General features: G+C 41.9%; 3 protein-coding genes across 4 annotated transcripts; 1 reads left to right on the top strand and 2 right to left on the bottom strand.

Annotated features, from left to right (window-relative positions):
- Window positions 1–70,107: 70,107 nt before the first annotated feature.
- Window positions 70,108–72,919, bottom strand: LOC311109159 (transcriptional regulator Myc-like). The gene is made up of 3 exons (XM_084151982.1): window positions 72,688–72,919; window positions 71,634–72,276; window positions 70,108–71,114 (listed from the first exon to the last, which is right to left on the bottom strand). The coding sequence occupies exons 2-3, from the start codon at window positions 72,262–72,264 to the stop codon at window positions 70,549–70,551; spliced, it is 1,197 nt and encodes a 398-aa protein (XP_084008108.1). The 5' UTR covers window positions 72,265–72,276; window positions 72,688–72,919; the 3' UTR covers window positions 70,108–70,548.
- A 6,076-nt stretch (window positions 72,920–78,995) lies between these two features.
- Window positions 78,996–117,924, top strand: LOC311109123 (progressive ankylosis protein homolog B-like; the record flags this gene model as incomplete). The annotated part of the gene is made up of 12 exons (XM_084151934.1): window positions 78,996–79,091; window positions 93,212–93,428; window positions 93,689–93,807; window positions 95,498–95,581; window positions 95,763–95,933; window positions 100,654–100,788; window positions 105,332–105,424; window positions 105,570–105,662; window positions 112,068–112,197; window positions 115,823–115,946; window positions 117,584–117,683; window positions 117,805–117,924. 12 exons carry the CDS (start codon window positions 78,996–78,998, stop codon window positions 117,922–117,924), a joined length of 1,482 nt encoding a protein of 493 aa, XP_084008060.1.
- A 6,078-nt stretch (window positions 117,925–124,002) lies between these two features.
- LOC311109200 (ubiquitin thioesterase otulin-like) lies at window positions 124,003–142,536 on the bottom strand. Of its 2 annotated transcripts, XM_084152048.1 has the most exons (7): window positions 142,386–142,536; window positions 130,376–130,629; window positions 127,770–127,875; window positions 127,515–127,658; window positions 127,074–127,205; window positions 126,076–126,345; window positions 124,003–125,317 (listed from the first exon to the last, which is right to left on the bottom strand). In XM_084152048.1, the coding sequence occupies exons 2-7, from the start codon at window positions 130,540–130,542 to the stop codon at window positions 125,033–125,035; spliced, it is 1,104 nt and encodes a 367-aa protein (XP_084008174.1). In that variant the 5' UTR covers window positions 130,543–130,629; window positions 142,386–142,536; the 3' UTR covers window positions 124,003–125,032. The 2 variants fall into 2 exon arrangements, with proteins under 2 accessions (XP_084008174.1, XP_084008175.1); XM_084152049.1 differs by lacking the exon at window positions 130,376–130,629 and having other exon boundaries at window positions 142,386–142,489.
- Between the last annotated feature and the right edge of the window lie 1,643 nt (window positions 142,537–144,179).

Below are 144,179 nucleotides of genomic sequence, written 5' to 3'. Positions count from 1 at the left end.
TTTCAAACAACAAAAAGGTTAAATTGATACACATCTTTATATGGTTAGGGTAAGTGTTCCCACGCGGCCATATCTCCATGTTACAGGGTGTGTTTACAAAAGATAGACTAGATAATTGGCTATCTAGCATGCTCCGAACACCTGTGTGTAACAGAAGAAGGCCGCCAGAAAGGTGTTGTCACTGAAAAATACTGTTGTCTGCAACTGTGATAAAGCCGGTTAAATGGAGTATTTGGCTGTTTTGGCTACCTCTGAAAATAACATATAACAGTAGGCTCCTTAAGAGTATATCTTGGGCTAGGCTGACCTAGGATGCAACCCCTGTCCACAACAGTACTTCATACCCACAAAGCAGCGTCCATTATCCTACCAAAACCATGATCTTGGTTGGGCTAGGATAACAGAATAATTTGCTAATAACTTGAAAGAAAACAAAAGGCTGATATTGGCAAGAGCAGTGTGTGGGTTTTTCTTTTTCATTAGACAATTAATGAGGCTAACCATGTTGAAGGATACCAGATTTGACTTCGACAGCTACTGTACATGCCGTCATGAAATGGATTAATGCAAGCCCTACCAGAGCATGTGAGCAGAGTTGAGCAGATGGAAATCCCGCTCCAAACGCTCTGCTAAAAAACACTCCCTGCTAACAGGAAAAAACACTGCCGCTCCAAATTCGCTCCATTGATTAAAATGACAATTTAACCAACACCCATCTATTTTTGTGACTACCTGGACCTACCATTTGGTTTTGAAGTACTGAAACCAAACCATATGGATTTGAATGAAAGGTATTTGAATGAACATGAAAAGGTGAACGTAAGAAGCTAACATCATTTGAAATAGGCTACATGTCATATTAAACAGCATATAAACACTCTAAATAGGTCAGGAGCCAGACAGGGAGCCTAAGAAGGAACGAAAAATAATAATAATATTATTTCAATTATTTCAAGGCTATAGCCTACAAAGAAACGTTTTTGCGAGAGCGACACAATAGGCTGGTAGGGACACAAATCACTCAGCATTTAAACAACATTTCGTTGTATTAAATTATTATAGTAAATCGTGCATATACAGTACCAGTCAAAAGTTTGGACACACCTACCCATTCAAAGGTTTTTCTTTATTTTTACTATTTTCTACATTGTAGAATAATAGTGAAGACATCAAAACTATGAAGAACACATATGGAATCATTACATTTACATTTACGTCATTTAGCAGACGCTCTTATCCAGAGCGACTTACAAATAGGTGCATTCACCTTATAGCCAGTGGGATAACCACTTTACAATGTTTTTTTTTTTTAGTTGTTTTTTTATTTTAATATTTTTTTAAATATATATAATAATTTTTTTGGGGGGGGGTAGAAGGATTACTTTATCCTATCCCAGGTATTCCTTAAAAAGGTGGGGTTTCAAATGTCTCCGGAAGGTGGTGAGTGACTCCGCTGTTCTGGTGTCGTGAGGGAGCTTGTTCCACCATTGGGATGCCAGAGCAGCGAACAGTTTTGACTGGGCTGAGCGGGAACTATGCTTCCGCAGAGGTAGGGGAGCCAGCAGGCCAGAGGTGGATGAACGCAGTGCCCTCGTTTGGGTGTAGGGACTGATCAGAGCCTGAAGGTACGGAGGTGCCGTTCCCCTCACAGCTCCGTAGGCAAGCACCATGGTCTTGTAGCAGATGCGAGCTTCAACTGGAAGCCAGTGGAGTGTGCGGAGGAGCGGGGTGACGTGAGAGAACTTCGGAAGGTTGAACACCAGACGGGCTGCGGCATTCTGGATGAGTTGTAGGGGTTAAATGGCACAGGCAGGGAGCCCAGCCAACAGCGAGTTGCAGTAATCCAGACGGGAGATGACAAGTGCCTGGATTAGGACCTGTGCCGCTTCCTGTGTAAGGCAGGGTCGTACTCTCCGAATGTTGTAGAGCATGAACCTACAGGATCGGGTCACCGCCTTGATGTTAACGGAGAACGACAGGGTGTTGTCCAGGGTCACGCCAAGGCTCTTCGCACTCTGGGAGGAGGACACAACGGAGTTGTCAACCGTGATGGCGAGATCATGGAACGGGCAGTCCTTCCCCGGGAGGAAGAGCAGCTCCGTCTTGCCGAGATTCAGCTTGAGGTGGTGATCCGTCATCCATACTGATATGTCTGCCAGACATGCAGAGATGCGATTCGCCACCTGGTTATCAGAAGGGGGAAAGGAGAAGATTAGTTGTGTGTCGTCAGCGTAGCAATGATAGGAGAGGCCATGTGAGGATATGACAGAGCCATGTATCATCCTGGTGTAATTATATGCAGTTCAACATTATCACCACAAGGTGTCAGCGCTAGCATTTGTATTATAGTCTAGCTTTACTACATGTAAACAAACCACTAGCTAAGTCTCGTATCGTGAGGTCGATGATGCATGACTAGCACAAGCGAGTGGGTCATTAATACTACAGTATGTCTCTATTTGCGCTTCACACTGCCCTTTCACACCTGGACAAAAGGAACACCTATGTGAAAATGCTATTCATTGACTACAGCTCAGCATTCAACACCATATTGCCCTCAAAGCTTATCACTAAGCTAAGGACCCTGGGACTAAACACCTCCCTCTGCAACTGGATCCTGGACTTCCTGACGGGCCGCCCCCAGGTGGTAAGTGTAGGTAACAACACATCCGCCACGCTGATCCTCAACACTGGGGCCCCTCAGGGGTGCGTGCTCAGTCCCCTTCTGTACTCCCTGTTCACTCATGACTGCATGGCCAGGCACGACTCCAACACCATCATTAAGTTTGGCGACAACGACGAGACAGCCTATAGGGAGGAGGTCAGACACCAGGCCATGTGGTGCCAGGCCAACAACCTCTCCCTCAAAATGATCAAGACATAGGAGATGATTGTGGACTTCAGGAAAAAGAAGATGACCGAGCATGCCCCCATTCTCATTGACGGGGCTGTAGTGGAGCAGGTTGAGAGCTTCAAGTTCCTTGGTGTCGACATCACCAACAAACTAACATGGTCCAAGCACACCAAGACAGTCGTGAAGAGGGCACGACAAAACCTATTCCCCCTAAGGAGACTGAAAAGATTTGGCATGGGTCCTCAGATCCTCAAAAGGTTCTACAGCTGCACCATCGAGAGCATAGTGACTGGTTGCATCACTGCCTGGTATGGCAACTGCTCGGCCTCTGACCGCAAGGCACTACAGAGGGTAGTGCGTACGGCCCAGTACATCACTGGGGCCAAGCTTCCTGCCATCCAGGACCTCTATACCAGGCTGTGTCAGAGGAAGGTCCTAAAAATAGTCAAAGACTCCAGCCACCCTAGTCATAGACTGTTCTCTCTGCTACCGCACGGCAAGTGGTACCGGAGCGCCAAGTCTAGGTCCAAGAGGCTTCTAAACAGCTTCTACCCCCAAGCCATAGGACTCCTGAACATCTAATCAAATGGCTACCCAGACTATTTGCATTGCCCCTCCCCCCCACCTAGTTTATTATATATGCACAGTCACTTTAATAACTCTACCTACATGTACATATTACCTCAATTACCTCGACTAACCGGTGCCCCCGCACATTGGCTCGGTACCGGTACCCCGTGTATATAGCCTCGCTATTGTTATTTTTACTGCTGCTCTTTAATTACTGGTTACTTTTATTTCATATTATTTTATAATGTATTTTTTTTGTTGTTGATTTTTTTTGTATTCTTTCTTAATACTGCATTGTTGGTTAAGAGCTTGTAAATAAGCATTGCACTGTGAGGTCTATACCTGCTGTCAACGCATGTGACAAATACAATTTGATTTATTCCTTCTTTTTTTCTATTTGTTTTTTTCTAAAGGGGTAGATCAGCTTAATATTGCAGATAGATTGTAACTTCCATCAATGTAATTGTCTGCATCACTTCCAATCCCCCATGTTTTCATACACATACATATATACACACACATACATACACATACATAAACATATACACACACATACATACATACATACATACACATACATATCCTTTTAAAAAATATATATACACTGCTCAAAAAAATAAAGGGAACACTAAAATAACACATCCTAGATCTGAATGAATGAAATAATCTTATTAAATTCTTTTTTCTTTACATAGTTGAATGTGCTGACAACAAAATCACACAAAAATTATCAATGGAAATCAAATGTATCAACCCATGGAGGTCTGGATTTGGGCCAGTCCATAGCATCAATGCCTTCCTCTTGCAGGAACTGCTGACACACTCCAGCCACATGAGGTCTAGCATTGTCTTGCATTAGGAGGAAACCAGGGCCAACCGCACCAGCATATGGTCTCACAAGGGGTCTGAGGATCTCATCTCGGTACCTAATGGCAGTCAGGCTACCTCTGGCGAGCACATGGAGGGCTGTGCGGCCCCCCAAAGAAATGCCACCCCACACCATGACTGACCCACTGCCAAACCGGTCATGCTGGAGGATGTTGCAGGCAGCAGAACGTTCTCCACGGCGTCTCCAGACTCTGTCACGTCTGTCACATGTGCTCAGTGTGAACCTGCTTTCATCTGTGAAGAGCACAGGGCGCCAGTGGCGAATTTGCCAATCTTGGTGTTCTCTGGAAAATGCCAAACGTCCTGCACGGTGTTGGGCTGTAAGCACAACCCCCACCTGTGGATGTCGGGCCCTCATACCACCCTCATTGAGTCTGTTTCTGACCGTTTGAGCAGACACATGCAAATTTGTGGCCTGCTGGAGGTCATTTTGCAGGGCTCTGGCAGTGCTCCTCCTGCTCCTCCTTGCACAAAGGTAGAGGTAGCAGTCCTGCTGCTGGGTTGTTGCCCTCCTACGGCCTCCTCCACGTCTCCTGATGTACTGGCCTGTCTCCTGGTAGCGCCTCCATGCACTGGACACTACACTGACAGACACAGCAAACCTTCTTCCCACAGCTCGCATTGATGTGCCATCCTGGATGAGCTGCACTACCTGAGCCACTTGTGTGGGTTGTAGACTCCGTCTCATGCTACCACTAGAGTGAAAGCACCGCCAGCATTCAAAAATGACCAAAACATCAACCAGGAAGCATAGGAACTGAGAAGTGGTCTGTGGTCACCAACTGCAAAACCAGTCCTTTATTGGGGGTGTCTTGCTAATTGCCTATAATTTCCACCTGTTGTCTATTCCATTTGCACAACAGCATGTGAAATGTATTGTCAATCAGTGTTGCTTCCTAAGTGGACAGTTTGATTTCACAGAAGTGTGATTGACTTGGAGTTACATTGTGTTGTTTAAGTGTTCCCTTTATTTTTTTGAGCAGTGTATATTCCCCTTTATTACTTTCCAACCCCGCCACCCTTTCCCCACTTGGAGTAAACTAGTGAACAACAACGCCTAGGCCTCTACTTCCAGCCCATACCCACTATCTACATTTTATAGACAGAGTCAATTTTACAGTAATTACATTTTGTTTGTTCTTTCTCCTGAACTTCTTCTACTCTCAACCTCTCCGATCATTTTCATGATGTCCATCCGGTTTGCTTCTATATGCCATATCTTTCTAACTGTGCTCCTTCACAAAAGCTCTCAACCTACAACCCATACACTTATTATGGACACAGCGTGCCTACATTATTAGTCATCTTGTTATTGTTAGTTGTTATTAGTCCCATCCTTCAATTCCATTCAACACCTCCCATCTATCTTTTAACACCACCCATATATGATTTCTATTTGCCATATATATTTCAACTGTACTGTGATGTCTTACAAAAGTTCTGAACCTTTCTATTCTCATTGTTTCTACAGATTGTGAATTGAAAATAAACATTTTTGCTAATAGTATTATTATGTTATTGATCGATTGACTATGACTTTTCAGATCACCCAGTAGTGCTATCTGCAGGGTTAGCTCCAGGTAAATATTGCAATCCTTGTGGCAATTCCTGGACCTGTGTCCAAAAACAAGCTACAAATGGACAGTACCAAAACAAATTACAATGGGGAAAAAAGTATTTAGTCAGCCACCAATTGTGCAAGTTCTCCCACTTAAAAAGATGAGAGAGGCCTGTAATTTTCATCATAGGTACACGTCAACTATGACAGACAAATTGAGAAAAAAAAATCTAGAAAATCACATTGTAGGATTTTTAATGAATTTATTTGCAAATTATGGTGGAAAATAAGTAATTGGTCACCTACAAACAAGCAAGATTTCTGGCTCTCACAGACCTGTAACTTCTTCTTTAAGAGGCTCCTCTGTCCTCCACTCGTTACCTGTATTAATGGCACCTGTTTGAACTTGTTATCAGTATAAAAGACACCTGTCCACAACCTCAAACAGTCACACTCCAAACTCCACTATGGCCAAGACCAAAGAGCTGTCAAAGGACACCAGAAACAAAATTATAGACCTGCACCAGGCTGGGAAGACTGAATCTGCAATAGGTAAGCAGCTTGGTTTGAAGAAATCAACTGTGGGAGCAATTATTAGGAAATGGAAGACATACAAGACCACTGATAATCTCCCTCGATCTGGGGCTCTACGCAAGATCTCACCCCGTGGGGTCAAAATGATCACAAGAACGGTGAGCAAAAATCCCAGAACCACACCACCTAGTGAATGACCTGCAGAGAGCTGGGACCAAAGTAACAAAGCCTACCATCAGTAACACACTACGCCGCCAGGGACTCAAATCCTGCAGTGCCAGACGTGTCCCCCTGCTTAAGCCAGTACATGTCCAGGCCCGTCTGAAGTTTGCTAGAGTGCATTTGGATGATCCAGAAGAGGATTGGGAGAATGTCATATGGTCAGATGAAACCAAAATAGAACTTTTTGGTAAAAACTCAACTCGTCGTGTTTGGAGGACAAAGAATGCTGAGTTGCATCCAAAGAACACCATACCTACTGTGAAGCATGGGGGTGGAAACATCATGCTTTGGGGCTGTTTTTCTGCAAAGGGACCAGGACGACTGATCCATGTAAAGGAAAGAATGAATGGGGCCATGTATCGTGAGATTTTGAGTGAAAACATCCTTCCATCAGCAAGGGCATTGAAGATGAAACGTGGCTGGGTCTTTCAGCATGACAATGATCCCAAACACACCGCCCGGGCAACGAAGGAGTGGCTTCGTAAGAAGCATTTCAAGGTCCTGGAGTGGCCTAGCCAGTCTCCAGATCTCAACCCCATAGAAAATCTTTGGAGGGAGTTGAAAGTCCGTGTTGCCCAGCGACAGCCCCAAAACATCACTGCTCTAGAGGAGATCTGCATGGAGGAATGGGCCAAAATACCAGCAACAGTGTGTGAAAACCTTGTGAAGACTTACAGAAAACGTTTGACCTGTGTCATTGCCAACAAAGGGTATATAACAAAGTATTGAGAAACTTTTGTTATTGACCAAATACTTATTTTCCACCATAATATAAATACATTCATAAAAAATCCTACAATGTGATTTTCTGGATTTTTTTCCCTCATTTTGTCTGTCATAGTTGACGTGTACCTATGATGAAAATTACAGGGCTCTCTCATCTTTTTAAGTGGGAGAACTTGCACAATTGGTGGCTGACTAAATACTTTTTTCCCCCACTGTATCTAATGATTCTGTCTCTTCGCAGCAAAATCTGCAGAGCTGGGAAGATTGTGTCTGCATATAAATAACATTATATTGGTAGAATTTTATATAATAATTTAAATTGAAAGATTCTAAGTTTTGAATCCGGTGTCGTTTTGGGTATCAGTTCATAAACACTATGCCATGGGATCGGTACGTCAAAAATCTCTTCCCAACTATTATGCAATCTATATAATAATAATAATAATAATAATAATAAAATGCCATTTAGCAGACGCTTTTATCCAAAGCGATTTACAGACGGCTGTCAATCCTTTGGTCCTTAAATGAAACTGATATACCTTTTTATTTATCTCAGTTTTCCTTAACCAATTATGTTCTTTAATGCAAGGCTGACAGACAAGTTCCTTACTTTCTCCTCCTTCCACTTTCCTCTTCCATTTTTGCGGTAAGGCTGCAATTATTTGGTTGTAATTTTGGGTAGAGCAGACATTTCCATATGTTTTTGTTAGCTGCATGTGCGACATAACTCCACCAGTCCTACCAATGATATCATTTACAAAGATTATAACTTTTTTAAACATTTTGTAGTTTCTGGAGGATTAAATTGAAATTGCAACCAACTTTCTATGGCTTGTTTTAGAAATAGTGATATCTGGGAGATTATTTCCTTTTCAAATAACTGAAAGTGAGTGGTTGTAATCTGAATAAAGGGAAAAAGGCCATTTTTGAACATTGGGTGAGACAATCTTACTAATTTGCTAGAGAACCAGTTCGGATTTAAGTATAACTTTTGTATGACTGAAGCTTTTAGTGATAGGTCTAATGCTTTAATATTTAATAATTTCTGTCCTCCGAATTCATATTCATTATATAAATAGGCCCGTTTAATTTTGTCTGGCTTGCCGTTCCAAATAAAATGGAATCTTTTTTTCTCATATAATTAAAAAAACTGTTCGCTAGGCGTAGGCAAGACCATAAGCAAATAGGTAAACTGGGATAATAATAAAGAGTTAATCAGGGTGATTTTTCCACAAATTGACAGGTATTTACCTTTCCATGGTAGCAAGATCTTATCTATTTTTGCTAACTTTCTATTAAAATGTATTGAAGTGAGATCATTTATTTCCTTTGGGATATGTATTCCGAGTATATCTACATCACCATCAGACCATTTTATTGGTACACTACATGGCAATGTAGAAATTGTATTTTTATTGATCCAATACGTAATATAGTACATTTGTCATAATTTGGTTGTAATCCAGAGAGGTTAGAAAATGTATCTAGATCCTCTATGAGGCTGTGGAGTGATTCTAGTTGTGGATTTAAAAGAAAACATGAATCATCAGTGTACAATGACACCTTTGTTTTTAAGCCCTGGATTTCTAATCCCCTGATATTATTGTTGGATTTGATTTTAATAGCTAACATCTCGATGGCCACAATAAATAGATATGCCGATAGTGGACAACCTTGTCTCACTCCTCTTGACAGTTTAAAACTTTCTGAGAAATAGCCATTATTTACTATTTTACACCTAGGGTTATTATACATGATTTTGACCCATTTTATAAGAGATTCACCAAAATTGAAATGCTCCAGGCATTTATATATAAAGCCCAGTCGTACTTTATCAAATGCCTTTTCGAAGTCTGCTATGAATAGCAGGCCTGGTTTCTCCGATTTTCCATAATGTTCTACTGTTTCCAATTCTTGCCTTAAATTATCTCCAATGTATCGTCCATGTAAAAAACCTGTCTGATTAGAATGAATAATATCCGACAATACCTTTTTAATTCTATGCGCTATACATTTTGCTAGAATTTTTGCAGCACAACACTGAAGTGTAAGGGGCCTACAATTTTTTTAATGGACTGGATCTTTATATTTTCCACTTGTATCCTGTTTCAGTAATAATGAGATCAGACCTTCTTCTTGAGTGTCAGATAATCTACTATTTACATAGGAGTGGTTAAAACATGCTAATAGCGGTCCTCTACGTATATCAAAAAAGGTTTGGTATACTTCGACTGGTATGCCATCCAACCCTGGAGTTTTCCCAGACTTAAAGTTCCTCCTCTGTAATTTCACCTTCACATGAGTCTTTCTGTTTGGCTGTTAATTTTACATTATCAATAGAAAAAATATCTCTACAATTAGCTTCAGTTAGAGGAGATGGAGGCAACTGAAACAAAAACATATGCTTAAAGTACCTTGTTTCCTCCTTCAAAATATAATTTGGTGAATCATGGGTTACTCCGCCAATTGTAACCAGTTTCATAAAATTATTTTTGGTAGCATTCCTATGTTGAAGATTAAAAATGAATTTGGTGCATTTTCCCCCATATTCCATCCAGTTTGCTTTATTTTTATAATATATTACACTTGATCTTTCTTGAATAAGTTTCTCAATTTCTTTTAGTTTTTCCTCTAATTTATTCTGAGCCTCTATGTTACAGTTTTTATTGCCATCTATCTGTTCTGTTAGACTTTCTATTTCCTTTGTTAGTATAAACTCTTTTGACCTAAATTTCTTTTGTTTTCGAGATGAGTACTGAATTGCGTGGCCTCTAAAGGCACATTTAAAGGTGTCCCATACAATAAGGGGATTTGCTGTACCTATGTTATGTCGGAAAAAGTCAGTTATAAATTCCTTTGTCCTAGTTAAAAATAAATTATCATCCAATAGGCTTTGATTATATTTCCAATATCCTCGCCCACGTGGAAATTCAGTAAGAGTCATGTATATGCCAATTATATGATGGTCCGACCGCATTCTGTCCCTTATCAACACTTTTTTAACTTTTGGTGCAACGAGAATGAGATAAGAAAGAAGTCAAGACGACTAGCTTGATTGAGTCTCCGCCATGTATATCTCACTAGATCAGGATATTTAAGCCTCCATATATCTACTAGTTCTAATGTATCCATGACATTCACGATTTCCTTAAGAGCATGTGGGTGATTGTTTGTGGTGTGATTTCCTTTACGGTCCATTGAGCTATTTAAAACAGCATTATAATCCCCCACCATAATAATATTGTCTGAATTGATACCTCATAATGACAAAGCAAAAACAGGTTTTTAGAAATATTATCTGAATTGCTTGCAGGGTTGATAGTTTATTATATATATTGTCAAAGAAGTGTGGATCATCATTATTTGGTCCGTAAATGTTAATGAGCCATATCTGTTTATTGTCCAATAACATATTTAAAATAATCCATCTACCTTGCGTATCAATTTGCACATTCGGATCGAAATTAATATTAATTAATATTATCACCCCTTTTGAATTGCTTTGCACATGGGAGAAGTATATTGCCCCCCCCCCCCCCCCATTCCTTTTTCCACGCAACTTAGAATTAGAATTCCACGCAATCTAGAATTGTTGAATGAGTTTCCTGTAAACAATAGATATTATATTCCTTCTCTTTGAGCCATGTAAATATTGTTATTCTTTTGTTATTATCAGCTAAGCCATTACAATTATAACTGGCTATACTTATTTCACCATACACCATAATGAGATACAAGTTTCAAGTCTTTTTATCATTATATATACAGTGGGGAAAAAAAGTATTTAGTCAGCCACCAATTGTGCAAGTTCTCCCACTTAAAAAGATGAGAGAGGCCTGTAATTTTCATCATAGGTACACGTCAACTATGACAGACAAATTGAGAATTTCTTTTCCAGAAAATCACATTGTAGGATTTTTAATGAATTTATTGGCAAATGATGGTGGAAAATAAGTATTTGGTCAATAACAAAAGTTTCTCAATACTTTGTTATATACACTTTTTTGGCAATGACACAGGTCAAATGTTTTCTGTAAGTCTTCACAAGGTTTTCATACACTGTTTCTGGTATTTTGGCCCATTCCTCCATGCAGATCTCCTCTAGAGCAGTGATGTTTTGAGGCTGTCGCTGGGCAACACGGACTATCAACTCCCTCCAAAGATTTTCTATGGGGTTGAGATCTGGAGACTGGCTAGGCCACTCCAGGACCTTGAAATGCTTCTTACGCCTGGGCGGTGTGTTTGGGATCATTGTCATGCTGAAAGACTCAGCCACGTTTCATCTTCAATGTCCTTGCTGATGGAAGGAGGTTTTCACTCAAAATCTCATGATACAAGGCCCCATTCATTCATTCCTTTACACGGATCAGTCGTCCTGGTCCCTTTGCAGAAAAACAGTGCCAAAGCATGATGTTTCCACCCCCATGCTTCACAGTAGGTATGGTGTTCTTTGGATGCAACTCAGCATTCTTTGTCCTCCAAACATGACGAGTTGAGTTTTTACCAAAAAGTTATATTTTGGTTTCATCTGACCATATGACATTCTCCCAATCCTCTTCTGGATCATCCAAATGCACTTCAGACGGGCCTGGACATGTACTGGCTTAAGCAGGGGGACACGTCTTGCACTGCAGGATTTGAGTCCCTGGCGGCGTAGTGTGTTACTGATGGTAGGCTTTGTTACTTTGGTCCCAGCTCTCTGCAGATCATTCACTAGGTCCCCCCGTGTGGTTCTGGGATTTTTGCTCACCGTTCTTGTGATCATTTTGACCCCACGGGGTGAGATCTTGCGTGGAGCCCCAGATCGAGGGAGATTATCAGTGGTCTTGTATGTCTTCCATTTCCTAATAATTGCTCCCACAGTTGATTTCTTCAAACCAAGCTGCTTACCTATTGCAGATTCACTCTTCCCAGCCTGGTGCAGGTCTACAATTTTGTTTCTGGTGTCCTTTGACAGCTCTTTGGTCTTGGCCATAGTGGAGTTTGGAGTGTGACTGTTTGAGGTTGTGGACAGGTGTCTTTTATACTGATAACAAGTTCAAACAGGTGCCAGTAATACAGGTAACGAGTGGAGGACAGAGGAGCCTCTTAAAGAAGTTGTTACAGGTCTGTGAGAGCCAGAAATCTTGCTTGTTTGTAGGTGACCAAATACTTATTTTCCACCATAATTTGCAAATAAATTCATAAAAAATCCTACGATGTGATTTTTTGGAATTTTTTTCCTCAATTTGTCTGTCATAGTTGACGTGTACCTATGATGATAATTACAGGCATCTCTCATCTTTTTAAGTGGGAGAACTTGCACAATTGGTGGCTGACTAAATACTTTTTTTCCCCACTGTATGTTTGTAAATGTACCATTAAAAAAATCTGTAATGATTGAGTGTCCATATAGCTGTACCATGATATTTGCATTGCTACTAAATATCCCTTCAATTGTTCTCCACTAATTCCCCCGCTAAAGCCCCTCCCCATCCCAAGTTGAGCCGTCATCCCAGTGATCGGCATCCCACCCACATCCCTCCGGATCCCCAGGGCCCCGAGAGGCCAGGACCCATCCATCAAAAACAGCACACAGTGCCACGCACAAAACAGAAGCAGATTAACCGCCAAAAGCATTTCCAATGTTGTCACCTCTATATTTAAAAATATATATCTATTCAAATATCTTGCATATCTTATTTTCCATGATTATCAATTAATATGCGTAATAATGTCGGCAGTTCATACGTAGGATTTTAACATATAACCCGGATTGCCATTGTATTACATGTAATTTATTGACAAGCAATTATTATCCTAGCAAATAATTACCGTGGTCCATCCCATACACTCAAAAACACTCTGGTCCCCCGTTGTAACCATTTTTCCCAAGCATCTCCGTGCAGTCAGACCTTTGATTATTTTGTGCCACCTGGGCCACAATGATAACCCCCCTCTCTGATTGTCAGAGTGTGACCCCCTCCCCATGGGTTACTGCAGCCAGTGTTGCCAGCACTGCCACTACCTGGGTGGGGGTACCCCACCGGAATCCCCACCGGCTAGTTAAAAGGTCGTCAATGTTCTCATTAGCAGCTTTGAGAATTTCCTTGTATATAATGCTCTCCCATCAGGGGGCTCTGGCTTTGTAGGACCAACCCTGCCAGGCAGGCTCAGAATCTTGAGGGGGCGGTGCTGCTCAAGTAGGTCTCTGACCGCATTTATTTATCTGTTTAGGCTGCATACTCACAGCAGGTCCATAAAAGAGATGGGAACTTCTCTTTGGTGCATGGGTCACTCAGGTGGGTGTCCAGGATATAGGGTTGGGGATCTTTCCATCATGATAGGGCAATAAAAAATTAAATTAGATGTATACTATATTTAAAAATGTATATCTACACAAACTTGAAAGCTCTCTCTCACTACCCCTGCTCATAGACACCCGTCGGCTCTAGGATACGCAACCATTTCCCCTCTCACTCAATTAACACTGCACCTTTCCAAACACAAAAATGCACACCACATGTTTGACTGCGGAGGAAATGGGCCGAGCGTGCAAACGCACCCACTTCCCACACCTGCCACAAGGGGGAAAGGACGCCAGGGAGAACACAGGACCAACCCCAACAACCGTCCACCAAAACAACAATTGCCCGCCAAAAAAGCCATGTTCTAATTAGTTGTATTTGAAGATGTATTATTCTGCTTGTTATCTTTTCTTGTTATATCATTTTATCCTTTTTTAAATACTATACTTACTATAAATGTTATTTAATATTACAATCCCTATCATTGCTAGTATTGGGTGTTCCATTATTCAACTCCTCTATTACAACTTTTAGAATAGCCATGGAGTAGTCTTTGTGTCTCTGAACATTTGGTTGTCAATATATAGTTTATCGACCACAAGTGCCACACGTTTCCCTTTTAATCTATTGTCCTTGAAGATTGGATACAGACCTTTGCGCCTTTCAGCAATCTCCCTCGGGAATTGATCATTCATGCCCATTTTCGTGCCAGCAAGTCTTTTTCCTAGGCTTTTAACCATAGCTTTATCCTTAAAAAAATCAAATTTGGCAACGATTGGGCGATCATATTTCTGTCCTTTTTGTCCGAAACGGTGTACACGTTCGAGTTGGATTTTATCGACAGCCTCGAGTGGTATTTGAAGCGCTGTATGCAGGAAATCCTTCATAATATTCTCGGTTATTTCTCCCTCCTTTTCCTGAATACCCGTAAGTACTAGATTTTCTCTCATCGATCTAGTTTGGATGTCTAGTAAGGCTTCTCTCAGAAGGTTGTTCTCCTTTTTAAGTTCCCTAATGTCCGTTTCCTTCTTAGTTACTGTCACTTTTAATTTTTTGGTTTCTGTTTCCATTATCGATGCTTTTTCATCACTCATCTCAAGTCTCGCTTTCAACTCTTTTACGTCCTTACTGACCAATTCTAGAATGCCCAATTTGTCATTTATCGACTTCAACAGGTCGCTTTCCACACTTACCAGACCCAGTGATGAAAAGCATATATCATCTGTATCAGTCGACGAGTCGCGTTTTCTCTTGGGGATTGGTCCTCCTCGTTTATCTTCCGCCATGTTTGGGTGTTGCGTGTTGTTGTAATATTTGTCGATATATTTCTCTAGCCTTATGATTTGTTTTGTGTTATTATCCAGATTTAATTTTATTTACTGCGAATATATGAAATGCTAATATTTAGTGTAACTTACTGATTTCGAATATTATGTTTTTATCTTGAGATAGTTTGTACCGCTTTCTATTCAATACGCCATCTTGTCTACGTGCACGCTCAGTGTGAGATGAATTGTTTCTTAATCTAAACTTAGTGGGCAACACACCTGGGTAAAATGTAATTGCATTTTGGAGGAAGAAGATGAAGAGCTAGGAGAAACAGATTGGTAAAGGGGGGAAAGAGGAGTTGATAGTGGGGTAATTACTGCTGCTAGCTAACTACTGATGTAAACAATGTGGCCGTCAAACATTGGACTCATATGCTAGCTACATTTAGTTTAGCTATATCGTTGGCTGTCGTAAGAGAAATTAATCTATCTAGCTGGCTAACTTTCTCTACCTTCACATCATGCTAGCTCTGTGGTTATTTGCTGTCCTAGCCAAATGTAGCTAACACCACCAGAGCAAATGGATAATAAACGGGAAATAAACATTGTCTGATGATTTTGTTTAGTGGATCTGGTAGCAACACATCAATGTGTATATAACTAGTTTCTTCTGTTTTTTGGTTGGGTCAAGAAATATGAACTTGTCATTTTGTTCTAGCTAGCCAACTAACTAGCTAGTAATTATGGCGTCTGCAGTGCCAGATGTTTACTGGGAACCTCTTGGTTGCGTGTGCATATCAAACATGTTATTATTTTGATAGTTGAAAAGGTCTATAAAGAACCATGATCATAAGGTTCTATAAAGAAACATTAATAAAAGGTTCTATATAGCACCATTTGGAAAGTATTCAGACCCCTTGACTTTTTCCGCATTATGTTACGTTACAGCCTTATTCTAAAATGGATGAAATTATTTTTCCCCTCATCAATCTACACACAATACCTCATAATGACAAAGCAAAAACAGGTTTTTAGAAATGTTTGCAAATGTATATAAAAACACTTTTAAAACTCTTGAAGCACCTTTGGCAGTGATTACAGCCTCAAGTCTTCTTGGGTATGACACTACACCTGTATAGTTGGAGTTTCTCCCATTCTTCTCTGCAGATCCTCTCAAGCTCTGTCAGGTTAGATGAGAAGTGTCGCTGCACAGCTATTTTCAGGTTTCTCCAGAGATGCTCAATCAGGTTCAAGTCCGGGCTCTGGTCGGGCCACTCAAGGACATTTAGAGACTTGTCCCGAAGCCACTCCTGAGTTGTCTTTGCTGTGTGCTTAGGGTCGTTGTCCTGTTGGAAGGTGAACCTTCGCCCCAGTCTGAGGTCCTGAGCTCTCTGGAGCAGGTTTTCATCAATGATCTCTCTGTACTTTGCTCCGTTCATCTTTCCCTCGATCTTGACTTGTCTCCCAGTCCCTGCCGCTGAAAAACATCCCCACAGCATGATGCTGCCACCACCATGCTTAACCGTAGGGATGATGCCAGGTTTCCTCCAGACGAGACGCTTGGCATTCAGGCCAAAGAGTTCAATCTTGGTTCCATCAGACCAGAGAATCTTGTTTCTCTTGGTCTGAGAGTCCTTTTGGTGCCTTTTGGCAAACTCCAAGCGGGCTGCCATGTGCGTTTTACTGAGGAGTGGCTTCCATCTGGCCACTTTACCATAAAGGCCTGATTGGTAGAGTGCTGCAGAACTCTGGAGCTCTGTCAGAGTGACCGTCGGGTTCTTGGTCACCTCCCTGACCAAGGCCCTTCTCCCCACGATTGCTCAATTTGGCTGGGCGGCCAGCTCTAGTAAAAGTCTTGGTGGTTCCAAACTTCTTCCATTTAAGAATGATGGAGTCCATTGTGTTCTTAGGGACTTTCAATGCTGCAGACATTTTTTGGTACCCTTCCCCAGATCTGTGCCTTGACACAATCCTGTGTGTGTTGAGTTCAACAGACAATTCCTTCGACCGCATGGCTTGGTTTGCGCTCTAATATGCACTGTCAACTGTGGGACCTTATATAGACAGGTGTGTGCCTTTCCAAATGTCCAATCAATTGAATTTATCACAGGTGGACTCCAATCAAGCTGTAGAAACATCTCAATGATCATCAATGGAAACAGGATGCACCTGAGCTCAATTTCGAGTCTCATAGCAAAACGTCTTAATACTTATGTAAACAAGGTATTTCAATTTTTTATTTTTAATACATTTGCTAAAATTTCTAAAAACCTGTTTTCACTTATTGTGTGGATTGATTGGGATAAAAAAAAATAATCCACTGTATGGTTCTTTATAGAACCTTTATGGAGAATGGTTCTATAAAGAATCTTCCTTAATCTCAAAGGTTCTTTGTAAATCGTTTTGAAAACCATACAGGGATGTGTATTCTGGTTAACCATATTATATTGTTAAAATACCTTAGGTGTTATTATTATTTAATTTACAAATTAAATTAGGTCTGCTAGCTCTGGAACAGCTGGGGGTCCCTGAGGAGAGAATTGAGAACCATTGATTTAGTCAACTGTTCTCAATTGACACAAGGCCATACATTAGTCTTTCACAAGACACTGTCATTGGCCAAAGTCATGTTTAACATGTAATCGCATAACACAACAGATTAAATAAACTTGAATGACACTCTCACTCCCGGTTGCACAAAAAGAGCTGTAAGCAAATCACGCCCCAAAAGATTAAAATGAGCCACCGCCCCTACATTTTAATTATCACTAAAAGAGCAAATAACCATTTTCTGAACTGCAAAGAACCATTGAAGGGTTATTTGAGTCATTATGGTTCCACATAGAACCATCATCCTTCCCAAAGAACCCTTGATGAACCCTCTTTTCTTAGTGTGTAGCACAGAGGTGAAGTCTCCATTCACATGTTGATGCTGCAATGAAGCACATGCCTCAAGCACACAACAGGGAAGAGACTGTGGACCCAACATACAGTCACACATAATGTAGCAGCATACCACCCTGCATCCCACTGCTGGCTTACCTCTGAAGCTAAGCAGGGTTGGTTCTGGATGGGAGACCAGATGTTGCTGGAAGTGGTGTTGGAGGGCCAGTAACTCAATATTAGGAAGGTGTTCCTAATGTTTGGTATACTCAGTGTACTGTATGTAGAATATTGATCTGTTGGAAACTACAACTCCCTACTAAATCGCGCAGTTCGGGCTTGATCTGATTTATCTCTAGAGAAAATGCGAATTGCTCTCACAGAAAACCCCATAACGAAATGAAATTCTGAAGTTTGAACCGACGTATGTCAATTAGTTGTTTAAACCTTTACACTCGTACCTGTATACAGGTTGAAAATGGCAGATTTGGGCACTGATAAACGTCTAAATTGGAACGTAATGGCTGGACAGTAACATGCTATAGATGACGTCAGAGCTCTGGCTCTGTGCTTCACAGTGCTGTATGGGTTTTGATTGACAGCCGTTCTGAACTTGAGCCCCGTGCGCGACAAGACGTTGCCCCCATCGCTCCCAATAATTGGGCAACTTTTGCAAATGTTTTGTTGTCTGAGTGAGGAAAATGGTTGTAAATGTATTCTGAAAGATGAGACGTTGAGGATTATAATAAATACCGCTTTGATGTCATACAAGCATGCAAAACACCCGTCCAAATGTGCACTTCACATAACCATATCATAAAACTCATGTCATATACAGTATCAGCGTTTATGATCACTCACTATGTTTGACGTACAGTTACAAGATGACATGGCGTCATACCCTGGGTTGTTCTGAACAGAATTGTGAAGCACATTTGTCGCGGCACACGCACCTGAATGCACTCATGACTCCTTTCTATGCGCACCAAAATGATCTGTTTCCCTGAATTGCAAGCGAAAGCATTACACTGTAACATTGTGTTTTATAACTTAGCTAGTTGGCAATAGAACCGGCTTTCAAACGATGCCCACCTGACCCAGATTGAGATTTATAATGGACTGTTTTTGGATTGCGTAAACAACAACAGTAATTGTGTGAGGGTGGGGATGCAGGGTTGTGTCCAAACAAAACAACTACACGTGTGCTTGCTCTAGTTCCTCAATGGCACAGCTAGGAGAGCTCAAAAAAGCGCTTTATACAGTAGTTGAATACTCTTAGGAATTCATTATATAGGAACTGTGCACATTTTGGAGAGGTGTGTGGCCACTTGGAGACACCAGTTAGTCTGCTCACTCATGTTGCATCCACCCCACATTTTCCAGGAATATTCTTATCATGTTACTGAATGTATCCAGAGTATTTTCAGATTTCGTTATCAACAAATGCGGCGAAAAGTACAGTAAATGTAAAATGAGCAAAAAATCTACAGTGTAATGTTTGGATTCATTATTGTGTATGGTGAACTGTTGTGTCCTCGCCTTTTGGTCTAATAATTTCCCCATTATCTCCATACTGTTCCCTTTCAATTGCTACCATGGTTATGCATATGCTTTTCATATTTCTTCTGTAAGAAACATTTCAATTTAGCCCTATCCATATAGGCCAATTCCCACGAGTGTAAAGGCTTAAAAACCAAAAATGTTATAGCCTCCTGTAGCTCAGTTGGTAGAGCATGGTGCTTGCAACGCCAGGGTTGTGGGTTCGATTCCCACGGGGGGCCAGTATGAAAAATGTATGCACTCACTCACTGTAAGTCACTATGGTTAAGAGTGTCTGCTAAATGACTAAAATGAAAATAACCAACATTTTGGTTAATCGCTCAGCACTAGTCATCTGATAACAATGGTGTTAAAAGGACTGCCCTGGTTTACAGTAGGTCACATGAGGAGGAAGGTTTTGGCCGCGGCCCAAACATTCTTTATGGTGAAGAACAAAGGAGCATTCCTGGCTTCACTTACAGAACACACTTATTTTTCACAGGTTTTTCACACCACAACTATTGGGAAATCCTCTTGCTGTACATTCATAAGTGCTAGGCTACTTATGAACTGATTCACTAAAGATAACCATGACATGTAGGCGTACGTAAAGTACAAATATTTTCAGGTCCCACTCTAGTTGGGTTTGTCTCCTCTCAGAGGGTGGGGCAGGACGGGATCCACATTGATCTGCCTCCAACTAGTTCCCTGAAAGCCATGAATGTGTCAAACTCCAGCCAGGTGCTTCATATCTCCACTGAAACATGATACCTATGGAATGTGCCACTGTATCCATGTCAACACCACCAGTCGCCACGCCAACAGGCTGCTCCGTCCAGCAGCGCGTGCACCATCCGTGATCTGGTGCCCGTTAGTCATCGACAACAAGCTCATTACCCATTAGAGCAGATTAACACCCCGGAGATCGAACTCCTCTCCTCCCCTCTGACTCCCCCTCTACAGCGGAAATTATCTTGGAGTTAGGTTAGGTGAAATGTTTGACCTGTGCGATGACTGCTTAGAGTACTTCACTGACTGAGTAACCACTGTGGTCAACCCAGTCAACCACTATACAACAGTGACTGCACAGTTAACATGCAACGCCTAAGTACTTACACAGTAAACAGAATAGACACTAAACCACAAATGAGGTATAATATCAGTCAACATGAGCCAAAGACTGAACAGAACATCCCATGTTGTTTTGGGATCTGATCCGACAGATGTCATATTGACCCCCCTGTACCCTCGGAGCCCCCCAGGAGCCCCTCGGAGGCAGCAGGTGAACCAATTCATTTAACGGGCTCCGTGTGATGTGGCTTTTCCTCTGGAGGGTTCAGGGCCAGGTCTTCCTAAAGAGCTCAGGGTTCATTAGCAGTCTCTGTTCTAGGGATTACCCACTGACGTGCTGGCCAACAGCTGCTCCAGTACAGCCAGAGGAGAGAGAGAGCTGGAAGGGGTGAACAGGGTCATACGACCCCCTTATGAGGACTTCCTAAAACCATAAGATAACCAGCCAGGACTATTTCCTTTCAGATTGCTCGCCAAACGTGTCTTACGACTGGTGGCGGTGTCTTACGACTTGTGGCTGTGACTGTATACAGTATGTGCATTTGCTGCCAATAATACCAGGAATAAATTGGCCCAATGTGTTTAGGCTACTCTGTGTAATGAGTCAGCGTGGCTAATGTTGTCCCTCACAGCTGCTGGCCTCGTAAAAGCTTGAGTCCTTCTTCTGATGCCAAAGCCCACACAGCTACAGAACAGACAGAGGTAGCATGGTAGTCAAAAATAAATACAAATAAGATGTTTTATTGTCACATACACTGGATAAGTGCAGTGAAATGTGTTGTTTTACAGGGTCAGCCATAGTAGGACGCCACCTCTGGAGCATCAACAGATTTTTCACCTTGTCAGCTCGGGTATTTGAACAAGCAACCTTTCGTTTACTGGCCTAACACTCTAACTACTAAGCTAAAACCTCTTAGATCTACACAACAAGTTTATTTTGGCAATGTTTCGACCCTTTGGTCTTCATTGGGTCTCTTAAAGACCCACTCTAGCCTCCTGATCACCTCAGTTATTGATTTAGGCCTACTTGAGACCGGAAACGTATTATGCTAGATACAGGTTCCCTATTACGTGGCACAAGTGAGCGTATACCTGCATGTGGCTTTGTTTATGCTGAAGAACTCAATTGTGTTCCGTCCGTACTGTAGCTTAAACTAGCTTTCGGAGAATGGCGATACAACTACGCCTAGTCTATGATTAGATATATGTATCCACCACCCTGCATCCAACTGCTGGCTTGCCTCTGAAGCTAAACAGGGTCGGTCCTGGTCATCCCTAGATGGGAGACCAGATGCTGCTGGAATTAGTGTTGGAGGACCAGTAGGGGGCACTCTTTCCTCTGGTCTTAAGATCAATTCCCCAGGGCAGTGAAGGGGACATTGCCCTGCATAGAGTGTGGTCTTTAGGATGGGATGTTAAATGGGTGTCCTGACTCTTTGTGGTCATAAAAAATCCCATGGCACTTATCGCAAGAGTAGGGGTGTTAACCCTGGTTTCCTGGCTAAATTCCAAACCTGGCACCATTTCCAGCATGGCCACCTAATCATCCCCCTCATTCCTAATTGGCATATATCACTCCTCACCTCTCCACCATGCTAGCTGAATTGTGGTTGGTGTTCTGTCACATAAATGGTTGCCGTGCATCAGCCAGGTGGGTGTGCCACAAAGTGGTGGTGTATGAGGTGTGTTTCCCCCTTACTATGTAAAGCGCTTTGAGTAGCCTACCTCAGTTGGTAGAAAGGGGCTATATGAATCCAAACCATTATTATTATTGCAGCTTCTCTTCTCTCACAACCAGTTGCCCTAGAAGACTAGAATAAGACACAGACAGTAAAATACAGCAGTCACCAATGGGTGGTAGACTAGAGCTCCACAATAATGAACATCCAAGTAAAATTTACTACGGCTGTGATATGTGGTTGTCTCACCTAGCTATCTTAAGATGAAAGCACTAATTGTAAGTCGCTCTGGTCAATAGCGTCTGCTAAATGACTAAAATCTGAAATGTAAACATCAAATTAGACTGACGTCAACTGTTATGGCCTGAGTTGTTTTCATCAATCTTTTATATGGGGAGCCAGCGAGGACATCCCAGGCAGCTGCTGTGGCCATCCTATAGAAGACAGAGTTTAAGGTCGTCTCTACAGCTGAATGCTATAAATTCAGGACGTAAAACGTGAAGAACGGACAGCCACTCCACTCAACAGGTGCAGATCTAGAATGAATGGTGAAGGGTTTTTCTTCTGAAGAGATTGAGTGTATAGAATCTTTATTATGCTCAATCAGGCTCATTGTTGGTGCAGAATGTATGTCTGTGTATGTTTCATTGACACATTTATGGACCATGATTCCATGGTTAATACGATTTCCAAAGTATCTTTTAGGGCTTACCTCGAGGTGGTAGACAAGGGGAATATTCAAGGATCTGGCAACTCTTTACTGTTATGTGGATTCTTCACGATACTAGAACAAAAAAATACCATGATTCTTCGGATTTTCAGTATGTTCAAATTGTATATTTTAAACATTGTTGATATTTTTCAATATTCATAAATGCATGTAAGAAATGTGTTATTGAAATCAAAATTACACTACACATTACAGAGCAAGCGGTGAAGCTTCAGATGACACCAACTTTTGCTTTGTAGCACCTACAGATTAAACATGGAGTCTTATAGGAGACCTGGGTAAGGAGAAAATGTCACAAATATTCCAACTTCAATTAATTATTTCTCAATTATGTTTTAAGATACAAATGTCAAATATATGTCAACAATCCTTCCTCCAAAGGACCCTTCTATGGATTACATTTCGTGAAAGAAAACAAAAATCATGTTTATTTTTCTGTTCTAGCTCCGTGATGAATCACCCCTATACAAGACCAATTGTTCTGCAGTTCAGCCTAAAGGCTATATACTATATTCTCTGCATCTCTCTCATGCTTCTTACATCTCCACTTCCAGTCATTAAGTATGTGTCCCACGCAAATTAAATAAACGGACAGCCAGCCTTACATTACCGTTCTACAAGAGACTGCTTGCTTCCTGACAAATTAATAACCCTATTGTCATTCTGGAAGAATCGGGTGCAATTCTTTTAAATTTGGGGTCTTTCTGTTTCTCCTTCTAATGTGTACTTCCTCTTGAATGAGATAATGTTAGTTGGAAGCACAACTGTCACTGAGGCACAAGAGATTACAAAATTATCTGCACTTCACTGATATCATCCACTTGAACTCGGTGACATCTGCCGCGTCGACTTTGTGGATAAACTTGAGTTGAACATCTCGGTTTCGTTTTACAACCTCACAGGCTAGGAAAATTCACCTCAGGTGGTTCCACGTTCCAAAGCCCAAGATTTTCCAAGAAGCCTTTTAGGGAATATTTAGGGAATATTTATGTGGGAACCTGCATTGTCTTTGAAGTTGTTTAGATATGCATAGCTGTTCCATGGGTCTTGATAGACAGCTGTGACATTTCCCACAGTTCATTTGTCATGATTAACAGGTGTGTTGTTCATGATCCTTCTGCTGTTGTAAATAATACAGATGCGTTTCTGATTTATCTTTACTCATTTTGTGATTGTAAAACAGATTTGTCAGGCCATGCTACTCCGGTACATCATGATAAATGTTGCATGATATTAATGATATTATTGCAGTAAATAATATCGTCTCAGGGCAGGAGCTGATATTCAGTGTGCAGGCTAGGGAGTGACACAACCCACTGGGCACACACTGGTTGAATCAACGTTGTTTCCACGTAATTTCAATGAAATGACGTGGAACCAACGTGGGATAGATGCGGAATTGACGTCTGTGCCCAGTGGGAAGTCAGTAAAATAGAAGTGGCTTAGCATAAAACAAGTTTGATTGATCTAATGTGATTCATATGCTACTTGGATTTGCATGTGAACATTCAGGTTGTCAAACTAATAAACCATTTGACAAAACATCATAATAATGATTGAAATAGTCCAGACAGGCCTATCCACATCAAATGATCATGATGATTCATTAAGTTATCCTAACCTTTAAACTTGGGATCAGTAGAGCTCTCTAACCCCAACTGATTAACGTCAGGAAGTCCTAAGGTTCAACCGGGGTCATGACTTTTATGACCTGAATGTTCAGCTGGCAGTGGAAACACACCCAGCAGCATCTGAAGGCTATTACTCATGTCTAAATGCCAACTGGAGCAGGACCTCTTGTCACATCAAGGCACATAAGCTGTGTGATGCTTCCTACGGGTGTTTGTGCTTTTAGTCCTTCTCAATTTGGACATCAAAAAACCTATCGCTATTGGACCCGTGATCTGGTAGATTCTAGTTTAAATCTGGGGTTGGTCCTGTGTGTATCCTCTATTCAACATGCAACACAAAAGATATTGTGATGAATTACTGCCTCTACCATAATGAAGCCATCGTCAGTTATGGAGCAAATTACTCCTCCAGTTTACAGAGCCCTGGATTTTGCTTTGTCCTCCTGTTAGCACTCAGATATGGCCATTCGTTTCAGACTCCGTTATCTGAGCTTAGATAAAATGCTGTGTTTACTGGGAAGCCAGAGAATGTGTTTCATTCACTTGTACAGGCCGCCTTTGAACTCGCTCAAACATGGAAGGCTAAATATTTACACGTCGGCCCCTGCTTGTTTAACGTTGCAGACACACTCGCGCTGTAGAGTAAATTAATGAAAAAGGTTTAGACAAAACACCTTCAGGCATGTGATGGCTGCCAGGCCACTTTGTGGTGCTGGCCTCCCCAGGTTCAACCTCCTTTTGAGGGCATGGGGACTCGGGAACCAGGGGGCTAGCAGGGGGCTCGCTGGAGGGCCAGAACACTGCTGATGTTGCTGTCTCTCTCTATCTCTCCATGGAGAAGAGGTCAGTGCATTAAGAGTTGGCTCAGGCTCAAAGAGATTACGCAGAGGTGTAGCGCACTAAGGCTGGGAATCTCCAGGGACCTCACAATATCATAATTATCACGATACATAGGTGCCGATAAGATATATACTGAACACAAATATAAACGCAACATGCAACAATTTCAAAGATTTTACTGCGATGCAGTTCATATGAGGAAATCTCTCAATTGAAATAAATGAATGAGGCCCTAATCTATGTATTTCACATGACCAGGAATACAGATATGCATCTGTTGGTCACAGATACCTTAAAAAAAGGGAGGGGCATGGATCAGAATACCAGTCAATATCTGGTGTGACCACCAATTGCCTCATGCAGTGCGAGACATCTCCTTCGCATAGAGTTGATCAGGCTGTTGATTGTGGATTGTGTCCCACTCCTCTTCAATGACTGTGCGAAGTTGCTGGATATTGGCGGGAACTGGAATATGCTGTCGTACACGTTGATCCAGAGCATCCTAAACATGCTCAATGGGTGACATTCCTGGTGTGTATGTAGGCCATGGAAGAACTTGGACATTTTCAGCTTCCAGGAATTGTGTACAGATCCTTTGCGAAACGGGGCCGTGCATTATCATGCTGAAACATGAGGTGATGGCAGCGGATGAATGGCACGACAATGGGCCTCAGGATCTCATCACGGTATCTCTGTGCATTCAAATTCAGCAAACTTCTTGCCCACATAATGCTATACACGTGGTCTGCGGTTGTGAGGTCGGTTGGACGTACTGTCAAATTCTCTAAAATGACGTTGGAGGCAGCTTATGGTAGAGAAATGAACATAAAATTATCTGGCAACAGCTCTGGTGGACATTCCTGCAGTCAGCATGCCAATTGCACGCTCCCTCAAAACATGAGACATCTGTGGCATTGTGTTGTGTGACAAAACTGGACATTTTAGAGTGGCCTGTTATTGTCCCCAGCACAAGGTAATTTTATTTTAATTACAAGGTGCACCTGTGTAATGATCATGCTGTTTAATTAGCTTCTTGATATGCCACACCTGTCAGGTGGATGGATTATCTTGGCAGAGGAGAATTGACCACTAACAGGGATGTAAACTTGTCATCTCCCGTCTGGATTACTGCAACTCGCTGTTGGCTGGCCTCCCTGCATGTGCCATTAAACCCCTACAACTCATCCAGAATGCCGCAGCCCGTCTGGTGTTCAACCTTCCCAAGTTCTCTCACGTCACCCCCCTCCTCCGCACACTCCACTGGCTTCCAGTTGAAGCTCGCATCCGTTACAAGACCATGGTGCTTGCCTTTGGAGCAGCGAGGAGAACGGCACCTCTGTACCTTCGGGCTCTGATCAGTCCCTACACCCAAACGAGGGCATTGCGTTCATCCACCTCTGGCCTGCTGGCTCCCCTTCCTCTGCGGAAGCATAGTTCCCGCTCAGCCCAGTCAAAACTGTTCGCTGCTCTGGCACCCCAATGGTGGAACAAGCTCCCTCACGACGCCAGGACAGCGGAGTCACTCACCACCTTCCGGAGACATTTGAAACCCCACCTCTTTAAGGAATACCTGGGATAGGATAAAGCAATCCTTCTACCCCCCCCACCACACACACAGCGGAGTCGCTCACCACCTTCCGGAGACATCTGAAACCCCACCTCTTTAAGGAATACCTGGGATAGGATAAAGTAATCCTTCTACCCCCCCCCAAAAAAAAAAATTTGTAATTGTAAAGTGGTTATCCCACTGGCTATAGGGTGAATGCATCAAAATGTGAGTCGCTCTGGACTAGAGCGTCTGCTAAATGACGTAAATGTGCCCTTGAGCAAGGCACTTAACCCTAATTGCTCCTGTAAGTCGCTCTGGATAAGAGCGTCTGCTAAATGACTAAAATGTAAATGTAAATGTAAACAAATTTGCGAATTTGGCAAAAATCTGAGATAAATACACTTTTTCTGCTTATGGAACATTTCTGGGATATTTTATTTCAGCTCATGAAACATGGGACCAACACTTTACATGTTGCGTTTATATTTTTGTTCAGTGTATGTATTGTGATTCTTACGATTCTATGTATTGCAATTCGATACTGTAATTTTATTGCGATTTGATGTTCCAAACATATTTCTCACTATATGTCTGCTGCAGAGAGACAAGAGAGAGCATGAGACAATTTGTTTTGATCAGTCATGTAATTAAATGTTCTGAAATTATGTTGGCTCACTATTTAAAAAGAAGATGGAGAACAAGCTATAGGATGGACAATTCCAGAGTTTTGGCACAGGTACAGACATATTATATATTTTAGCTCAGGTCAAAATATCGATATAATATCATCCAAAATAATATTGCAATTTGTAACTGTATCAATGTTTTTATTTATTTATCGCAGCTGTAGTTGGCTGGTGGTAGGGTATTCATGTCATATCCTATGATTTCATTGCTCCATAAGGTGACTCTCTGTCTCACTTCTTTCTCTGAGTTCATGGTAAAAGTGCTCTCGCTAAGCCTTGCTATCAATACATCATGAGCCAAATGTATTCATAGTCAGCTCATTGTGGAATGGCAACTCTTCACTCATAGTATTCTTAATGGGGTGGAACAGCATTGAATCATGACTTTACTGTTGCCAGCTCGAGAGAGCTCGAGAGAGCTCGAGAGAGCTCGAGAGAGAGAGAGAGAGAGAGAGAGAATGAATTGTGGAATTGATTGATTGATTGAAGCCAGAGCCTTGTACTGACTCTCCCTCTTAATCAGTTTACATGTGTTTGCTCTGGCTTATTCTCTCCCTCCAAGCGTCAGTCTGTCTCTCATTTCCACTTAATACCGATAAGAGTCTGTTTGAGTAGCTTCAGTATATGAGTCAGAAACCAGGTTTCTATCCAACCTTTTAATGCGAGTAAAGTACATATCGGATAAAAAAGTTTGGAGGGGCTTTTTTAGAATTCATGCAGCACAGTTCTAGAATGTGTGTATATTACATATGTGTGCTAGACACATGAAACTCATAAAATGACTATAGATCAGGAGTCTCCAACAGGTAGATCACGTGCTACAAGTAGCTCTCAGTCCACCTATAAGTAGCTCTCAGTCAACCTATGAGTAGCTCTCAGCCCACCAATGAGTAGCTCTCTGTCCACCTATGAGTAGCTCTCAGCCTACCTATGAGTAGCTCTCAGCCTACCTATGAGTAGCTCTCAGCCTACCTATGAGTAGCTCTCAGCCCACCTATGAGTAGCTCGCCAAACTATTCTGAAAGACCATACATTTTCCATGTGTTCCATCACAAACTGTCATAAATATCTCACATATCAGCCACTGCAAGCTCCCTGCTGCTATCAAATTAAAGCCACATTGACACAATCAGTCAAAGGTAACACAATATTAGCCAATTAGTTAGGCCTAACTTACAGCAATATTGTCCCGACTATCTGTGTGGTGCGCATGTTTGTGTATCACTTTGTGTAGACAGTTAGCGACGCTAATGACACCCTTCTTGAGGGTAGACAGCAAAGCTTTCCCCAGAATCTTCTCAATAAAATGTTAACTACAAAGTAGGCCTACCTGACAGAATGATAGCATACATATTTGTATCAGATTAATTCTCATTTGTTTTGCAAACTCTGCCATGATGATGTGCAGTACAGAAACATCGCACTCAAAAATGTAAACGTGTTCGTTTTTTCCCCGGACCTCAACAATGGTCTTCTGATGTGATTTATGCATTGACATGCACTCTGAACATACAATTTTGTTGCTTCTCTATAAATAATAGTACTTTTTAATAAGAAAAAAATGTCTGATCCGCAAGAAATAAAACAGAGAAAACGGAATTTGGGAGGAAATAGAAGACGTTATAGGGCCCCCCTTAGAGTTGTTGTTTAACCATTATTTTACCAGATAATTGACATAGAACACATCTCTTTTACAGCAAAGACCTGGGGAAGAGTTGCAGGGGAGAAAAGAACGTGCCTATTTGAAAGTGAAATGAATTAGTAGCTTGCGACATGTTTCATTCTTTGAAGTAGCTCTCAGAGACCCCTGCTATGTGTTGACTCATTTGTAATTGACTCGCTAATTATGGTCCATATACTAGAAAAACTTAGTGTCAAAGCATTATTTTCTGTGGCATTTCAAATATGAATACAGAGAAACTTTCCTTTGAATATCACAGAGTAATATCTGATTATGAATGTCCTCGGATGAAGCAGTGACCATGGTAGCCCCTTCTTTGTGGCAACTGACCTCAAATCTTGTTCCTTACAAAGCCAATAGAAAGTCGACATCCCCTTTCAAAATGTTCACCTTTTGTTGCCTTATAGCCTGAAATAAAAATTCATTAAATAGTTTTTTTCCCCCATTGATCTACACATCTTACCCCACAACTTCCAACTGAAAAGATTTATTTTTAAACTGAAATCGCTTGGTTGGATAAGCGTCCACCCTCCTTGTAATAGCGATCCTAAATTAGCTCAGGTGTAACCAATCACCTTCAAAATCACACACCAAGTTAATTGGCCTCCAACTGTGTTAAATTGTAGTGATTCATTGATAAATTCAGCAGTTCCTGTAGGTTCCCTCTGCTGGGTTGTGAATTGTAAAGTAAACACAACCATGAGCACCAAGGAGCTTTCAAAAAGAATGGCAGGACAAAGTTGTGGAAAGGCACAGATCAGGGGACGAGTATAAAAAGCGCTCCACAAATCTGGCATGTATGGTAGGGTGGCAAGAAGGAAGCCATTACTCAAGAAAGCCCACCTTGAATCCCGTTTGAAGTATGCAAAAAACACTCAGGAGATTCTGTAGCCATGTGGCAAAAGGTTTTGTGGTCTGACAAAACTAAAACTATAACTTTTTGGCCTAAATGCAAAGCGTTACGTTTGGCGCAAACCCAACACGGCACATCACCCAAAGAACACCATCCCTACTGTGAAGAATGGTGCTGGCAGTATCATGTTATGGGGATGCTTCTCATTGTCAGGGACTATCAGTATAGAAGGGAAAATTAATGGAGCAATGTACAGAAAAGTCCTTGAGGAAAACCTGCTGCCCGCTGCAAGAAAGCTGAAACTGGGACGGAAGTTCAACTTTCAGCATGACAACAATCCAAAGCACACAGCCAAAGCTATAGTGGAGTGGCTAAGGAATAAAAATGTAAATGTCCTTGAGTGGCCCAGTCAGAGCCCCGAACTAAATCCAATCAAAAATGTGTGGCATAACATGAAGATTGCTGTCCATCAACTGATCCCAAACACACCGCCCGGGCAACAAAGGAGTGGCTTCGTAAGAAGCATTTCAAGGTCCTGGAGTAGCCTAGCCAGTCTCCAGATCTCAACCCCATAGAAAATCTTTGGAGGGAGTTGAAAGTCCGTGTTGCCCAGCGACAGCCCCAAAACATCACTGCTCTAGAGGAGATCTGCATGGAGGAATGGGCCAAAATACCAGCAACAGTGTGTGAAAACCTTGTGAAGACTTACAGAAAACGTTTGACCTGTGTCATTGCCAACAAAGGGTATATAACAAAGTATTGAGAAACTTTTGTTATTGACCAAATACTTATTTTCCACCATAGTTTGCAAATAAATTCATAAAAAATCCTACAATGTGATTTTCTGGAGAAAAAAAAAGGGACTTGACAGAGATTGAACAGTTTTGTAAAGAAGGTCAAATATTGCCAAATCTAGGTGTGCACACATCTGTAACATCTGTAATTGCTGCCAAAGGTGCTTCCACCAAGTATTAACTCAGAGGGGTGGAGACTTTTCCAATTCTGATATTTCAATTTTGTATTTTTTATATGTATTTTTTACACACACAAAGAAAATCCCCTTAAGTATGGAGTAAAGTTTTAGAAGCTCGAAGACTGAATTTTAGGAACAATCATTTCTGCCCAGGGTCTAATTGGACACTATGTCCAAGATATGTCCACATTGTGCCCTGTAGAGGGGGTTTGGAATCAGGGTATTAGGGTTCGCTACATGTTATATGGTAGTAGAGCTGAGAGTCTATGGCAGAGCACCTTGAATGATCTATTCAAGGCAGCACATCTAAACATACCCATAGGGTGTCAACACTGCCAGAACAGTCTCACTCCCAGAGCACAATGCAGTGAGTACAATGGAGAAATACAAAGTTGTAACAATGTTTGCCAGAGAATAACTTTTACATTTTTAGTCATTTAGCAGACGCTCTTATCCAGAGCGACTTACAGTTAGTGAATACATCTTTTTTTATACTGGCCCACAGTGGGAATCGAACTAACAACCCTGGCATTGCAAACACCATGCTCTATCAACTGAGCTACATCCCTGCCGGCCATTCCCTCCCCTACACCGGACGACGCTGGGCCAATTGTGCGCCGCCCATGAGTCTCCCGGTCGCGGCCGGCTGCGACAGAGCCTGGATTCGAACCAGGATCTAGTGGCACAGTTAGCACTGCGATGCAGTGCCTTAGACCACTGCGCCACTCAGGAGTACAACAGGCCATCGATTTCAGTATGCCTAGTAACTTGGGGCTGGTAGTTAAGCCACAGAGGTGACCTATGGGACAGGCTGTTCTACAGGGGAACCAGTGGGACTGAGGAAGATTGAGGATGCTCAGCGGCCAAGAGGTGCAAACAAGCCGGGGCCCCAGGGGCCCATCTGTTGTGGGAAAATGAACTGAACCTCAGTCAGTTCGGTCAATGGTTGAAAATAAGGTAATTGGTTGCACCAGATCTTATTTAGGGGCTTCATAGCAAAGGGGGTGAATACATTTGCACGCACCACTTTTCCGTTATATACAGTGGGGAAAAAAAGTATTTAGTCAGCCACCAATTGTGCAAGTTCTCCCACTTAAAAAGATGAGAGAGGCCTGTAATTTTCATCATAGGTACACGTCAACTATGACAGACAAATTGAGAAGAAAAAAAATCCAGAAAATCACATTGTAGGATTTTTTATGAATTTATTTGCAAATTATGATGGAAAATAAGTATTTGGTCACCTACAAACAAGCAAGATTTCTGGCTCTCACAGACCTGTAACTTCTTCTTTAAGAGGCTCCTCTGTCCTCCACTTGTTACCTGTATTAATGGCACCTGTTTGAACTTGTTATCAGTATAAAAGACACCTGTCCACAACCTCAAACAGTCACACTCCAAACTCCACTATGGCCAAGACCAAAGAGCTGTCAAAGGACACCAGAAACAAAATTGTAGACCTGCACCAGGCTGGGAAGACTGAATCTGCAATAGGTAAGCAGCTTGGTTTGAAGAAATCAACTGTGGGAGCAATTATTAGGAAATGGAAGACATACAAGACCACTGATAATCTCCCTCGATCTGGGGCTCCACGCAAGATCTCACCCCGTGGGGTCAAAATGATCACAAGAAAGGTGAGCAAAAATCCCAGAACCACACGGGGGGAACTAGTGAATGACCTGCAGAGAGCTGGGACCAAAGTAACAAAGCCTACCATCAGTAACACACTACGCCGCCAGGGACTCAAATCCTGCAGTGCCAGACGTGTCCCCCTGCTTAAGCCAGTACATGTCCAGGCCCGTCTGAAGTTTGCTAGAGTGCATTTGGATGATCCAGCAGAGGATTGGGAGAATGTCATATGGTCAGATGAAACCAAAATAGAACTTTTTGGTAAAAACTCAACTCGTCGTGTTTGGAGGACAAAGAATGCTGAGTTGCATCCAAAGAACACCATACCTACTGTGAAGCATGGGGGTGGAAACATCATGCTTTGGGGCTGTTTTTCTGTAAAGGGACCAGGACGACTGATCCGTGTAAAGGAAAGAATGAATGGGGCCATGTATCGTGAGATTTTGAGTGAAAACCTCCTTCCATCAGCAAGGGCATTGAAGATGAAACGTGGCTGGGTCTTTCAGCATGACAATGATCCCAAACACACCGCCCGGGCAACAAAGGAGTGGCTTCGTAAGAAGCATTTCAAGGTCCTGGAGTAGCCTAGCCAGTCTCCAGATCTCAACCCCATAGAAAATCTTTGGAGGTAGTTGAAAGTCCGTGTTGCCCAGCGACAGCCCCAAAACATCACTGCTCTAGAGGAGATCTGCATGGAGGAATGGGCCAAAATACCAGCAACAGTGTGTGAAAACCTTGTGAAGACTTACAGAAAACGTTTGACCTGTGTCATTGCCAACAAAGGGTATATAACAAAGTATTGAGAAACTTTTGTTATTGACCAAATACTTATTTTCCACCATAGTTTGCAAATAAATTCATAAAAAATCCTACAATGTGATTTTCTGGAGAAAAAAAATCTCATTTTGTCTGTAATAGTTGACGTGTACCTATAATGAAAATTACAGGCCTCTCTCATCTTTTTAAGTGGGAGAACTTGCACAATTGGTGGCTGACTAAATACTTTTTTTCCCCACTGTATATGTTTAGCATTTTTTGAAACAAGTAATCTTTTTCGTTTCAATTCACCAATTTTACTATTTTGTGTGTATATTTCTCAATCTCACTTTTCATCCTTCAACTAAATATACTTTCCTGCAACCCGCCTCATCCAATGTGGAACGGATTCTATTATTTCTTATACATTTTTATCTAGAACCGGCTGAAACTAGCCAGCTAACTAGCTACTTGCTAGCTACTTGCTATTAGCCACCGTTAGCGGTTTTCACCATTGTCCGTGGCCTGCACTACCTACCAGCCAGCTCTAGCCTGGACAATTATCGGCCAGTCTGCACAGCGCGCTATCGACCCAGAACATATCGGATTTTCTGCCGGAATCAATGAATCATCGCAACTAGCTAGCTGCAACCGAATGGATGTTGTTGTTGGCTAATCACCACTGTCCTGAAGCTAGCACCAGTTAGCTTGAACTAGCCTCGAGCCAAGCCCATCTCCCAGGTATCTACCTCTCTGTCAACCGGACGGGACCTCCTAGTGTTGACACGGAGCCCCGCCGATCCATCACGACTGGTCTGCCGACGTAATCGCCTGATGTGGTTTCAACAGGCTTCCCGTTACGACGACCACGAAGATCCATCTGCTAGCCCCGGCCCGCTAGCACACGCAATCAACCGCCGTGCCTCCTGCTCGCCTGTGCCGTAGCAGCAATCGAACTGCATCCATCGAATTGCTCCCGGACTCACCTATTGCTGTTCACTGGACCTTATGATCACTCAGCTACACAGCTGATGCCTGCTAGACTGTTCCTTTACATGGTACCCCATCCTGTTTATCTGTTTAGCCTCAGCCCAAACTTTCGTTGCCATTACCAGTTGTTGTCTTAGCTTTCTCGAATAACACCTGTGATTGCTTTATGCCTCTCTCCCATGTCAATATGCCTTGCCTATTGCTGTTTTGGTTAGTTCTTATTATACAATTTCACTGTAGAGCCCCCAGTCCCGCTCAACCTGCCTCAGATAGCTCCTTTGTCCCACCCCACACACACGCGGAGACCGGCTCAATCGGTGCCTCCAGTGATGTAATCTCTTTCATCGTTACCCAACGCTTAAGTTTACCTCCACTGTACTCTTATCCTTCCATATTCTTGTCTGTACATAATGCCCTGAATCTATTCTACAACGGCCGGAAATCTGCCCCTTTTATTCTCTGTACCCAACGCACTAGAAGACCAGTTCTTAAAGCCTTTAGCCGTATCCTTATTCTACTCCTCCTCTATTCCTCTGGTGATGTAGAGGTTAACCCAGGCCCTGTAGCCCCCAGTATCACTCCTACTCCCCAGGCGCTATCATTTGTTGACTTCTGTAACCGTAAATGCCTTGGTTTCTTGCATGTTAACATCAGAAGCCTCCTCCCTAAGTTTGAGTTATTCACGGTGTTAGCACACTCCGCCAACCCTGATGTTCTAGCAGTGTCTGAATCCTGGCTTAGAAAGGACACCGAAAACTCTGACATTTCCATCCCCAACTACAAAATGTTCCATCTAGATAGAACTGCCAAAGGGGGCGGAGTTGCAATCTACTGTAGAGCTCTATCGTACTATCCAGGTCTGTGCCCAAACAGTTTGAGCTTCTACTTCTAAAAATCCACCTTTCCAGAAATAAGTCTCTCACTGTTGCCGCTTGCTACAGACCCCCCTCAGCCCCCAGCTGTGCCCTGGACACCATGGGTTGTGGTCCTCTGTAGCTCAGCTGGTAGAGCACGGCGCTTGTAACGCCAAGGTAGTGGGTTCGATCCCCGGGACCACCCATACACAAAAAATGTATGCACGCATGACTGTAAGTCGCTTTGGATAAAAGCGTCTGCTAAATGGCATATTATTATTATTATTATTATATGTGAATTGATTGCCCCCATCTATCCTCAGAGTTCGTACTGCTTGGTGACCTAAACTGGGATATGCTTAACACCCCGGCCATCCTACAATCTAAACTAGATGCCCTCAATCTCACACAAATTATCAAGGAACCTACCAGGTACAACCCTAAATCCGTAAACATAGGCACCCTCATAGATATCATCCTGACTAATTTACCCTCTAAATACACCTCTGCTGTCTTCAACCAGGATCTCAGCGATCAATGCCTCATTGCCTGCGTCTGTAATGGGTCCACGGTCAAACGACCACCCCTCATCACTGTCAAACGCTCCCTAAAACACTTCAGCGAGCAGGCCTTTCTAATTGACCTGACCTGGGTATCCTGGATGGATATTGACATCTTTCCATCAGTAGAGGATGCCTGGTTGTTCTTTAAAAGTGCTTTCCTCTCCATCTTAAATAAGCATGCCCCATTCAAAAAATTCAGAACTAAGAACAGATATAGCCTCTTCAAAGGGGGTGACACTCTAGATCCAAACTGTTACAGACCTATATCCATCCTGCCCTGCCTTTCAAAAGTATTTGAAAGCCAAGTTAACAAACAGAAGACCGACCATTTCGAATCGCACCGTATCTTCTCCGCTATGCAATCTGGTTTCCGAGCTGGTCATGAGTGCACCTCTGCCACGCTCAAGGTCCTAAACGATATTATAACCGCGATCAATAAAAGACAGTACTGTGCAGCCGTCTTCATCGACCTGGCCAAGGCTTTCGACTGTCAATCACTGCATTCTTATTGGCTAAATAGCTTTGGTTTCTCAAATGACTGCCTCGCCTGGTTCACCAACTACACTGCTCAAAAAAATAAAGGGAACACTTAAACAACACAATGTAACTCCAAGTCAATCACACTTCTGTGAAATCAAACTGTCCACTTAGGAAGCAACACTGATTGACAATAAATGTCACATGCTGTTGTGCAAATGGAATAGACAACAGGTGGAAATTATAGGCAATTAGCAAGACACCCCCAATAAAGGACTGGTTTTGCAGGTGGTGACCACAGACCACTTCTCAGTTCCTATGCTTCCTGGCTGATGTTTTGGTCACTTTTGAATGCTGGCGGTGCTTTCACTCTAGTGGTAGCATGAGACGGAGTCTACAACCCACACAAGTGGCTCAGGTAGTGCAGCTCATCCAGGATGGCACATGTCAATGCAAGCTGTGGCAAGAAGGTTTGCTGTGTCTGTCAACGTAGTGTCCAGAGCATGGAGGCGCTACCAGGAGACAGGCCAGTACATCAGGAGACGTGGAGGAGGCCATAGGAGGGCAACAACCCAGCAGCAGGACTTCTACCTCCGCCTTTGTGCAAGGAGGCGGTGGGTCAGTCATGGTGTGGGGTGGCATTTCTTTGGGGGGCCGCACAGCCCTCCATGTGCTCGCCAGAGGTAGCCTGACTGCCATTAGGTACCGAGATGAGATCCTCAAACCCCTTGTGAGACCATATGCTGGTGCGGTTGGCCCTGGGTTCCTCCTAATGCAAGACAATGCTAGACCTCATGTGGCTGGAGTGTGTCAGCAGTTCCTGCAAGAGGAAGGCATTGATGCTATGGACTGGCCCGCCCGTTCCCCAGACCTGAATCCCAATTGAGCACATCTGGGACATCATGTCTCGCTCCATCCACCAACGCCACGTTGCACCACAGACTGTCCAGGAGTTGGCGGATGCTTTAGTCCAGGTCTGGGAGGAGATCCCTCAGGAGACCATCCGCCACCTCATCAGGAGCATGCCCAGGCATTGTAGGGAGGTCATACAGGCACGTGGAGGCCACACACACTACTGAGCCTCATTTTGACTTGTTTTAAGGACATTACATCAAAGTTGGATCAGCCTGTAGTGTGGTTTTCCACTTTAACTTTGAGGGTGACTCCAAATCCAGACCTCCATGTTAAATTTGATTTCCATTGATAATTTTTGTGTGATTTTGTTGTCAGCACATTCAACTATGTAAAGAAAAAAGTATTTCATAAGATTATTTCATTCATTCAGATCTAGGATGTGTTATTTTAGTGTTCCCTTTATTTTTTTGAGCAGTGTACTTCTCAGATAGAGTTCAATGTGTCAAATCGGAGGGCCTGTTGTCTGGACGTCTGGCAGTCTCTATGGGGGTGCCACAGGGTTCAATTCTCGGGCCGACTCTATTCTCTGTGTATATCAATGATGTCGCTCTTGCTGCTGGTGACTCTCAGATCCACCTCTACGCAGACGACACCATTTTGTATACATCTGGCCCTTCATTGGACACTGTGTTAACAAACCTCCAAACGAGCTTCAATGCCATACAACACTCCTTCTGTAGCCTCCAACTGCTCTTAAACGCTAGTAAAACGAAATGTATGCTCTTCAATCGAACGCTGCTTGCACCCGCCCGCCCAACTAGAATCACAACTGCAAATACCTAGGTGTCTGGTTAGACCGTAAACTCTCCTTCCAGACTCACATTAAGCATCTCCAATCCAAAGTTAAATCTAGAATCAGCTTCCTATTTCGCAAAAAAAGCCTCCTTCACTCATGCTGCCAAACATGCCCTCGTAAAACCGACTATCGTACCGATCCTTGACTTCGGCGATGTAATTTACAAAATAGCCTCCAACACTCTACTCAGCAAATTGGATGTAGTCTATCACAGTGCCATCAGTTTTGTCACCAAAGCCCCATATATTACCCACCATTGTGAGCTGTACGCTCTCGTTGGCTGGCCCTCACTACATATTCGTCGCCAATCCCACTGGCTCCAGGTCATCTATAAATCTCTGCTAGGCAAATCCCTGCCTTATTTTAGCTCATTGGTCACCATAGCAACACCCACCCATAGTATGTGCTCCAGCAGGTATATCTCACTGGTCATCCCCAAAGCCAACACCTCCTTTGGCCGCCATTCCTTCCAGTTCTCTACTGCTAATGACTGGAACGAACTGCAAAAATCTCTGAAGCTGGAGACTCTTATCTCCCTCATTAACTTTAAGCATCAGTTGTCAGAGCAGCTTACCGATCACTGCACCTGTACACAGCCCATTCTGTAATTAGCCCACCCAACTACCTCATCCCCATATTGTTATTTATTTTGCTCATTTGCACCCCAGTATCTCTATTTGCACATCATCTTCTGCACATCTATCACTCCAGTGTTACCTCCATAACTTACTACATTTGCACACACTGTATATAGATGTTCTATTGTGTTATTGACTGTATGTTTTGTTTATATCATGTGTAACTCTGTGTTGTTGTTGTTGTTTTTATCGCACTGCTTTGCTTTATCTTGGCCAGGTTGCAGTTGTAAATGAGAACTTGTTCTCAACTGGCCTACCTGGTTAAATAAAGGTAAAAAATAAAAATACATAAAAAATAATCCGCTTCTCTCTCCCTGCCAGGTAAGATCCTTACTTTCTCTTCATAATTCCGTGTGTGACTTTGTGCTGTGTGTCTGTGTACGTGCGTGACTCCCTGGAGGGGCATAAAGCACACGACAACTCCCCACTAACGTTCTTCTCACCCTCTCCCTCCCTCTTCTCCTGGCCATCCCTTTAAACTCCACCCTGCGCTCTATTGACTCACAAACCCCACAAACATTTACATTTACATCATTTAGCAGACACTCTTATCCAGAGCGACTTACAAATTGGGCAACCCCAGCACAAATAAGGCTGTGTGGAATATACATCTACGGCAGAGAGGAAAATCTCAGAGGAGAATGAGTTCTAATCCAGCCAACACGGCATGTTAGGCACCATTGGCGCATTGACACCCAGCACATCCAAATACAAAAAGGTTCTACAGATTCCAGCCATTCAGCAGCTTTTCATCCGCGTTCCATCTGAGCATGGATTGACCGATGGGGCCTGAAAAGTCGCAGTGTGACAAAAGGCTCTTCAGGCAGACTTTCTATGAGATCATTATGGCCCTGTTCTGAATCCAACCACTCTGTTAGCGAGGCGACAAAAAGGTTGGCTGACACCTCTAGGTTTCCATAGGAAGTATTCTGTTTCAACAATATAAATGCTAAGTTATAGCGTCTTAGTAAATCTATAAAGTGAAAGAGACATTTCACTTCCTGTCATAGTTAGGCCTATAAGTATGGTGATTTACTTAGTTGAATGCGCCAACTGTAAGTTTCTCTGGATAATAATGTCTGCTAAATGACTAAAATGTCAACGTAAAATGTGATTTAATCTCTGAGGTTGTGCTGTAGAACACCATTCTGTGTGAAAACAAAAAAGTTGGCCTGTTTATCACATTCATGTTGTATCACTTCTGCATACAGAACCAAACAAGGGAAAGAAAATCCATGAGAGAGACATACAGTATTGTTTTCCAACTTCTCCCTTTTCCCTCCCCTATCCAGTTAAATATTCCTTAAACGTGCCTGAAGCAAGACAGAGATTTCATTCAGCAAAGGGAGTAGCATTACATAACAGACAGACTGTGACTACCCCACAGCGCTGCTCTATGCCTTCAATCATTCCAGGGAACTCTCTGGGGTACTTTACTATGAAAAAATCCTGAATTTGACCTTAAGAAAACACGTGTATGTATAATGATAAGATGATATGGCTGTGATGTTAATCACTTTAGAGATTTGTGAGGTGTGTCTGTTCTTTACCATTACTGATGGAAGACCTGTGATAGCAGCCATTCTTTTTAATGAAACCTCCTCGACGAGTGTGTGTTTTTCATTTGATTTCAAACTGCAAATAGGATTTAATGATATTGTAGATGGACATGATCTGTCATGGTCACATTAGTCAACCTGTGACCTCCTTTATGTTAATAAATCAATAAAATACATAAATACCATCAACAAAAGTCCTGAATGAAACATTCACACATTTTGTGTTAAGAAAGTATGCTGAATAATACTTTCTTAAAATCAATAGGAAGGATGTTAGTTCCTATCAATCACAACATGAATTCCTGATCAGCTGTTTACTGGAGGATGTTTTATCTAAAAAATATAACTTGTTTAATGTTTCAATATTTTTATTTTTATGAAATTCACTGAGGATAGTCCTCCCCTTCCTCCTCTGAGGAGCATCCACTGATATACAGTACCAGTCAAAAGTTTGAACACACCTACTCATTCCAGGGTTTTTCTTTATTTTTACTATTTTCTACATTGTAGAATAATAGTGAAGACATCAAAACTATGAAATAACACATATGGAAACATGTAGTAACCAAATCAAAATATATTTTAGATTTTAGATTCTTCAAAGTAGCCACCCTTTGCCTTGATGACAGCTTGGCATTCTCTCAACCAGCTTCATGGGGAATGCTTTTCCAACAGTCTTGAAGGAGTTCCCACATATCCTGAGCACTTGTGGGATGCTTTTCCTTCACTCTGCGGTCCAACTCATTCCAAACCATCTCAATTGGGTTGAGGTCGGGGGATTGTGGAGGCCAGGTCATCTGATGCAGCATTCCATCACTCTCCTTCTTGGTCAAATAGCCCTTACACAGCCTGGAAGTGTGTTTTGGGTCAATTATTTGTATAATTGTATTATAGGTCGCACTTTTTCTTTTATTCTAGGCTTTATCTAAAAATTCTGCAAACGTAAATACATAATGGACAAAAAAACATTTCAGTTTCTCCTCATCGCTCAGCCACATAATGCCAGGGTATATCTGGTGTGCTTTCTGGAATAAGGACAAGCTTATATCGTGGTATAAACATTTACATTTTAGTCATTTAGCAGACGCTCTTATCCAGAGCGACTTACAGAAGCAATTAGGGTTAAGTGCCTTGCTCAAGGGCACATCGACAGATTTTTCACCTAGTTGGCTCGGGGATTAGAACCAGCGACCTTTCGGTTACTGGCACAACGCTCTTACCCACTAAGCTACCTGCCGCACATAAAGGGCAATAGAGGATACAATTAATTTAATTATATATTTCTTCGAGGTCACAATATATTAGTTATATTCCTTCCCTCTTCTATTTCACCATTATACCGACCTGTTTCAATATCCATGATTTACCTGTGTACATAGCGATCTCTTGCTTTTAGGTAGGTTGCACATACTATATCTCTCACACAGGTTTTCAATTTGGGTTTATGATTAATCTCCTCCACTAATTTTCATATTGCATCATCAGTTGTTTTCTAATTTCGTTTTCGTGCAAATGTTCACAGTCAGACTGTTGGAAAAGGTCAGCCATTTCGGTTGCCTAGGCTCCCCCTATGGAGAGATCCCATTGAAAAAAACTTTATTTTTTTATGTCTCTTTGTTCCTAACTTATTTATTTGGTCCCAGAACTGTTGAGATTGAACGCTAAACAGGGAAACTAGTGTAACTCCCCCGTTTTTATTCCACAACTTTATTTCTGACTGTGCCTCTCATACCCCATCTCTCACACTGAAAACATTGTGAGGGGACCCAGGCACCCACTGCCAAAGAAAACACAGACAGGCTGCCGTCTAATGGACAGAAATAATGAGAGCGCAAGGGAGAGAATGAGAGAGAGAGAGAGAGAGAGAGAGAGAGAGAGAGAGAGACATTGAAAGACAGGGGGAGAGAGAGAGAGAGAGAGAGAGAGGGAGAGGGAGAGGGAGAGAAAGAGAAAGAGAGAAATAGAGAGAGAGGGAGGCCGCCATTGGCAGACCTTGCTCTCAAGAAAAGACAGGCTATGTGCACACTGCTCACAAAAACTGAGGTGGAAACTGAGCTGCACTTCCTAACCTCCTGCCAAATGTATGACCATAATAGAGACACATATTTCCCTCAGATTACACAGACCCACAAAGATTATTGTTTTTCTCCAATTTTGTTAAACTCTCATATCTATTGGGTGAAATATCACAGTGTGTATCACTAACTATTTGCACATCGTTATAACACTGTACATAGCAATAATATGACATTTGAAATGTCTCTATTCCTTTGAAACTTTTGTGAGTGTAATGTTTACTGTTCATTTTTGATTGTTTATTGCACTTTAGTTTATTATCTATTTCACTTGCTTTGGCAATGTAAACATATGTTTCCCATGCCAATAAAGCCCTTTGAATTGGAGAGAGAGAGAGAGAGAGAGAGAGAGAGAGAGAGAGAGAGAGAGAGAGAGAGAGAGAGAGAGAGAGAGAGCTCTTTACATAGTCAGCTCACTGTACCCTTACAGAAAAAACACATGAATTTCACGTGATCACGTGTGATCTCATGTGATCTTATCGGAAGTTAATTTGATAATATGACAACATGTCAAAGCAATGTCATAACATGATCTCATGTGAAATAAATGTGACAACATGAGGTTGCAAAATTTAAACATGTACAGTGGGGAAAAAAAGTATTTAGTCAGCCACCAATTGTGCAAGTTCTCCCACTTAAAAAGATGAGAGGCCTGTAATTTTCATCATAGGTACACGACAACTATGACAGACAAAATGAGGAAAAAAAATCCAGAAAATCACATTGTAGGATTTTTAATGAATTTATTTGCAAATTATGGTGGAAAACAAGTATTTGGTCAATAACAAAAGTTTCTCAATACTTTGTTATATACCCTTTGTTGGCAATGACACAGGTCAAACGTTTTCTGTAAGTCTTCACAAGGTTTTCACACACTGTTGCTGGTATTTTGGCCCATTCCTCCATGCAGATCTCCTCTAGAGCAGTGATGTTTTGGGGCTGTCGCTGGGCAACACGGACTTTCAACTCCCTCCAAAGATTTTCTATGGGGTTGAGATCTGGAGACTGGCTAGGCCACTCCAGGACCTTGAAATGCTTCTTACGAAGCCACTCCTTCGTTGCCCGGGCGGTGTGTTTGGGATCATTGTCATGCTGAAAGACCCAGCCACGTTTCATCTTCAATGCCCTTGCTGATGGAAGGAGGTTTTTACTCAAAATCTCACGATACATGGCCCCATTCATTCTTTCCTTTACACGGATCAGTCGTCCTGGTCCCTTTGCAGAAAAACAGCCCCAAAGCATGATGTTTCCACCCCCATGCTCCACAGTAGGTATGGTGTTCTTTGGATGCAACTCAGCATTCTTTGTCCTCCAAACACGACGAGTTGAGTTTTTACCAAAAAGTTCTATTTTGGTTTCATCTGACCATATGACATTCTCCCAATCCTCTTCTGGATCATCCAAATGCACTCTAGCAAACTTCAGACGGGCCTGGACATGTACTGGCTTAAGCAGGGGGACACGTCTGGCACTGCAGGATTTGAGTCCCTGGCGGCGTAGTGTGTTACTGATGGTAGGCTTTGTTACTTTGGTCCCAGCTCTCTGCAGGTAATTCACTAGGTCCCCCCGTGTGGTTCTGGGATTTTTGCTCACCGTTCTTGTGATCATTTTGACCCCACGGGGTGAGATCTTGCGTGGAGCCCCAGATCGAGGATGATTATCAGTGGTCTTGTATGTCTTCCATTTCCTAATAATTGCTCCCACAGTTGATTTCTTCAAACCAAGCTGCTTACCTATTGCAGATTCAGTCTTCCCAGCCTGGTGCAGATCTACAATTTTGTTTCTGGTGTCCTTTGACAGCTCTTTGGTCTTGGCCATAGTGGAGTTTGGAGTGTGACTGTTTGAGGTTGTGGACAGGTGTCTTTTATACTGATAACAAGTTCAAACAGGTGCCATTAATACAGGTAACGAGTGGAGGACAGAGGAGCCTCTTAAAGAAGAAGTTACAGGTCTGTGAGAGCCAGAAATCTTGCTTGTTTGTAGGTGACCAAATACTTATTTTCCATCAATTTGCAAATAAATTCATTAAAAATCCTACAATGTGATTTTCTGGAAAATTTTTTCTCAATTTGTCTGTCATAGTTGACGTGTACCTATGATGAAAATGACTGGCCTCTCTCATCTTTTTAAGTGGGAGAACTTGCACAATTGGTGGCTGACTAAATACTTTTTTTCCCCCACTGTAATACCATGAGTCTACACATGTCTTCATGTTTTTCATATGTGAAAGTGCGAATTCGATTTTCACATGTGAAAGTCTTTCACATGTGAAAACACAATTCCACGTGTGCGAGCTAGATGATCACATGTGAAACTGCAAATTAAAATCAAAATCAAATGTTATTTGTCACATGTGCCGACAGGTGTAGACCTTACCATGAAATGCTTACTTACAAGCCCTTAACCAACAATGCAGTTTTAAGAAAATAGTCAAGAAAAGATTTACAAAATAAACTACAATAAAAAAATAAACAATAAAAAAGTAACACAAAATAACAATAATGAGGCTATATACAGGGGTTACCGGTACTGAGTCAATGTGTGGGGGTACAGGTTAGTCGAGGTAATTTGTACATGTAGGTAGGGGTAAAGTGACTACACATAGATAATAAACAGCGAGTAGCAGCAGTGTACAAACTGCTGGGGGGAGGTCAATGCAAATAGTCCTAGTGGCCATTGTTCAGCAGTCTTATGGCTTGGGGGTAGAAGCTGTTAAGAAGCCTTTTGGACCTAGACTTGGCGCTCCAGTAATGCTTGCCGTGCGGTAGCAGAGAGAACAGTCTATGACTTGGGTGACTGCCACATGTTAAAATCATGTTTTTCTCCTTGACATGTGAACTATATATTGAATACATGAGGAAGGGGAGGACCATCCTCCGTGAAAATAAAAATAGTGAAACCTTTTGAAAGTTATCCTTTTTAGATAAAACTATACTAAATATATTCACGTCACCAAATAATTCATTAAAACACACTGTTTTGCAATGAAGGTTTACAGTATCCTCAACAGCACTCTGTAGAGTAGCACCATGGTGTAGCCGGAGGACAGCTAGTTTCCGTCCTCCTCTGGGTACATTGACTTCAATACAAAACCTAGGAGGCTCGTGGTTTGCACCCCCTTCCATAGACTTACACATTATGACACATGACAACTTCCGGAAAACGTCCTCCAACATATCAGAGCTCTTGCACCATGAACTGACATGTTGTCCATCCAATCAAAGGATCAGATAATTAATATAGTAATGAAAGATACAGCTAGCTAGCACTGCAGTGCATAAAATGTGGTGAGTAGTTGACTCAAAGATAGAGAAAGACAATAGTTGAACAGTTTTTAACAAATTAATTTCTTCAAAAATGAAGGAGAAGGGGCCTCCCGAGTGGTGCAGTGGTCTAAGGCACTGCATCGCTGTGCCACTAGAGAGCCTGGTTCGAGGCCGTGACCGGGAGACCCATAGGGCGGCGCACAATTGGCCCAGCGCCGTCCAGGGTAGGGGAGGGTTTGGCCGGCAGGGATGTTCTTGTCCCATCGCACACTAGCGACTCCTGTGGCGGGCCGGGCGTAGTGCACGCTGACTCAGTCGCCAGGTGTACGGTGTTTCCTCCAGCACATTGGTGTGGCTGGCTTCCAGGCTAAGCGGGCACTGTGTCAAGAAGCAGTGCGGCTTGGTTGGGTTGTGTTTCGGAGGACGCACAACACTAGACCTTCGCCTCTCCCGTGTCCGTACAGGAGTTGCAGCGATGGGACAATACTGTAACTACCAATTGTGGAGAAAAAGGGGGTAAAAGACCAATAAAATGAAGGAGAAGTGAGAGAGAGCATGCTATATTTCGTATTTTTCTCACTTACTTGGCTAGGGAATGCAGCTAGCTAGTTTAGCCTACTGGAAGCCTCTCAAACATAATCCAGGTAGAATCAGGAATTCCCCAGGGTAGCTGTTTAGGCCCCTTACTTTGTTCCATCTTTACTAACGACATACCACTGGCTTTGAGTAAAGCCAGTGTGTCTATGTATGCAGATGACTCAACTCTATACACGTCAGCTACTACAGAAACTGAAATAACTGCAACACTTAACAAAGAGCTGCAGTTAGTTTCGGAATGGGTAGCAAGGAATAAGTTAGTCCTAAATATTTCCTAAACTAAAAGCATTGTATTTGGGACAAATCATACACTAAACCCTAAACCTCAACTACATCTCGTAATGAATCATGTGGAAATTGAGCAAGTTGAGGTGACTAAACTGCTTGGAGTAACCCTGGATTGTAAACTGTCATGGTCTGTCCATAATAAAGCGCTACTCTGCCTTCTTAACAACACTATCAACAAGGCAGGTCCTACAGGCCCGTTTTGTCACACATGGACTACTGTTCAGTAGTGTGGTCAGGTGCCACAAAGAGGGACTTGGGAAAATTGCAGTTGGCTCAGAACAGGGCAGCACGGCTGGCCCTTAAAAGTACACAGAGAGCTCAAATTAATGACATGCATGTCAATCTCTCAAAGTGGAAGAGAGATTGACTTCATCACTACTTGTTTTTGTAAGAATGTTGACAAGCTGAATTTACCGAGCTTTCTGTTTAAAATACTAGCACACAGCTCGGACACCCATGCATACCCCAGAAGACAGGTCTCTTCACAGTCCCCAAGTCCAGAACAGACTATGGGAGGCACACAGTACTACATAGAGCCATGACTAAATGGAACTCTATTCCACATCAGGTAACTGATGCAAGCAGTAGAATCAGATTTTAAAAACAGGTAAAAATACACCTTATGGAACAACAGGGACTGTGAAGAGACACACACAAAGGTACAGACACATGCATACGCACACATTGTGATATTGTTGTATGGTGGTATTAAACATTTTATATTGTAGATATGTATTGTAGTCCCGTGTAGCTCAGTTGGTAGAGCATGGCGCTTGCAATGCCAGGGTTGTGGGTTCGATTTCCAAGGGGGACCAGTATGAAAAAAATAAAGAATGTATGCACACACTAACTCTAAGTTGCTCTGGATAAAAGCGTCTGCAAAATGACTAAAATGTGTAATAACGTTATACGATGTACTGTTTTATCTTTTGTTTTATATGTAATGTAAGTGCTTTAATATGTTTGGACCCCAGGAAGAGTAGCTGCTGCCTTGGCAGCAGCTAATGGGGATCCCTAATAAATGCAAATACTCAAACACCCAGCTCAAACAGAGAGGGATGCTATATTATCTAGCTGGCTATGGCTATCTAACACTGGAACTCTTCCAAGTCAAGGTAAGCTTTTGGTTGTATAAATGTATTGCCACCGGGGCCCGCTGGTGTAACTGCTAAACTGCTTTCTAACATTACACTGTACTGCATGATTGCAGCAGGTTTACTAACGCGTTAGTTCTAGTAGCTTTGTTGACTTGATGTTAGCTAATATGTTGACGACGATGTAGGCTGTGTGTAGTGGTTAGCGGTTATGATATGAAGGTTTGACTTGGAAAGTTTATTTCGTGCCTGGTCACAGACAGCTGATGTGTTGTGCACTGAAGTCCACAAGCGAAGGGAAAAGGTGAGAGGAGGAGAGAGCGTAGATGCGAGAAGGAATTAGCCAACGATCAAAGGGCTCATGCTGTTTGTATGTGGTTGCTATGAAAGTAGGAGTGTACAAACATGGCCATACTCGTAATCGTATCCGTCAATTCACAGTTGATAGTCGGATCGGATGATACTAGTGATTGGAAAAAACTGAAGTGTTTTAATATGCCTAATTCAGGGGTTCTTAAACATTTTTAGCCTGGGACCCAAATTAGAAATTCTGTGTTTTCCTGGGACCCAAGCTTATGAAAACATGCAACTATATGTAAATATCGGTAAATTTCATTGCCCTTATGCCTAAAACGAATGCAATATAGACAAAAACAAATAACAATGAACTGAAATACCCATATACAGTACATAGCAATTCATGTTCCCCATTAAGAACACTCTAACATACAGTATCTGTCTAGGTTGGAACTGTTGCTATTAAAATACAATAAATCATTTTAATTCTGAACTGTAATAAACTGATTGATCACATCACACAGATGTTTAACAGAAGAACACACACACACACAGGCTCAGTTTTTGATAGTGCAACCATAGGTAACAGTACAGATGAAAAAGGATCAGGCCTAATGTACATCTTACTGTTGAAAGTATTGTTGAAAACAAGTATAGGTTGGAACTGTAAATATTGTTAAAGTACAATATATATTTTTTGTTCTTTACTGGAATAAACCGATTGATCACATCACACTGATGTAGACCAGAAAACACACACACACACAGTCCTAATGAGAGGTGTGAGGCAGGTTGAAGTTTTCAACAAGTATGTCCATTCTGGGCTCAGTTTTTGACAGTGCAACCCTGAGGTCATGTTCAGCATTGTGTCTGTTTCTGTATTTGTTTTTTAAGTATGCCATAGTTGAGAACCCTGACTCACATAGGTATGAGGTGCCAAACTGGATCAGAACATCTACTGCTTTCTCAGTCAGGCAGGAGACAGCTTCCTGATGTAGATGAGCAGAACTGTGTAAGTGTGTTTGCCACAAAAAGCATCTTGCTTCAATCAGTTTATTCCAGTTCAGAATAAAAATTATTACTTGTACTTTAACAGCAACAGTTCCAACCTAAACTTGTTTTCAACAATAATTACTAAAGTAAGATGTACAGTAGGCCTCTACATTTTTCATCTTCATACGAACTGTTACTTAGGGTTGCACTATCAGTAGCTAGCTAGCTTGCTTTGGCAAACGTTAGCTAGCTATTAGCTGTGTACAAGGGGATTGTTTAAAAAAGAAACTCACATCTCCCACTATGATAGATAGTACTCCCTTATTTGTGCTTAAAATCACCTTTTATAAAATGACAAAAATGCCTTGCTAGCGGACTTAATTTTCCACTGTCGAAGCACTGTTTCCTGAAGCATACTGCACTGTTCTTAGGCTGGACAATAGAACGAGTCAAAATTCACCCAAGGCTGAAAAATGGCAATAGAACGTTGGCTAAGCTGGAACACTAGCGCGAGCCCATAGCAAATGAATTGAATCGAACGTTCGCAGATCCTTTTCTAAGTGATGCTTAGAATTCAATTTCGCCTAAATGGCACAAAAAAATGTATCCCTTATTTTACCACTACAATCTGTTCTGGGGGACGAAACTGAAAAAAAAAAAACTTGTGTAGAAAGTAAACATCTGCACCTCGATGGCGTCAACTGTGCTTCTGTCTGCATAATGAGGAAGTAGGGAAAAAATGAAAACGTCGGACTATTTCTGGTCTAGTGATCGATAACAACCGAGCTCGCTGCCCAGGCTTACTAAATTAGAAAGAGGAGATTCTCATGATTAAAATGATGTCCAACCTGAAAAAATCTAAATATACACATTGCGAGATATTTGGCTAAATAGACAGACATACAGTGGGAAAAAAAAGTATTTAGTCAGCCACCAATTGTGCAAGTTCTCCCACTTAAAAAGATGAGAGAGGCCTGTAATTTTCATCATAGGTACACGTCAACTATGACAGACAAAATGAGAAAAATAAATCCAGAAAATCACATTGTAGGATTTTTAATTTATTTATTTGCAAACTATGGTGGAAAATAAGTATTTGGTCAATAACAAAAGTTTCTCAATACTTTGTTATATACCCTTTGTTGACAATGACACAGGTCAAACGTTTTCTGTAAGTCTTCACAAGGTTTTCACACACTGTTGCTGGTATTTTGGCCCATTCCTCCATGCAGATCTCCTCTAGAGCAGTGATGTTTTGGGGCTGTCGCTGGGCAACACGGACTTTCAACTCCCTCCAAAGATTTTCTATGGGGTTGAGATCTGGAGACTGGCTAGGCCACTCCAGGACCTTGAAATGTTTCTTACGAAGCCACTCCTTCGTTGCCCGGGCGGTGTGTTTGGGATCATTGTCATGCTGAAAGACCCAGCCACGTTTCATCTTCAATGCCCTTGCTGATGGAAGGAGGTTTTCACTCAAAATCTCACGATACGTGGCCCCATTCATTCTTTCCTTTACACGGATCAGTCGTCCTGGTCCCTTTGCAGAAAAACAGCCCCAAAGCATAATGTTTCCACCCCCATGCTTCACAGTAGGTATGGTGTTCTTTGGATGCAACTCAGCATTCTTTGTCCTCCAAACACGACGAGTTGAGTTTTTACCAAAAAGTTCTATTTTGGTTTCATCTGACCATATGACATTCTCCCAATCCTCTTCTGGATCATCCAAATGCACTCTAGCAAACTTCAGACGGGCCTGGACATGTACTGGCTTAAGCAGGGGGACACGTCTGGCACTGCAGGATTTGAGTCCCTGGCAGCGTAGTGTGTTACTGATGGTAGGCTTTGTTACTTTGGTCCAAGCTCTCTGCAGGTCATTCACTAGGTCCCCCTGTGTGGTTCTGGGATTTTTGCTCACCGTTCTTGTGATCATTTTGACCCCACGGGGTGAGATCTTGCGTGGAGCCCCAGATCGAGGGAGATTATCAGTGGTCTTGTATGTCTTCCATTTCCTAATAATTGCTCCCACAGTTGATTTCTTCAAACCAAGCTGCTTACCTATTGCAGATTCAGTCTTCCCAGCCTGGTGCAGGTCTACAATTTTGTTTCTGGTGTCCTTTGACAGCTCTTTGGTCTTGGCCATAGTGGAGTTTGGAGTGTGACTGTTTGAGGTTGTGGACAGGTGTCTTTTATACTGATAACAAGTTCAAACAGGTGCCATTAATACAGGTAACGAGTGGAGGACAGAGGAGCCTCTTAAAGAAGAAGTTACAGGTCTGTGAGAGCCAGAAATCTTGCTTGTTTGTAGGTGACCAAATACTTATTTTCCACCATAATTTGCAAATAAATTCATTAAAAATCCTACAATGTGATTTTCTGGAGAAAAAAAATCTCAATTTGTCTGTCATAGTTGACGTGTACCGATGATGAAAATTACAGGCCTCTCTCATCTTTTTAAGTGGGAGAACTTGCACAATTGGTGGCTGACTAAATACTTTTTTCCCCCCACTGTACCTATATTTCCCCTATAGGAAACAATGGGACGACCTCAGAGTTCCATGAGTAATTTTTGGTTGTTGTTGATGTTTTAACTACCAGCAGGGTGAAAAATGCCCTAAAATAAGGCCTGCATTTTCGTGATTACTTCAAAACTACGGCAAGCAGCTGGGGAAAATGGTAATATTATGAAATTGGGCTCCACGGCAGATGCAATGAACTCGTTTTTATCAGAAATAAAACGTTGTTAAAAATGTCCAGTTCTGAAAATAACTCCATAGGTTTACCGTCATGCTGTGGATGTTTGGTCAGGACTTATCATTTTTATTTGTTGGTTTTGAGAGACTCATTACTAAGCACTTCCCCACACAAAACACATTGTGGGCGCTCCTCGTTATTTCTCAAAGTTTGTATGAAACCAAGAGAGAGAAACTCATCGCTGTATTTGCGTTTCATGACGATTGAGCTCAGTCAGAACTTGTGGCTAGCTTGAGTCCGTTGATGACAGCAGTGAGTGATGGCGAGTGGGAACGACAAATCAGTGGCTGACAGCGCATCATCTGCTGCTGAACGACAGCGCTGTAGCGTGTGGGTCACCGAGTGATCTTCAAGAAAACATGAACAAATATCAGGTAAACCGCAATGCACAAGGGCATCTCCCTCCCACTCGTGCGCAGCAACCAAACTGAGCTGAGACACTGCTGCTAAGCAGAGAGCGCAGTTGCACTTGGCCAAATCAATTCCAGTAATTAATGAAATAATTATACATTTACTCTAACATGTTGCGACCCACCATTAACAGGATACTTTTAAAAAGGCTGGCCTAAATAGATGGTGGCAAAATACCTCCCTGCACATTCTCACTGCAAAAAAGCTGCAGATAACGCTTTGAACACAACGACTGCGTTCTTGCGCAAAATAGAATGCAGCATCATCTAGTCCCGTGTAGCTCAGTTGGTAGAGCATGGCATTTGCAACGCCAGGGTTGTGGGTTTGTTTCCCACGGGGGACCAGTATGATAAAAAAAATAAAAAAAATATGTATGCACTAACTAACTGTAAGTCGCTCTGGATAAGAGCGTCTGCTAAATGACTAAAATGTAAATATGTGTGCAACAAAAGTTCAATATTCACCTTCTGCTACCATTTCTGTCAATCCGTTTACACATACAGTTTGTTGGATAAATCCAACGTATACAGAACGCACTGCAACTGCCTCTGCAACACAATGCTGGAAGGCAAACGCAGCGTTCCACTTCTGGTGTACCAAAACGCACTGATGCAGTCGGTGTGTTCGAGGCGTCAGTCAGAATGCGCATTATTTTCATATTCTTTCCCTACCCTTGCCCCACTTGTTAAATTACAAAAAATACTCCGATCATAATCGTATCCAAAAAAGTGCACATATCCGTTACGATACTCGTTTTGTCTGATTACTCGGCCCACCCCTATATGAAAGTGAACTGTGTTTGCGTGTGATCAGGGGTGTATTCATTCCGTCGATTCTGTTGGAAAACGTTTCTTAAACGGAAGCAAACAGAACGAAACGGGGATAAACATACCTGAATTTGTCCAATAGAGACTCTCGTTTGCAACTGTTGGACTAATGATCAGCTAGATGCAGGCAAGATTGTGCAAGGCGGTATTTCATGTGTCAATTTCTGTCACCTTGATTACTCAAATTGCTCTCGACCTGTGCACCTACGTTGTAAACTTTCATTCATAGGCTAGGTTGTAGCAACCTCATGATGGGTATAGGGAACATTTTAGAATAATGTAGTAGCCTAAACCTATCAATTGTTACATTGAGCTGGGTGAATGGAATATGAATGACAGTCATCCAATATGCTGTAATAGAAATAAGGTCATGCTCATTTAAAAAATCCCTCATCTTAAAGGTCACTGACCGCCACATATGAACAACGACCTCATGTGTCTATTTCGTTTTCACATGTGAACATTTCAGCTCAATATGTGAAAACAGTTATTTCGCATGTGAAACTGCACATTTCACGTTTTTTTGTAAGGGAAGTAATGAAATGATATGGGGGTTTTAAGGTAAGTGGTATGCTGTTCAGCTAAAATAGTGTAAAAATCTTTAATCAATGACAATATGACTACATTTGACATGATCACTTAGTACTGACTTTTCAATATGACCCCACCTGTGTTTTGAACTCACAACCTCTGGATTTGGGGTACGCTGATCTTTCTGCTGTGCCACAGCCTGTAGCATTCGCACAAGTCCCCCTTGACACACTCAAACCAGTGCGCCTGGCACCTACTACCATACCGCATTCAAAGGCACTTCAATATTTTGTCTTGCCGATTCACCCTCTGAATGGCACACACACAATCCATGTCTCAATTGTCTCAAGGCTTAAAAATACTTATTTAACCTGTCTACTCCCCTGATTGAAGTGGATTTAACAAGTGACATCAATAAGGGATCATAGCTTTCACCTGGATTCAATAAGGGATTCAGTCTATGTCATGGAAAGAGCAGGTGTTCCTAATATTTTGTACACTCGGTGTAGTTACACAATGTAACCATGTATGTCAAATATGTACATTGAAAACAGTGTGGCTATTTCGTGACGTTCCGGGGACATTCTATTTACAAATTTTTGTTTGCAGGGCATCATGTGAAAATGTTCATCCACATGTAAAAATTTGATCACGTAAAAATCCACATGTGAAATATCATTACAAGTGTTCCAAAACCACATGGTTTCTGTGAAAGGTTATGAGATTTTCCAAATGTGCAAAACATAAATGATGTAGTGCATTCGGAAAGTAATCAGACCCCTTGACTTTTTCCACATTTTATTACGTTACAGCTTTATTCTAAAATTGATTAAATGTTTTTTCCCCCCTCATCAATCTACACACAATGACCCAAAATGACAAAGCAAAAATATTACATTTACATAAGTATTCAGACCCTTTACTCAGTAACTGAGGCAGCAGACTTTGGCAGCAACTACAGTTGTGGTCAAACGTTTTGAGAATGACACAAATACTAATTTTCACAAAGTCTGCTGCCTCAGTTTTGATGATGGCAATTTGCATATATTCCAGAATGTCATGAAGAGTGATCAGATGAATTGCAATTAATTGCAAAGTCCCTCTTTGCCATGAAAATGAACTTATTCCCCAAAAAACATTTCCACTTCATTTCAGCCCTGCCACAAAAGGACCAGCTGCCATTATGTCAGTGATTCTCTCGTTAACACAGGTGAGAGTGTTGACGGGGACAAGGCTGGAGATCACTCTGTCATGCTGATTGAGTTAGACTGGAAGCTTTGAAAGGAGGGTGGTGCTTGAAATCATTGTTCTTCCTCTGTTAACTATGGTTACCTGCAAGGGAACACGTGCCGTCATCATTGTTTTGCACAAAAAGGGCTTCACAGGCAAGGATATTGCTGCTAGTAAGATTGCACCTAAATCAACCATTTATCGGATCATCAAGAACTTCAAGGAGAGAGGTTCAATTGTTGTGAAGAAGGCATCAGGGCGCCCAAGAAGGTCCAGCAAGCGCTAGGACCGTCTCCTAAAGTTCATTCAGCTGCGGGATTGGGCACCACCAGTGCAGAGCTTGCTCAGGAATGGCAGCAGGCAGGTGTGAGTGCATCTGCATGCACTGTGAGGCGAAGACTTTTGGAGGATGGCCTGGTGTCAAGAAGGGCAGCAAAGAAGCCACTTCTCTCCAGGAAAAACATCAGGGACAGACTGATATTCTGCAAAAGGTACAGGGATTGGACTGCTGAGAACTGGGGTAAAGTCATTTTCTCTGATGAATCCCCTTTCCGATTGTTTGGGGCATCCGGAAAACACCTTGTCCGGAGAAGACAAGGTGAGAGCTACCATCCGTCCTGTGTCATGCCAACAGTAAAGCATCCTGAGACCATTCATGTGTGGGGTTGCTTCTCAGCCAAGGGAGTGGGCTCACTCACAATTTTGCCTAAGAACACAGCCATGAATAAAGAATGGTACCAACACATCCTCAGAGAGCAACTTCTCCCAACCATCCAAGAACAGTTTGGTGACGACCAATGCCTTTTCCAGCATGATGGAGCACCTTGCCATAAGGCAAAAGTGATAACTAAGTGGCTCGGGGAACAAAACATCGACATTTTGGGTCCGTGGCCAGGAAACTCCCCAGACCTTAATCCCATTGAGAGCTTGTGGTCGATCCTTAAGAGGCGGGTGGACAAACAAAATCCCACAAATTCTGACAAACTCCAAGCATTGATTATGCAAGAATGGGCTGCCATCAGTCAGGATGTGGCCCAGAAGTTAATTGACAGCATGCCAGGGCGGATTGCAGAGGTCTTGAAAAAGAAGGGTCAACACACTGCAAATATTGACTCTTTGCATAAACTTCATGTAATTGTCAATAAAAGCCTTTGACACTTATGGAATGCTTGTAATTATACTTCAGTATACCATAGTAACATCTGACAAAAATATCTCATAACACTGAAGCAGCGAACTTTGTGAAGACCAATACTTGTGTCATTCTCAAAACTTTTGACCACGACTGTACAGCCTCAAATATTTTGGGTATGACACTACAAGCTTTTCACACCTGTATTTGGGGAGTTTCTCCCATTCTTCTCAGCAGATCCTCTCAAGCTCTGTCAGGTTGGATGGGGAGCATCGCTGCACAGCTATTTTCAGGTCTCACCAGAGATGTTAGATCGGGTTCAAGTCCGGGCTCTGGCTGGGCCACTCAAGGACATTCAGAGACTTGTCCTGCGTTGTCTTGGCTGTGAGCTTAGGGTCTTTGTCCTGTTGGAAGGTGAACCTTCGCCCCAATCTGAGGTCCTGGTGCCAGGTTTCCTCCAGATGTGAAGCTTGGCATTCAGGCCAAAGAGTTCAATCTTGGTTTCATCAGACCAGAGAATCTTGTTTCTAATGGTTTGAGAGTCCTTTAGGTGCCTTTTGGCAAACTTCAAGCGGGCTGTCGTGCCTTTTACTGAGAGGAGTGGCTTCCGTCTGGCCACTACCATAAAGACCTGATTGGTGGAGTGCTGCAGAGATTGTTGTCTCCACAGAGGAACTCTGGGGCTCTATCAGAGTGACCATCTGGTTCTTGGTCACCTCCCTGACCAAGGGTCCTTCTCCCCCGATTGCTCAGTTTGGCCGGGCGGCCAGCTCTAGGAAGAGTCTTGATACCCACTGTGTTCTTGGGGACCTTCAATGCTGCAGAAATGTTTTGGTACCCTTCCCCAGATCTATGCCTCGACACAATCTTGTCTAGGAGCTCTACAGACAATTCCTTCGACCTCATGGCTTGCATGCTCTGACATGCACTGTCAACTGTGGGACCTTATATAGACAGGTGTGTGCCTTTCCAAATCATGTCCAATCAATTTAATTTACCACATGTGGACTCCAATCAAGTTGTAGAAACATCTCAAGGATGATCAATGGAAACAGGATGCACCCGAGCTCAATTTCGAGTCTCATAGCAATACTTATGTAAATAAGGTATTTCAGTTTTTAATTTTTTATACATTTGCTAACATTTCTTAAAACCTGTTTTAGCTTTTGATTTAAAATAAGGCTGTAATGTAACAAAGGGTCTGAATACGTTCCAAATGCACTGTATGTGCTTAATCTACATCAGCTCCTCACTCTGTTGCAAAAACACACATTCTAACAGACTGTATTACATAATGTCAGACGGTCCCCCATGTAGTCCTGCCTCCCAAAGTGCTGCTTTCACACAGTGAGGTTGTGCACTAGTTTAATCCCAGACTATTACATAACAACTCATCCTGTGCTGTGCACTCTTACCTATATCTTTACCCATCGTATTCTAAAACAAAATATAATGCACTGATAACATGTACGAGCTGTTTGATTGGCTCAGAGGGTTTAAAGGGGACCAAGGCTTTTTCCCTTTCATCCCCTATAAGCTTGTGTATCAGGGTGAAGTTGCCCCTAGATGCTGATATTGGGTCAGTTTCGAATTTTCCCCACTAATGATTAAGGTTAGGATTGGGGGAGGAAAAACTGATCCTAGATCTGTATCTACGGGAAACTATACCCAGGAGCGTATCGGTAGTGAACCTGCTGAGCTGTGAGCATGAGACAGAAGTAACAGGGAAAAGGAAATGGCAACAGCAAGATCCATACTCCTCAGTGTGTGAGTTTATAGCTCAGTATGCCTACTCATTCCCAGAGAAAGTGACCAGGCTTATCTATCTTCAGTCATGTTACTGGGAGGCAAGGCCGTCATCATACTGTAAGTGAAAGAGCATCACAGACTGAAGGCCAAATGAACACGGTTGTCTGGCTGTTTCTGGATCTGTTTTCCGTAAAGTGACTCTGTGTAATCTTGCTATGGTGCATACAAGCACAAACGTCCCACAAAGTGACAATAAATGTACTCATCATGTCTGCCAATGTCACAGATTCATTGTATGACACATGACTCTGCAGTTCTTTGCACCTATGAAAACCAATGACCTTGTGTTCTTTATACACACACACACACACACACACACACACACACAAACACACAAACACCGAGCCATGTGTGCATATCCTGAAGGGCTAAGATGAAGGTAGGTGCATCTGAAACATTGACGATCGTATTGACTTCCTTGTAAATCTGCTGCGAGGGCTGGATTTGTAGCAGAAAATAATATGCTCTGAAAAATGTGATATGGTGTACAATCAATTCTAGCCTAAACGCTGCACATGCCATACTGTATAATATGGCTTCCTATAATAAGACTCATGTATAATAAGACTCAACCATTTCATCTAACCCTTGACATCTTTAACTAAATAATTATGTGCTGACTATAGTATATAATTGCTATAATAAGACATAGTCCCCCTTTGTTTATTCCTCTGAGTTGATATCAGACAGACAATGGATCGCTCATGGCTGATTGCTCATGGCTGATTGCTCATGACTGATTGCTCATGGCTGATTGCTCATGGCTGATTGCTCATGGCTGATTGCTCATGGCTGATTGCTCATGGCTGATTGCTCATGGCTGCCTACCCTCTGAAATCTGTCGTTTAGCAACATAAAAAGGAAGTGAAACAATGCAACTGAGTGCATCATCATTCACAAATATGAAAAACATGCAGCAGCAACCATATGATATGTGGCGTATATCAAAACAAAATGAGAAAAATAAATCCATGTATTAGCAAATGTTGGAGTGGTGGAGGTGTTTGATTTAAGGAAGTGATCATATAACTAATATAATATAATACCAATTAAACCTAATAACATTATCATCAACAACAACAACATTGCATACAATGAAGTGTATATCCTACAATGAATGTTACAGTATTTGAAAGAGAAGCTTTCAACAATATAATAATATCTTTACATATGGGATCAAATTAGATGAAACAGTTATGTGGGCAACAATAATACATAAATGAGCCATTTGATATAAGGTAAATAAACATTCAACCTATGATAAGTGACACACACATTTGGCACCATGTTAAATAACCCATAAAATTATATCTGGAAGTTCACTGAATAACAAAATAAGTTTTAACATTAAGATTTATATTCCAGATTTCATTTCATATGCAAAATAACTGTAGTTGGATAAGGTGGGCCGAATGCAATGCACAGAAAGGATTTTGATTGAAAATAAACCATAGATAGATAGTATAGAGAGCTCTTACCCGTTCCATGACTCTATTTTGCGCATTATTATTTATATTCCATTTCGATGAATAGGTGCGTGTCTTTCAAACACAAATCTCGACCTCCTTTCCATGTGCTTGCAGCCACGCGCTCCGCTGGAGCGCTGCTTACAGTCAGATACAATGGGTGACGTCACGATAGAGTCCTCATGATGATGATAATATCACCTCCACATAGGCAAATCTACATGAAAGCGCACAAGATTGATTGGGCTCGTGCTATAAATAAGGCATCTGCTGTAGGTGCAATTCTTATTTCTGCAAATGCATGAAATAATAAATAGCCACTATCCAGTAAGCAAAAATACGTATTTTCAAGACCTTGCAGTTAGGTTCATTTTAGGTTCTGAATGAAAGGTCAAAAGACACATTTTCCGGACGTTTAAAATACCAGTTTTCCGGACGTTGAAAATACATATTTTTGGGTTATTTATTATATGGCCAAATTTCAACTACACATACATTATCAATGAAGTAAGCATTATATTGCAATAATTATTTTTAAATCAATTTAGTATGAAAAAAGTATGAAAAATGTATGCACTCACTAACTGTAAATCGCTCTGGATAAGAGCGTCTGCTAAACGACTAAAATGTAAAATGTAAATGCAATATCGGAAAGAGGAGCCAATTGAAGGTTACAAGTACAATACTTATTTTTGCTACCATCTGCCACATGCACTTACGTTGCTTTTTCAAAAGCTTTGAAACTTGCGTCGAAGACGTTCAAAATAGTCCACCCGTCAGAAAAGATTAAATCAAATAACAACACACCACTTCTACTACAATAACATTCTCAGTAATGGTTACAGAAATATTTGTTTCTTGCTATGACTGTGATATGTTGTTGTTTATCTACCTTAATTGAATGCATTGACTAAGTCGCTCTGGATAAGAACATCATGTAAATGTAGAAAACAAACACTTGCAAGGCATACTAGCTATTATTCTAATGAGCTCCGCCCCCAAACAAGTACACGTTTGGTTGGTCCAGACCAGACCAAATCTGAACTAATCATAGACGTCATTGAACAGCTCAGTACAGTTCGACACAGTTCAGTACAGTAGAGTAAATGACGGTACAGTAGAGTTTTATTCAGTAGAGTACAGTATGGTATACAGTACAGTAGAGTTTAATTCATAGAGTACAGCACAGTTTAATTCAGTAGAATACAGTACAGTACAGTTTAGTTCAGTAGAGTAGCGTACATTAAAGTAAAGTAGGGTACAATACAGTACATTATACTGTACTATACTCTACTGAACTGTACTGTACTGTAGTGTACTGTACTCTGCTGTGCTCTACTGTACTGTACTGTCCAAACTTGTAAAACATACAGTACCAGTCAAAAGTTTGGACACACCTACTCATTCAAGGGTTGTTCTTTATTTTTACTATTTTCTACATTGTAGAATAATAGTGAAGACATCAAAACTATGAAATAACACATATGGAATCATGTAGTAAACAAAAAAGTGTTAAACAAATCAAAATATTTCTTCAAATAGCCACCCTTTGCCTTGATGACAGCTTTGCACACTCTTGGCATTCTCTCAACCAGCTTCACCTGGAATGCTTTTCCAACAGTCTTGAAGGAGTTCCCACATACGCTGAGCACTTGTTGGCTGCTTTTCCTTCACTCTGCAGTCCGACTCATCCCAAACCATCTCAATTGGGTTGAGGTCAGGGGATTGTGGAGGCCAGGTAATCTGATGCAGCACTCTATCACTCTCCTTCTTGGTAAAATAGCCCTTACACAATATGTAGGTGTGTTGGGTCATTGTCCTGTTGAAAAACAAATTATAGTCCCACTAAGCCCAAACCAGATGGGATGGCGTATCGCTGCAGAATGCTGTGGTAGCCATGCTGGTTAACTGTGCCTTTAATTCTAAATAAATCACAGACAGTGTCACTAGCAAAGCACCCCCACACCTCCTCCTTCATGCTTCACGGTGGGAACCACACATGCTGAGATCATCCGTTCACCTACTCCGCGTCTCACAAAGACACGGCGGTTGGAACCAAAAATCTCCAATTTAGACTCCAGACCAACGGACAAATTTCCACCGGTCTAATGTCTGTTGCTTGTGTTTCTTGGCCCAAGCAGGTCTCTTCTTATTGGTGTCCTTTTGTAGTGGTTTCTTTGCAGCAATTCGATCATGAAGGCCTGATTCACACAGTCCCCTCTGAACAGTTGATGTTGAGATCTGTCTGTGACTTGAACTATGTGAAGCATTTATTTGGGCTGCAATTTCTGAGGCTGGTAACTCTAAGACATGTGAAGGTCAGTCAATCCGGAAAATGTCAAGAACTTTGAAAGTTTCTTCAAGTGCTGTCGCAAAAACCATCAAGCGCTATGATGAAACTGGCTCTCATGAGGACCACCACATGAATGGAAGACCCAGAGTTACCTCTGCTGCAGAGGATAATTTCATTAAAGTTATGATGGACTGTCATTTCTCTTTGCTTATTTGAGCTGTTCTTGCCATAATATGGACTTGGTCTTTTACCAAATAGGGCTATCTTCTGTATACCCCCCTACCTTGTCACAACACAACTGATTGGCTCAAACACATTAAGAAGGAAATTCCACAAATTAACTTTTAAGAAGGCACACCTGTTAATTGAAATGCTTTCTAGGTGACTACCTCATGAAGCTGGTTGAGAGAATGCCAAGAGTGTGCAACGCTGTCAAGGCAAATGGTGGCTATTTGAATAATCTCAAATATAAAATATATTTTGATTTGTTTAACACTTTTTTGGTTACTACATGATTCCATATGTGTTATTTCATAGTTTTTTTTGTCTTCACTATCATTCTACAATGTAGAAAATAGTAAAAATAAAGAAAAACCCTGGAATGAGTAGGTGTGTCCAAACTTTTGACAGGTAGTTTATACACAGTACTGTATTCAATTCATGGCTCGTCCTCTATAACTACTGTCTCTACACACCATTACATATACATAGTAGAAGGATACGGAGTAGTCCGCCACCGAACGGTCTCCCTGCCGACAAGCCGTGACCCGCCTCCTGGCCTCTTGCCCCGACACCACCCGAGAGGTGTTGAACACCTTGTGTACTAATTGGTAGGAGTCGGAGCACGCCAGAGTTTGGCTCTCCCACTCCGCGGTAGCCCGACCTGTCAACAGAGGGATAATGTAGGCCACCCGGCCCTGCTCCGTCGGGAAGGAGGAGGGTTGCAGGCTGAACATCAGTGAACACTGGGTGAAGAATTCCCTGCAGCCCTCTGGACATCCGTTGTACCTCTCCGGAGGTGGTAGGCTGTGGTCGTGCTGATCCAGCATGGCTCCCTGCGTTGCCAATGCGCTATGATACTGTGCTGCCTCCACTGGGTCCATATTGGCTCAGTTTTCTGTAAGGGTTGGTGTGAGGTGTGACGCAGGTGCGGTGCCAGATAGACAGTAGGCAGTAGGCAAGGATGGTGAAACAAGGATCTTTACTGGTGGTCCAAAAGCCAGGATACAAAACAACGGACTATACACGAAAACAAATGAGGAGCACATAGGTCTCCAAAAAACAGGCTGACAGCAAACAATACGAAATACTAACTCTGACTGGAAAAACACAATGACACAGGGAGAACGCTTCTTGAGTATCTGTAACTCCGTCACGTGATCCGACACTGATTCGTACTGCTTGACATCAAAGAACTAGCAGAGAAAACTGAGCAAGGGAACACAGGGAAGTGAGGGCATAAATACACAGGCGAATCAGATAGCCACAGGTGACACCAATAGGCAGATAATTAGTCCCGACTGTGAGTGAGGAGGTGCCTATGGTTGTCGGAGGATGACACCTAGTGGGTTGCTCCGGAACTGCGACCCACTCCTGTAACAAATTCTTGTATGACGTGTTTGTTGAATGTTAAGTCCCCCTTTGACTGAGGGCAATGAAGCTACAGCACAAAGGTGATAATGGCTGGAGTCAATTCTGGTTATTTTCGCTCTTCTCCAAATTGTCCCCCCCGATTGGCAGTGACAGGTGAGATACTCTGTTACAACCTCATGATTAGGCTACACATTTGTATGCAACAGTCTGCACTGCAGTGTAGGGCACTCAACCCAGGGAAGATATGGGTTATGATATATGGTTGGCAGCATCACTGTGAAATGAAACAGTCCCCTTGCAAATAGCTACACAATTTGGGACAATTTGGAATTTGCAAAATTGACTCCAGCCATTTTCACCTTTTTGCTGTAGCGTCATTCCCTTCAGTCAATAGGGGACTTAACATTCAACAAACACGTCATACAATGTCACTACAGACAGATAAAGGACATGAATGTGTCCTGTCAAGGTCTCATGTATAAGTGTGTGTCCCTATGTTACACAAGGACAGTGGAATGGACATAGGAATGACAACTCACATTATAATAATAATAATAATAATATGCCATTTAGCAGACGCTTTTATCCAAAGCGACTTACAGTCATGCATGCATACATTTTTGTGTATGGGTGGTCATTGCAGTGACATGCGGTGAGCTCGGTGGCTGGGTAGACAATGGCTATTATCAGATTTACTCACAAATAAACCTTGATAAAGGCCAAGTTCACCATACAACAGATAGCTCCAACAACCAGAGTGACATAGGCTATTAACAGAAATGGACAAACAATTTTCATCAAATGTAAATACCAATGTAGCCAAGATACACAAGCGATATCCTCCGATGGCGACATGTTTCATATCATCTGACAAAATGACACACTGCTCATCTCAGCTCAGCCATAGACCGATGTAGCAGCCACAGTTACATTTCAAACCTGGCTTTCATTTGAACACTAATATTGTCCAAAATGTTGTAAAACATTCCTCTCATCTATGATCGGCTGTCTGCTCCAGGTTGCTGTGTCTGTCAGGCCGAGTGTGGTGCATTCGATCGGATGATTTTCGGTCCCTTCCTCTGATGAAGGTCAAGAAGCGCAGGTGTTGGTCTCCCTCTGAATTATACCAAGTTTTCCTTGGAAATCCAACTTGGACAATTGTTTGAGGTGCAGTGAAGTAGGTCCATTTGTCAGGTTGTTTTTGCTAGCTAGCTAGCTTCGTTCAGTTAAAGGGATGCGGGCTCCAAATTACGTAGACACGCCCAAATGTACAGAGCTTAACACGCAACATGTTTAGGCAATACACACGGGCAAAATATGAAATCGGCTCAATGGAACAAATGAAGCTAGGCAAAGCAGGAAGGCCTATGCTGACCCTGTCCATTAACATTTACCGGAGTCAGGAATGGATTTTTGTCAACGATTTGAATGGATTGGAATGGGTGAATACTTTGGAGGTTTTGATGCAGTTTTAGCAAATGTTTAGATTTTGAGCATAAAACCCACCAGAATCATTGAGCTGTAGCTCAGTTGGTAGAACATGGCGTTTGCAACGCAAGGGTTGTGGGTTCGATTCCCACAGGGGGCCAGTATGAAAATGTATGCACTCACTAACTATAAGTCGCTCTGGATAAGAGCATCTGCTAAATGTAAAAAATAATGACCGTTTTTTTATATACTCTTTTTTATTTTGCTTTTCATAACATATTTTTAAATTAGATTATCACAGGGCAAAGCACTGCCTACCCAGCCTGCACGTCACTGGGTCATTGGTGATAAAATAACTGAGGATAGAAAATATGGAGGACTAAAAGTGCCACAATTAAATAAATAAATACACCATTAAATAATTACTTAAATGTGTCATTAATTAATTCAAATTAGAATTAAATACATAAATGTGTAATTAAATGTATCATTAATTAATTCAAATACCGATTCATTTTATGTAAAATACATATATAATTATTTCACTATTTACATTTACATTTCATGATCCTGCATTGCAGTGATTCATGAATTACTTAAAACTGTCAAACTGACCCATCAAAGTCAGTGGGCGGGGCTAACGCGAATCTAGTCTGATCCATTGCTTTGGTCTGAAGTAGAGTAGGCCAACCTGGATAGAGACAATGGAGGATCTCCGTGAACTTTCCAGGGAGTTGGTTAGAGACATTTTAAACTTAGCAGAGGATGTAGAAGCAGGACCTGCTGACATTATCCGGAATTGATTTGTCTTGGCTTGATGCAGAGGGTAACCAATCAGGCGTTAGGTTCCGCCTACCAACTTTTGATGGGTCAGTTTGACAGTTTTAAGTAATTCAGGAAGCACTCCAACGCAGGACCATGAAATGTAAATGTAAATAGTGAAATTATTATATATGTATTTTACATAAAATGAATCGGTATTTGAATTAATTAATGACACATTTAATAACACATTTATGTATTTAATTCTAATTTTAATTAATTAATGACACATTTAAGTAATTATTTAATGGTGTATTTATTTATTTAATTGTGGCACTTTTAGTCCTCCATAAGAAAATAGCAGTTCCTGCAAGAATGAAAAGAATGCTGTGGATGTCTGGAATCTTATCCAGAGGTTACACTTTCAGTTTCAACAGACAGCTATGACGCTTCATAATTTAATCAGTTATAGCAAATGTCTGTCATCTGCAATCAACTGCATCTTGTGATTAGTAGTGTACTTAATTGTTCAAAAATGAATTGTGATGAAAGTGGCTATTTCTGAAGATACAACTATGACCAGTTAGTGAGTGACTGCAAGAAAAAGGGTATGTGTGGAATATAATATTAGCAACCCATAATAACAATGTAATGTTTTCGTCTGTTCTGTCTTGTGATAAACTTCAGAGGTCAGCAGTAGCGACCCGTCATTCAGGGCAGGTGGAGCCTCATACAAACATGGTCTCTCTTTTGTTTTCTTGAGTCAAGGAGCTCCAAAATACAGGTGTTTCAGCCTAGCTCAGTGCTTTCTGTGGTGGTGGGGCAAGCCATCAGAAAATACGGAGTGTTGCGGCGTAATTGGCTCAGTGTTCTGTCTCTCATGGGGACACTACTTCACCGCCAAGTCTAACGGTGGACTTCGAAAACTCTAGCCCCTTGGGTGCTGCCATAGAGTTACATTAGAAGTGCCCATCCAAGAAGGCTCAAGGTCATTGGCCACAGATAAAATGACGTCAAATCACGTTATATCAACAGTAGCTTTGATTGGACTGATCATGTCAACATCATACTTTCAAAATCTTTGCTAGCAGTCGTCATCATGAATCATGTCGACAATCTACTGGCAAATCCTTGTCATATGAAGATAAATAATGAAGAGAATTTATAGATAAAACGTATCGGTGCTCATCGGCCATTGGACATAAACATTACACAACAAGTTAGAAATCGCAAATTCAACAATGAGTGGTGAGTCCAAAAGTATATTGTATGCTGCTGCATAAATGATGTAATATGCCAGGGAGATATGTATACTGTAGCTAAGAAAGTAATACTAAGTGTACGTTGTGTAGCTCAGTTGGTAGAGCATGGCGCTTGCAACGCCAGGGTTGTGGGTTCGTTTCCCACGGGGGGCCAGTATAAAAATATAAATGTATGTACTCACTCTGGCGCTCTGGATAAGAGTGTCTGTTAAATGACTAAAATTTAAATGTAGTAAGCTGTTAGTAGCCCTTGTGCCTCACCCTAATAATTTGGTCTATTTTAACCTCTTAATTTCACCTACTGTTCTGACTTGGTGGTGCACATGTAGCCTATAACCTGTTTTTTAGAAATGTAATCATAGAATATTGTAAGAGCTTTCATTGTCTGCTTATATGCCCCCTTTATTTATCCTACAGTTCTGACTTGGTGTACAGGGAGAACACTGTAGTTAAATTGACTAACGTTACGTTGGTCCTAGCTCGCTCAATAATGTCTTAATCGAAATTACAGATTGCATCTTATTTACATTTTAGCAGACGCTCTTATCCAGAGCGACTTACAGTTAGTGAGTGCATACATATATTTTTTTTCTCATACTGGTCCCCCGTGGGAAACAAACCCACAACCCTGGCGTTGCAAATGCCATGCTCTACCAACTGAGCTACATCCCTGCCGGCCATTCCCTCCCCTACCCTGGGACAATTGTGCGCCGCCCCATGGGTCTCCCGGTCGTAGCCGGCTACGACAGAGCCTGGAATCGAACCAGGATCTCTAGTGGCACAGCTAGCACTGCGATGCAGTGCCTTAGACCACTGCGCCACTCACTCTTATCTGCTTGTCGTCCCCTTATGCCATAATTTGTACATCTCAATTGTCAGTAGAAACCACATTTGTTTAAGCAAGTCAGCCATTTCAGCTATGTTTTTTTTAAAGGCAGTAAATGAGGCTGAATGAACTGTTTCACTGCCAGACAAGGCTCCGCTGATAGCCAGGTGTAGCAGTGGTAAGGTTTTGGGACTGCTGTTGGGACTCTGCTGTTGGGACAGCTTTATGTAGGCCCTAACAGTTTGTGGGCACCGTTTGTCACTATTATACTGCAATTAATGTATTGTTTAGTATTGTGTTGTGGCTTTGCTGGCATGCATCCCACAATTATTTGTTTTGCCCCACCAAGATTTACATGCTAAAATCGCCACTGGATGTCAGTAGGTTCAAGGCTTTAGTCAATGGATGAAGAGGGCTGCATCCTGATTCTCCATCCTTGCAGGGATTTAACAATAGTACCACAATATGAGTCATATTACCCATAAAACCTAGCGGTAAAACCCGGTAATGGTTCAAAAAATGTATTTTCACCATTCATTTTTACTTCTGGGATTTTAGAACTACTTCATATAAGGTCTGTGTTTCGTGTAGGCTTACCCTGGTGTGACGTTTTGATACCCGTGTAATTCTCTCTCAGACAAGGTGAGTTTTATCAATTTACACTACATGTCGAACGTCTCATTCCAAAATCATGGGCATTACTATTAACAGGTGAATATATTGATAAAAGTTACCTTGTCCGAGAGAGACTTTGTACCCAAACACAGACCTTATATGAAGTAGTTCTGAAATCCCCGACGCAAAAATGAATGGTGAAAAAACGATTGGAACCATTTCCGGGTTTTACCGCTAGGTTTTATGGGTATTATGACTCATATTGTGGTACTCAATGGTGGAAACTCCCTCCAGCCAATGCTTCTTCTTCTTCTTTGGGTTTTATGGCAAACTACATTCAAAAGGTTTATTGTCGCCACCAACTGGACGGGGGTGAAAACATTTACAAAAGTGAAGGAAATTCCATACTGGAAGGGAAAATTAACATGAATCCACACAACAACAACAAAAAAGTATTAACACAAAATATATACATTTCCACTCCTTCAGTCATTGGGGGCCTGAGAGGGTGAGACCGCACGAGACAGTACTCCCAAGTAGCTCCTCAGATATCAAATATTTTAATCCCAGAAAGAGTTTAGCTGCATAAACAATGATGTTGATCTTTCTTGACTTCTTTTCAATTTATGCACTTCCATTTATCACCATTGCTATAAATGACACAAAGTCCACTTTTTTCACATTAAGAATATCTGGGTCCTGCTGGTAATACTCAGGATGCGGTGTAGGCTCCAGTCTAGGCCTACTGCCACTGGACCTTCAGAGATACTGTACCTTTTGAAAGCCTCCGCATAGGAGACTCTCACAACTGCCCTGATTTTGGCAACCTCAGTCTCATTAACCCTAATCGGGCAATCCAAGTATTGCGCTTCATGTTCTCCACCTCAGGTTGCTCCTTGTCCATTATCTTCTACTAAACATGCAACATCTCCTTCATAGTGATCTGGGGCGGCAGGTAGCTTAGTGGTTAAGAGTGTTGTGCCAGTAACCGAAAGGTCGCTGGTTCTAATCCCTGAGCCGACTAGGTGAAAAATCTGTCGATGTGGCCTTGAGCAAGGCACTTAAGCCTAATTGCTCCTGTAAGTCGCTCTGGATAAGAGCGTCTGCTAAAATGTAAATGATCTTTCCCACACTTCTCCCTTCTGCAGACACTTCTTACATGTCCGAACATTGTAAAGGCCGGTTTACAAAAGCTGACAGGATAGTACACATTTCCCAGCTGCACTCGAGTAGGGAGAGACTCCACATCAAAAAACACTAGAACAGACAAACTCTTCTCCTTCCTGCCATTACCATATGATTCATCCTACGTACATAGACCACTCCTGGAATTTTCTTTGATAGAGCAATGTCAACATCCTAAGACCCACCAGAAATTACTACTTTGACAGGTGCCCTGCTCTGTAGCTCAAAGCATGATATTAGTGATATCCAACACACTTTTTTTTCGGATCCGCAGAAACACAAGAAATCAGAACAAACCCACTTCTCATGCTCTTCACTGATTTGACTGTACCAAAAGCTTTATCCATCCCACAAGTCCGGCATAGCCTTCTTTTCCAAAAAGAATACAATATGGTATTATCAGAACTATACATTACTTCCCACAATTGTACTTACTTTCCCATTCTTTTAGACAAATGTCCATTCATCCTTATTCCCACCGCCATGAGATTCAAGCTCCATATACACTTCCACCATAGTCAGCCTACCCTTGGTAGTCTCTCCTAGCCAATGCTTACAACATTCTTGTGCTTTTGAATCCATAAACTGGATTCAAAAGCACAAGTGCACACTTCTAAAAGGGTAGAGAACGGGACACAGCCCAGGTCCTTTTCAATCTACCTTGGTTTTCTTCCATCTGGACCATGTAAATTAGGACATCAAATCTCTAGTGCTTGCTAGGTTCACTCATCTAATATAAAAATAAGGTGTAAAAGGTGCCTTCAATTATAAGTTGGTTCCCCTGAAATGTATTTGACCCCTGACCCTCAACTGTCCATACTAACTTGTGGTATGGTCACCTCTGCATAGAACTACTGTTTATATTCTGTTTACTGTTGCACCATGTCACCAGTTCAAATTCCTGAACAAAGGTGATTCTGATTCTACTGGTCTTTTATCAATTGTTAAGACTTCAAAATAGTAGTGCAATACACAGTAGTGCAAATCTGTCCATTTTAACAGTCAGTCTTTGGACCCCCTTTCCCCACAAGTGGCATTAGACAAGTATTAACTGTTATCTACACCTTATCATAGGTTCATTATTTTATAGGAGTGTATTCATGCTGTCATCAACTGTTAATGCAAACAGCTCGTGAGAGCGCATTCAAGTGTCTCCAAGAGAAAAACAGACAGGCGTGTGTTATAAAAGAAATGCATTTATATTTCAAATGTATGCACTCATTAACTGTAAGTCGCTCTGGATAAGAGCGTCTGCTAAATGACTAAAATGTAAAATGAATCTAGGAACATAATATGGAAAACCATATACTGCCTGAACTTCCAGACAATTGAGATCAAAAAATACATTTCTTAGGAAATATTCAGTAATTATATACAAAACATCATTCATATTTTAGGTCGGGCATGCAACACATGTAGCCCTATTTAATATTTTATTAATAAAAATAAACGTTAAATATTTTACTGCCGATAAAATTCAATTAAGGCAGTTAAACATTGAAATCAGACAGATCCCCCAAAAACATATTTTTGCATTTGCATGCAATATCAACTATACACACCATGTCTTAACTTGCATTAAAAACATGAAGGCCAAAAAGTCTATGCTGCTTTGAGCTCAAACATGAGAGTTCTGCAACTGGGCCAGCTTCTGTTTCAAATGTTCACTTTTCCTCCTTAGCTGCTCTTTGAGGTTGACTAGTCTCTGTTCGTCTGTCTGCATGCTGTAAATACACTCTATAGCCTTCTTCAGGATGACCACTTTGGCTGCCTTTTCGTTGTTAGCCACCTCCGGTATCTTGTCCCGTAGAGCGAAAAAGCTCAGCTTGAGCTCGTTCCTCCGCTGGCGCTCCAGTACATTATGAGTCCTTCTTTTGTCGTAATCCTCAGTGTCTGATGTCCGGGGACTTGAGCATTTGCGGTTGTTGCTGATCTGCTTGAGGACCCGGCTGCTGCCACCGTTACTGCTCTCCAGCCTCAGCCTCTTGACGGCTGGCTGCTCGTGCTGTGTGGAGGGGTGGGCGGCGTAGTTGTGCTGGTGGGTGGAGACATGGCACCTCTTCAGCACAAGGGGACTGTGATGTCTGGTCTCAGACGTGCTGGGGTAGCGCCGCTTCACAGCGTGCCTCTTCTCCACAGTCACGACATCTATCTCTTCCTCATCCACATCTCCTTCCTCATCTTCTGCAATGAGATTCAATAAAACGCTTCAGCATTCACATTATTTTGAGGAGAATCACTGTAACCACAATTCAGCCCCATACAACACAGCATGCCTTCATGTCAGAAAAATATTTCCTTTCCACTCTCCTCCCCCCTTTTCCACATCAGCTGATTTTTCAACATTCCAGCCTGAAACCCTTCCCCTCAACACAAGACTGTCTACAGACTAATTTACCTACAGCAGTCTTGACTACAGCACGGGTGGGGGAGGTTATGCAACTGCCTCTAGCCTGGCTAACCCATCCATGTCAAAATTCCAGTTCACACCCTTGATGTCAAGGACATGAGTGAGGTCCATCCATTTACCCCAATTTATTAATAAGCATAACATTTTTTATATTCGACAGCACCATGATCAGAGTTGACATCCGCAATATGAGGGAATGAATGCATGTTGCTAGAAAACACCGATATTATTCTGACTCGACCATTTGTGTAATCATAAATAGCAAAAAATTATAACACTGCTATTCAGCTTACCTGAGTCACTACCACTGCTGCTGTTGGGTGGGGTGTCCAATGCCAAATCCGTGGGTGGTGCCACCTTGCTTGATTTGGAAGTATGAGTTATTGGGTAGGGAAAGACCACGGAGGGATCAATGCATTCTGACGCGGATGTGTTCAGATCCTGCAAGTAGTTTGCGTTCACCTGAGTACTAGTACACTCCGCGTTGTCGCCAAAAGCTGATTCTTTCCTAGCAGCCTGGAGACAGGCGAGTCTTTCAGACACCACTTTTTCCAACTTGGCTGCAGCCGAGAAGCCGCTCCACATACAGTCCTGAATGATGATAGACTTGAGGAAGGGTTGAGAGTAGTCGGCATCGCAGATGAAACTCTGGTTTACAACGTCGTCCCCGAGAAACTCTGTCACCATTTCGAGTTGGTCAGAAGTTGAAGGGAAAAGACTAGACAGTGATGGTCGTCGGCTCGGGGAGAGAGGAGGCGTGGGCAGCAACTCAAATTTCTTCCACATGTCCTCACTTGGAGCCGGTGGCTGAAGCTGTCCTTGTTGCTGGTGATAGAAATCCTCATCTTCGTTGTCAACATAAAAATATGGCTGGATAGAATCGTAGTCGTAGTTTTTACTTGCCAAACTTGAATTCAGCGGCATGGTGGCTCTTTTCTGAGTGAAACATGTGAATTAGTTGGTTAAAAAACTATAAATAGGCTACATCAACTTGCATACAAACGGATATTGGTGCATTCACCTAAAATGTCACATTTCATAAAAGCCCTGTCAGACAAATCTAACATGCAAAACCAATCTGCCGCTGACAGTAGCTAGTCCGTCTTGTGCTGTACAGGACATTTAACCCAGCAAACTGCAAAAATACAGTGGCTAGCCAGTTAACTGTAAAGTGTATCGGACTATAGGACGTTAAAAATACATCTACAAGTATGTAACACATCTGTTAAAATGCACCACATCTTTAACAGATAAATAGCAATATCAAATACATAGCAAGCAAACAAGTCTCCTTAGCGAACCGCCGTCTACACGGAACATGCAATTTCATCTCAACACTCCCCTTACCTTATGTTTGAAAAAAAAAAGTGGAGAGCAATTCACGAGATATCGAAGTCAAAAATGTAGATTGTGAGAAGTAGTCCAACAAGGTAGTAAAGTTGATCCCTGCCAGCGTGTGTGGTAATGAAATGTTGTTTTCCTATTAAAGTGGCTGGCAGAGAAGCATGCATTAAGCACACAGCTCTTGGTCCGCGATGTAGGATGATGCGCAGGCTGTCATTTGCTGCATGAGAATCACAGCTGAGTATTCAGCGGGGTTCAATAAAAAGGTTGTTCTGCTCTACAATCGATGTATCCCTCCGCTACATTTTTCCCGCCAAACATCCACTGCATTTTTATGTCAATATAATGAATATTCCCGTGTTGCCTCTATCGATGGCTATTATCGTTACAATCTTCAATATATTTTTAAAGTTTCATATAATTCATTCATTGCAATTTCATTTTGGAAATCCTTATTCGACTAGAACTATATGTTGCGGAAGGAGACTTAAGTGGGAGGAGTTTGGTTTAAAAAATGCAGTATTCCATTGACAAGTGGAATACTTTCTATACATTTCAGCAGCAGCTGAGAAGTAAAAAATAACTAACATGGAAATTGCATGCATCCATTAAAGTAGATTGTACTGTCCACTGACATTGCATTCATGGAATACAATTATTTAGCCTACCTACCTACCTTTCCAAAATTGAGAAAAATCTGATGTGAGAATGAGAAGATGAATGCTCAGTTAACGTGCACAACACATCAAAGCCTGTCATGTTCTGTATCTGAAATTAGTTAATGTGATGATAAATCAGAGGGAGGGAGCATAATCAGACATTCCCATCAAAAATGTTACATAAAAAAAAAAATATTTAACTGTTTTTTCTGTACATGTTTTTCCCTGTAAACTCACCAAAAGTAGGGGAGATAGAGGAGACCAGAGCGTGTTTAAATATATGGCTCTGGGAGACTAGGGAAGGTAATATTAAAGTGTGGTTCTGCAGGGACTGGATCGTCTGAACTTTGCCTTTGGCCACACCAAGGTCTGGACCATCAATGGTGACGAGATAAGATGTTGGCTTCTAACATGCCAGATATAACTGCACTGGTAAAGTTTCGTTTTTAAAATGAGCACCTACACATATTGGCCAATAAGAGCATTGAACGTGAAGAAAGACATTGGAATGTCCTTAATAAAAAGATTACATTTACATTTTAGTCATTTAGCAGCCGCTCGTATCCAGAGCGACTTACAGTTAGTGCATACATTCTTTTTTATTTTTCATACTGGCCCCCCGTGGGAATCGAACCCACATGCTCTACCAACTGAGCTACATCCCTGCCGGCCATTCCCTCCCCTCCCCTACCCTGGACGACGCTGGGCCAATTGTGCGCCGCCCCAGACGGTTAATCGATTGAGTTGGCACTGTAGACTAGCCTACCTCCTCTGCATGCAGCTTCGCTACTATTACTGCCATGCTGCGGTCAAACAGACATGTGACGGTGGTGCTATAAATATGTCAAGATGGTGCTGCGATAAATATGAGCGTGGTCCCGTAAAATTGATAGTGCGTACAGTGATAAAGAAATTGTATGGTTATAGAACACCCCCTAGCGTCTAAAATGCGACAGTGCAGTGGAGACAAATATTCTTAAAAACACGATTTAAAAAAGGTGTTTCTGAAGAAAATCAATACACAATGCATGGAAGATAGCCACTTCCATAGAATAACATGTTTATAAATGCAGGTGGAGTCAGGGCCAGTTGATGCTACTGGGTTTGGATTATCTTTTAAATTCAGATTTAATCAAATGCGTATACAGACAATGCATACAATTAGTCATACCCATAGATAGTACAGGTGATACAGAATATAATATTAAACAGTAAAAGCAGCCTCAATGTCATATTATTCCATTATTCTCATTGATTCTCTTGAACATGGTCATCTGTAATTGATTGTCTAATTAGCTCTTTCCTAATTTATTTCAGAAATAAATCCATGAATTTTGCAGAGACAAATATTCAAGTGTACTAAAACGTAGGCTATATTTTCACTTCTGTTGTTTTGCATAACCATAATGTAGTGGTGAAATATTTGCTATCTATTTTGTGGCATGAAACCCTATCAAGCCATACCATATTAAAGTTCATGGGTTTTATGGTGTAGTGTAGAATCACCTAAACTTCCCAAGGACTGGAATTGATATTTAACATTTTAGTCATTTAGCAGACGCTCTTATCCAGAGCAACTTACAGGAGCAATTAGGGTTAAGTGCCTTGCTCAAGGGCACATCAACAGATTTTTCACCTAGTCAGCTTGGGGATTTGAACCAGCGACCTTTCGGTTACTGGCACAACACTCTTAACCACTAAGCTACCTGCTGCCCCATATGATGTTTTACAGTAGTATAAAGCCATAACCTTAATGAACTAGAGGGTCAAACTATTTTTGGCACAGAGTTTTTCCTGGACAGGTAATATGGTCAAGAAAAACTCCTGGCCCTACACAGACTCCAGACATTGGTAGTATTATCAGAGATAATCCATATATTCTACGACTGTATATGGACCTATCCACATAAAATGTGAAGCACAACATGAGAACAAAAGGGATATGTAAAGCCTATCCTTGCTTCCATATATCATTCATATATTATGTTGCTTTGAGACCTAGTCCATAGCTAGTTTCAGAGGTTTCAAATTAAACAGGTCCAAAGTACCCAGGGGGCCCGGGCCCAAACTGACAATTGTTTACGTACTGCCAAAGATTCAACAGTTTTATAGGGCCTACATTTCGCAACTCAGTGGCGTTGTGGCTAGAGTATCGCCCTGAGATTGCAACGTTGTGGGTTAGATCCCTGGTCGAGTCGTACAGAGTTCTTGTCATTGGGTTACAATGTTGTAAGTTTACCAGTATATTATTGCACCCATTTCCTATATATGTTCCAGAATGTTTTATTATTACAAAAGGCATCCATTTTACTGCACAACCCATAAAAATATATGGTGGAGGATCTTGAGGATACTGTAAAAATATTCCATGTAGGCTAGTAGTTTGTGTGTATTTTAAAGTTTAATCAGCTGCTACCTTTATAGTTTGCTTCTTCAGCAACCCTCATAGGCCTACAAACTCTGCATTCAACTGTGGTGAAGGTAGGCAACAACACCTTCACCACGCTGATCCTCAACACTGGAGTCCCACAAGGGTGCGTGCTCAGCCCCTTCCTGTACTCCCTGTTCACCCATGACTGCGTGGCCACGCACATCTCCAACTCAATCATCAAGTTTGCTGATGACACAACAGTGGTAGGCCTGATTACCAACAAAGACGAGACAGCCTACCGGGAGGAGGTGACGGCCCTAGCAGAGAAGTGCCAGGAAAATACCCTCTCCCTCAACCTCAACAAAACAAAGGAGTTCATATTGGACTTCAGGAGACAGCAGAGAGAGCACACCCCCATCCAGATTGACAGGGCGGCAATAGAGAGGGTGAAAAGCTTCAAGTTCCTCAAATGGTCCATCCACACAGACAGTGTGATGAACAGGGGCGGTGTGTTCAATAGGGCGATATGGGCGACGCACTGCCAAACGGGAAAAGGAAGGGATTTTTTTTCTAATCAATTATATCACGGCAACAGTAGTTATCAGTGTTGTAATCTAGACGTCTGATCTGCCACTAAATGTCCAATCAGGCTAAAGTCGTGCTTCAAATGGCCCCCCCCCCCCCCCTTTTGGGGCGATTTCAGTCAGGTTGAAAATCGCCCAGAAGTCTCTCATAGACTCCCATGTAAAATCTATTTTTTCAAATATCAGAGCTTTCAATACAATCTCTATGGGTTTCTGAGGGCTTGCACTTACACGCTTTCGTCATACGTAACGTAACCATGAACGTAACTAAGAAAAGAGCGGGTAGCAGCGTCAATCAATTCACGTACTACTGGTAAGATTGCTATAGCGTTCAGTGCAACTCGATTGTCTCTTTGAAATAAGTTACTTTTTGTCGGCGAACAAATCAAGATAAATTGGCAACGAAACAATTAGGACCTCCCAGACCAAATTTAATAATTCAACAGGTTTCTACTAAAGGCGGAAAGTCCTACACCCGAGGATTTTCCAAAAATTAGTACGAACGAAAAACCTGGCTAGCAGGCTGCGATGTAGCTAATGCAGTCTTCTGCTACCCCCTGCTTACTCTTTCACCCTGAAGGCGGCACGGCAGACAGCACCGCTTGGACAGCGACTGGTGTGTAACGGACATGCACCATCTTTCAGGAAAGATTAAGAAACATGAGCTGTCAAAGACCCACATGGATAGCTGTTTGAGATTGTCTGCTTTGGGGAGTGAACATTGCCACTCAACTGGATGAGGGATACAGGCTAGCTGTCCGCCGCCACAACGATGAGGTTAGTGTTGATAATCACAAGTTTACTGGAGAACTGAGACCAAGTAGAGACTTTGGACAGGGTGGATATGGTATAATAAAGGCAGTTAATTCAGAGGTAAAGATATCTGGAATCGCGTGCACGGACCCGTTCGTTATCTGAAGACAATGTTTCATTGTGTGCAGACATTTTATGCAATAAATGAAGTAGGTTGAATCTAGTAGTTCTGATCTTCTGATTGGTCCTGATGAGTTGGGCGAGGTCACCTCCAGGCTAGTGTCACTGTTGCATTGGCTCTGAGTCGGGTTCTCTGTCTTCAAATGTTCAGCCTAAGAGAGGGGATTTGTGTGTGTGTGTGTGTGTGTGTGTGTGTGTTTAACAGTGATGATGTGTGTGTGTGTGTGTGTGTGTGTTTAACAGTGATGATGTGTGTGTGTGTGTGTGTGTGTGTGTGTCCTCAGAGCAAGAACTCGTGAGTTGGAAGAACTGAGAGGCCTATGGCGTGGGTGTTGTCCTTGGCCACCTGCTGACAAGGCTGACAAGATAGGACCCTTTTGTCCATTGTTATTGGATAGGAACAGAACTTATAACCAGCTCCTGACCTAAATAGATCTTAGCACAACATTTTACTCAACATATCATATTCCATATTCACTATAACAAATATATTTACTACGACATTAGCAAGAACCGCCACATCCTCAGCCGGCTAATCCAGTGTGTGAAGTTTTGCGGAGTGTTTGAGTTAGCTTTGCGAGGCAAAGATGAAACTGAGGGCTCCACCAACCCTGGTAAGCCAACACTTTTGAGATCAGTCAATAAATGCTTCTGGTATTGACTTATATGCTGCCCCTGTCTTCATGTTGTTGCTGGACATATCTTTTTTAAAATGTGTGTAGGTCACCTAAATCATCAGAAAAATTGCCCCCCCTGAGAATTTTTTCAGGAGCCGCCACTGGTGATGAAGAAGGCACAACAGCAACTCTTCAACCTCAGGAGGCTGAAGAAATTCAGCTTGGCCCCTTAAACACTCACAAACTTCGACAGATGCACCATTGAGAGCATCCTATTGGGATGCTCTACCCACTTGGGTGATTGAAAGATGAACTGTCTATGCACCAGTCCAGTTGGTTGTGGTAATGCACCATAAAGTTAGTTGCCACCCGCCATATAAAGTCCAAATAAGAAGAAACCTGAAGGAGGATGGATTACTAGAAAACAAACTTTTACCGTTTTATCTCTGGATTAATTGTTTAAGAGTTTATTTTGATATTTCAACCTGTGTGTCCTGATCGCGTCTTGTGTGGGGGGACACAATCAACTTGGGCGTGCGGTCTGGGTAGCATGTCAGTATACTGCACTGTTGGAGCTAGAAACATAAGCATTTCGCTGCACCTGCGATAACATCTGCTAAATATGTGTACACGACCAATACAATTTCAATTGTAGACCTATAATTAATGACGTCAAGAGTAGGTGAAGGGAGCTTAAGTTTGGTGCTGACCCACGTGTGTGGTTTGGTTTCAGGCAAGGCGGGGATGGCTGGCTGGCTAGCTGTCGAATGCACAGATTCACATGCTACAAGAGCAAAGCTGTCTGGAATTCCCTCATTGTTTTCATGCAAGCCGAGACTTTATCGCTGGATTTTCTCAGTCTAATTGTTATGCAGCTAGCTGTCATTTTCTCCTTCACAATTGTCGAGCAATGGAGAAACGCCCATCTGCAATAATTGCTGATGACCTTCGCCTCCTCTGCACACCGAAGCATATTTATTGGATCCAGCGATGTGGGAGCGTTGTGACTTTTATCGTCAGTTGAATTGACATTTATTTCACGATAAGTGAAGTGCCTACCTACAATCAATTCTACCGGTTTAACGTAATCTTTTAAATAATCAAGACTGATTATAATCAAGACTGGTTCGGTCACCCCGGCTATACTATGTTGGAATTTACATCTCTCATTCCTTATTTGCCTCTCATCCGCTTTCTGGTGCCTTTGGCTATTACCAATGTAGCCATCGACCTCGGTGAACAGGTAGGTCAGCGGCATCAAATTGACATGAGAGCGATATTTGCATAGGATATGTGTTAGTCGGTTGCCAACATTGGGGTTTGAGGCAAGCGTGACGGATGAACGTCAACAATTAGCTAGCTGTCAGGCTCTGTCAAAGCACGGTCCGGCTAACTTCTAGCGCTTGTTTGATTTGACTTGAACTAAGCATTCAACATGGTACAGAATGTTTTATCTATCCATCAGACTATCACTAGTAGTGGCCTACAATTCCAGAATTTGATAAATTCAGAACAGGCGCGTACATAACACAAAGGCCGGCAGATGGCGATATTGAGACTGGTCATTTTACCGTCCAAATACATTGAGTCAGCAATACATTCGTAGCCCTTCTGGACCTCGGACCTAACATAGTCTCCATTTAGGCTGCATAGGCTTCGATTTCCTCTTTAACTTTATTTAATGCCAAGAAGGTGTGAAAAAACTGGCAAAATATATGTACTTTCTTTATGAATCACCATTTCCACCACCATGCTAGTAGCTAAATGCGAATCCCGGATGTATCGCGTTCATCCAATCAGGTTGCAACAGTCAGTTTTTTCACCCCTAACGCAGCGCAGTATCACATTAGTGGAAACCAAGCTGTGTTCGAATACCCATACTAACATACTGTATACTATATACTATTAGTTCATTTTAGTATAGTGTAAACGAACGGTATCGTTTCAGTTGAACATACTTGAGCTTCGCCTGTCTACTGGAAGTTGATGCTGTTGCTATGCAACATCTTGCTAGCTTGTTAGCATAACAAATTACTAGTTAATGTCACTTGGCAGGGGCACAGCCATGGCTGGACCTGGGAGGGCATAGGCCCACCCACTTGGGAGCCAGGCCCACCCACTGGGAAGCCAGGCCCAGCCAATCAGAATTTCAAAATCAGTTTTTCCCCTCAAAAGGGCTTTATTACAGACAGAAATGCTCCTCAGTTTCATCAGCTGTCCGGGTGACTTGTCTCAGACGATCCCACAGGTGAAGAAGCCGGATGTGGAGGTCCTAGGCTGGCATGGTTACACATGGTCTGCATTGTGAGGCCGTTTGGACGTAATGCCAAATTCTCTAAAACAATGTTGGAGGCGGCTTATGGTTGAGAAATGAACACGAAATTCTCTGGCAACAATTCTGGTTTACATTCCTGCAGTCAGCATGCCAATTGCACGCTCCCTCAAAACTTGCAACATCTGTGGCATTATGTTTTGTGACAAAAATGCACATTTTAGAGTGGCCTTTTATTGTCACCAGCACAAGGTGCACCTGTGTAATGATCATGCTGTTTAATCAGCTTCTTGATATGCCACACCTGTCAGGTGGATGGATTATCTTGGCAAAGGAGAAATGTTCACTAACAGGGCTGTAAACACATTTCTGCACACTATTTTAGAGAAATAAGCAATTTGTTATTTAAACATTTTGGGATCTTTTATTTCAGCTCATGAAACATGGGACCAACACTTTACATGTTGCGTTTATATTTTTGTTCAGCATAGTTAGAAAGTTCAAACATTTATTTTATTGAAAAGACATGTATGTTTCTGGACGATGCACCATGCTGCCTTCTTGACAAAATGACAGAGCAGCGCAAATTACTGTTCGATTTGAGAAGGGCACGCCTCCCTTCCCCGCTTTCGCCCAGTGACGGGCTGGTGCCCTGCGGCTCAGCATTATCGAATCCACCCATTGCTTTTAAAATAGTGTTTTCAACTTACATATTTGACACACTTTGACAAATGATTACATTGTGCATGTTCATTTGTACAGTAATTATTATTCAGTATGTCCTCAACTGGGATTTGAACTCGCCTCTTGGTTCATGGCATACCGATCTTTCTGCTACGCCACCATGTCTGTCAGTTAACAGTTAATCTGACTATTCTCTCATTGATTTTATTTACTTATTTCACCAATTTTAGGGCTTTTTGTATAGTGGTCTAATATTGGTGGGGCATTTCACCCTGTTTTTAATTTTACTCCTGAATCACTATGATCAATTAAATAGTTTCTTGAGTGTACTTTATTGTATTTTATACACCTTTTTCTCCCCAATTGGTTGGTAGTTAGTCAGTCTTGTCCCATCACTGCAACTCCCGTACGGACTTGGGAGAGGCGACAGTCGAGAGCCATGCGTCCTCCGAAACACGACCCTGCCAAGCCGCACTGATTCTTCTTGACACACTGCTCACTTAACCCGGAAGCCAGCCGAACCAATGTGTCAGAAGAAACACTGTACAACTGACGACCAAAGTCAGCGTGCATGCACCCGGCCCACCACAAGGAGTCGCTAGAGCGCGATGGTACAAGGACATCCCGGCCGGCCAAACCCTCCCCTAACCCAGACGACGCGGGGCCAATTTTGCGCCACTTCATGGGTCTCCCGGTCACGGCCGGCTGCGACATAGCCTGGGATCGAACCTGGGTCTGTAGTAACGCCTCAAGCACTGCGATGCAATTTATATAGGGTGAATGCAAATCTCAGCTCTGTTAAAAATACACAAGAAAAACTATTTTATTGACCATAGTGATTCAGGAGTAATATTAAAACAGGGTTATATGCCCCTCCAACATTAGACAACTATACAAAAAGCCCTACAATTTATAAAATAAGTAGATCAAATAAATGATGAGAGAATAGTCAGATTAACTGACACAGACATGGTGGCGTAGCAGGAAGATAGGTGGCGTGTCCATAACGGCCTCAGCATGCTTCAGTTCGGCTGGTGCCTAGACGAGTTCTGATCGAGTGTGCTTGCATACTCCCTTAAAAGACCTTTGCTCAGAAAACAAGAAAAAAGCGGCAATAGTACTGTTTGTCCATTTTGAGACACGGTAACCTTCCTCAGAAAAGTCAGAATTCATCTAAGATAACTCAAGAAATCGGTCATTAATTTAGACGTTTTTTGCAGAGGAGATTTTAGTTAGATGTAAAATTGCTTGACTAAGATGTAGACTTAGGCTATCGACTTCGGCTAACGACTTCGGCTTGCCTCTAGAAATAAATTTCCCCCCTGAACAGCCGGAAAAAAAACCTTACTGAAGTCACAAAACAAACAAAAACGTCACAAAATGTCATCATAATACAGTACCAGTCAAAAGTTTGGACACATCTACTCATTCCAGGGTTTTTCTTTATTTGTACTATTTTCTACATTGTAGAATAATAGTGAAGACATCAAAACTATTAAATAACATATGGAATCATGTAGTAACCAAAAAAGTGTTAAACAAATCAAAATATATTTTATATTCTTCAAAGTAGCCACCCTTTGCTTTGATGACAGCTTTGCAGACTCTTGGCATTCTCTCAACCAGCTTCATGAGGTAGTCACCAGGAATGCATTTCAAATAACAGGTGTGCCTTGTTAAAAGTTAATTTGTGGAATTTCTTTCCTCCTTAATGCATTTGAGCCAATCAGTTGGGTTGTGACAAGGTAGGGTTGGTATACAGAAGATGGCCCTATCTGGTAAAAGACCATAAGCAAAGAGAAATGACAGTCCATCATTACTTTAAGACATGAAGGTCAATCAATCCGGAAAATTTCAAGAGCTTTGAAAGTTTCTTCAAGTGCAGTCGCAAAAACCATCAAGCGCTATGATGAAACTGGCTCTCATGAGGACCGCCACAGGAAAGGAAGACCCAGAGTTACCTCTGCTGCAGAGGATAAGTTCATTAAAATTAACAGCCTCAGAAATCGGCAATTAACTGCACTTCAGATTGCATCCCAAATAAATGCATCGCAGAGTTCAAGTAACAGACACATCTCAACATCAACTGTTCAGAGGAGACTGCGTGAATCAGGCCTTCATGGTTGAATTGCTGCAAAGAAACCACTACTAAAGGACACCAATAAGAAGAAGAGTCTTGCTTGGACCAAGAAACACAAGCAATGGACATTAGACCGGTGGAAATCTGTCCTTTGGTCTGATGAGTCCAAATTTGAGATTTTTGGTTCCAACCGCTGTGTCTTTGTGACGCAGAGTAGATAAACGGATCTCCGCATGTGTGGTTCCCACCGTGAAGCATGGAGGAGGAGGTGTGATGGTGTGGTGTTGCTTTGCTGGTGATACTGTCAGTTATTTATTTAGAATTCAAGGCACACTTAACCAGCATGGCTAACACAGCCTTCTCCATCTGTTTCGCGCTTAGTGGGACTATCATTTGTTTTTTAACAAGACAATGACCCAAAACACACCTCCAGGCTGTGTAAGGGCTATTTGACCAAGAAGGAGAGTGATGGAGTTCTGCACCAGATGACCTGGCCTCCACAATCACCAATTGAGATGGTTTGGGATGAGTTGGACCGCAGAGTGAAGGAAAAGCAGCCAACAAGTGCTCAGCATATGTGGGAACTCCTTCAAGACAGTTGGAAAAGCATTCCAGGTGACTACCTCATGAAGCTGGTTGAGAGAATGCCAAGAGTGTGCAAAGCTGCCAAGGCAAAGGGTGGCTACTTTGAATAATATAACATATATTTTGATTTGTTTAACACTTTTTTGGATACTACATGATTCCATGTTATTTCATAGTTTTGATGTCTTCACTATTATTCTACAATGTAGAAAATAGTAAAAATAAAGAAAATCCCTTGAATGAGTAGGTGTGTCCAAACATTTGACTGGTACTATATATGCACAAACTCTTCTGAACTGTTTCGGCTGGGAAGCATTTGGACGCCTTTAGGCTAGGGGAATTTACCTGCAAAAAAGCAGAGAACCATTCACACAGGAATCGTGGCTAGGAAAATGCAGGAATCATGGCTAGGTCTTTAGTTGGCTTTTAATTTGCTATGTTTTTTACCCCTACCCCTTTCAGATATATGAAAAAGCAGGTAAAAAGTAGCAGGTGTGGTAAATTAGTGGGATCTTTGTCTGTGTATGAAAGGGGTAAAAGCCCAATTAAATTGCCAAAATGATATTCCTGTCTATACAGAAATAAATACAATCATAAAAAATGGGCTACTACACCAGAAAGCATGATTTTGGCCACATATGATTAAAAAAAAGAGGCTGTGGATTGTTATAGATCGCATTGCCTACAGTCGGAAGGGCCCGCAGTTTTGCACGGCAAACAAGGCTCTATGCTGACCTTTTTTATAAGGAGCATGTGTTGAAAAATGCACACAAAGAAATGTAGGAACTGAATGAATGAATCAATTAAAAATACACTACATGGTACAAAAGTATGTGGACAACCCCTTCAAATTAGTGGATTCGGCTATTTTAGCCACATCCGTTGCTGACGGGTGTATAAAATGAAGCACACAGCCATTCAATCTCCATAGACAAACATTGGCAGTAGAACGGCCCGTACTGAAGAGCTCAGTGACTTCCAACGTGGCACCGTCATAGGATGCCACCTTTCCAAAAAGTCAGTTCGCCAAATGTCTGCCCTGCCAGAGCTGCCCTGGTCAACTGTAAGTGCTGCTATTGTGAAGTGGAAATGTCTAGGCGCAACAACATCTCAGCCGCGAAGTGGTAGGCTACACAAGCTCACAGAACAGGACCGCCGAGTGCTGAAGCGCGTAGCCCATAAAAATCGTCTGTCCACGGTTGCAACACTCACTACCGAGTTCCAAACTGCCTCTTTAAGCAACGCCAGCACAAGAACTGTACGTCGGGAGCTTCATGAAATGGGTTTCCATGGCTGAGCAGCCGCACACAATTTTAAGATCACCACCATGCACAATGCCAAGTGTCGGCTGGAGTAGTGTAAAGCTCGCCGCCATTGAACTCTGGAGTAGTGGAAACGCGTTCTCTGGATTGATGAATCACACTTCACCATCTGGCAGTCCTGACAGACGAATCTGGGTTTGGCAGATATCAAGAGAACGCTACCTGCACGAATGCATAGTGCGAACTGTAAAGTTTGGTGGGGGAGGAATAATGGTCTGGGGCTGTTTTTCATGGTGTGGGCTAGGCCCCTTAGTTCCAGTGAAGGGAAATCTTAATGCTACAGCATACAATGACATTCTAGACGATTCTGTTCTTCCAACTTTGTGGCAACAGTGATGGAAGGCCCTTTCCTGTTTCAGCATAACAATGCCCCTGTGTACAAAGCGAGGTCCATACAGAAATGGTTTGTAGAGATCGGTGTGGAAGAACTTGACTAGCCTGCCCAGAGCCCTGACCCAGAGCCCTGCCCAGAACACCTTTGGGATGAATTGGAATGCCGACTGTGAGCCAGGCCTAATTGCCCAACATCAGTGCCCAACCTCACTAATGCTCTGGTGGCTGAATGGAAGCAAGTCCCCGCAGCAATGTTCCAACATCTAGTGGAAAGCCTTCCCAGAAGAGTGGAGGCTGTAATAGCAGCAAAGGGGGGACCAACTCCATATTAATGCCCATGACTTTGGCCATGTAGTGTATGAAGGAATAAAGCTAGAATCGTACATTTTTCTAGGTGCACTGGGTATCCAAAATAAAAATTCCAGGTCGCACAGCAAAATATTTAGGTGCATATGCAAAAAAAATGGTCGCACTGTATAGCCCTGGCGACAAATACGAAATAGCCAATGATTGTTGAGTTGCGACTGTCAGTGAAAAGTAGAGGCACAGCCAGGCATTAGGGCTGGGAATTGCCAGGGACCTCACAATACGATGTTATCATGATACTTAGGTTCCGTTGCGATATGTATTGCGATTCTAAGTATTCTGTTGAGAATCGATATTGTGCTTTTTATTGCGATTCGATTTGCTAAACATATTGCTCACCATATGTCTGCTGCAGAGGGACGAGCCATGAGAAAACAAGTTCGAAATCTAATTGGCTCATTATTTAAAAAGAAAATGGAGACCAAGCTATGGAGTTTTGGTGCCGGGTACAGCAAACTATCGCAAAAATTATATTTAAATATTGTCAAAACGATACGATAGTTAAAAATAATATCCCGATATGTAACTATTGATTCCCCCCCATCACTACCAGGCATATCGCAATATTTCAAACACAATCGCAGGAAAACAGTTTGGAAAGCAAATATTGCTATGGTCCTCTGTAGCTCAGCTGGTAGAGCACGGCGCTTGGTAGTGGGTTCGATCCCCGGGACCACCCATACACAAAAAAAAAAAAAATATGCACACATGACTAAGTCGCTTTGGATAAAAGCGTCTGCTAAATGGCATATTATTATTATTATTATTATTATTATTATTATTATTATTATTATTATTATTATTATAAATAGCTATTGCTGTAAAGAGAAGACAATGAAAAGAGTAATCTGTCTTTTAGTTATCATAATCCCCCCCCCCATCAATCTACACACAATACCCCATAATGACAAAGCAAAAACAGGTTTTTAGATTTTTTTTAGCAAATTTATAATAATGATATCACATTTACATAAGTATGCAGACCCTTTACTCAGTACTTTGTTGAAGCACCTTTGGCAGTGATTACAGCCTCAAGTCTTCTTGGGTATGACGCTACAAGCTTGGCACACCTGTATTTGGGGAGTTTCTCCCATTCTTCTCTGCAGATCCTCTCAAGCTCTATCAGGTTGGATGGGGAACGTCGCTGCACAGCTATTTTCAGGTCTCCAGAGATGTTTGATCGGGTTCAAGTCCGGGCTCTGGCTGGGCCACTCAAGGACATTCAGAGACTTGTCCCGAAGCCACTCCTGCATTGTCTTGGCTGTGTGCTTAGGGTCATTGTCCTGTTGGAAGGTGAACCTTCGCCCCAGTCTGAGGTCCTGAGCGCTCTAGAGCAGGTTTTCATCAAGGATCTTTCCCTCAATCCTGACTAGTCTCCATGTCTCTGCTGCTGAAAAACATCCCCACAGCATGATGCTGCCACCACCATGCTTCACCATAGGGATGGTGCCAGGTTTCCTCCAGTTATGACGCTTGGCGTTAGGCCAAAGACTTCAATATTGGTTTCATCAGACCAAATAATCTTGTTTCTCATGGTCTGAGAGTCCTTTAGGTGCCTTTTGGCAAACTCCAAGCGGGCTGTCATGTGCCTTTTACTGAGGAGTGGCTTTTGTCTGGCCACTACCATAAAGGCCTTATTGGTGGAGTGCTGCAGAGATGGTTGTCCTTCTGGAAGGTTCTTCCATCTCCACAAAGGAATTCTGGAGCTCTGTCAGAGTGACCATTGGGTTCTTGGTCACCTCCCTGACCAAGGCCCTTCTCCCCCGATTGTTCAGTTTGGCCGGGCGGTCAGCTCTAGGAAGAGTCTTATATAGACCGGTGTGTGCCTTTCCAAATCATGTTCAATCAATTGAATTTACCCCAGGTGGACTCCAAGTTGTAGAAACATCTGAATGATGATCAATGGAAACCGGATGCCCCTGAGTTCAATTTCGAGTCTCATAGCAAAGGGTCTGAATACTTATGTAAATATGTTTTTTCTGTTTTAATTTTTAATAAATGTGCAAGAAAATCTAAACCTGTTTTCGCTTTGTCATTATTGGGTATTGTGTGTAGATTGATGAGGAAAAAAACTAATTTAATCAATTTTAGAATACGGCTGTAACGTAAGAAAGTGGAAAAAGTCAAGGGGTGTGAATACTTTCCGAAGGCACTGTATATGCATAGAGATAGTAATGGTGTCTTTTTGTAGGCACTAACACCACCATGGTTCATTGGACAAAGCTTATGGGGAAATTAATTGATTTTTTGGGGGGGTTTTGGATAAACGTAGAAAATAAGGTGTGTGGTAAACATGCTTAGGAGATATTATATGTTTTGTTCTAGGAGGTAATCGGCTAACGTCACTTTTTGTGAATTGAAACGTTTATGTAATTTTAAAGCATAAATGTTTCATAATTAATAAAGATCATGTTAACGGACTGATATTATCTCTTGGAACAAAAAGTATAAGATATCCTAAGCGTTTGTTAACCTCTGACCTTATTTTTGGCGTTTATCCAAAAAACCCTATTCTTTCCTCGTTCTTTTTCCCCATAGGGATGGCTTAACAAACCAGAGGTAACTCATTTCCAGCTTTTAGGACTTCAAACTGGCGAGCTCCATTGTGATATCTAGAGCAGTGAATGTAAACTAAAAAGCCCTTGAATTGTAGTAGGGATCTAGGACGGTGAGCAATAGAGGTCCACTATAACTGGGAAAGAAGAGTAGCTTTTCGTTGAATAAGTGGTGACTGATTTAATCATTAGTAGATGTATTGATCTACTTGTGCATATCTGTGGCTTCTGAAAAGGCCATAATGCACACAGAACTTAAGCCCAGTTCAGTGGAGATCTTATGAATATCATTCCTATGCCACAGCCCCACACCAGTGACCCACAGCACCCATTCAGTCCCAGTCATATGACAGATGACACTCCTACTCATACTAGCTGGTATTCTTGCCTAGTCCTAGTGGGCAGTAGGAGTCCAAGCTTGGGTCTCAGAAGAGGTTAGGATGCGTACGTAATGGCCGTGTGAGCGGATACAAATGGTACCCAGCTCCCTTCTATGGAAAGAGGCAGCTGTGGATGCTCTCTGGAGGCAAAGCTAAATGGAAATAATGTCTAATTCAGTTGTTAAGGATCACGACAGGGTATAAAGGAGAACTGTTTTTAGCATAGAAATATAATGAATAGATTGGGCTTGGAGTTTGGAACCTGGCAATTTGACTGGTAAACTCATGGGTACACTCGCAATGACTGCCTGGTAATGTAGAATGTTAATTCAAATTATGCTAACTGATGTTGCTCATGCAATGGAATGTATTTTTCGTATTGTCAGTTATTAAACTAATCACAGCACAGATTGATCGGTACACTTCCTGCTTTTACTTCCTGCTTTTACTTCCTGCTTTTCTCCTATGGGTACACTGGCAATTGCCGCAAGTCCACCCATTATGCCATCATTAACTTGAATGGGGACGCCCGTTCTATTCATTCTATTTATATGGGTTTTTACATCCTGGCTGATCATATTTCCACACACATGCAGATTTTGTTACAATATTTTAGAAAAATTCAACTGGTAAAGGTTAATTTTGAGAGTATGAATGTATGTATGAATGAATATATGATTAAAAACAATAACCTATTAGGGTGTGGTGCTTGGCTGTGTAGGCTACCTGTAATAATGCAATTATAAGGTACTATGACTTCTGCTGGCATTTTAAAACCATTCCAAATTACAACAAATGTGTTATGATATGTTTTGATCAAGACCTCTTTAAGACTTGAATGTCAATTTCAGACTCTGTAACATCCATAATGGAGGGTGAAAGGTCCGTGTATGTTTTGGCCAAGTGTTTTCCCCCCCAAAAAACAAAAGAAAAACCGCTAACGTCAAAACGGACCGTTTTAAACAAAAAACATTAATAACAGAAAAACTGTTTTAGTTATTTAGTTTTTTTGCATACAGTGAGGGAAAAAAGTATTTGATCCCCTGCTGATTTTGTACATTTGCCCACTGACAAAGAACTGATCAGTCTATAATTTTAATGGTAGGTTTATTTGAACAGTGAGAGACAGAATAACAACAAAAATATCCAGAATAACAACAATAATATCCAGAAAAACGCATGTCAAAAATGTGATAAATTGATTTGCATTTTAATGAGGGAAATAAGTATTTGACCCCTCTGCAAAACATGACTTAGTACTTGGTGGCAAAACCCTTGTTGGCAATCACAGAGGTCAGACGTTTCTTGTAGTTGGCCACCAGGTTTGCACACATCTCAGGAAGGATTTTGTCCCACGCCTCTTTGCAGATCTTCTCCAAGTCATTAAGGTTTCGAGCCTGATGTTTGGCAACTCGAACCTTCAGCTCCCTCCACAGATTTTCTATGGGATTAAGGTCTGGAGACTGGCTAGGCCACTCCAGGACCTTAATGTGCTTCTTCTTGAGCCACTCCTTTATTGCCTTGGCCGTGTGTTTTGGGTCCTTGTCATGCTGGAATACCCATCCACGACCCATTTTCAATGCCCTGGCTGAGGGAAGGAGGTTCACACCCAAGATTTGACGGTACATGGTCCCGTCCATCGTCCCTTTGATGCGGTGAAGTTGTCCTGTCCCCTTAGCAGAAAAACACCCCCAATGCATAATGTTTCCACCTCCATGTTTGACGGTGGGGATGGTGTTCTTGGGGTCATAGGCAGCATTCCTTCTCCTCCAAACACGGCGAGTTGAGTTGATGCCAAAAAGCTCAATTTTGGTCTAATCTGACCACAACACTTTCACCCAGTTCTCCTCTGAATCATTCAGATGTTCATTGGCAAACTTCAGACGGACATGTATATGTGCTTTCTTGAGCAGGGGGACCTTGCGGGCGCTGCAGGATTTCAGTCCTTCACGGCGTAGTGTGTTACCAATTGTTTTCTTGGTGACTATGGTCCCAGCTGCCTTGAGATCATTGACAAGATCCACCCGTGTAGTTCTGGGCTGATTCCTCACCGTTCTCATGATCATTGCAACTCCACGAGGTGAGATCTGGCATGGAGCCCCAGGCCGAGGGAGATTGACAGGTCTTTTGTGTTTCTTCCATTTGCAAATAATCGCACCAACTGTTCTCGCCTTCTCACCAAGCTGCTTGGCAGTGGTCTTGTAGCCCATTCCAGCCTTGTGTAGGTCCACAATCTTGTCCCTGACATCCTCGGAGAGCTCTTTGGTCTTGGCCATGGTGGAGAGTTTGGAATCTGATTGCTTCTGTGTGCTCCTAATCTCAGCTCATTACCTGTATAAAAGACACCTGGGAGCCAGAAATCTTTCTGATTGAGAGGGGGTCAAATACTTATTTCCCTCATTAAAATGCAAATCAATTTATAACATTTTTGACATGCGTTTTTCTGGATTTTGTTGTTGTTATTCTGTCTCTCACTGTTCAAATAAACCTACCATAAAAATTATAGACTGATCATTTCTTTGTCAGTGGGCAAACGTACAAAATCAGCAGGGGATCAAATACTTTTTTCCCTCACTGTATGGCCAATATACCACGGCTAAGGGCTGTTCTTACGCTAGACGCAATGCGGAGTGCCTGGCTACAGCCCTTAGCCGTGGTACAGCATATTGGCCATATACCACAAACCCCCAAGGTGCCTTATTGCTTTTATAAACTGCTTACCAATGTAAATAGAGCAGTAAAAATACATGTTTTGTCATACCCGCTCTATACGGTCTGATATTCCACAGATGTCAGCCAATCAGCATTCAGGGCTTGAACCACCCAGTTTATAATTGTAAATAAATCCTGTTTGCGCATGTGCGTAACTGATAAATCCGACAGGAGAGTTTGAGTGATAAAAGTTGGACAGAGGATCTCAATCTCTGTGCAAGAAACACTTGGACGAACTTCAAAAAACAAATGTTTGGCTATTTTCTGGCAATTGTACTGTTATTATGCGCCAGATGTTAAGACTACAAACCGTTATAAATGGCTCATTTGCTAGATTGACTTATTATTTCAATAGGCATAGGTTACTGACTAAAATCTGGGTTTATAATTGCAATTCAACTTTGCCATGGTTTGCTGAGCTAGATGCGGGTAGCCTATAGCCCCTTTCTAGGCCAACATCTCATTTCAGGGAAAAGTCCACAATGAAACTGACCATGATCACAATTGGTAACATCTAATTAATTAACTAAACATGGCCATTAATAATTGCATAATAATACTAGGCTACAACAACAAACTGAAGTTATAGGCTATATATTAAATCCGTTTGGCAGCTCCAGGTAGGCTACACAAGTGGCACAAATTGATTTGCAATGACTCCAGTGATATCTTAATGTAAACACATTTATTGTATCAAATGGTAGGCTACAGTAGCCTACAATGGCATAGAAATGAATAGCCTACTTGATGGCCAACAGATGCAAATGTGTCATTCTCCACATTTAACGTCAGTTTATTGTGGACTTCTTCCCCATAACAGAAGCACACGAGGGAGTTCCATAACTTCCATTTCAAATTTCCGCTCGCGCAACGCTCGAGACCCAAGAATTGAGCATGCTTAAAACCCTTCGTTTCATAAGGTTTTCCATAAGAAAAGTCGACATTCGAATACAGTTTACTTTAAACCACCTCAGAGTGAATTTATCTAAAGCGCTCTAGTGCACCTAAAGTTGTTTTCCAGTGCTTTGTCGCCATTACAGTGCTGAAATAGCAGCTGAATCTTCTGATTACATGGACAAGGTGGACCTGATCAGTAATCCTAGATCAGCAATACTACTCTAAGACCCTTTGTGAATACAGGCCTAGATCTTCCCTAAATGTTAGGCATGTGAGTGAGTACGTGGCAGCCAGGGGAAGAGGGCCGGGCAGGGAGAGGAGTGTACTGCAGGTGTGTGTGTGTGTGTGTGTGTGTGGTGGCCAGTCATTTGTTGCTCGTCTCTGTAGCCTCAGGCCATTGGCTCTTAATCTGAATCTCTCAATAGCAACACCAGCAGAGCTACAGTATTCTGAAATGACACCTCTTTAGAAATGATCATCTGCGATGCTCAGATTACCAGATTAACTAGGGAGCTAGGATATGTCAGGTAGCTAACCATTTACAGTAACAGGAGTTCATTAATAGGTCAAAAAACACTAACATTGTTGTGACTATATTCAATCTAAAATAGAAATGGAGAAATATCACTTTTGGCATTAATAGATTAATTAATAGCTATTAATAAATGCATTAATAGATAGTAGATTAATATAATTAAGTTAGAAGGATGATATTTCTATTTTGAAGGGACAGGAAGTGTTGGCTGTGCATTCGGCCATTGACAGGCATTCCACAATTAACACCATCCACTTGTGAAAATCGAAATATGAAGTTGTTTTGTTTATATGCAAAATAGGAGAACCAAAAATCGAGCAAGACTTACAAACTCAGACTTTTGCTAATATGTTCAGTCTCCCAAAAAACGTTGTCCATCCATAACGCTTCTTATTTGCTTTATTTCTCCAACAACTGATCTACTGCTTTTATAAAGCTAGCCAGTTGGCTTCACATTCACAGTTCTCCTGATTTGAACTCAATTGACCAAAGTTACCTCGCTAACTCCTCAAACCTGATTCGGGGTATACCCCTCAAGCTAGTGCGTACTGGTATGAATGATGGTTGTATGATGATGAGCCTTGGGGCTAATACGTTCTCACTCTTTCCCATCCATTCCCTTGGCCTTTTGGTCCTTGGCAGGCTCTAAACCGGGGTTTAGCAGGCTTTAAAGAGGATGCGGTTGAGATGCTGGCCAGCTACGGGCTGGCCTATTCGCTAATGAAGTTCTTCACTGGGCCCATGAGTGACTTCAAGAACGTGGGTCTGGTGTTTGTCAACAGCAAGAGGGACCGGGGCAAGGCTGTGCTTTGCATGGCGGTAGCAGGCACTATAGCGTTAATCCTTCATGTTGTCATAGGTGAGGCTTAAACATGGTTGTTTTGTCCCAATCCATGACATTTAATAGTAACTAACTACTAGTATTTATTCTTATTCATTCCAAGTGATTATTTTAAATCCAGTGATATGTCAGTTGTAAACTGCTTTAAGTTGAGCTTTTACATTTTTAAAATTAAGAGGCCAACCTACTAGTGTTTTTGTATTATTTCAAAAGATTCAAATGGAGTTAGCGGTGTCATCTCCTCAGTCCTTATATTCTGCTTCTCTCCCCCCCTCTAGCTCAGTCAGACCTAGGCTACTACATTATCAATAAGCTCCACCATGTGGATGACTCCGTGGGCAACAAGACCAGGAGGGCTTTCCTCTACCTGGCAGCTTTCCCACTGCTGGACGCCATGGTGAGTACTGAGTAGAGTATCCGGCTTGATTCAAGTCTCTGTCCCAAATGGCACCCTATTCACAATATACAGTGCATTCGGAAAGTATTCAGACCTCTTCCCTTTTTCCACATTTTTTGTTACGTTACAGCCTTATTCTAAAATGGATTAAATAAATAAAAATCCTCATCAATCTACACACAATACCCCATAATGACAAAGCGAAAACAGGTTTTTAGAAATGTTTGCAAATTTAGTCAAACTAAAAAACAAATACCTTATTTACAGAACTATTCAGACCCTTTGCTATGAGACTCAAAATTGAGCTCAGGTGCATCCTGTTTCCATTGATCATCCTGTGTTAAATTCAATTGATTGGACATGATTTGGAAAGGCACACACCTGTCTATATAAGTTCCCACAGTTGACAGTGCATGCCGGAGCAAAAACCAAGCCATGAGGTCGAAGGAATTGTCCGTAAAGCTCTGAGACAGGATTGTGTCGAGGCACAGATTTGGGGAAGGGTACCAGCATTGAAGGTCCCCAAGAACACAGTGGCCTCCATCATTCTTAAATGGAAGAAGTTTGGAACCATCAAGACTCTTCCTAGAGCTGGCCACCCGGGAGAAGGACCTTGGTCAGGGAGGTGACCAAGAACCCGATGGTCACTCTGACAGAGCTCCAGAGTTCCTCTGTGGAGATGGGAGAACCTTCCAGAAGGACAACCATCTCTGCAGCACTCCACCGATCAGGTCTTTATGGTAGTGGCCAGACGGATGCCACTCTTCAGTAAAAGGCACATGAGAGCCCACTTGGAGTTTGCCAAAAGGCACCTAAAGGACTCTGACCAGGAGAAACAAGATTCTCTGAACTGATGAAACCAGGATTTAACTCTTTGGCCTGAATGCCAAGTGTCACGTCTGGAGGAAACCTGGCACCATCCCTACGGTGAAGCATGGTGGTGGCAGCATCATGCTGTGGGGATGTTTTTCAGCGGCAGGGACTGGGAGACTAGTAAGGACCAACCTGACAGCGCTTGAGAGGATCTGCAGATTAGAATGGGAGAAACTCCCCAAATGCAGGTATGCCAAGCTTGTAGCGTCATACCCAAGAAGTCTCTAGGCTGTAATTGCTGCCAAAAGTGCTTCAACAAAGAGTAAAGTGTCTGAATACTTATGTAAATGTGATATTTGGAAACATTTCTAAAAACCTGTTTTTACTTTGTCATTATGGGCTATTGTGTGTAGATTGAGGGAATAAAGCAATTTAATCAATTTTAGAATAAGGCTGTAACGTAACAAAAAATGTGGTGAAAGTCAAGGGGTCTGAATACTTTACGAATGCACTGTAGTGCACTAATTTGAACCAGATCCCTATGGGCCATGGTCAAAAGTAGTGCATTATGTAGGGAAAAGGGTGCCATTTGGGAAGTAGACCAGCTCTTTCATGACCCAAAGCATGGCTAGCCAGAGAGCCATAATCATGGCAGATAGAACCTTAAAAACACCTCAAAAAATGATGTATCATCCTCTGCACATCATGCTGGTCTTAAAACGGACGCATGCCTGTCCTTGTATTTCAATGACCGCATGTCGACACATTTCAATGTGAGCCTTTGGCTTTTTTTTTACAAACCAGACAAGAACTTGGTGTGCTACAATTCTTGGGAGGAGAAGCAACAATTGTCTCGTTGTTAATTTTTGTATTTTAGGCTTGGATCCATGCTGGAATCCTCCTCAAGCACAAATACAGCGTCATCGTAGGCTCTGCCTCCATCTCTGATGTCATCACCCAGGTACTCAACAGATTGCTTCCTTGTTGTTCACTAATCCCCATTACAGTGAAGATGGGTCCTTGTAGCCAAAACAATCATGCAATTCACCTCAAAAGTGGACTTGGCAGTATGCTCTGCTCCGATAGGTTGTGAGAGTGACGTGGTCCTCGGAGTGTTTCTGACTGTGGCCCCTCTGTGGCAGATTGTGTTTGTGTCCATCCTGCTGCACAGTAACCTGCCGTGTATGGAGCCCCTTCTCATCCCCATCCTCTCCCTGTACATGGGAGCTCTGGTGCGCTTCACCATCGTGGGCCTGGGCTACTACTACAACATCCACAACAACATCCCAGACTCCAGTGGAGTTGACGTGGGGGTACGCTGTTTCCTTCGTCACCTAACTGGGACCTTTTTAAGAGTTCAACATGTCGTTTATTTAACGCTAGAACCGCTGGGGCTTTCAGTCGATAAGTATCCGCTAAAGTAGTGGTTCCCAAACTGTGTTGCAGCCGAGACATTTGTGGTGCATTGCATGATAATACATTTGAGGGAATGGGGGAAAAAATGCTTTCAGTGTAAACTTAACGACTAAAACCAAATGGAACGTTTTTTTTAAAATTATGGACCTTTTATATTTTTTAATAATAGCCTATAATCTTTTAGAACCTATAATGAACAAAATAAAAGCTAGACAATCAGGCCCCCATTTCATTTTGCTATGTTTGAGCATAAGAACACCACATTTCCCATGTCAAAATGCGTAGAAATGCAGGAAATTAGCTTAGAAACTGCTAAATTGGTGGGTGTGGCTCGGTCTTCGTCAGAAAATCTTAGACCTTTCTCTTGGCCGCAGAGACACAATTTTGTAGTTTTAAAGCTTAATTTCCTGCAATTGTACATATTTTGCCATGGGGCGGAGAGACATTTTTACAATTTTAAAGCTAGTTTCCTATAATTCTACACATTGTCATGGGACTTAGAGAAAGAATTGCAGTTTAAAAGCTAATTTCCTGCAATTCTACACATTTTACCATGTGGTTGAGAGTGTGCAGTTTAAAGCAAATTTCCTGTAGTTCTACAAACTTTGCCATGGTTTATGGCGTGTTCTTATGCTATCTGAGTGACTCAAACATTATGCCAAAGTCATTATAGAATTTTTGTCTAGTTTTTATTTTATTTACAGCTCCATTATCTTTTCTACAGAATGTTTTCAGAATCTCCATGATCTTTTCTACGTTTTTATTTTTTATTTTTTTTACCGTAAACGTTTTACCATCCTGAAAACGAATAATATTTTACTAACTCAAATAAGTCTCTTATTTTTTTGGGAGTGGCGGCAACGATTTAGGCCAGGGGTGTCAAACTCATTCCATGGAGGGCCTAGTGTCTGCAGGTTTTTCCTTTCAATTAAGCCATAGACAACCAGGTGTAGGGAGTTCCTTACTAATTAGTGAGCTTAGTTCATCCAAGGGAGGAGAGAACCCGCAGCCTTTAGGTCCTCTGTGGAATGAGTTTGACACCTGTGATTCAGGGGAAAGACTACGTCAATATTCTAACAGTCGAATAAATACATTCCATATATGCTATCGGAAGAATAATCATTTGGTTGTGTTTTATGAAGGCCTTAGGTAACAGAATAAGATAACTTATTTGAAAGAAAATGTATTTCAAACGAACAGAATAGCATATTTTAAGTTGTATTATGTTAGTACTTTGCTTAGTAGCCTAAGCAATGCTCCCACAGTGTGGTTATTCTTGGAAAAAGGGATATTTTGAAATAGAGCTCACCTCTTGAATTTTGAGTTATTTGACAAAGGTCAGTGTCTTTAGAAAGTGCAGAATCTGCTGTTTCTGATATTATATAGAAATCAAAATGTCTTACCTGCGTGTGACTGGAGGAGGATTTGAAAAAGTGATGCTCCTTTCCCTACTTCTGTTAGTGCTGAGCTGCACCATCTCTTCATGTACAATTTGACAATGAAGTGGTAATGCCCTCGAAGCCGGTGTTTGGAGGATATATTGGCACGGGTGTTTTTCGTGCCAATATATCCTCCAAACACCAGCTTCGAGGGCATTATTACTTTTATACAACGGATTACCAACATATTCAAATAATGATTGACATATTTTCATTCAGTGTTATTTTTAGGAATTTATTCATACTATTTCATCCTTCCACGAGATATTGTCCCGACACAAATTTAGGGTTGCTACCCAAGTCGGCTGGTCGTTCGTTCTATCGGTTCGGTTGCCAGAGACGCGACCCAGTTAAGTATTGTTAAGTTGCGTCAATTCAAATCTGGTATTAGGAACAAAAGAGGTCAACACGACTTCTAAGATATACTAGTATTTTAATTAATGCAAAACCTTCAATGGTAAATATGATGTTCGTATATACGGGTCCACTGAAATACCACGCAGGGCACTCAGAGAACTAATCCATTGTTACAGGTTCTTCTTCAAATACTCTGACAGAGATATTTCCCACTCCCTGCTGGCCAATCAGAGTAGAGACTGAGCGTGGTTTAGACTTACTCAGCCTATCCGTTGGCGCACCGGCTGGTCCCAGTCCCTTGGCGCTCCACCGTTGCACACTGTTGCCAGGCATAAGTTTTTATCATAACAACCTGTAGAGTCAGCACTTTTTTGCAGTACCCATGTCCTTGGACGGTTCACAGATCACAAAGAAGCAGTGTAGTCTAGTATTTTGAGACACAAGTTCTTATCTCATCCTACCCCCTAACGTTCCTCACATGAATCACAGCCTGTTATGTGAAACAATTTATATCAGTATAGTACAAACCTATGCTTATCATTAATGCATTCCTTCTAAGCTATTCATCACATACAGATCCAATTATGAGAAAATAGAACCCCACAGTATTTTTGTTCTAACTCTATGGACGCGACCCAGTCATTTGTTGGAAATGTTCCGTTGCCATGATGGCAGGCAACGTTCTTATCCCTTGCTTGCTAGTTAGCCAACTTTGGCTAATACAGTCACGTCAAACAGTGCAGCCAGAATAACAGCAAAGTAGCTGCATTTGCGTTTGTTTAAGCTGTTTGAGTGATTTCATTTGGGGGGGGAGATACATCAATAACAATGAGCTAATGATGTGTGATTTTGCCTGGCATAGAACATTTGCTCTCGCGCCAGGCCACTGTTCAGAAGAGCTAGCCATCTACCCAGCTAACACACTCACTTCAAACTGAAGCTGGAATGACCGCAAACTAGCTGCATTTCGTCTTTTTCTATTGACATTTCTTTGTATAAATCCATACAAATTATGCTGATTCATGATTTCAACTGGCTGAGAAAAGCTGCCAGCCTGTCTGTCTCGTCCCGACTCCCGTCACGTTCATTACCATAGGACAGGTGGATATCGAATTTCAATATTGAAACAATGTTGCAAATGGTGGCGAGACAGACAGCAAGGTTATTACAAATCTCCGATGTTGAAAACCAAATGCTAGTCTTAACGAAATGGGAGATGATGTCTAGATGCTTTTTAAAGTGTATATCTAGTATATAAATTGCCTGGCTGGGCTGATGAGACAGTGGATTGTGCAGTCAGATGGAACAGAGTAAATAGGCATTTCAACGTCATAGATTTAGCCCGTGGCAACTTGTGGAATAGACACCGTCTGAATGCAGTTTTAACCAATCAGCATCAAGGATTAGACCCACCTGTTGTATAATTGATAATATTGTCACCCATCATACTTGTCATTGTAATCTTGTTGTTAGGCTAACTTAGTTTAGGTGTAGTTTCAATGGACCATCAGCTGCGCAGGCTGACTAGCATCGTTCACTTCCCCTTGCTCATCAACTCACCCATTCTCTAAACAATTGTAAAGGATGAATTGCATCAACAAATATTTGTGGGAATATAGCCATGAACAGATATACAGTAGCCTAAAAACAAGGATATGTTTTGTATTATTCTTAAGGCCTACTGCAACACATGGCATATTTTCTTTAGCCTTACAATAAAAACATCACAATGTAATACATTTTATTAAATTGTTTTTGTAGTTTTGAGTAGTAATAGAGTTATCGTAAGTAATACAGTCCCGTAACAGCTTCTTTTTACAAAGTAAAACATAGAATATCAACCCACAAGGGGCGCGGTCAAATTATTTGCCATAAACATGAGTGCCAATGCTTAATAAATGGTGCATAATACAAATGTAAAGAATTAATTGCATAAGGAAATAGTCATGAAAATATATGAAAACAAGAGTAATATATTTACTGCATCTCAGTGCTAGAGGCGTCACTACAGACCCTGGTTTGATTCCAGGCTGTATCACAATCCGGCCGTGATTGGGAGTCCCATAGGGGACAATTGGCCCAGCGTCGTCCGGGTTTGGCCTGGGTAGGCCGTCATTGTAAATAAAATATCGGACCCTGTATTGTCGGATTTGAATCTTGCCGATGGGAGATTACATACCATTTCCAGCCTTTCGTAATAAAATAATTAGACTGGCCACAATTTTTCATTTCACTATTGTTTTAAATGAATTCACACTCCCTCCTTATCATTCAGGTAATTCAAATTAAATTGTGAAGTAACGTGCACAATTTCAGTTTCTATTACCCATCCATCCATTTACGTCATTCATTGAGTGAGGAGACGCATTAGCGCCTGGCTGGGTACCAATGTCCTACAGCGCATTTGTCTTTGCCCGTTAAGGTAGGAATAGGTGTGAAAAAACAGGTAAACAGGCTTTAAAAAACGTTTCTGTTTGTGATTGTTTTTAAATCGGACAACTGACCAATGTAAAACACATATGTAGGAAAAGTAAGGGAAGGAGCAGGATGTAGCTTTTTTTTTGGTGGGCAGATTATAATTTTTTAACATTTACAAAATCGAACGTCAGTGGCCGTTGGCCTATGGCGGTTCTATTGTTAATCTTGGTCTTCTAAAACTGTCTTTGATGCAGTTGCAGGACAATTAGGTCAATGGCCCCTATTTTATCTAGTAATCAGTACCACTGCTCTCATGTATGGGAAGGAGCTAGAGCTAGAAATCCAAAGGCACCCAGATTGAACATATCCTTGTTTTCCCCTCTCATTTTGCTTTTCTTTGCAGGGAGATGTCACCATCAGGAAGATGTTGAGTTTCTGGTGGCCTCTGGCCCTCATCCTGGCTACCCAGCGGATCAGCAGGCCCATCGTCAACCTCTTTGTGTCCCGGGACCTCAATGGGAGCAGCGCAGCCACTGAGGTTAGTTTGAAGCCTACTCAGTCCACTCATCGATAATACCCCCATTTAGCTCAGTCCCACTCACTGTAATTGGGCAGCTGCCAACCGCCTTTACCAGAGGGGTATACTACGAATAAAGCTAGATCTACTCAGGGTTTTCTAAAGCTAACCAGCTTCAATTAGCTTCACATTCCAGCTCAGGCTTCATCCGTACTATGACGGTGGACATTGCTTGTCTGCCTGACGCTAACTCTAGCAGGCCTGTAACTGTGCGTGCATGTCGCACGTGGCTAGTCGAACACTGAACTCTTCATTGAGACAATGCTGAAATATCAATCCATGGGCAAGTCAGTGCCACTTTTTGTGCCGAAATCGAAATGAAGGAAAAGTTATCTTTCAAATTGTAGCCCAAGGCACTTGTCCAGGACCTCCATACCAGGCGGTGTCAGAGGAAGGCCCCAAAAATTGTCCGACTCCAGCCACCCAAGCCATACTGTTCAAATAAAATAAAAAAGGTCAAATGCTTCGTAAACAACAGGTGTAGACTAACAGTGAAATGCTTACTTACGGGGCCTTCCCAACAATGCAGAGAAAGACAATTTAGAAATAATAGAAAAAGTTAAACACGTAATAATAAATACACAATGAGTAACGATAACTTGGCTATATACACGGGTACCGAGTCGATGTGCAGGGGTACCAGGTAATTAAGGTAGACACACTATATAGACAAAATAATTTGTGGACACCCCTTCAAATGAGTGTATTCCGCTATATCAGCCACACCCGTTGCTGACAGGTGTGTAAAATTGAGCACACACCCATGCAATCTCCATAGACAAACATTGGCAGTAGAAGGGCCTTACAGAAGAGCTCAGTGACTTTCAACGTGGCACCGTTATAGGATGCCACCTTTCCATCAAGTCAGTTCGTCAAATGTCTACCCTGCTAGAGCTGCCCCGGTCAACTGTAAGTGCTGTTATTGTGAAGTGGAAACGTCTAGGAGCAAGAACGGCTCAGCCGCGAAATGGTAGGCCAAACAAGCTCACAGAACGGGACTGCCAGTTGCTGAAGCGCATAGCACGTAAAAATCGTTTGTCCTCATTTGCAACACTCACTACTGCGTTCCAAACTGCCTCTGGAAGCAACGTCAGCACAGTAATTGTTAGTCGGGAGCTTCATGAAATGGGTTTCCACGGCCGAGCAGCCGCACACAAGTCTAAGATCACCATGCGCAATGCCAAGCGTCGGCTGGAGTGGTGTAAAGCTCGCCGCCATTGGACTCTGGAGCAGTGGAGACGTGTTCTCTGGGGTGATGAATCATAAAGTTTGGTGGAGGAGGAATAATGGTCTGGGGCTGTTATTCATGGTTCGTGCTAGTCCCCTTCGTTCCAGTGAAGGGAAATCTTAACGCTACAGCATACAATGGCGTTCTAGACGATTCTGTGCTTCCAACTTTGTGGCAACAGTTTGGGGAAGGCCCTTTCCTGTTTCAGCATGACAATGCCCCTGTACACAAAGCGAGGTCCATACAGATATTGTTTGTCGAGATCGGTGTGGAAGAACTTGACTGGCCTGCACAGAGCCCTGACCTTAACCCCATCGAACACCTTTGGGATGAATTGGAACGCCAACTGCGAGCCAGGTCTAAACGCCCAACATCAGTGCCCGACCTCACTAATGCTCTTGTGGCTGAATGAAAGCAAGTCCCCGCAGTAATGTTCCAACATCTAGTGGAAAGCCTTTCCAGAAGAGTGGATCTGTTATAGCAGCAAAGGGGGGACCAACTCCATATTAATACCCATGATTTTGGAATGAGCACATACTTTTGGTCATGTAGTGTATGTACATAACTAGGAATAAAGTGATTGATTAATAAACAGTAGCAGCAGCGTATGTGATGAGTCAAAAGGGTGAATACAGATCGTCTGGGTAGCTATTTGGTTAACTATTTAACTAACTATGTAGCAGTCTTATGGCTTAGGGGTAGAAGCTGGTTCCAGACTTGGCACATCGGTCTATGACTTGGGTGGCTGGAGTCTTTGACAATTTTTAAGGCCTTCCTCTGACACTGTCTGGTACAGAGGTCCTGGATGGCAGGTAGCTCGGGCCCCAGTGATTTACTGGGCCTGGGCCGTACGCACTACCCTCTGTCGAACCTTGCGGTCGGATGCCAAGCAGTTGCCATACCAAGCGGTGATGCAGCCAGTCAAGATGCTCGCAACTGTGGAGCTGTAGAACTTTTGGGGGGTCTGAGGGCCCATGCCAAATCTTTTCAGCCTCCTGAGGGGGAAGAGGGGTTCATGTGCCCTCTTCACGATTGCATTGGTGTGTGTGGACCATGATAGATCCTTAGTGATGTGGACACCGAGGAACTTGAAGCTCTCGACCCGCTTCACTACAGCCCCGTTGATGTGAATGGGGGCATGCTCGGCCCTCCGTTTCCTGTAGTCCACGATCAGCTCATTTGTCTTGCTGGCGTTGAAGGAGAGATTGTTCTCTCTGCTACCGCACGGCAAGCGGTACCAGTGCACCAAATATGGATACAATAGGACCCTGAACAGCTTTTACCCTCAAGCAATAAGACTGCTAAACAAGACTGATAAATAGTAATTAATGGCTACCTGGACTACCTGCATTGACCCTTTTTATATATACATGTATCTTTTTTTTCTCTCTCTTGCACTGACTCTACCCACACACTCGCACATACTTACATTAACACCCCAACACACGCGTAAATACTGATGACACACACTTTCACACTCACAGCATACTCTGCTCTACTGCTCACATACGCTGCTGCTACAGCTGTCTATTATCTATCCTGTTGCCTAGTCACTTTACCCCTACCCTTGACTTATTCCACATTTTGTTGTTACAGCCTGATTGATTAAATATTATTTATTTTTTCACCCATCTACACACGATACCCTATAATGATAAAGTGAAATGTTTTTAGAAATGTGTGCCAATTTATTGAAAATTAAATATTGAAATATCTAATTTACAAGTATTCACACCCCTGAGTCAATACATGTTAGAATCCCCTTTGGCAGCGATTATAGCTGAGAGTCTTTCTGGGTAAGTCTTTAAGAGCTTTGCACATTATTATTTTAAAAAGTTGGTTGTTGATCATTGCTAGACAGACATTTTTCAAGTCTTGCCTTAGATTTAAGCCGATTTAAGTGAACTGTAACTAGGCCACTCAGGAACATTCAATGTCGTCTTGGTAAGCAACTTGTGTTTTAGGTTATTGTCCTGATGAAAGGTACATTTGTCTCCCAGTGTCTGTTGGAAAGCAGACTGAACCAGGTTTTCCTCTAGGGTTTTGCCTGTTTCTTTTTATCGTAGAAAAACTCCCTAGTCCTTGTTGATGACAAGCATAGCAATAACATGATGCAGCCACCACCATGCTTGAAAATATGAAGAGTTGTACTTAGTGATTGGTTGTTGGTATTTAGGACATAAAGTTCATTTCTTTGCCACATTTTTTGCAGTTTTACTTGAGGGCCTTATTGCAAACAGGATGCATGTTTTGGAATATTTTTTACTCTGTACAGGCTTCCTTCTTTTCACTCTGTTGTTTAGGTTAGTATTGTGGAGTAACTACAATGTTGTTGATCTATCCTCCGTTTTCTCCTATCAGAACCATTCAACTTTGTAACTACTTTAATGTCACCATTGGCCTCATGGTGAAATCCCTGAGCGGTTTCCTTCCTCTCCGGCAACTGAGTTAGGAAGGACGCCTGTAATTTTGTAGTGACTGGGTGTATTGACACACCATCCAAAGTGTAATTAATAACTTCCCCATGTTCAAAGGGATATTCAATCCTTTGGTAAAAAATAAAATCTACCAATATGTGCCCTTCTTTGCATTGGAAAACCTTGCTGGTCTTTGTGGTTTAATATTTTTGAAATTCACTACTCGACTGAGGGACGTTACAGATAATTGTATGTGTGGGGTACAGAGATGAGGTATTTGCAAAAATTTCTAAAAACCAGTTTTTGCGTTGTCATGATGGGGTATTGTGTGTAGACTGATTTAGGAAAAAAATACATTTTAATCAATTTTAGAATGAGGCTGTAACGTAACAAAATGTGGAAAAAGTCAAGGGGTCTGAATACTTTCCGAAGGCACTGTACATAGCTACCTCAATTACCTCGTACCCCTGCCCATCGACTCGGTACTGGTACTCCCTGTATATAGCCATGTTATTTTTACTCGTAATTGTTATACTATGTGTATTTATTCCTCGTCACTTTCATTATTTTTATTTGATCTTTAACTCTGCATAGTTGGAAAAGGACCCGTAAGTAAGCATTTCACTGTTAGTCTACACCTGTTGTTTACAAAGCATGTGACAAATATAATTTGATTCGATAGATATGGGAAAATCCACATGCGATTACCAACTTAGCACATATTCAGAATTGTCTTTGCTGACAGGCTTTGGCTCATCAGTCGTGTTTTAACATCTTGGCTACATTACTGTAAGCTGTCCAAAAAGAAAATGAAATGGCATATGAGTCCTAATGTCTGTCTCTATCTTTGCTTGACCAGGCTGTGGCTGTCCTCACTGCCACCTACCCTGTGGGTCACTTGCCGTACGGCTGGCTGACCGAACTGAGGGCCATCTATCCTGCTTTCGACAAGGTTAACCAAGACCTCATCCACAGTCTCACAATAGCCTCTTGTTGGAGATCACAACGTAGTAGATATCATCAGTTTAAATGAATACAGGTGACTTGTATTGGCGTCCTTTATTCCCCACTAATGATACTGTTCTCTTCTCCAACAGGCCAATCCCAGCAATAAGCCTATCTCTGGCACTCTGGTTACAAAGACTCATATCAAAAAGTTTACAGCCTGTTGTTTGGCACTATCACTCACGGTAAGAAGGATCTATAGAAGGAAGGATCTGTATGGATCTGTTTTTATTCCAATACTGTATTTTGATAAGTCATATAATCAAAGTATATTGGGAAGTATACCAACTCTACATAAAAAATGAGAATTCAGAGTGTAGAATTCAGAGCCAAAATGGGTTGAGACTCACGCTAGCAGAGCAAATCATCCCTTAAGTGTCCTGCACTGACAAATTATTGGCATTTCTACCTCTGTTAATGCTTCTTACTTAACGTCCGGTGTCGTACTTATTCATTTCCTGAACTATAGCCTACTTTTTTGGTCCTAGCTGAAAATGATTATGAGAAAAGGAGGAAGGCAAAGAAGACACGTCTGATAGATAAGCACAGTGCCATAGATATACACTACCGTTCAAAAATGTGGGGTCAATGTCCTTGTTTTCGAAAGAAAAGCAATTTTTTTGTCCATTAAAATATCATCAAATTGATCAGAAATACAGTGTCGACATTGTTAATGTTGTAAATGGCTATTGTAGCTGGAAACGGCAAATTTTTTTATGGAATATCTACATAGGTGTACAGAGGCCCATTATCAGCAACCATCAGTCCTGTGTTCCAATGGCACTTTGTGTTTGCTAATCCAAGTTTATCATTTTAAAAGCTGAAAACTGTTGTGCTGATTAAAGAATCAATAAAACTGGCCTTCTTGAGACTAGTTGAGTATCTGGAGCATCAGCAATTGTGGGTTCGATTACAGGCTCAAAATGTCCAGAAACAAATAACTTTCTTCTGAAACTCGTCAGTCTATTCTTGTTCTGAGAAATTAAGGCTATTCCATGCGAGAAATTGCCAAGAAACTGAAGATCTCGTACAACGCTGTGTACTACTCCCTTCACAGAACAGCGCAAACTGGCTCTAACCAGAATAGAAAGAGGAGTGGGAGGCCCCGGTGCACAACTGAGCAAGAGGACAAATACATTAGTGTCTAGTTTGAGAAACCGACGCCTCACAGGTCCTCAACTGGCAGCTTCATTAAATAGTACCCGCAAAACACCAGTCTTAATGTCAACAGTGAAGAGGCGACTCCGGGATGCTGACCTCCTAGGCAGAGTTGTAAAGAAAAAGCCATATCTCAGACTGGCCAATAAATATAAAATATTAAAATGGGCAGTCTGAGATATGGCTTTTTCTTTGCAACTCTGCCTAGACGGTCAGCATCCCGCAGCATTGAAAACTACTGCTTTTATTTTTCAAATTAGTCCATTGTATACTCAGCGCGTTAACTTTTCAACTATGCTCCAAATCCTTTTGAAATTGCAGCATCTGCGCCTGCAATTTAACATCATGAGCGGTCTTGTCTTGCCACAGCACTGTGAACCGCGGCACATTGACGCATATGATTGGTATAGTTATGTAAGGGACCAAGGGGATTGGATGCATGTTTTAAAGAGAGCGAGAACGTTCTCCGCTGAGTTTATACAACTGTAAAAAGAGCAGCACGGTAGCACTGTTTCATGTACAATGTTGTCAACAAAATTAGGTTGCTGTTATACCTGTCCCTATTGCAGAATGTAGCCTTTTGACTGCATGTACTAAAGTCGATTTAATCCCCACTTGCATTAGTCCCCTCGTTTGGTGATTGGCATTTAGGCTGTGACAACGAAAAGGCAGCAGCAGACAGACCTACAGTATGTTTTAGCAGGGAAGTTTGGTAGGGTGACCTGATTTGTAACTATGAAAATAATTTTGTCAAACAGATTGTGAACCCAAAAGTGTAAGTTTGATTCTAGAGTGGGGACAATACATAGAAAAATAATTTGGTTGGGGTGTAGGGGCATATTTATGTAATCTTGTCTTCAACATATTTTATTATCTATTTACTTTATTTAGTCTGATCAGTGGAACAATTGTCATTCTTAACAATGGCCTAAAATATAGGGTAATTACTGTGCTTGTCAGCAAGAACACTACAGTTATTCTCCACCCTTATTGTATTATTCCACTTCTTCCCAATGTTGCCACTGTAATCACATATTTGAAATCTGATATGCCTACTTGTGTCTTGAAAATGAGTTATATGAGGTGGTAGGGGGACTCTCAACTCAAACGCATCCTATTGTGTAAGATGATGGCAAGGATCTTCAACTAGTAGTCATAAACCCACTGAATATTGGTATTCATTAGATTTGTCTTGAAGGTTGGGCGATTTTCAGAATTTAGCCCTGTTTTAAAGAGTTCAACTCAATTACAAAATGTTTGTATCCTTACCTTGAAAGCAGTCTATGGACAAGGAGACTGCAATACAGTGGGGAAAAAAAGTATTTAGTCAGCCACCAATTGTGCAAGTTCTCCCACTTAAAAAGATGAGAGAGGCCTGTAATTTTCATCATAGGTACACGGTAACTATGACAGACAAATTGAGGAAAAAAAATCCAGAAAATCACATTGTAGGATTTTTAATGAATTTATTTGCAAATTATGGTGGAAAATAATTATTTGGTCACCTACAAACAAGCAAGATTTCTGGCTCTCACAGACCTGTAACTTCTTCTTTAAGAGGCTCCTCTGTCCTCCACTCGTTACCTGTATTAATGGCACCTGTTTGAACTTGTTATCAGTATAAAAGACACCTGTCCACAACCTCAAACAGTCACACTCCAAAATCCACTATGGCCAAGACCAAAGAGCTGTCAAAGGACACCAGAAACAAAATTATAGACCTGCACCAGGCTGGGAAGACTGAATCTGCAATAGGTAAGCAGCTTGGTTTGAAGAAATCAACTGTGGGAGCAATTATTAGGAAATGGAAGACATACAAGACCACTGATAATCTCCCTCGATCTGGGGCTCCACGCAAGATCTCACCCCGTGGGGTCAAAATGATCACAAGAACGGTGAGCAAAAATCCCAGAACCACACGGGGGGACCTAGTGAATGACCTGCAGAGAGCTGGGACCAAAGTAACAAAGCCTACCATCAGTAACACACTACGCCGCCAGGGACTCAAATCCTGCAGTGCCAGACGTGTCCCCCTGCTTAAGCCAGTACATGTCCAGGCCCGTCTGAAGTTTGCATTTGGATGATCCAGAAGAGGATTGGGAGAATGTCAGATGAAACCAAAATATAACTTTTTGGTAAAAACTCAACTCGTCGTGTTTGGAGGACAAAGAATGCTGAGTTGCATCCAAAGAACACCATACCTACTGTGAAGCATGGGGGTGGAAACATCATGCTTTGGGGCTGTTTTTCTGCAAAGGGACCAGGACGACTGATCCGTGTAAAGGAAAGAATGAATGGGGCCATGTATCGTGAGATTTTGAGTGAAAACCTCCTTCCATCAGCAAGGGCATTGAAGATGAAACGTGGCTGGGTCTTTCAGCATGACAATGATCCCAAACACTCCACCCGGGCAACGAAGGAGTGGCTTCGTAAGAAGCATTTCAAGGTCCTGGAGTGGCCTAGCCAGTCTCCAGATCTCAACCCCATAGAAAATCTTTGGAGGGAGTTGAAAGTCCGTGTTGCCCAGCGACAGCCCCAAAACATCACTGCTCTAGAGGAGATCTGCATGGAGGAATGGGCCAAAATACCAGCAACAGTGTGTGAAAACCTTAGACTTACAGAAAACGTTTGACCTGTGTCATTGCCAACAAAGGGTATATAACAAAGTATTGAGAAAATGTTGTTATTGACCAAATACTTATTTTCCACCATAATTTGCAAATAAATTCATAAAAAATCCTACAATGTGATTTTCTGGAAAAAAAATTCTCATTTTGTCTGTCATAGTTGACGTGTACCTATGATGAAAATTACAGGGCTCATCTATTTAAGTGGGAGAACTTGCACAATTGGTGGCTGACTAAATACTTTTTTTCCCCCACTGTATATGATTTGGTTAGCCACTGCCATCAACCATTAATATAAAAATCTCCTGTGCAGAGAGACTGGTGTCGCATACAACTTTCCACTTGAGAACAGGGATCAATCCCTACTTCCAACCTTCTCACTGTGTCTAGCATTTACCTATCTAATTTCATTACTGTCTGAATAAAGTATCAATTTTGTTTAAAAATATTAGGATACTTTAAATGTAATCTCCCAAAATTCTGACAGTAACAAAGTTGTCGAATTTTGAGTGTTCATTTAATGTTCAAAGCGTCCTGAATACACCTGATCTGGGTTTTTATTAAAAAAAAATCTAAATCATGTCAAAATACGTAGAAATTAGCTTTAAAACAGTAAAATGTTCCTTGGGGAGGACCCCCAGTCCCCCGTCTAGGGATTGTGCCAGAGGGCAATGAAATTCACATAGCAAATCTCACTCCAAGTTTTTATCAAAAGTTGCCAGCCCTGAAAGCACACAACAATACAAGTAATTAAGAAAAACAACATCACAACATCCTGTGTTGGACAGTCATGAGAAGGTTTATGGCTTGAGTGGTCATCTGAGGGAGGTGGTCAAGCAGGGAGAGAAAGTTCGGAGGCAGGCAGGAAGCTCATCAAGGTGTCTCGCTGTTTCTGTCTTTTCCGTAGTAAACCTCAGTCAAATTCAGTTTGAGCTAAGCCACTGCAGCCTCTGCTAGCTAGTTAGCTACTCCTTCACTGCTACCAAAATGAAGCAGCCACTTGGATGATGCTACAGCAGTTACGTGGCACCAGAAAGCACACCACATTTCAATAATAATTCAAGAGCAGCCTTGTAACTTTGTCCTTCCTACGATCCTCATCACTGCACACCTCTGCCGTCTTGCTTTCGGCTTCTCTCCATCCTCAACCGCCGGACATTGGCTGGAATTCGAATCAAAACAGCTAGCCAGTTAATGTTAGCTAGCTAGCCAAACAAACAAAGGACTTGCCAGCTTCAGTCTTAATGCTGTGGTGGATTCTGATTTATATGAATTAGCTATATTAATTGTTCATTCTTTTTTTTAAAATATATATTGTTGGTAAACAAATGCCATAAATGAATTAATTACAAAAATATTTACAAAATGTACAGGAGCTCTCTGCTTAGGCTGCTGCTAGGGCGCCATGGAAACTGTAGAACTATGTACAAAATGATCCTCTTTCCCTAAAAGCATGGTGGTCAGTACTTTTTTACTTTAAAGGGGAGGATAACTGGGCCGCACAGACAATCGATCTGAAATCAGTCATGGTATTTTGTTTTGCTTTAACCCCAGTATGTGGTAAATGCAGGGTGGAAATGGAAATAGTAAGAAAAACTGGTTTGATTAGAGGAAATGGAAAAACAGGAAGTTTGTGGCCAAGGTTAGGTCTTGGAGCCAGAGAGCGAAGTGGCGGTGGCATTCCAGCCAGATGTGGAATTCCAGTTTTAAACAAGTGGGTGTGGGCTCATGCCTGCCAGCACACAGCACGTTGGGCCAGATGGGCATGGCCTATAGGCTTGATGAAAACTCTGGCAAAGCCAGTCTGGCAGACTACAGGCCAAGACTTTCTCTGATTTGCATCTGACTCCAAGGGATAGACAACAGAGAACAGCACAGAGCGGACAAGGTGGATAACGGTGTACAAGAAACACCACAAAAAGGATCAGTGTAAAGTTTACACTGTAAACAAAGCAAATGGGTTTTAGATGATTTCCCTTTGACTTTAGTTGGCGTTTAAAGTGAGGAAGTCTGGCGAAAAAATGGAGGAAAAACACTGATTCATTGACTCAAAATGACCTCTCTAGTTGTGTACAGTATGACAGGTGACTGACTAACCGTAGACATCTAGAAAAACATCTGATAGTAATCAGCACGACTACACTGCTACATTTTCTTTGACAATCCAATGTTTTTTAACCAGAACCTGATGAGCACTACAGATAGTTTATACATTGACTTGCTTGATTTGCAATATTGTTATATACTGTATCTACAGTACATTGCTACCACAATTAGAATGAATGAATTCGGTCACACGTCTGGCCTGTGTTAACTTCTAAGGGACCACAGTGAACCGGAAACCACTCGCCTTAAAGGGGCAACAGTTGCTACATACATTTTTGGATTGATAAATGTATGATATGTACCCATTGATAACTTTTATAAATGCCTCATGAGCTTAGTTCAACTGTTGTACCCCATCAGAACCCAAAATAGAAGCTTGTTTTATTCCAATGTTTGTAAACAAATAAATGTAATCAAACGCTATATAACCTTTAAAACAGGGTTAAAACTGTAATTTCTATATCGTGGATGGTCTCCAGCCCCATCCTTCAGCTTTTTACCAAATAATGGGTGGGAAGGACTCTTTGTTATTGTTATAGCTGCTGATTGCTGCTTTAATGATCGTGTAAATTCTAACGAGGCATGGTTTTGGCAAGGTTGCCCAACTTTGTGGTGTGTGCTTAACACCGAGTTAAATTACTCTGTTTGCCCAGCTATGTGTGACGTAATGAACACCTCTGTTTGTTAACCTTTGGACAGCTCTGCTTCGTGGTGTTCTGGACCCCTCACATCTCGGAGAAGATCCTGGTGGATGTGATCGGGGTGGACTTGGCCTTCGCTGAGATCTGTGTACTTCCACTAAGGATCTTCTCCTTCTTCCCTTTGCCAGGTAAGAAGAACCGCTCTTCTTATTTCAGCATTAAAACACTCCCTATGCCTGTTGCCCAGTTGACTGGAGCATGGTGGTTGCAACACTAGAGTTGTGGGTTTGAGTCCCGACGGGCCACAGGTTAAATACAGTATATATTAACAGGAAGTTGCTTTAACAGGAAATATCTGCTGGAAATGTCTGACCATTATGATCAGTCCCAAAATGCAGTGTCTTGTTCCTCTTGCACAAAATTCTTTTTTAATCTTCAACATAGGAATGCTACCAAAAAGAACTTAATGAAACTGGTTACAATTGACGGAGTCACCCATAATTCACCAAATGATATTTTGAAGGAAGAAACAAAGTACTTTAAGCATATGTTTTCTTTTCAGTCGCCTCCATCTCCTCTAACTGAAGCTAATTGTAGGGATTTTTTTCTATTGATAATGTCAAATTAACAGCCACACAGAAAGACTAATGTGAAGGTGAAATTACAGAGGAGGAACTTCTGGATGCAATTAAAGACTTTAAGTCCGGGAAAACTCCAGGGTTGGATGGCATACCAGTCGAGGTATACCAAACCTTTTTTGATATACTAAGCGGACCGTTATTAGCATGTTTTAACCACTCCTATGTAAATGGTAGATTATCTGACACTCAAGAAGAAGGTCTGATCTCATTATTATTGAAACAGGATACAAGTGGAAAATATAAAGATCCAGTCCATTTACAAAATTGGAGGCCCCTTACACTTCAGTGTTGTGATGCAAAAATCCTAGCAAAATGTATAGCGCATAGAATTAAAAAGGTATTGTCGGATATTATTCATTCTAATCAGACAGGTTTTTTACATGGAAGATACATTGGAGATAATATAAGGCAAGTATTGGAAACAATAGAACACTATGGAAAATATGGGAAACCAGGCCTGCTATTCATAGCCGACTTCGAAAAGGCATTTGATAAAGTTCGACTGGGGTTTATATATAAATGCCTGGAGCATTTCAATTTTGGAGAATCTCTTATAAAATGGGTCAAAATCATGTATAGTAACCCTAGGTGTAAAATAGTAAATAATGGCTATTTCTCAGAAAGTTTTAAACTGTCAAGAGGAGTGAAACAAGGATGTCCACTATCAGCATATCTATTTATTGTGGCCATCGAGATGTTAGCTATTAAAATCAGATCCAATAATAATATCAGAGGATTAGAAATACAGGGCTTAAAAACAAAGGTGTCATTGTACGCTGATGATTCATGTTTTCTTTTAAATCCACAACTAGAATCCCTCCACAGCCTCATAGAGGATCTAGATACATTTTCTAACCTCTCTGGATTACAACCAAATTATGACAAATGTACTATATTACGTATTGGATCACTAAAAAATACAATTTTTACATTACCATGTAGTTTACCAATACAATGGTCTGATGGTGATGTGGATATACTCGGAATACATATCCCAAAGGAAATAAATGATCTCACTTCAATAAATTTTAATAGAAAGTTAGCAAAAATAGATAAGATCTTACTACCATGTAAAGGAAAATACCTGTCAATTTGTGGAAAAATCACCCTGATTAACTCTTTAGTATTATCCCAGTTTACCTATTTGCTTATGGTCTTGCCTACGCCTAGCGAACAGTTTTTTAAATTATATGAGAAAAAAATATTCAATTTTATTTGGAACGGCAAGCCAGACAAAATTAAGAGCATATTTATATAATGAATATGAATTCGGAGGACATAAATTATTAAATATTAAAGCATTAGACCTATCACTAAAAGCTTCAGTCATACAAAAGTTATACTTAAATCCGAACTGGTTCTCAAGCAAATTAGTAAGATTGTCTCACCCAATGTTCAAGAAAGGCCTTTTTCCCTTTATTCAGATTACAACCTCTCACTTTCAGTTATTTGAAAAGGAAATAATCTCCCAAATGTCACTATTTCTAAAACAAGCCATAGAAAGTTGGTTGCAATTTCAATTTAATCCTCCAGAAACGACAGAACAAATAATGCAACAAATATTGTGGTTAAATTCAAATATACTAATTGACAAAAAACCTTTATTTTTTGACAGAATGTTTAAAAAAGGTATAATCTTCGTAAATGATATCATCGGTAGGACTGGTAGGACTCGCACATGCAGCTAACAAAAACATATGGAAATGTCTGCTCTACCCAAAATTACAACCAAATAATTGCAGCCTTACCGCAAAAGTGGAAGAGGAAAGTGGAAGGGGGAGAAAGTAAGGAACTTGTCTGTCGGCCTTGCATTAAAGAACATAATTGGTTAAGGAAAACTGTGATAAATAAAAAAGTATATCAGTTTCACTTAAGGACCAAAGGATTGACAGCCGTCCCATATAGATTGCAAAATAGTTGGGAAGAGATCTTTGACGTACCGATCCCATGGCATAGTGTTTATGAACTGACACGCAAAACGACACCGGATTCAAAAATTTGAATCTTTCAATTTAAATTATTATATACAATTCTTGCTACCAATAGAATGTTATTTATATGGGGGATACAATCTTCCCAGCTCTGCAGGTTTTACTGTGAAGAGACAGAATCATTAGATCATTTGTTTTGGTTCTGTCCATTTGTAGCTTGTTTTTGGACACAGGTCCAGGAATGGCTAAAGGATTGCAATATTTACCTGGAACTAACCTTGCAGATAGCATTACTGGGTGATCTGAAAAGTCATAGTCAATCAATCAATAATATAATAATACTTTTAGCAAAAATGTTTATTTTTTATTCACAATCTGTAGAAGCAATGAGAATAGAAAGGTTCAGAATTTTTGTAAAACATCACAGTACGGTCGAAATATATATGGCAAATAGAAATCCTATATGGATGGTGTTAAGAGATAGATGGGAGGTATTGAATAGAGTTGAAGGATGGGACTAATAACAAATAACAACAAATAATAACAAAGATAGCTAATAATGTAAGCATACTGTGTCCATAATAAGTATATAGGTTGTATGTTGGGAGCTTTTGGGAAGGAGCACAGTTAGAAAGATATGGCATATAGAAGCAAACTGGATGGACACCATGAAAATGATCGGAGAGGTTGAGAGTAGAAGAAGTTCAGGAGCAAAAAAAATATATATATATATATATATATATATATATATATATATATATATAATAGAATTATTGTAAAATTAACTCTGTCCATAAGGTGTAGATAGTAAGTATAGACCGGAAGTAGACGCCTGGGCATTGTTGTTCACTAATTTACTCCAAGTAGGGAAAGGATGGTGGGGTTGAAAAGTAATAAAGGGGAGTATATATATAAAAAATAAAAAAAACATGGGGGATTGGAAGTGATGCAGACAATTACATTGATATAAGATAATCTATCTGCAATATTAAGCTGATCCATTCCCCCCCCCCCCCAAAAAAAAAAAAAAAACAGGAAGTTGCTTTAACAGGAAATATCTGCTGGAAATGTCTGACCATTATGATCAGTCCCAAAATGCAGTGTCTTGTTCCTCTTGTCTGAGTATGAGGGTTTTGTGTGTGAACAGCTATGAGCCATGGTTTAGCTGAGAGAGCAGTCTGTCTGTGATGTAATGTTTCCACTGACTTTCCGTGTGTGTGTGTGTGTGTGTGTGTGTATAGTGATAGTCCGGTCCCACCTGACCGGTTGGTTCATGACCTTGAAGAAGACCTTTGTGCTGGCCCCCAGCTCTGTACTCCGCATCATCGTCCTCATCACCAGCCTGGTCGTGTTGCCTTCTATTGGGTAGGTGGACACCTCACTGGACACCTACCAGTCTCTGTGTCCCAAATGACACCCTATTCCCTTTATAGTCAATTACTTTTGACTAATATGAAAAATGGTTACATTTACATTTTAGTCATTTAGCAGACGCTCTTATCCAGAGCGACTTACAGTTAGAGTGCATACATTTTTATTTTTTATACTGGAATCGAACCCACAACCCTGGCGTTGCAAATGCCATGCTCTACCAACTGAGCTATATTCTAAAACTGGATCAAGATGGTTCATTTGAATCCAGCAAACTTTGCTCAGTGTGACATTTTGATTAGACTTCAATTTGACAGAGTTGAGGAGCTGCTACCTGTTTCATGATGAGCAAATATGAATAGAAATGTATTCAGAGAGGAGAGTTTAAATCAGGAATATGTAAATGATCACCATTCACTGCATCACCTACCATCAAATGCAGACTGTGCACATTCATTGTGAGGATAGGCGTTAATGGGTTCTCTGCAGTTTTGTATTGAGCTAATATACACATTAAATCTGTAGACCGGTTCCTTGTGCATGGTTTTGAATTAAACATAAGGTATCATAATATAAAACTAATGAGGAAGCAAAACATGCTTTTTGCTGCACCAGAATTTGACCCATCTACAATATTAGCTGTCCTTATTTTACTCTACCTTATCTGTAAATAAGATACATTTGTGGTCCTCTGTAGCTCAATTGGTAGAGCATGGCGCTTGTAACGCCAGGGTAGTGGGTTCGATCCCCGGGACCACCCATACGTAAAAATGTATGCGCACGTGACTGTAAGTCGCTTTGGATAAAAGCGTCTGCTAAATGGTGTATTAAATGTAAGTGAATATGTTACTGCCGTTTCTCGCAAAGCCATTTTTCTATCTGAAACGTATGCGTAAAAAAAATGTAACTTCAAGATGGTAATTTCACTGTGGGCAAACTGCATCTGCACTTATTCTGCAGAAATATTAGTGCGTTATAAATAAAATGTATTATTATATATCACTAGGGTTGCAAAATTCCAGGAACTTTCAATAAATTCCATGGATTTCCAGAAATCCTGGTAGGAGGATTCTGGATTTCCTGCTTATTCCCTCCTGATTCCTGGAATCCGCCAACGAGGATTTCAAGAAAACCAGGGAATTTATTGAAAATTCACAGCATTTTCCAACCTTATATATCACCATAAAGACTGGCCATAAAGAGAGGACCTTTCTTCCATCGCTTAGCAACACCTTTCATCCGGACTGACAAGTCCAAGCAAGTAGACCAGACCTGCTGCTATAGCAAAGACTCACAGGAGTGGAAAATCCTTTTCATCTTTACCCAATCAAAAATATCCATCTGTGCCAGATGCCAGGCTATTTCACAACAAGACATCTCGGATGACTCATGTTCTTCCAGAACCCGCTCGTACATTTTTAGCTCACCACACACTATAATAGGCCTACAACTAAATGGTTGCTTTTGTTTTTGAGGAAGGGTTAAATATGTCTTATTTTAGTCTATATAGATCCTCAAAATGTATTCCAATTTGGTAAGCCTGTACCACATAGGCCTACTGTATATCCTGTATTCTGATCTCTACTGGTCAGTGGTTCCAAAGTTGATGAATGCTGTGGTTTGTGTTTCAGTGTCCACGGGGCCACTCTGGGGGTTGGGTCCCTGTTGGCTGGTTTCGTAGGGGAGTCTACCATGGTGACCATAGCTGCCTGCTATGTCTATCAAAAACAGGTGAAGTCCCATCCCTAAAGGCAAAAGGAGAGTAAGAAACTGTATAGTCATACAGTGAAGTACAAAATCACTCTAAATTGCTCTTAATTCCTTTTCATGTCTCACTCCTTCTCTTTCACAGAAAAACTATGAGATGGCCAGCAAGCTGCTGGTGGAGGGAGAGGACTCCGTTCCTCCGAGTGAGGTGCGTTCCAGAACTCAGAAGGACTCCATCGAGGAGCTCCAGGAGGAAGAGGAGTAGAGGCACTTGGAGGGAAAGGGACAGGAGAAAATGGAGCTAAGCGCAACAGAGAAAGATAATTCCAGTGGGTAGACCCTAATACCAGACCTGAGAGAACAACTGAGGAATCAGAGTCCTTAACCCTTTGCACTCGTACTTGTATACCGGTTGAAAATGTTAGATTTGGGCACTGATAAACGCCTAAATTGGAACGTAGTGGCTGTACATTAACATGCTATAGATGAGGTCAGAGCTCTGGCTCTGCGCTTCACGGGTTTTGACTGACAGCCGTTCTGAACTTGAGCACTGTGTGCGACAAGAATTTGCCCCCATCGCTCCTGATAATTGGGCAACTCTTGCAAATCTTTTGTCTGACAGAAATGTTGTAAATTAAAAAGGTGACTATGTATTTTGAAAGATGTGAGGATTATAATAAATACCGCTTTGATGTCAAACAAGCAAGCCGAACACCTGTGTCCAAATTTGCACTTCACATTTCCAAATCATAAAACTAATGTCATATACAGTGTCAACGTTTATGATCACTATGTTTTATATACAGTTACAAGATGACATGGCGTCATACTCTGGGTTGTCCTGAACAGAATGAGCCTATGTTTGTTTATTGTGAAGAAAATTTGCTGCGGCACATGAACCTGAATGCACTCAGGACTCCTTTCTATGCCACCAAAATTACAATCTGTTCCTCTGAATTGCCATGTGAAAGCCCAACACTGTAAGATCGGATTTTCTAACATAGCTAGTCATATTGGCAAAAGAACAAGCTTTCAAATCATGCCCACCTCACCCAGATTGCGATCTATAATGGACCGTTTTTTGATTGCGTTAACAGTAATTGTTTGATTGCAGGGTTGTGTTCCAAACGAAACGACTACAAGTGTGCTTGCTCTAGTTCCTCAACGGCACAGCTAGGAGAGCTAAAAGTACCTTATTGTTGAAGACTGTCTGCGTTTACACAGGCATCCCAATTCTGATTATTTTTTTCCACTAATCAGTCTTTTGACCAATCAGCTGTGAAAAATAAAATAACTGATGTGATTGGTCAAAAGACCAATTAGTGGAAACATTTCAGAATTGAGCTGCCTGTGTAAATGCAGCCTTAGTCCATAAAAGGGCATTGAAATTGCTTAGGAACTGTGCACACTTTGGAGAGGTGTGGCCACTTGAGCCTCGTTTATACCTGTCGCCAACATGTCCTTGTCTGTTTACACTTATCACAGTGCGTATTTTAATCATCTACATCTCTCTAAAAATGTGGGCACAATCAGAATGTGGACAAGATCAGGACAAAGTACAACGTTAGCACCAGGTATAAACGGGGCTATGGAGTCAACAGTTAGTTCTCACTCATACCCTTGTAATTGTTTTCTTATGGTCCACCTACCCCACATTTTCCAGGAATAGTCTTATGTTACTGAATGTATTCAGTTATAATTTTTTCCATTAACAAATGTGGCAAAAGTACAGTAAATGTGAAATGCACAAAATCAAATGTACTGTTTTGATTCAGTCGTGTCAGGTGAACTGTTGTGTACTCACCTTTTGGCCTAATAATTTACCCATTATTTCCAAACTGTTCCCTTTCAATTGCTACAATGGTTATGCATTACAGATTTATTCTGTAAGAAACGTTTCAATTAAGCCAGATACAGTTGAAGTCGGAAGTTTACATACACTTAGGTTGGAGTCATTAAAACTTGTTTTTCAACCACTCCACACATTTCTTGTTAACAAACTATAGTTTTGGCAAGTCGGTTAGGACATCTACTTTGTGCATGACACAAGTAATTTTTCCAACAATTGTTTACAGACAGATTATTTCACTTATTCACTGTATCACAATTCCAGTGGGTCAGAGGTTTACATACACTAAGTTGACTGTGCCTTTAAACAGTTTGGAAAATTCCAGAAAATGATGTCATGGCTTTAGAAGCTTCTGATAGGCTAATTGAAATCATTTGAGTCAATTGGAGGTGTACCTGTGGATGTACGCTGCTCAAAAAAATTAACGGAACACTTAAACAACACAATGTAACTCCAAGTCAATCACACTTCTGTGAAATCAAACTGTCCACTTAGGAAGCAACACTGATTGACAATACATTTCACATGCTGTTGTGCAAATGGAATAGACAACAGGTGGAAATTATAGGCAATTATCAAGACACCCCCAATAAAGGACTGGTTTTGCAGGTGGTGACCACAGACCACTTCTCAGTTCCTATGCTTCCTGGCTGATGTTTTGGTCACTTTTGAATGCTGGCGGTGCTTTCACTCTAGTGGTAGCATGAGACGGAGTCTACAACCCACACAAGTGGCTCAGGTAGTGCAGCTCATCCAGGATGGCACATCAATGCGAGCTGTGGCAAGAAGGTTTGCTGTGTCTGTCAGCGTAGTCCAGAGCATGGAGGCGCTACCAGGAGACAGGCCAGTACATCAGGAGACGTGGAGGAGGCCGTAGGAGGGCAACAACCCAGCAGCAGGACTGCTACCTCTACCTTTGTGCAAGGAGGAGCAGGAGGAGCACTGCCAGAGCCCTGCAAAATGACCTCCAGCAGGCCACAAATGTGCATGTGTCTGCTCAAACGGTCAGAAACAGACTCCATGAGGGTGGTATGAGGGCCCGACGTCCACAGGTGGGGGTTGTGCTTACAGCCCAACACCGTGCAGGACGTTTGGCATTTGCCAGAGAACACCAAGATTGGCAAATTCGCCACTGGCGCCCTGTGCTCTTCACAGATGAAAGCAGGTTCACACTGAGCACTTGACAGACGTGACAGAGTCTGGAGACGCCGTGGAGAACGTTCTGCTGCCTGCAACATCCTCCAGCATGACCGGTTTGGCGGTGGGTCAGTCATGGTGTGGGGTGGCATTTCTTTGGGGGCCTCCATGTGCTCGCCAGAGGTAGCCTGACTGCCATTAGGTACCGAGATGAGATCCTCAGACCCCTTGTGAGACCATATGCTGGTGCGGTTGGCCCTGGGTTCCTCCTAATGCAAGACAATGCTAGACCTCATGTGGCTGGAGTGTGTCAGCAGTTCCTGCAAGAGGAAGGCATTGATGCTATGGACTGGCCCGCCCGTTCCCCAGACCTGAATCCAATTGAGCACATCTGGGACATCATGTCTCGCTCCATCCACCAACGCCACGTTGCACCACAGACTGTCCAGGAGTTGGCGGATGCTTTAGTCCAGGTCTGGGAGGAGATCCCTCAGGAGACCATCCGCCACCTCATCAGGAGCGTGCCCAGGCGTTGTAGGGAGGTCATACAGGCACGTGGAGGCCACACACACTACTGAGCCTCATTTTGACTTGTTTTAAGGACATTACATCAAAGTTGGATCAGCCTGTAGTGTGGTTTTCCACTTTAATTTTGAGGGTGACTCCAAATCCAGACCTCCATGGGTTGATACATTTGATTTCCATTGATAATTTTTGTGTGATTTTTGTTGTCAGCACATCCAACTATGTAAAGAAATAAGTATTTAATAAGATTATTTCATTCATTCAGATCTAGGATGTGTTATTTTAGTCTTACCTTTATTTTTTTTAGCAGTGTATTTCAATGCCTACCTTCAAACTCAGTGCCTCTTTGCTTGACATCAATGGAAAATAAAAAGAAATCAGCCAAGACCTCAGAAAAAGAATTGTAGACCTCCACAAGTCTGGTTCATCCTTGGGAGTAATTTCCAAATGCCTGAAGGTACCACGTTCATCTGTACAAACAATAGTATGCAAGTATAAACACCATGAGACCACACAGCTGTCATACCACTCAGGAAGGAGACGCGTTCTGTCTCCTAGAGATGAACGTACTTTGGTGCGAAAAAGTGCAAATCAATCCCAGAACATCAGCAAAGGACCTTGTGAAGTTGCTGGAGGAAACAGGTACAAAAGTATCTATATCCACATTAAAACGAGTCCTATATCGACATAACCTGAAAGGCCGCTCAGCAAGGAAGAAGCCACTGCTCCAAAAACGCCATTAAAAAGCCAGACTACGGTTTGCAACTGCACATGGGGACAAAGATCGTACTTTTTGGAGAAATGTCCTCTGGTCTGATGAAACAAAAAAAGAACTGTTTGGCCATAATGACCATCGCTATGTTTGGTGGAAAAAGGGGGCTGTTTGCAAGCCGAAGAACACCATCCCAACCGTGAAGCACGGGGGTGGCAGCATCATGCTGTTGGGGTGCTTTGCTGCTGGCCATCACAAAGCCCTGACCTCAATCCTATAGAAAATTTGTGGGCAGAACTGAAAAAGCGTGTGCGAGCAAGGAGGCCTACAAACCTGACTCAGTTACACCAGCTCTGTCAGGAGGAATGGGCCAAAATGCACTCAACTTATTGTGGGAAGCTTGTGGAAGGCTACTCGAAACATTTGACCCAAGTTAAACAATTTAAAGGCAATGCTACCAAATACTAATTGAGTGTATGTAAACTTCTGACCCACTGGGAATGTGATGAAAGAATGAAAAGCTGAAATAAATCTACTATTATTCTGACATTTCACATTCTTACAATAAAGTGGGGATCCTAACTGACCTAAGACAGGGAATTTTTACTAGGATTAAATGTCAGGAATTGTGAAAAACTGAGTTTAAATGTATTTGGCTAAGGTGTACAAACTTCCGACTTCAACTGTACATATAGGACAATTCCCAGGAATGTAAAGGGCTAATAGGCTCCTTGAGTGTGGACAATCAGCCAATAAGGAGTGGAGATCTGCCATGATGAGGAACACACTGCACAGACAAGCCATGCACTGAAGTGTTCATCCATGTAAATAACTTAAGGTCTTCCAATCCTCCAGACAATTAGTGTATTCATTAACTAAAGAAAGAGGATACGTATTAATCACTTCCATCATCGTGTTACTGCTAATTGAACATGGGAAACAACGGACACAGGAGAACCTGTCCACAGCAATGAAAGGGAAACTATTTTTTACTTGATTTTAAGGCCAGGCAAGTGCATTTTACATTGTACACTATTAAAAGACTATAGTGCTATTCTATACTGCCGACGGGTATTGCAAAGTGTATATTAACAGTGAGGGGTCGGGAATCCCTCAATCTTACTATGTGTGACTTTTGCCCCGATTCAATCAGATCCACTTTAGCCGAAATCCGCATAGCTGATGTTTTGACGTGTATGAGTTGGAACTGCGAGCTGTTAAATCCAAAAGCGCACATGATCCTAAAGCAAACATTGCAGACAGAGTCGCATAGAGAAAAATCCCATGCAGCTTTGTTTAAAAGTTAGAACACTGAAATGTGAGAGAGGCTAATCTAAGCCTCGATTAAGATGATAGAAAACCTAATTACGTTGAATGATTTTTTATTTGAGCGTCATTATTTCTATATAGCCTAACACCTTCTCATTCTGAACTTGTAATGCGTGTGTGGGCGAATGTTGCTTGTGTCAATGATTACAAGAGCAGCTTCTCACCGATATGATGCTCCAACTGCAGTTCCACTGACATCGCCAGTTAACTCTTGATCTGATTGAATCTAGGCCTTAAGTACAATTAAAAGTTAAGTACAAAGTAGCCTATGCCTACCTGGCAGAATGATTATTTGCTTCAATCCAGTGGACATTTGTTTTGGGAACTTCATCACGTGCGTTACAGAAAACACTGCTACTAAAAAAAAACAGTGCTAGGTGGATATGCACTTGAACTACAGGGTATTACACTACTCAAATCTACATTTCTTAGATTTTTCCCAGACCTAAAAAGTGGTCTCCTGGTGTGGTTCAGAACATCATTTTTGTTTTTCAAAACAAAAAAACGGGTTAAAATCAGTCCTCCCTGCTTTTTGTGTGGTATAGAAGTCAAAATTCTGGTATTGTGACTATTTACAATTACATAATTATGCTTGTCCACTTTTAATGCAGTCTGGGAATCTGTACTGTCATTTTATTTTGACAAGTATAAGTATTTTCTAAGCATTGTTTGATGTACATATTGTAAAGGCATCTTATCTGGCAAATACATTCCTATTATTTTTATCTGACTATTGAAACATTGACACGTAGTGAGAATTGTAGAAAATATAGATCTCTGCACAAATTGAGCACTGTAGAAAAGCATTTACCCAAGTGGTATAATCAGTGTTACCTTTATATTTTCTTGCTAAATGGTCTCTAGGCAGCAATTGCCAATATTCAACCCTATTGTGCAAAAAAGACTTAAGGCCAGGCTTCATATCTAGAACCCAACTGAGGCTGGTGGTTTGACAATGGGTTGCCAGTATCTTGATGTTGCAACAACATTTTTCTCCAAGAGCACCTTGGTTAAAGGCAACATGTTACATAACGAAAAAAGATCACACCTGCAGTCAAGAGTATAATGAGAAAAGCAGAGACCAAGCATGCCTTTGACACAGGGACAATAAATTATCAAACAAACAATCTCCTCCCGACTGTACTCTAGTTTAAGCACATCTTCAAATACATTATTGCTAGTGCTATCCTTACGATTGTCTCAAAATGCAATAATTGTGTATATCACGTTTTACATCAAATATATTGTCACATAGCAAATAAATGTTTGGGAGTCCCAAATAGTGGTATCAAAATGGTTTGTATCAAACAATGTCAAACACAACATGAAGTAGTAGTCATCTGTTCTATTTTAAATGATGTGCTGTGAGGAATCACCCTCTGCTTACTGTAGTTTGCTCTGCTGTCACCTTTTGCAGGATGTTTTAGTGTCCATCTCTCATGCAAGTGGACATCTGACAGACACAATTTACACCTGATGTTAAAATGCATCGTGATGGTATTGTGCAAAGCCTGTGATCTGATATATATTCACTCATCAGTTCTGGGCCGGAATTCAACGCAAGCAAGCCACATTATAGAGTGGCATTTATCATTAAAGCGATCTCTGCTAACGTCCCAGCCCTTTAAAAGCGACATTGTCAGCTGTATAGTGACCTACACTATAGCGTGACAGGTTGATTAGGGCAGGGATTCATACTCCAAAAGCTATTTTTAACCAAGTGTAAACGGGGCCATACTGTCAATAGGCAGGAGTTGACTGGGTGAACAGACTCTTGCCTACTGACATTATGGCCCTGTGTGCATGCCATGAGCTTTTTCTTCAGTGGCAATCAGCCTGCAGTGAGGTCTTCTGGGACTTGGAGTCCAAACAGTCTGCAGGGAGGTCCTCTGGGATAGCAGTGTGGTCTTCTGTGACCTGGAGTCCATTGGGCTGGCCCACTGGGACGTTGTAGTGGCGGTCATCCTCTGTGACCAGACACACACAGGGCCAGTCTTCCTTATGGTCATCAGGATAATAGGTGATAAACTCCTCTGTGTCTGCCATGTACAGCCTGTAGACCTGGATGGTGCACTGCAAGGCATATCCCAGCAGAAACATCTCCACCTGAAGGAACCAATGAGATAGGGAGTTGATGCTTTAAAACATCATTATTACACACTGTTCCATTTACTGTATTTAAAAACTGGGTATTAAGAGTTAAATGTGAGTGTTTGCGTTGATCAGTATCCATTGTTCGAGGACTTTGAAAATGAGCTTTTATCAGTAGAAACCTCTTAAAAGTACTGCTGTGTAATACACCACTGTCATTAATGCTAATAACCTTCAAACTCAAATTAATGTTGTGCTCTGGCTTAAGACCTTCCCAAGAAGGTCACTGAACAATTCAGACAGACCCAGAGGCTTAGACTGAACTGCTTGCTGTTGAGGGCCAGAAGAACAGATGGTGCAGTGTAACTGTATGCATGTTAGGCTTTGGTTTGTGGGAAAGCTGCACACCCATCCTACCGTATCCTCTTGTGTTTGTGGTTTACCACCATTTAATTAACTAAAGGCTCTGAGCATGCCAGGAAAGTGTTACTAATGAAATTGAGACATTTAATTGATGCCTATAAAAGCCATATTAGAAAGAGTGCTTTGGTGTGTATACAGTATACACACACAGAAATATGAACGCATGTTCATTTGAACAGGGAACCATGATTGTGTATTCTATATTCATACGTTCACAGCTCTGGGGTGAAGGCTCACCTAGGAAAAGATCCAGGATTATCTTCCCCTCTCCCAATCCTAACCTTAACCATTAGTGGGGAAAATGCTAAACTGACCCAAAATTAGCATCTAGGGGCAACTTCAGTTCTCACCTGCTCTAGACCCCCGCTGAAACCCACTTGACTCAGGTGGTTGGAGAGGAATGTGCGTGGGCAGTCGGAAGAGTCGCGTGCATAGAGCAGCCAGCAAAAGACCGGCACGTCCCCTCCCGCTTGCATGGTGGTATGGAGCTCCGAGGCCCGGCCCAGCATGAGGAGCTTCAGGGCCTCCAGCAGGCCCAGCTCTTCCTCCCCTCCCTGGAACACAAGCTCACACAGCCGCTGTCTCTGCTCCGCGCTGGAGCAGCCCACCGCCGCCTGCCACTGGGCAAAACACACACAGACATGCCACATACCACACATTACCATGGGTGGAAATAATACACAGCACGTATATTGAATTATTGCTATTTTCTTGACAGAAATTCACACACACGCACGCACTTACTGTCATCATTAGTAGGAGTGTAAAACATATTGGATATTCGACGTTTGCTCTTTTCGCAACTGCAATTCATGACTGCATGTCCCTCCTATAGCTCAGTTGGTAGAGCATGGCGCTTGCAACGCCAGAGTTGTGGGTTCGATTCCCACGGGGGGCCAGTATGAAAAAAGTATGCACTCACTAACTGTAAGTCGCTCTGGATAAGAGCGTCTGCTAAATGACTAAAATGTAAATGACTTCAGTGTCTGTCAGTTTTCTCCACAATACAAAAGGTGACAGTGTGCACCATTTTCCCCAAGTCTACGTCACACAGATGTATTAAACTTTTTCCTGAAGACTGAGGGTCCATCTATCCTATCTCCTGTTTCAAATCAGACTGGTTCAATAAGACACAGCAATCCACAAGGGAAGGTACAGTTGTTACAGTATACCACAAACTATCCTGAAACTGCCATTAAAACCCTCTTCTATATGGCCATAATTACTGCCATAAGGATTGGGAATCAGCAACGTCTCCATTGACCATCTGAGAAAAGACATTGGTGTTTGAGTGTTTAAACTAGAGCGTACAGTACATATGGCTGGGGAAGGAAGACATGGGCGGTACCCTGTTCTGGAGGAGTTCCATGTAGCGTTTGAGCTGTTGGACGGCGTCTTCACTCCTGTCCCCCTGTCTGCACTCCGAGGGGAACATCCAGTGGCCAATCAGCCCCTCCCGTGCCTCCAGCTCCTCTGGCCACTGGAGAAGAAACAGGGTCATATTCATTATGCAACAAACAGAAGAAAACTGACTGAAAGAGGGAGAGAAAAACCTAAACTTGTCCACACATTTTTTTGCCCATTTTAGTTTTCGGTTGCAAAATGTTTTGCTACGGTGTGCACTAATGAATAAGACCAAGCTTTAATACAATAAGGCTAAAGGCATGCCACACTGACCATCAGCTAATGTCCACTCGACTGTATACTTGGACTTCCACTGAATATACAGACAGTACAAGGGCTAATGGCTTATATATGTGTCAGGTTTAGTTACGCAAGCATGGTGTACCATGGAGATGTGTTTGACCTGCAGCCAGACAGGCAGTTGGGTGCTGGTGGAGAGCACCTGGAACAGAGTGGCTCGGAGGGCACAATAGTTATCTCCTCTCACCCGTCTCAGCCTCCCAAACCTCTGAGACAGCTCAGTGTAACCCTGGGACCAGACCACACAGGAAGAGGGATCTAGGTGAATCATGAATGATGTATAAGTTTGTCCTAAATATTTATTTTAAAATATAAGATCATAACTGGCTAATCAACTGACCTTTCTAATAAGGGTACTTTTGGTAGTGTTTCCCTTCCACTCTCTCCCACTGTAGGACAGAATATCCATCGTCGGCTCCAGACTGCATCTGTCCTCAACCTTTGGACTGAGATATGGAGAAGAAAGTGAGAAGGTGCAAACTAGTATTGTATCAAAATATTTTGTGGTATACCATTTAAAAAGGCCAATCTGCAGTTGAAACAATAAGATGGCACCCTGCCTCTTTTTTGGTAAAAAACAGAGGGATGGGCCTGGAGACATGTATGAAAAAGAAAAAGGAGAGCCGCACACTCTAGGAGCTCAGATGTAATAATTGTATAACCAACGTTTAGACAGCCAAGCAGTCTTCATCAGGGTATAATGACAAACACTGCGGGTCACTAGATTACAGCGCATTCGGAAAGTATTCAGACCTTGACCTTTTCCACATTTTGTTAGGTTACAGCCTTATTCTAAAATTGAGTTCCTGAGAGCTCTGGAGCAGGTTTTCATCAAGGATATCTCTGTACTTTGCTCCGTTCATATTTGCCTCAATCCTGACTATTCTCCCAGTCCCTGCCACTGAAAAACATCCCCACAGCATGATGCTGCCACCACCCTGCTTCACCGTAGGGATGGTGCCAAGTTTCCTCCAGACGTGACGCTTGGCATTCAGGCCAAAGAGTTCAATCTTGGTTTCATCAGACCAGAGAATCTTGTTTCTCATGGTCAGAGTCTTTAGGTGCCTTTTGGCAAACTCCAAGTGGGCTGTCATATGCCTTTTACTGAGTGGCTTCCGTCTGGCCACTCTACCCTAAAGGTCTGATTGGTGGAGTGCTGTAGAGATCTCCACAGAGGAACTCTAGAGCTCTGACCATCAGGTTCTTGGTCACCTCCCTGACCAAGGCCCTTCTCCCCCGATTGCTCAGTTTGGCCGGGCGGCCAGCTCTAGGAAGAGTCTTGGTGGTTCCAAACTTCTTCCATTTAAGAATGATGGGAGGCCACTGTGTTCTTGGGGACCTTCAATGCTGCAGACATTTTTTGTTACCCTTCCCCAGATCTGTGCCTTGACACAATCCTGTTTCGGAGCTCTACGGACAATTCCTTCGACCTCATAGCTTGGTTTTTGCTCTGACATGCACTGTCAACTGTGGGGCCTTATATAGACAGGTGTGTGCCTTTCCAAATCATGTCCAATGAATTGAACTTACCACAGGTGGACTCCAAACAAGTTGTAGAAACATCTCAAGGATGATCAATGGAAACAGGATGCACCGGAGCTCAATTACTTATACATTTGCAAAAATTTCTAAAAACCTGTCTTGCTTTGTCATTATGGGGTATTGTGTGTAGATTGCTGAGGATTTTTATTTATTTTATCCATTTTAGAATAAGGCTGTAATGTAACAAAATGTGGAAAAAGTCTAGGGGTGTGAATACTCTCCGAAGGGACACACCGGTATCTGTAATCATGGCCGGCTGTGGCTTGATTTACAGCTTTAAATAGAACATATAAAAAAGCATGAATGGATAACATACGATCATAGATACAATTTGGCTACATAGGCCTACACACATTATTTACAATGGATAGCTAAAACACAACCACAAGAATGGCTTCAGATCAAACTCTACATTGAGACCGAAGGGAGCAAGGGTCTTTATATTAAAGATCCAGGCGGCCTCTTGTTTTAACAATAAATTGTCAAGGTCATCTGGAGAAATTTACATTTACATTTTCGTCATTTAGCAGACGCTCTTATCCAGAGCGACTTACAAATTGGTGCATTCACCTTATGATAGCCAGTGGGACAACCATATATTTTTATTTTTATTTTTTTGGGGGGGTGGGGTAAGGGGGGGTAGAAGGATTACTTTATCCTAACCCCCCTTACCCCACCCCAAAATTGTTTAATGTAAATGCATAGACAGAGCTATGGATGCAAGGACTGATCATCAATGATATCGTTTTAACCATGTTGAGGCTATACTTGTTTTATTTGTGGGTTTATTTACATTTACAATGTTTACAAATATTGGATTTAAACAAGTTTATATTTCCTGGCTTCTGATGGGGTGTGATCGTTATATTATTCAAAAATCTATGGGTTGATATCATTCATTTATAAGTAAAACAATTGATCTAACAACTGCAGATTGCCCGCTTTAAGGAGACACTTCTGGAAAAAATTACATTATCTGAAAGTGACTTAAGTGTGATTTCAAACAGTGCCTCCGGTCCTGCATGTTTACCTGGCCCCTTGGGGAGCTCTTATAATAATAATAATAATAATAATAATAATAATAATAATAAGCCATTTAAGCAGATGCTTTTATCCAAAGCGACTTACAGTCATGCGTGCATACATTTTTGTGTATGGGTGGTCCCGGGGATCGAACCCACTACACTGGCGTTACAAGCGCCGTGCTCTACCAGCTGAGCTACAGAGGACCACAGCTCTTCAGCTCCTCGATACAGGTCTTCCTCACTAAGTGGAAGATAGTTAACGATAATGTAATTACTAACATGTACAATAAAAAAATATACCAATTTTGGCACTATTATGTGACATCGACACAGATCTGCGGTCAGTTGTAAGGTAATACAAAGAGGGACTTTAACAAACCCATCTCCCAGATCCTCCAAAGTTGGACCATCTTCCTCCCTCACTGGTAACACCTTCACATCAGCTAAGGCGCTGGACCCCTGGTGAGCCTCTTCTTTGGGGTCCTCCTCCCGTCTCATGGCCTCTGTCACAGCAGCATTCTTCCTTCTCCTTTTCCTTCTCCTCATCCCTCTGTTTCTGGCAGTTCTTCCAAAGATGGGACTTCAGTCAATCCACATTGGATATCTCCCTTCTCGTCCTCATAGGAGTTCTGACTGGAGAAAAAAAGAGTGGATAAAGAGCATGCGTTTGGGCGTCACCGTATACAGGCAGGCATCACACCGTAAACTTCACCAGGAGATTTTTTTCATGAGAAGAACCTCTTCTGTCATGGTCTTCGTTACACACCACATTCCTCTTGTACGGTCTGGCCTCAGGCAAGCCATAATGTAAGTAGTGTTCGAATGTTCAACTCCAGAAGACTACCTCTTTTGAGGAATCATGTATGTTCACAGCAGCAAACATTATGGAACACAGATCAAATTACACTCGAGATAATGGTGAGAAGCAAAAGGCATAGAGATTTCAAAGGCTTTTCCAGGAGAACAGTAATGTGAGAATGTAAACATGTTCTATGCTGCATTGCTATTCCTCGAGACCACATCATTCCTTTCACTCAAACGCAGTTCACTATTAAATCAATGTCATTGATGTACATGATTACACACTTATACATGGTCATATAGGAAACCTCAGTTGGAGGAGGACTGTATTTCTTTTTTGCTCAACTTTTAAGAAATGTAGGACAGCGTCCTTTTCATATTACATCATAGCATCTCTGTTGAAATTAGTCATTTTTTTTAAACGCCTCAGATATTACTTATGGTCTTTGGATGCCCCCCAGTGGTGACAAAAGAGATTGAAAAACCCCAGCTTTGTTGTAGTAAACTGTACTTGTTAGCATTGACAAGGACTATGATATACGGACCACTAACAATGGAAGCCAATGTGAAGGCAGATGCGTGTTTGAACAACAGGCCATATAGATAAAGGGCTCATCTTTGCATCTGTACCATTATAGCGTCTGTGACAGCATGGGCAGCGCCATTGACTACTTTAAAATGCAGATCACCTCAATGTTCCTTCTTCATTGGCTGATTGCTCCTAACTCATAGGCATCCCCACCCAGTTGACTACTTTAAAATGGTGGAAGCCTTCAATGGCAATGTCCATGTTAAAACGGGTTATATCCATGATTAGTCCTCTCTCTATGACAACATGCACAACTCCGATATAAAGTATATTATTTCAAAGTTGCCAAAATGCCACGAGCGTCCACTTATAATCAGTGTATTTGTAACAACCTAACCATTATGGGAACTTCTATTAGATAAAATAAGCCTCACAGTAGCACATTAGAAATTACATTTTTTGTTGACCAAATTCAACACTCATTGACCTCATACAAAAATTCCTCACTTCGTGGGCTTACTTTTTGGATGGAGTAAACCTCTTGCGTAGCCTCTTCCTTTCTGGTATTGAGCTATATGGCAAAGACGCATGTCTCTCCCCACGAATGGGCACCGACTCCCGACAATTCGAGCATTCATTAACTACGTTTCTATCCAGCAGTTTATGTGAGTAAAGTCAAATAACAGCTGTGATGGAAACGGGACGCTTCGGTACAATTTTATAAATGCAGACAGATAATTTGTTCTTCCGATATGGTGGGACCTCTGTGTTGGTAAAATTAATTGTGTGAGAAATGGCAGTGGAAACGCCTTTATGAGCAAATATTGATATAATAACCATCATATCGAATTAAAGTGGACGATGAAATCGTGTGTTGTCCCCCCCCCCCTACGACTCGGGAAACCATGCAGTTTATTAGGCTACAGATGAAAAACGTTGTGAACTTCACAGGGTGGTGAAAGGGCATTGTGATCAGCTTGATGCTCCTTTCCAATAAATATCGAGGGTTTTATTCTGGTGACATGATGATCGATGCTTGACTGCCATTTGACAAATATTATATTTTATCCATAATCTCATCATGTAGACTAGCCTACCCGCACCGTATCTGCAAGCTGTTGGTTAGAGTGCACATACCAAGACCAGAGTAGGCACATTTGCTATTTAACGCAACAGTTTGTGTGACAAAACTATTGGTAGAGTTGAAAATGCGATGGAAACACATTGAACTTTAGATTTTTATTTAGGACATGAAAACTTACGCGAAAAAGTATTGTGCATTACGTCATCACGCACCGATTTTTATTCTCAACAAACACCACTGATTGGAAAATGTGCATCTTTTCTTTATGCGGAATTTAGAATATTCGCATGAAAATCTGTCACCAATTGGATGGAAACCTAGCCATTGTGTCAATTGTTTGCCCTTTGTCAATGTTAAAATGTATAGGCCTACTCAGTATTAAAGTTACATTTTAGTCATTTAGCAGACGCTCTTATCCAGAGCGACTTACAGGAGCAATTAGGGTTAAGTGCCTTGCTCAAGGACACAGACAGATTTTTTTTCACCTAGTCGTCTCGGGGATTAGAACCAGCGAACTTTCGGTTACTGGGACAACGCTCTTAACCACTAAGCTACTTGCCCCCGTTAATACCCGCACTTCCCCAGTAATTTTAGAATGTTAATGTTAAGGCAGGTTGCCTATTTTAGAATGCACTAGGTGAGGTAGAACGTGATACAAGCTGTAGGTGTTCTGGTAAGAGGACAAGGATAGGAGAGAGACTTGAGGATCTGGTTTAAAGAGGTTTAGCGCCCATTTGTTTTCCCCAAACAATTCCATATGGGCACAATTTATTTTATAAAATCAGAAAAAAACATTTGCATCGGCATATTTCATATTGTATATCATATAAACATAATACCAATATTCCTTGTCATTAACATTTCAACAATCTCAGAGCCAGTAGCCAAACCATAATTATAATAAAACCCATTATTTCCATGACATAATTATCATTCTTAACCCATAATTCCCAAATACATTTACAAAATAGATTAATCATAAATGTATAAATTAGATAATTTCAATACATATCCGACATTACTATCCATACATCAACACATTCTAACGCAATTTACAACAGTGCATCTTTAAATGCACATTGATTGACACAAATGAAAGGAAAATGTAAACAATATTGCAGGTTACTCACAATGGATATTGGACACACAGATAAAGAAAATAAAAGAGATACATTCTGGAGAGTTTCTTCAAGAGCATGGATTGTTTGGCACTGTCTTTTAGTTCAAAGGTACTCAGGTACTTACTTAAAGGGTAGCTGCTTTTAGCAACGCGGGTGTATTTACATACACTAGTGTTGTTTTCAATTGAATTGGGTTGCACAAAAAAAGTCTGATTGGCACGTTTTTCTGATGCTTATTAGAAACACGAGATTTCAGTCTTGGACGTGTGTTTCCTGACCGATTCTGCGTTTGGTTAATGATGTTTGTCCCCCATGAGACACTTTCCTCAAAATCCCAGGAATTCATCCAAGATAATTAATTACAGATTTCTTGAGTCGACGTTTTTGCAGAGGATGTTTTAGATCTAACTAAGGTGTTTGGTGCAGTATTTCTCAAGTTACAAAAATGTGCAACGTGTTGTCTTATGTAAACAAAGTTGGAGCTGCTGGGCAGGTCTGTCTCAGTGTCTACACTATTGGATAGAGAGCAATTACCGCAGTTGTTCACCCCATGTTAGTGGGCATATGGACATCTTCAAATCAAAACCCAACCTTCATTTACCTGTTGTGACGCACGGATGTTCCAAACTACATTTTAGGTGAGACTGACTTTACCAAAATTATCCTATTTACACTTTGTAGTCTGTTTAAAAATACTGTTTTTGTCAAACCAAATACAATTGAAAGCAACGCTAGTGTATGTAAATACACCCATGTTGATAAAAACAGCTAGGTAACGGGTTGGCGGTGCGCTCATTGGTGCCTGCAGTTAAAGGGACAGATCCCTAAAGCCTGTAGATAAAAAGTATAAGAAAATGAGAGCCTTTGCTACAGTTTGTTTACATTAATTTCTGTTAATTCATTGAATATAATATTACATAAATGTACCATTCTCATAGTGGAAACGTACATTGTTTAGATAGCTCACAAACTGCGTTACACTTGTGATGAAGCTTTGGTTTATTCAATTCTATTTACCAGTTCTGTCCATTTCTTCATCGTCTTAGTTTGGAGCACATGCAGGGCTGGCGCAAGAACGAATCAGTTGGTTTTTATAGGCGGACACTTTTGTTCTTTAAGGGACCTCCTGTATGCTCACATGGAGCACTCCAAATAAAACTTGTAAATGATGGTTATGAAATAAACCAAATGACTGGGATTAACAGTACATTTACAGTGCATTCGGAAAGTAGTTCAGACCCCTTGACTTTTTCCACATTTTGTTACAGCGTTATTCTAAAATGGATTAAATCGTTTCCCCCCCCCCCCATCAATCTACACACAATACACCACAATGACAAAGCAAAAACTAGTTTTTGAAATGTTTGCAAATGTATATAAAAAACGGAAATATCACATTTACATAAGTATTCAGACCCTTTACTCAGTACTTTGTTGAAGCACCTTTGGTGGCGATTACAGCCTCGAGTTCTCTTGTGTATGACGCTACAAGCTTGGCACACCTGTATTTGGAGAGTCTCTCCCATTCTTCTCTGCAGATCCTCTCAAGCTCTGTCAGGTTGGATGGACAGCGTCGCTGCACTGCTATTTTCAGGTCTCTCCAGAGATGTTCAAATCGGGTTCAAGTCCGGGCTCTGGCTGGGCAACTCAAGGACATTCAGAAACTTGTCTCGAAGCCACTCTTGCGTTGTCTTGGCTTTGTGCTTAGGGTCGTTGTCCTGTTGAAAGATGAACCTTCACCCCAATCTGAGGTCCTAAACAGGTTTTCATCAAGGATCTCTGTACTTTGCTCCATTCATCTTTCCCTCGATCCTGACTAGTCTCCCAGTCCCTGCCGCTGAAAAACATCCCCACAGCATGATGCGGCCACCACCCTGCTTCACCGTAGGGATGGTGCCAGGTTTCCTCCAGACATGATGCTTGGTATTCAGGCCAAAGAGTTCAATCTTGGTTTCATCAGACCAGAGAATCTTGTTTCTCATGGTCTGAGTCCTTTAGGTGCCTTTTGGCAAACTCCAAGGGCTGTCATGTGCCTTTTACTGAGGAATGGCTTCCGTCTGGCCACTCTACCATAAAAGCCTGATTGGTGGAGTCCTGCAGAGATGGTTGTCCTTCTGGAAGGTTCTCCCATGTCCACAGAGAAACTCTGGAGCTCTGTCAAAGTGACCATCGGGTTCTTGGTCACCTCCCTGACCAAGGCCCTTCTCCCGTGCGGCCAGCTCTAGGAAGAGTCTTGGTGGTTCCAACATTCTTCCATTTGGAGGCAAATGTGTTCTTGGGGACCTTCAATGCTGCAGAAAGTTTTTGGTACCCTTCCCCAGATCTGTGCTTCGCCACAATCCTGTCTCGGAGCTCTACAGACAATTCCTTCGACCTCATGGCTTGGTTTTTGCTCTGACATGCACTATATAGACAGGTGTGTGCCTTTCCAAATCATGTCCAATTTTTTTTTTTGAATTTACCACAGGTGGACTCCAATCAAGTTGTAGAAATATCAAGGACGCACCTGAGCTAAATTTCGAGTCTCATAGGAAAGGGTCTGAATACTTATGTAAATAAGGCATCTGTATTTTATTTGTTATAAATTTGCGCACATTTCTAAAAACCTGTTTTCACTTTGTCATTATGGGGTAGTGTGTAGCTTGAGGAGGGGAAAAAACTAATTTAATCAATTTTAGAATAAGGCTGTAACATAACAAAATGTGGAAAAAGTAAAGCGGTCTGAACACTTTCTGAATGCACTGTACTAGACCTACTGGTGACATACGTAATGGAGAATTAATAGAAATAAACAAAGGGCAAACAATTCACACAATGAATGCGCAAGAATTGGCGGGAGACAGCTGAGCTCATTATTGATAGCTGAGTGCATGCATTCTAGAGTGCATGCATCTTCTCCACACAGCCCTCCCCTTCTTGTGTCAACATTTTCTACTGAACAAAAATAAACGCAACATGGAACAATTTGAAAGATTTTACTAAGTTATTTCAATTGACTGATTTCCTTTATATGAACTAAATTCATTAGATCCTAATCTATGGATTTCACATGACTGGGCAGGGGTGCAGCCAAGGTGGGCCTTGGAGGGCATAGGTCCACCCACTGGCTTATTTCTCTAAAATTGTGCACAAATTTGTTTACATCCCTGTTAGTGAGCATTTTTCCTTTGCCAAGATAATCCACCTACCTGACAGGTGTGGCATATCAAGAAACGGATTAAACAGCATGATCATTACACAGGTGCACCTTGTGTTGGGGACAATAAAAGGCCACTAAAATGTGCAGTCTTGTCACAACACAATGCCACAGATATTTCAAGTTGAGGGAGCGTGCAATTCGCATGCTGACTGCAAGAATGTCCACCAGAGCTGTTTCCAGAGAATCCATTGTTCATTTCTCTACCATAAGCCCCCTCCGTCGTTTTAGAGAATTTGCCAGTATGTCCAACAAGCCTCACAACCGCAGACCACGTGTAACCACCCCAGCCCAGGACCTCCACATCTGGCTTCGTCACCTGCGGGATCATCCGAGACCAGACACCCGGACAGCTGATGAACCTGTGGGTTTGCACAACCGAAGGATTCCTGCCCAGACTGTCAGAAACGGTCTCAGGGAAGGCTCATCTGCGTGGTCATCATCCTCAGCAGGGTCTTGACCTGACTGCCGTTTGGCGTCGTAACTGATTTCAGTGGGCAAATGCTCGCCGTCGATGGCCACTGGCACTCTGGAGAAGTGTGCTCTTCACGGATGAATCCCGGTTTCAACTGTACCGGGCAGATGGCAGACAGCGTGTATGGCTTCGTGTGAGTGAGCAGGTTTGCTGATGTCAACGTTGTGAACAGAGTGCCCCATGGTGGCATTGGGGTTATGGTATGGGCAGGCATAAGCTATGGACAACGAACACAATTGCATTTTATTGGATGGCAATTTGAATTCACAGAGATACCGTGACGAGATCCTGAGGCCCACTGTCGTGCTATTCATCCACTGCCATCACCTCATGTTTCAGCATGATAATGCATGGCCCCATGTCGCAAGGATCTGTAAACAATTACGGGAAGCTGAAAAATATCCCAGGTCTTCCATGGCCTGCATACTCACCAGACATGTCACCACCCATTGAGCATGTTTGGGATGCTCTGGATCGATGTGTATGACGGCGCGTTCCAGTTCCCGCCAATATCCAGCAACTTCGCACAGCCATTGAAGAGTGGGACAACGTTCCACAGGCCACAATAAACAGCCTGATCAACTCTATTGGAAGGAGATGTGTAGCACTGCATGAGGCAAATGGTCACACCAGATACTGACTGGTTTTCTGACCCACACCTCTACCTTTTTTATGTTATCTGTGACCGACAGATGTATATCTGTATTCCCAGTCATGTGAAAGCCATAGATTAGGGCCTAATTAACTTATTTCAATTGACTGATATCCTTATATGAAGTGTAACTTAGTAAAAATGTTGCGTTTATATTTTTGTTCAGTGTATATGTTGCTTATGTATCCGATGCTGTCTGGCCAGAAATAGTATGACATGCCGTACTCTTTGTCCAGACAGCATCCGATACATGGTCATACTGAGACAGGGGGCGCTGTTTCGCTCGCTCGGATGCTCTATCTGAGATTGATGAGTCTTTGTCGGCACGCGTCTCTGTCAAATAAATGATTCATATTTTATCTGGACGGTCAAGGAGGTACGGTAGGGCAGACCAGGCCCCCTAAGGCCCGCCTATAACGCCGGCCCTGAGCACGTCTGGTCTCTCAGTTGTGTCTAGTGTTGTGACAATGGGCGCGCTTGAGCACGCATTGAAGTACCTGGACTGCGCGCCAGGGGTGTATTAGGGTAAATCCATTTGAATTCAAATACTCAGCACAGCAGCTATGTAGGCAGCGGAGTGGACACTCAGCTACGTTAAAAAAAAAAAGATCCTGCACATGCGCAGAAATATCCATATTTTTTAGCCTGGGCTAATAAGAATACAGAAACTCTGTATCTTAACAGTAAGGAATTTGTAGTGTAGTGTAATGTAATCATTTGCTATGCCAATATTAATGTAGCCTACAGTATGAGATCGTTAGGATAAGGGCTAGCCTTAGGAGTCTTCTGTACGGGGGAGTTTTGTTAAGATCCCTGGCGCTCGGTCTGAACATTAACATGCATCACTTGCGGTACGGTTTTGGAAGCATAAGGAGCTTATCTTTCATATCAGCAATAAATAATTTCCTAAAAAACAAAGGCTAAATTGAGCAACACCTTGATAGGGTTAGTGTTCGCTCACGGCAATATCTCCACGTTACAGCGCTTGTTTACGGAAAACAAGAGGCGACCACCTGTGCTAATTTGCTATCTAGCATGTTCCGAGCACCTGTGTGCACGCATAACTCGGGATGTGTAGTTTCGTCGGATGGAGGCACCCATAGCTGTATGGATCTGTGCAAAACTGCTTCAGTAAGTATATTTTATTTGAAGTATTCTTTCTCGCTGATCAAAAATAAAGTGCCATATGTTGCTTCGAAAGCCATGTAACAAGCGATGATTGACATTTAAACTTTAAAAACACAGCGTCGGGATTGTAGCACGAGGCAGTTGGTGGCAAAGCTAATGGCTGAGAACTGTAGGGAGAAGGCAGAATGCAGCCTAGAGTTTGAGGACTAGGTTAGCCCATTATTGGACTAAATTATTGGAGCCTAATGTTCCTCCTTAGTCCAAGGGCGAATTGGCTCCGGAAGCCAAAACAGCCAAATACTCCATCTAAACGTGAATCGATTTTCAATTGCGGTACGGTTCTAGCAGGGCCGGCCTGCTCATTAGGCAGCCGCCTATGGCGGCAGATTGACGAGGGCGTCATTTTCTGAGTTAAACTGACCAAGATGTACCTCCAACACATAAAACCTCACATAATTCTGCCCAAAAACAATGACAACTTCTCTCAACCAGTGGCATATGGCCTTTTTAGGTGAGCGCTGATGCCGCCCTGTGATAAGCAGTGCTCACTTTGTCAAAGATAGGGACGCAAAATATTTATCTTGTCCATTCCCAGCATGCCTCGCCATCTCTGCAGCGCTCCACCAATATTCTGTCAAAAAAACAAATCTAACATAAATCATGTAGCAGATATAGCATATGGTAGAAAGACTGTGCCCTTTTCTGTCGCTTACAGGCTGGAGATAAAATGTATGACAATGTAATGAGACGGAAACCATTTACATTAGGTTTCTACGATCAAATAGCCTAACCTAAATGTTGCCCAATCAAAAAATAAATAAACGAGCTGACATGTTAACAAACAACATATCCTAAAAACAGGACAGGTCAAAGTCAAATGGACAAATCAGGCTACTCACAACTGGGGGGGGTTATAGCATTTATTTCACATGATCCATCAATTTACACAAGTGTCTGGGTAAGCATCATCTAATACTTATACGATATTTTTATCTTCACACTTTCAAAGTCAGATTAGGATATACAGTTGAAGTCGGAAGTTTACATACACATAGGTTGGAGTCATTTTAACTAGTTTTTCAACCACTCCACAAATTTCTTGTTAACAAACTATAGTTTTGGCAAGTCGGTTAGGACATCTACTTTGTGCATGACACAAGTAATTTTTCCAACAATTGTTTACAGACAGATTATTTAACTTATAATTCACTGTATCACAATTCCCCAACTGCAGTGTATGATATACCATTTTGTAGCTCTGAGTCTCTACTTTTATCCAATGTAAAAAACACAATTTCAAATTTTGCTACATAAGATCGAATCAAGGCGGTGGGTCACAAATGGTAGGACAACCACAGATGGGCATTCCTAAAATTATATTTCAGGCAACACTGTAGGCTATACCTCAGTAAGCACGGACTGACGCTAACGCCTTCTATACATATTTTTTTGGTTCTGTCTATAAGTCTTTTTTGGTGCAGTCCGGATTTCCACGTCCACGGACGTTGGTTTTTGGTCTGAACCAAAAAATCTGAACCAATCATAGACGTCTATGTTTGGTTCAGATTTTGTCCGGTCTGGACAGCCTTGATTTAGACGTCTTTTCAACTTTCATTCAGAACCTAAATTGAACCTAACTTCAACGTATGGAAAAATAGGTATTTTAAACGTCTTTTCATCGTAACTTTGCTTACTGGGACTATTCTAGTAGGGGCAACAATGTGTCTCCCCTATATAAATATAAACCAACATGAAACAATTTCAAAGACTTTTACAGGTCATAAGGAAATCAGTCAATTGAAATAAATAATGGATTTCACATGACTGGGAATACAGATATACATCTGTCGGTCACAGATAACATAAAAAAGGTAGAGGTGTGGGTCAGAAAACCAGTCAGTAGCTGGTGTGACCATTTGCCTCATGCAGTGCTACACATCTCCTTCCAATAGAGTTGATCAGGCTGTTAATTGCGGCCTGTGGAATGTTGTACCACTCTTCTTCAATGGCTGTGCGAAGTTGCTGGATATTGGCGGGAACTGGAACACGCTATCGTACACGTTGATCAAGAGCATCCCAAAACATGCTCAATGGGTGACATCTGCTGAGAATGCAGGCCATTGAAGAACTAGGTCATTTAGCTTCCAGGAATTGTGTACAGATCCTTGCGACTTGGGGCCGTGCATTATCATGCTGAAACATGAGGTGATGGCAGCTGAAGAATGGCACAACAATGGGCCTCAGGTTTTTGTTACGGTATCTCTGTCCATTGAAACTGCCATTGATAAAATGCAATTGTGTTGGTTGCCCGCAGCTTATGCCTGCCCATACCATAACCCCACCATGGGGGGAAACGTTGACTTCAGCAAACCGCTCACCCACATGACACCATCTGCCTGGTACCGTGATTCATCCTTGAAAAGCACACTTCTCCAGCGTGCCAGTGCCAACTGAAGTCGGTTACCAAGCCAAACTGCAGTCAGGTCAAGAAGCACGCAGATGAGCTTCCTTGAGACGGTTTCTAACTGTTTGTGCAGAAATTCTTCGGTTGTCCAAACCCACAGTTTCATCAACTGTCGGGGTGGCTGGTCTCAGACGATCCCGCAGGTGAATAAGACGGATGTGGCGGTCCTGGGCTGGTGTGGTCACCATTTTTGTTCAGTATAGAAACAAATCCCTCTACTTTCATATGACATCAAAATAATGTCACAAATGCAAAACACACACTTAATGTACACTCTTAACACAGTTGCAGGCGACAGCATTTTCAGTGGCCACATGTTTGTGGCGTCGGTCTTCTGTTTACACAGTTAGTACAGGTAGTCCACTCTGTTTTCCGTAAACAAGTTCTGTAACATGGAAATATGGCGGTGTGGGAACCCTAACCCTATAAAAGGTGTGTATCAATTTCACTTTTTGGAAATTATTTCTCGGGGATATCATAATGTCCTTATGATTCCAAAACCGTAACTGTAAGTCGTTCTGGATAAGAGCGTCTGCTAAATGACTAAAATGTAAATGTGTTGCAAGCGATGCGTGTTAATGTTCACACCGAGCGTCGCGGCTCTTAAAACACCTCCCTACAGAAGACTGCTTCGTCCAATGACATGTGTAATGTAATTGAACTGAGAGTCACGATCAAGTGTTAGGTTAGCCTATGTTCCTTCCTTGTAACACCGCAAGTTAGCACAGCTAAGCTAGCATGCTGATGTAACAGTTTGCTACAATGCGCTTCAGGACAAAGTAGCTGCAGGCGCAAGATGTTTCGCGCGCAACAGTTAAGAGTTCTAAATCTTTGACAACTCAGGTTTCAGACTGTATTCCTGGCAGCCAAGACACAGTTACCACATATACTAAGGATATACATCCATGCTCAACGTACACTCGAGACATGTCTACTTACTTTCAACGCTGACTTTAACGCTTCCAAAATATATTTTATACAGGTGTCCCACTTGCAAAAATGCTATATAGCCACCAGTTGATAAACTTCGTGCTGCTGTGTGCATAGGATGTGTCCGACAGCGCAAGCCCAACATTTCTTCACCAACACTAAAAAGTACTTCCGGTTCATGGAATTTCGGAAATTGTCAAAATAAAAGCCTCCCACGTAACAGTAGAAATGTGTCAATAACCTGTATTTATTCATGATGTAAGAAGAATAAATGTCTAAACATTAACAGTGATTCGTTTTTTGTTCATATTTAAGTGACATTTGCATTACATTTTCAAATCAAATCAAATACAATTTTATTTGCCACATGCGCCGAATACAACAGGTGTAGACATTACCGTGAAATGCTTACTTACAGCCCTTAACCAACAATGCATTTATTTTTAAATAAAAAAGTAAAATAAAACAACAACAACAAAAAAGTGTTGAGAAAAAAAGAGCGGAAGTAAAATAAAATAACAGTAGGAAGGCTATATACAGGGGGGTACCTAGCACTGGCTAGTTGAGGTAGTTGAGGTAATATGTACATTTGGGTAGAGTTAAAGTGACTATGCATAAATAATTAACAGAATAGCAGCAGCGTAAAAAGAGATGGGGTGGGGGTGGGGTGGGGTGGGGGGCAGTGCGAATAGTACGGGTAGCCATGATTAGCTGTTCAGGAGTCTTATGGCTTGGGGGTAGAAGCTGTTGAGAAGCCTTTTGGACCTAGACTTGGCGCTCTGGTACCGCTTGCTGTGTGGTAGCAGAGAGAACAGTCTATGACTAGGGTGGCTGGAGTCTTTGACAATTTTCAGGGCCTTCCTCTGACACCGCCTGGTATAGAGGTCCTGGATGGCAGGAAGCTTGGCCCCAGTGATGTACTGGGCCGTACGCACTACCCTCTGTAGTGCCTTGTGGTCGGAGGCCGAGCAGTTGCCATACCAGGCGGTGATGCAACCAGTCAGGATGCTCTCGATGGTGCAGCTGTAGAACTTTTTCAGGATCTGAGGACCCATGCCAAATCTTTTCAGTCTCCTGAGGGGGAATAGGCTTTGTTGTGCCCTCTTCAAGACTGTCTTGGTGTGTTTGGACCATGATAGGTCGTTGGTGATGTGGATACCAAGGAACTTGAAGCTCTCAACCTGTTCCACTACAGCCCCGTCGATGAGAATGGGGGCATGCTCAGTCCTCTTTTCTTTCCTGTAGTCCACAATCATCTCCTTTGTCTTGGTCACATTGAGGGAGAAGTTGTTATTCTGGCACCACACGGCCAGGTCTCTGACCTCCTCCCTATAGGCTGTCTCATCGTTGTCGGTGATCAGGCCTACCACTGTTGTGTCGTCGGTAAACTTAATGATGGTGTTGGAGTTGTGCCTGGCCATGCAGTCATGGGTGAACAGGGAGTACAGGAAGGGACTGAGCACGCACCCATGAGGGGCCCCCATGTTGAGGATCAGCGTGGCAGATGTGTTGTTACCTACCCTTACCAACTGGGGGCGGCCCGTCAGGAAGTCCTTGATCCAGTTGCAGAGGGAGGTGTTTAGTCCCAGGATCCTTAGCTTAGTGATGAGCTTTGAGGGCACTATTTTACATTTTACATTTTAGTCATTTAGCAGACGCTCTTATCCAGAGCGACTTACAGGAGCAATTAGGGTTAGGTGCCTTGCTCAAGGACACATCGACAGATTTTGTACCTAGTCGGCTCGGGGATTAGAACCAGCCACCTTTCGGTTACTGGCACAATGCTCTTAACCACTAAGCAAC

The sequence above is a fragment of the Coregonus lavaretus genome, assembly GCF_964263955.1.
Source record: "Coregonus lavaretus genome assembly, chromosome: 34".
NCBI classification, from domain to species: domain Eukaryota; kingdom Metazoa; phylum Chordata; class Actinopteri; order Salmoniformes; family Salmonidae; genus Coregonus; species Coregonus lavaretus.
This window is presented reverse-complemented; position numbering and strand designations above follow the sequence as displayed.

Excerpts from the sequence above, each read along its gene's own strand:
- LOC311109159 (XM_084151982.1), bottom strand. The coding sequence starts at position 72,264 with ATGCCGCTGAATTCAAGTTTGGCAAGTAAAAACTACGACTACGATTCT. Across the intron at positions 71,115-71,633 it reads CAGCAGTGGTAGTGACTCAG|AAGATGAGGAAGGAGATGTG; the intron begins GTAAGCTGAATA and ends ATCTCATTGCAG.
- LOC311109200 (XM_084152048.1), bottom strand. The coding sequence starts at position 130,542 with ATGAGGAGAAGGAAAAGGAGAAGGAAGAATGCTGCTGTGACAGAGGCC. Across the intron at positions 127,876-130,375 it reads TTGGAGGATCTGGGAGATGG|TCCAAAGGTTGAGGACAGAT; the intron begins GTTTGTTAAAGT and ends TCCATATCTCAG. Across the intron at positions 125,318-126,075 it reads TCAGCGGGGGTCTAGAGCAG|GTGGAGATGTTTCTGCTGGG; the intron begins GTGAGAACTGAA and ends TGGTTCCTTCAG.